General features: G+C 46.5%; 1 pseudogene; it reads right to left on the bottom strand.

Annotated features, from left to right (window-relative positions):
- Positions 1 to 32,519: 32,519 nt before the first annotated feature.
- LOC146839545 (uncharacterized) lies at positions 32,520 to 126,174 on the bottom strand (annotated as a pseudogene).
- Between the last annotated feature and the right edge of the window lie 18,005 nt (positions 126,175 to 144,179).

Below are 144,179 nucleotides of genomic sequence, written 5' to 3'. Positions count from 1 at the left end.
ACATGCCAAACTAACACATTATTAGTAATGTTTAGAGGCAAGATGGCCGCGGACGGGTTGTGCTGAGCAGTCGCTGCTGATCTCTCTCCCATCTGTAACGAAATAGAGGCAAGATGGCCGCGGACGGGTTGTGCTGAGTAGTCGCTGCTGATCTCTCTCCCATCTGTAACTAAATAAGCACGAAATAAGCTCCGAGATGAGTTGATTACTAGGATTTGAAAACCCCGATGGCTTTTTGTATGTAGGCGGTATCCAGATCTATTTATTCATCCACCGATGCGCCCTTCCACTACAGCGTTCAAATATAGGATGCTGTCAGAGCTGCTCTGGCTCAAGGAAAGTTTTTGGAGATTTTGGAGTACTGTCGGATACATGAGAGCCCGACGCGCACAGCCACCCAGAATGCCGCCGCGCCTCGCCAAAAGTGATGAAGCGAAAGGAAGGGTGAAGGCGAAGGAGCAGTCAAAGACTGGTAAAGATCCCCCAAATGTTTTAAACGAAGAATTAGCTCCAGCCGCCAAGGATCTAGGCGCAATACGGAAGACGGCGGCTCTGCAGTTGAAGAAGACGATGGAGACGCGGGGAGGAAAAAATAGCTTGATCGGTGGTATTGAGTCAGGCAGCCTTACTGAGGCAAGGAGTAAGCTGCCGGCAAAACCTGCGGAAAGGATTGATAGATCGGATAAATCTAAACCCAGGGAGACCCCCCTCAGGCAGCCTACCTTGTCGGAAGTATTTACTGTTCGATCCGCGGCATCAGGCGATCGGACACAAAGTGAAGTTGGCAGAAGCAGCAGCGGCGGCAGCGGCTCCAGCGATGCAGGAGGCGTCCTCAAGGACGCTGGAGGTGCGTCGAATGCAGACGCCCTTGGTGCTAGGCAACAGCAAAAGCAACAGTTACAGCGTTCTAGTAGCACTGCTGGGATTCAGGATCAAGCGAGGCTCCAGGTAGAGTTGGACTTGGCTACAGCAACGGGCTCTCCCCTAGTATGCGCTGAGGGGGGACAGGCTCAGCCAGGAAACGTAACTCCAGGTGAGAGGGGGAATGTGGACGCGGACATGATGGGCGCAATTATGGTGCTCGAAGCAGAGTTGTTGGCCTCCATGAACCCCAAGAAACCCCTGCCTACATGGGGAAGCTCGGTCAGTTTGGCAAATAAGGGGAAGCAACTCGTCGGGATGAGACAATCGAGAAAGGCGATTTGGGCTCGGTTGAAGGAGAGAGATTCTTCTCTCTGAATGAAGACTCGGACTCAGCGCAGCCGAGGGAGGAGATTTCAGAGGACGAGGAGGATGACGCTGAGGAGGTCTCATTCTCAGGTTCGAGTTCCTCAGGAGGGGATATAGGTGCAGGTAAAGACGCGACCCTGAGGAAGAGACAGCTAAAGCCAAGTAGTCAGCAGACCGGATCACCGGGAGGCACAGAGAAGGGGCTATTGTGGGACTATTCAGGAACTTCTCAGACATACCAGGAAGAGGACGCTGCCGGGTCACAAAAACAGAATGCTCCTTTTGAAATCTTTCTTAATATGCTGAAACAGATGCAAGCAGAGGCTAGAGCGGTGAGCCGGAAAGCAAGACTGGATGCTAAAAAAATACAATCTTCTTTGAGGAAGACTAATAAACTCTATGATGATTTGGTGGGCAGAGTCACGGAGGTGGAAGAGCGCACGAGCAAACTTGAAGATGACCTTGGCAATTGGGAAACTTTTAAATTGGCCCAAGAAAAGGTGTCAGAAGACTTTCAGTGGAAAATGGAGGATTTTGAAAATCGCCAAAGGCGTAACAATGTCAGAATTTTGGGTGTGGCTGAGGGGCTGGAAGGCCAGGACATAAGGCGCTATGTGATTAATTTACTTAAGGGGGCGTTTCCGGAGTCTCAGTGGCAGTGGGACAGGGAGGTCCAGAGAGCGCATAGGTTCCCTTTTACCCTCAAAAAGGCGCATGGGGTAGATGGTGGAGGCAATGCGGTTTTTCCGCGAGCTATCTTAGTTTATTTAGGAAATTTTCTCTTAAGGCAAGAAATTATTGAAAAAGCTAGACCTGATAGTAAGAGATCATTTGAGGGCACCACCTTCTTTGCCAGGCCGGATTTCTGCCATGTGACGGTCGAGAGAAGGTGGAGGCTGAGGCAGATGGAACTAACACCCTCTGAGGCGGAAGCCGGAGGACATACTCGCTTGTTTTAAAATTGTATTTGCTTGTTTTGACATCTTTTAAAACTTTGTTCCTGATTTGAAGCTTACTCTGGGCAATACCGCCAGGCAAGCACTTCACCTGAGCGGATATAGCGCTGTTAGGTGCACTACTTTGACCACGCCAACACTCGAGACACGAGGCCACGCCCCCTGGCAGGACACGCCCACAACCCCCGCCTATAAGATAGCGATGACCAATAGCGCGTCTTACTGGAACTAACACCCTCTGCGGCGGAAGCCGGAGGACATACTCGCTTGTTTTAAAATTGTATTTGCTTGTTTTGACATCTTTTAAAACTTTGTTCCTGATTTGAAGCTTACTCTGGGCAATACCGCCAGGCAAGCACTTCACCTGAGCGGATATAGCGCTGTTAGGTGCACTACTTTGACCACGCCAACACTCGAGACACGAGGCCACGCCCCCTGGCAGGACACGCCCACAACCCCCGCCTATAAGACAGCGATGACCAATAGCGCGTCTTACTGGAACTAACACCCTCTGAGGCGGAAGCCGGAGGACATACTCGCTTGTTTTAAAATTGTATTTGCTTGTTTTGACATCTTTTAAAACTTTGTTCCTGATTTGAAGCTTACTCTGGGCAATACCGCCAGGCAAGCACTTCACCTGAGCGGATATAGCGCTGTTAGGTGCACTACTCTGACCACGCCAACACTCGAGACACGAGGCCACGCCCCCTGGCAGGACACGCCCACAACCCCCGCCTATAAGACAGCGATGACCAATAGCGCGTCTTACTGGAACTAACACCCTCTGAGGCGGAAGCCGGAGGACATACTCGCTTGTTTTCAAATTGTATTTGCTTGTTTTGACATCTTTTAAAACTTTGTTCCTGATTTGAAGCTTACTCTGGGCAATACCGCCAGGCAAGCACTTCACCTGAGCGGATATAGCGCTGTTAGGTGCACTACTTTGACCACGCCAACACTCGAGACACGAGGCCACGCCCCCTGGCAGGACACGCCCACAACCCCTCTCCCTCAATGTGCCACCAGCGCAAGCGCAGCGGACGAGCGCAGCGGGAGCGCCGTTTGCGCGCTGAAGGCGCGCCTAGGGCAAGCCCGTCTGCGCCCGTCCGCGCCAAGTCCGCGACAGGCGCAGGAAACTCTGCCCCCGGTCCCCCCACTTTAATGTACCAAGCCAATTCGCTAAAGAATTTACGCAGCAGCGTACACTGCACTTGTAAAGTTGACATTAACACCGTCAAGGGGCCTTTTAGCTGCAGGCTCTGCAGATGGACCTCCTCCCCGGCTAACACCTCAGCCCCCCAGGTTAACCCGAGGGAAAAAAAACCATCCTTCATTGGAGGGTTGATCAACGCAAGATCCATGACCTGCCACAACCAGGACATTAGAGACCTCATTCAGGAGTCAAATCTTGACTGCCTTTTCATAACGGAGACTTGGCTTACGAACAATAGTAACCCTGACCTAGCCACTGCTCTTCCACATGGATACTCCATATTCAGGCAAGACAGACTAAAGGGACGTGGCGGAGGAGTTGCCTTGCTACTACGCAACTCCTTTAAATGCCACACCTTTACCCTCGACTCACTAAAAGGAGCCGAATCCCTTGGATTCTCTATCAAACTCAATGAATCCACCTCATTCTCAGGAGGACTTATCCACCGTCCACCAGGTACCGCCACCAAATTTTTAGACTCCCTCAGTGACACCCTCGGCCAACTCTTAATCAGATACCCTCATGTCACCCTGCTAGGTGATTTTAACCTGCACCTCGATTCCATAGAGGATGCACAGATTCTTAACTTCCACCAAACCTTGGAGATTTTCAACCTCCAACAAATGGTCAAGCAACCCACTCACTTAGCGGGACATACTTTAGATGGGGTCTGTTCCAACCTCCCTGACCTAGAAACCCACACCACAGTCCCACAAATCTGGACCGACCACAACTTGATCCCATTCTCTATCAGAACCCCCCATTATATAAACGCCTTTAAACCGTGTGTACCTACAGAGAACCAGGTCAACTGGAAAAAGGTAGAAGAAGCCTTTAAACTCAAACCTACCCTTGAGACCCAGATCCCCAGCATGACTGGAAATGCTGAACAAGACTCCCAAGCTTTCCACAATTGGATATCACACGAAATTAAAATCCGTGCCCCACCCAAACGCATTAGGAAAGCAGGTACAATAACTAAAACTAACGCCCCCTGGTTCACACCAGAAGTAGCCAAAGCTCACCTGCTGTGCAAAAAAGGAGAACGCAAATGGCGAAAAACATATGATAGTGCGGACAGAAACTCCTATGTCCTACTAAGGAAAAGCTACCATTCTACTATAAAAAACGCCAAAAAAGAATTCTACACCAGAACCATTAATGAGGCCAAACAAAAGCAAAAAACCCTGTTTTCATTAGTGAAATCTTTCACTCATCCTAAAGCCTTACAGTCCGAAATACCCCCCTCCCAAGATCTCTGCGACAGAATAGCAGACTTCTTTGAAGAGAAAATTAATATTATTCAGAAAGATTTCCCCCTATACCAACGTTCCCAGTCCTCCTTCAGACAGGAACAAGAAGATAATACCACGGCCTACCTAAAGACCTTTTCACAAGTCACCCTGGCACAGACCAAGGACGTCATCCTAGCATGCAAGTCAGGTGCCCCCTCTGACTCCTGCCCTCCCAGTATTCTGCATCAACTGATTGACATTGTAAATCCCATTATAAATGAAATAGTGAACACCTCCCTCAGCACTGCTACTGTCCCTAGGGCATGGAAACATGGCATTGTTAAACCTTTAATGAAAAAACCAAATAAATCCCCGTCGGACCTAACCAACCTCCGCCCTATCTCCCTCCTCCCTGTCTTGGGTAAAATCACAGAACAAATAGTTTACAGGGAACTTAAAACCCATCTGGAAATGAATAATATCCTCCACCCCCAACAGTCAGGATTCCGCTCACAGCACTCAACGGAAACAGCCTTGATTGAGTTGACTGACTCCATAAAACTTCTCCAAGATCAAAGGAAAAACGCTGTATTGATCTTGTTGGACCTCACGGCAGCGTTCGACACAATCTCCCACCTCATACTCCTAGATGGACTTAGGGACATCGGCATCTCTGACCTAGCTTTAGATTGGATAACATCTTTCCTTACCGAAAGATCACAGTCCATCAAACTAGGACCTTTCAGCTCAGTTGAGAAAAAGATTCGATCAGGAGTCCCACAGGGCTCCATCTTAAGTCCTTTACTTTTTAATATCTACCTCATACCTCTTATCTCTCTGATCGAATCATACGGTATCACTGTTACATCTTACGCCGACGATACCCAACTCATAGTCCCGCTTGCGGAAAACTCCACGATTGTCGAACAAAATCTAACAAACTGCCTGAAAGATGTCTTCCTATGGATGGAAACTAACCATCTTAAGTGTAACACAGGGAAGACCGAGATCCTTCCCATGGGGAAAAACGTCAACTTCTGTCCTCATCTATGGTGGCCAGAGGACTCCACAGCCCCCCCTCAGACCGTCGTAACTGCAAGAAACCTTGGAGTCACCTTCGATACTGACTTATCCTTCGACCAGCATGCCAGAATAGTGGCAGGAAGCTGCTTCGGAATCATTAAATCCCTCAAAAATGTTTTTGATTTCCTACCAATTGAAGCCAGAAAGACGGTAACTGTGGCGTTAATCCTCTCACGCTTAGACTATTGTAATGGTCTCCTGGCAGGTGTGAAAAAAGCCACTCTCAAAAAATTGCAGAGTGTTCAGCATTTGGCTGCTAGATTGGTGCTTAAACTCCCCAGAAGATCTTCAGCCTCCTCCGCCCTAAGAACCCTCCACTGGTTACCCCTGCACAAAAGGATCCTATTCAAGATCCTAACCGTGGCTTTCCGAGCATTCAACCACACTGGCCCCAAGTACCTGATCAAACGCTATCCCCACTACAACCCCCAGAGGACCCTGAGATCCTCCAACAATAACCTAATAACACTAGCCAACTTCAACCTAAAAACCAAAGGGGGAAAAACTCTTACTCACCTTGCCTCCAAGGCATGGAACGCTATGCCCCAGCATCTGAGATCCCTCACCAAGGAATGCCAATTTAGGAAACAACTGAAAACATGGATCTTTAGCCTTTCTGACGAGTATGTACGGAACACCATCTAACCCTGCTCCATTCCATCTTTCTATACCCCTTCCAGTCAGCGCCAGGATGCTTCTTCCGGAGCGACAGTCGCGCTTTATAAATACCATTTCCATTCCATTCCATTCCAGATGATCTCACAATTTCAGGGGCTAGGTTCAGAGGCCTATTTATTGTTTCCTGCCAAGTTAAAAGTAATCACTAAAGGGAGAGTCAGGATGTTTCTTTCAGAGATTAAAGCCCAGCAGTTTATGGAAGACTTGAAAAAGCAAGATCCATAAAGGGAATGTTATCTCTATTTTAAAGCCAATGTGGTGTGCTGAAACGCTTGGCTTTTTCTAGAGGCTTGCCCAGATTCAGGGGTATTAGTATCAGTCTTAGATGGGAGAGGGCTGCGACTGTTGCAACCCCAAACCGGACACATATAGGTCATTTTGACCTATTTGCCTGTACAGGGGGGGGGGGGGTCTGCAGGGGTGGGAAGGGTGGGTGTTTTTTTTTAATATGGTTAAAAAATTTTGATTTTGGCGGTTTGATAATGCACATTTTTTCGTGGTGTGAGTTATCGCACATACAATACAGATGGTATAGACAGTATCAAAGGAGTGTAGGATGGTATAATTATATGCTATCTACTTTTTGGCTGATTACGAGTAGGAATTTCTTTGATATCCTTTAATGCCTGGTAAGATTGTTTCACTTAATGTTTGTGGCCTCAATGATCCTAGGAAGAGAGCGAAGGTAGCAGGTTTGCTGAGGTCTCTACAATTGGACTTGGTTTGCTTACAGGAGACCCACATTGAAGCAACACAGGTATATCTTCTGAAACAGCTAGGGTTCGATGTATTAGCAGCGAGTAATCAAGGGACGAGAACTAGGGGGTAGCAATATTAGGGAGAAATAGCGATCTAGTTGTACATAGGAAAAAGGAGGATCAATGGGGTAGGTGGGCCATTGTGGAGTCATGTTTTAAAGGGGCACGGTTTACATTGGTCACAATATACGGATCTACTGAAGATGATCCCGATGTTTGGCAGTCCATGGATATGGAACTGGCGCAGTGGCCGGAACCTATTGTATGTTGCGGGGATTTCAATATTCATGACCCAAAAAGCTCTTTTGTATTCCAGGGGGGAGGTACGTGGGGAGAAAAAGGAAGACATACAGAGCCCTTGCTGGCATGGTTCAACATAATTCCCTTGGGGACCCATGGATGAAGTTACATCCCTTTTTAGATGGTAGCACCTTCTTCTCAACCCCACATAAAATCCTGGTAAGGCTGGATTACTTTTTAATTTCTAATTCTCTAATCCCTCATTCAAAGATAGAAAAACAACCCAGAATTATTTCAGACCATAGTCCTCTCGTTTTAACATTAAATATTAGTCAGGTAAATGGTAGAAAAATGCAGTGGACCTTCGAGCGTATTTATTAAAGGATGAGGCTTATCAGAAACATATGGAATGTTGGATAACATTTTTTGGGGAAGTTAATAGAGGTACAGCTTCCCCTGGCGCGGTCTGGGATTGTTTTAAAGCCGGGGTTAGGGGGGAAATGATGAGTTATGTATTAGCAAGACGGAAAAGGGAAAGAAAGGATCTGGAAGATATAAGGCTTAGGTTACTCGCAGCAGAAGAAGATCTTGCTATAGCTATAACACAGGATCTCCCACTCGAGCCCTATATACTTAGTATAGTCGCCCTTAAAGGAGATGTTACAGAGGGTATCATCGCGAAAGCCGCTGAGAAGTATCTAACATATAAACAGGATCCCTATGAGTTAAGTGAGAGAGTTGGACATATTCTTGCTGTTCGAACTAGGCAGTGTGTAGCTACCGCTGATATCAAGGAGATTCAGGATGCTCAGGGTAACTCAGTTATAGATCCTGATCTTATAAGGGAAGTTTTTCGGACGTTTTACGCCGAGCTTTATTCTTCGGATGAGGTGAGGGGCTTAACAGAGGTAGATAGGTACCTTAGTGATATTTTGGCTCCTTCTTTGCTGCCAGATGATAGAGAGATGCTGGATGCTCCTTTCCATTTGGATGAATTTAGGGGAGCTTTGGGGAGTCTCCCCTCTGGGAAAGCGGCTGGGCCAGACCAAATCCCGGTGGAATTTTATAAAGTGTTTCAGAATATTCTGTTGGTTGATATGTTTAATATTATGCTACACACGCAACGGGATGGTTCTCCTCCGGAGTCTTGGGGGGGGGGGGGCAGATATTATAGTTATTCCCAAAAAAGGGAAGTCCCCGACACTCCCCGGCTCATATAGACCTATTACCCTTATGAATTCTGATGTCAAAATCTATTCAAAAATGCTAGCAAAGAGGCTGGCAGGGAATATAGAGCAGCTTGTAAGCCCATCACAACATGGCTTTATAACAGGGAAGGGAACCACTCAGCATGTAAGGACTGTTATTACAATGTTCGATGCCGCAGGGACCCTGGGTGACCCTATCGCAGCATTGTTCTTAGATGCTGAAAAGGCCTTTGATAGGGTCGCCTGGGGATACCTTTGGGCAGTCTTGAGGTGGAGCGGCATTGGGGAAGGCTTTATAACAGCTATCTAAGCCCTATATAAAGGACCCACAGCTAAGATTAGAGTTAATAGAGGACACTCAGATGCAGTTAAAATTTTAAGGGGGACGAGACAGGGGTGCCCATCATCCCCTCTCTTATTTGCGTTATTTCTTGAGCCCCTATTACGAAGCTTAGAAAGAAACAGAGGGATTTCCCCTATGGCTTTGAATGGTCGTATAGTTAAAATTTTGGCATACGCTGACGATGTGGCTATACTGACCCCCGACCCGGATTCGGCTATCATGGAGATTGAACGGGAAGCTAGCATATTTGGGCAAATCTTGGGATATAGTTTAAACAAGTCTAAGACCCAGATAGTCAGGAATAAATATACCTCTAGTGTCGATCCCAGGGTGGTTATCTCAGCAATGTATTTAGGTATATTAATAGTAGCAAATTTGGATGCTCTCGTTGAGGTTAATATGACTCCTTTACTTGCTAAAGTAAAATCAGATCTAGATAGAGTCAACAATCTGCATCTTTCCTTAGTAGGCCGCACCAATGTTGTTAAAATGATGATTGTACCAAAGTTCCTTTATTTATTTAGAGCAATTCCTTTATTTTTTGAAGCCAAATGGTTTAATATATTGGAAGGTATCTTAAATAGGTTTATTTGGGCGCATGGAAAAACGTGTAGAGCTTATAGATTTATGTCCTCACCCAGAGAAAGAGGGGGGTGGGGAGCTCCTGATTTCAGACTATATTATTTGGCAACCACCCTTCAATATATGCAGGGTTTAATTGGAGGAGGGGGGATTCTGCAGAAAATTACTTTGACATCTACGGATGTATATGCAATTGTGTTGGGACAGGAGGCAGAAAATTGTTTCTTATACTATACCGATTTTGGGTACCTCAGAAGGAAATCGTTTAAGACTCTTGCTGCGGCTATTAAAATATGGAATGCTTTTTTGAAAAAGATGGGACTTGGTAGATTCAACAGATACATCAAATTATATAACAATAAGTCTTTTCCTCCGGACATTTTTTCAGATGCAGTTATGGCCGCATGGAACCAAAAAGGAATCAAGCAGTTTGGGGATTTAAGAGATTCTGTGGGTGTAGCACAGTTTGGCGCTCTTGTAAATAGGTACAATATAAGCAGAAGAGACTTTTTTAAGTACCTGCAGGTTAGGAGCTTTTTGGGTAATAAACAGGGGGGTTTAGCAGGGTACAAGGCTAATGATTTTCTGGAGATTTTAACCACTGGTGGCGAACATACGATTAGGTCTGCATATGCGCTAAGAGTAAAAACCAAAGCGGACGACTTGGACAAACATAGGAATAAGTGGGTTGAGAAACTCGGAGGAGAACTTGAGGATTTCCAGGAGTCGTTGGACCTGGGTCGTACTATACTGTGCTCGGCTCCCCTGCAATCCCAGCATTATAAAACCCTATTCTCACTTTACCATACGCCAGCCAGGATTGCTAAATGGGGGGGTACAGTGGGGATAATCTGCCCTCGATGTAAGTCACCGGACGCAGATATAGTTCATATGTTTGCTACCTGCCCCCAACTATGTACTCTAGCTAGGGCCTGGCTTGACAAGGCTCCCCCGCTCATGCAAATATGGTTGGCGAATCTAATTGCTGCATTCAATTTGGAGAAACCTATATATGCAAGAAAGGGCAGATCACGGAGAGCTCAGGGAGTAAGAATTTGGGAGCCATTAGCGCGGTGGAGGGACGGGATAGGGTAAAGGGATTTTGAATCTTGAGATGTGATTTTGGATCTTTGATCATGATTTTGATCCTTCAAACATGATTTACTCTATGTACTATATTTTTGTATAAACATTTTTGTGGAGTTAACAAATAACTGAATGTATGAAATGTGCGCCATGAAAAATATAATAAAAAGAATAAAAAAAAAAAAAAAACTCACAACTAAAGACAACCCACAACATTTACTGTGGTTAACTGAACACCAGAATAGCTTTCTGCAAATCAAACAGGCACTTTGTGACGCTCCTGCTCTTGGAATGCCTGACTATACTAAAGTATTTCATCTTTTTGTACATGGGTAGATGGGTGCACACTTGCTGTTTTTGTACAATAGGACAACCAGAAAATGCCTTGCGCCACCTTAGAAATGGTTGCTCAAGGCTTACCAGCATGCCTTTGTGCAACTGCAGCAGCAGCTGTTTCTCTAAAACAAGCAGAAATACTGATTCTCAGACACAAAGTGCATCTGTGTGTGGCTCACTCTGTAGATATACTTTAAAAAAAAAGCAGACTCAACATTTGCCAAATGCCAAACTAACACATTATGAGTATTGTTTATTTAGTCCTCATTTCACAATACATTGATTTACCACACTTAATCCAACAACCCCCTTGCCTTTTCCTCAGAATGATACGGACACGCCCCATGATTGTGTACTGATCACAGAAGAACTGACCAAAGGGAGAATAGATTCATAGGACACACCAATGGAAGAAAGCGATGGTGACTTATGGGTTGATGGCTCTTGCTTTAGGCTCAAGGATGGGACAACCACAGCAACCTATGTTGTTACCACCTTACACAATGCCATTGAAATGTGTATGCTATTCAAATTATTGGCACATGCAGCCAAATTAATAGTATTAACAAGAGCATGTGAGCTGAGCAGTGGATAAACTGTGAATATATATACTCCTAAGCACTCAGATCGGAACTCTCAGCCCTAGACAAGGCTCACTGCTGCAACCCAAACCCAGACATTCTTGCTAGCATTCGGGTTAAAACCTCCGAATATCATCCAATGTCAGCTGCCTGGGCCGCGAGGCGATGGCCCTGCAGATATGGCAAGGGTGAGCGGCCGGGCAGAACTCTGGCTAAGTTGCTGCATAAGCCCCACGCGTCTACTTATATGGCGGGGTTACGCTCCGACTCGGGAGACAGACTCACAACACCAGATGATATTATAAACACAACCACTAGTTTTTATACTCAACTCTATACCGTTTGCTCCGTAGAGGACCCTGACTCCCTTCAGCAATATTTTGATTCAATCAAGCTCTTGTGGCTCAGCCCGGCACACCATGAATACCTTGATGCCCCATTTACCAATGAGGAAATCACCCAGGTTATTTTGGGACTCCCTGTCGATAATGCCCCCGGGACGGACGGCCTCACGCCCACCTTTTATAAAGAGTATGCCCCACTCTTGATACCCCATCTGGTGGAAATGTATAACGAATCCATCGAGGTTGGTTGTCTTCATCCCTCGCTCCGTGAGGCGCTCATCACACTTATATTGAAACCTGACAAATCACCAACATCGTGAGACTCCTACCGTCCACTTTCGCTCATCAATACTGACAATAAAATACTGGCCAAAGTATTGGCAAACCGGCTGCTTGCCCTCATGCCGCTAATAGAACGTCCAGACCAATCTGGCTTTATTCCTGGCCGCGCCACCTCGCATAACCTCCGAAACCATTTTCTCGATTATACATCAAATTAATCCCTCTCTCCCCGCGGTGGCTGCACTTCTTGACGCTATTAAAGCGTTGGACTCTCTCAAACGGCCTTTCTTGTTTCCTCTTCTGGCCCGCCTGGGCCTCACTGCGGGCTTTGTTTAAAACATTAAACTGCTATATACTCTCCACACGGCTCGCATCAAACTTAGCGGCCAGATCACCAACCCCATCAAAATCACTAGGGGCACACGGCAGGGATGCCCACTCTCGCCATTACTCTTTGCTGTTGCCATGGAACCTCTTGCTGCACGGCTCTGCCAACATCACACACACCGGGGCATTCGGTTCTCTGCCCGCGCTTTGGTCACCTCCATGGAAGTGGACGAGATTGCATTATTTATCCAAAAGCCGCACAAGAATCTAGATCCTATGACCAGAGAGGTCATATGCTTTGGGGGACTTTCGGGCATACAAATGAACTGGAGCAAATCCATTTTATTCCCCCCGACGGATGCCACACAACCTTGTTCGACCGAGTTTCTGCTCAAATGGGTAACTGAGCCAATTAGTTACCTGGGCGTCTGGCTCAGCAGAAACACAGACGAAATCTGGTCCGCTAACTATGGTAGAGCCATTGAACGGCTGGAAGCCAAAATCCCAATCTGGAACAAACTTCCACTTTCCTTATCTGGCCGTATCGCAATTGCTAAAATGATTTTCTTGCCAAAATTCCTATATTTGTTCCTAAACATACCACTCCCGCTCACCATGCAATTTTTTAACAGACTCCGATCCAATCTAATCTCCCTGGCATGGGCAGGGTGCCAACCGCATATCGCCTATGCTATTCTGACGCTCCCTTTTGAACGCGGGGGCCTTGGGGCCCCTGACCTGCAACTATATGCTTACAGCGCCCAGGCTAGCTTCTTATATTTTTGGCTCCACCCGACGCCATTCCAACCACACACAGCTGTAGAGGCGGACTTGGCCTCCCCCGGCCGCTTAGCACTGCACTGTTCCTGCCCTATAAAAACCCCCGGAAAGAGATAAAGACTATTGAATTCTTGCGTTGGGCCGTGGAGGGACTCCGTAAATACAGCAGTACTGACACCTTATACGCTCCATCCATGCAACTTACTGCAAATCCCGCCTTCCCCCCACTACTAAATACTGGCACGGTGCGCCGCACGAAATCGCTTGGTATTAGCATAAATTCTGACCTATACCCAGACGGCCAGTTCCTTCCTCCCCCTAAACGCACCGCCACACTGACATCCACACTATTGGATAGCCTGCTGTATCACTAGATGCATGTGACACACAAAAGCTCTAATAATTTACTCCCAGCGCCACCTCCCACTAACGCGGCGTTGGAATATATCCACACAGCCACTACACACCGTAAGCTTGTCACCAGACTGTACACACTATCCATGGCAGCTACATCTGCTAGCGCCGAGCTGGCACACAGTGCCTGGTGGGCGGACCTGCTCACCCGCCCTACACCTGAGCAATACTGTTGCAGCCTGTACTGCTCGATTTTCCCGGCTCTCTTGTGATTAAGGGGACTAATGTGACTTCAGTCTCTTTCCATCCAAGTCTAAGGGTTAGAGTAGTGTATAGAGCCTATTTATTAGGCACTTCGACATGATCCTGTGTTCTTCCCCATAGATTAGGGTTTGCACATATATCCTAGAGGATAGATCCGTTAGTATTAGGGGTAATCTGTTCTACAGTGAGGGTATTTCATGGAGTCGTGCTGAATCCAGGCCTGGTAGGCCTTAAACGGGAGAGACTCCATCTTTCTTTCCTCTCCGGCAGCTTGGAAAGTTTCTAGGTCGAGGGTGATGTTTTAGTTACGAGGTGTTATTCGCTTGGAGAGAACCGGTTCAGGCCGGCCCTTATCGAAGGATTGTATTTTTCTTCATGCCGAAGACACTACATCAGGCCGGCCGGCTGGGAACGTGTCCTTGGTACGGGGAGGTACAAGAATTTGGTGGGCGGCAGGTTACGGGCTGGAATTTTCCATGAGAAAATGCACCTCTATATTAGTGAAAGTCTGAGGCAGATACTGGCACTTGCTTTTTAGTCCGTAGGCGGCACCTGGCCGTTAAGCAGTAAAGCTACTACTTATTCCAGGGAAGACAGATGACAAACCTGAAGGTGGAGAAAAACCGAGAGATAGATATTCTTCTAACAGAATAGCCAAAGAAAAGAGAGTAGCCGATGAGGAAGAGGTCCCAGTGACTCGGAGAAGGAGAAGGGAGTAGATCCGTGACTGCGGAGGTGTGACTTCCAGGCGAAGCCGAGGCACAGACGAGAAGGGAACCTAGATGACCATTGAGTGCAGGCTACATACGACCAAGGTGATGTCAACCCCTTTATTATTAGAGTGTACAACTTAATCTATCACTTTTCTTTGCAGGTCATATGTGATATGTATTATGTTCTGTGAGCGTGTATGTAGTGACTAAATAAAGTATCCAGTTTGTAGTGAATCAACATGTGCTGCGTGTTCTTGTATAAGAGGGTAGCCTATTCTTCTAGTCAGCTGTGACTTGATATGAACAGATGTTAATCCTGATCAGGTAAGTGGTAGCTGAATAAGGGAGAAAGGAGCCCCTCGAACTGGGGAACAGGTTGCGCTCAACTAGTAGTCTTTGTGTGATCTGATATATAGTAACACTGGTTCCCTTGTTGTATGTCGTGGTAATTATAGGATGAACTTGTGCTAAGGCTGCCGTCTGGGTAGGAAGTCCTGGGTCCGTTTGGGACCGCGAGGCTGAGGCTGCCGTCTGGGCAGGAAGTCCTGGGTCCGTTTGGGACCGCGAGGCTAAGGCTGCCGTCTGGGTAGGAAGTCCTGGGTCCGTTTGGGACCGCGAGGATGAGGCTGCCGTCTGGGTAGGAAGTCCTGGGTCCGTTTGGGACCGCGAGGCTAAGGCTGCCGTCTGGGCAGGAAGTCCTGGGTCCGTTTGGGACCGCGAGGCTGAGGCTGCCGTCTGGGTAGGAAGTCCTGGGTCCGTTTGGGACCGCGAGGCTAAGGCTGCCGTCTGGGTAGGAAGTCCTGGGTCCGTTTGGGACCGCGAGGCTAAGGCTGCCGTCTGGGCAGGAAGTTCTGGGTCCGTTTGGGACCGCGAGGCTGAGGCTGCCGTCTGGGTAGGAAGTCCTGGGTCCATTTGGGACCGCGAGGCCGCCACTTGTATTATAAGAGGTCTTGATATATATATGTATATATATATATATATATATATATATATATATATATATATATATATATATATATATATATATATATATATATGAGTAGGAATTCCCTGTCCTTAGGTGGTATGTATATATGTGGTTTCTTAGGTGTGAATAGGCCCTAGGGAGGGGGTAACGTTCTGGCTGGGTTAGAGAGGCTCTGTTGAGCGGGTTCTATCTGATCCGAAAACCCAAGCAGAACATTTGGCGTCACGAACCGTTTACGAAACCTGTGTGCGTTGTGGTTGTCTTGTGTTTGCTTTCGGCGTGTGCGTGGTTTTGTTTGCATTTTATTTTTGTATACTTGTGTATATAGTTTTTTTTCCTTTTCTTCTTTCTTCTTTTTCTTCTTTTTCTTTTCCACGATGTTTTCTAGAAGATCTAAATCTACTTTTAAGTTGCCAGTTGATATTCCCGGATGGGATTCAACGCCTTATGAAGCCTTAGCCCGTGAGTGGGCTGATTCTACTGGTTTGAGTGAGAATTGGAATTCTTCTTTGGAGCTGGCGGAGCCGGCTAATGTGATTACTTGTTTGCAGAAGGCACCCATATTGAAGGGTGAAGAGATTCCTATTTTGGGGCGCAGAGGTTGGATTGTTCTGTCTGCGTATCGGATTCTACATGAGAGATTGTTGAAATTACAGATATCTCTTAAAGATGTGGAAGCGCACTTTGTTGAGATTCAGAATTCTCATACTTTGTTGCGGTGTCAAAATAAGTTGCTTGCTGATAAGCTGGAGACTTACCAAACTATTGCCGAAAGGGCTGCTGTGCGAATTGCTCGTTATAAATACAAGAACAGGCGCGGTCGGGTTTCGACGCGAAAGGTGCGTCTGGTCGTGGCGAAAGCCGGACTGGATTGGAATCCTGATGAATGGGATGGTAATATCTGGAATTCGAGTGATTCTTGTTCCTCGGGTGAGGAGTCTGTCAAGCGCCAGTCTTCTCGTTCCCGTCATGATTGTAAGTCTGCTTCTCGCACCTCTGATGGTGCACCCTGTGATTACGCTCGTTCTTCGGGTGAGATCGATACCTCTTACACTGATTATCCCTCTACGAGTACTGATCGGGCTCCTTGTGATGCTCGTCCCGCGGTCTCTGCGCATCCAGTTTTTCGTCGGAAGTTGCAGCAGTCTCCCGCTGCTCCGCAGGGTGTTTCTTTGGACTCTTTAGAGGACTTTTTTCAACAGGAAATTAGTGATATTTTGCAGCGATTTCGGCAGCGAGCTGGTGAGACCTTGCTCACATGCATGGTGCGCCTTTATGAACTGGGCGCTGCTGGTATTATGTTAGATATTGGCGATTGTTTGAAGTTTTGTTCCTTGAGTTCGGATTCTACTGTACAGGATCATTTTCGTAACTATAATGGTGGTGGTCAAATTTCTTTACTTCAATTGGCGACTGAGGGTTGTAATCAAAAGTATCCTACTGAGTCTGATTGGCCTGTGAATGACAAACCGTGGTATACTTTGCGCGACGCTGCACAACGTCTCAAAGAGGAGGTGATGAAAACGGCGATTTTTTTGGGTACTGCTGACAGGTTGCTTGATGGTTTGTTGACATCTTCTGTGCGGAATCGCATTATTCGGTCTTCCCCTGTTGCCTATAAGCAGGTCATGATGACTTTATTGGTTAATCAGACTGGTAACGTGTTATCTACGGTACTGGAGTCGGTACGCCAACTCGGTGAGTTGGGTGAGTGGTTTAAACCTGAACGTCAGTCCCGGCCTGACACCCGTACTCCTGGTGAAAATAAACTTACTAGGCGTGATATCTTTTCTGGTCTTCTAGCTGATGGTGTGCGTAGGGAGGACATAGACGGTGAGACTACCGCTCGTTTGTGGGAGTTGTTTCGCAAACGTGGTTTGGATCGGAAGGAGGGTGCCCGGCGTGTTCGGACCACTGAGTGTGATCGTGGTGGTTCTGACGGTAGCGGTGATGACGACCGCCGTGGGCGCTCTGTTCGTCGTGATGATCGACGTTATGTACGTGATGTGTCCCCCCGTCGAGAGGGAGACAGGGAGAGAGAGGGGGAAAGAGAAAGGGGGAGAAATGATTATGTTTACAGCAGACGTAGAGATGATAGGGATCAATCCCCTGAGTTGAGGAGGAGAGAGGATCGTCACAGTTTGGTCGATCGTAACCTGCAGTACAATGCTGAAGACTCGAATCCGTTCCGTACGGGGAATGGATATGAACAGGAGGTACCGATACCTAAGAAACGTGAGAGTCTTTATCCTGATTTGTCCTGGTACACAGAATGCAGTAAGAATGACTAGGAAATAGGTCAAGCTCCGGTACACAGATGGGCTCACCGAGATGATAGACCCTATGTAGATATTGATATTTATTGGAGACATCGTAATATCCAAAGGGCCCGAGCATTGGTAGATACAGGAGCGGAGGCCACTCTTATTCATGGAAAATCAAAGAAGTTTACAGGTCAGCCTTTTACTATTACCGGATTAGGTGGAAAAGAAACCCCTGCAGTTCAAACTTTGCTTGAAATAAGAATAGGTAGAATCCCTAGAAAAGAATATTCTGTACTAGTGGTGCCACTCTTAGAATTCATAATTGGAATTGATATCTTGAAAGGAATGACGTTGCATCTAGATGATGGGTGTTACCAATTTGGAACCACGCATTATATATCGTCCAGACCTATACGGGTTGGTCGTTTAAGAATGCCTCCCATACAAGTTCCCCAGGCGACAAAAGTGGTTTGTCAGAAGCAGTATCGTATTCCAGGTGGCCATGAGGAGATTAGTACCACTATTCAGGAGCTGGTGGATGCAGGTGTTATAACCCCGGTTACTTCTGCTTGGAATAATCCTGTTTGGCCTGTACGTAAGAGTGATAATTCTTGGCGCATGACTGTTGATTATCGAGAATTGAACAAACACACGCCCTCTTTGACTGTTGCAGTGCCGGATGTTATTACCCTAATTGAAAGAATCCAAAAGCATCCAGGTACATGGTATGCGTCCATTGATATTGCTAATGCTTTCTTTTCTATTCCTATTGCCCCTGAGTGTCAGGAACAGTTCAGTTTTACGTGGAACGGGCGTCAGATGACGTTTAGGAGTCTTCCTCAGGGCTATGTGCATAGTCCTACAATATGTCACCGGCTGGTGGCAGAGCATTTGGCTGAGGTACCGGTTCATTCCCAAATTCAGATATGTCATTATATTGACGATGTTTTGATCCAAGGCGATAAACAGGAGGAAGTTCAGACCCAATTGGACAGGATCATTGAGTGCCTGCGTGGGAAAGGTTGGGAAATCAACCCAGATAAATTGCAAGGCCCGTCCCAGTCTGTAAAATTTTTGGGTATTAATTGGCATGAAGGGCACCGTGAAGTGATCCCTCAGGTTAAACAGAAGATTCTTGATTTTGCAGTTCCGAGGAATAGGAAAGAAGCCCAGAGCTTCATTGGCCTGTTTGGTTTTTGGCGCCAGCATATTCCTCATTTGAGTCAAATATTGGCCCCTTTGTACCGGGTCACGCGTAAAAAGAATGCATTTGAATGGGATGAACCACAGCAAGATGCGTTTAGTCTGGCAAAAGAAGCAATTCAACATGCTCTGGATTTATGGCCTGTACGTGATGGTGATGTGGATTTGAATGTGTCTGTACAGGGCCCTTATGCAAATTGGAGTTTGTGGCAGAAACAAGGCAGGAGTAGAGTACCGTTAGGTTTTTGGACCAAAAAGTTACCTGATGCTGGTGAGCGTTATACACCCTTTGAGAAACAGTTACTTGCTTGTTATTGGGCTCTGGTGGATACCGAGCAATTGACTTTGGGACATGATATAGTTTTGCGCCCTGAAATTCCTATTATGCAGTGGGTTCTGAGTTCGCCGAAAACTCACCGAATTGGACATGCTCAAGAGGCGAGTGTGATTAAATGGAAATGGTATATACAAGATAGGGCACGTGTGGGCCCGAAAGGAGTTGCTTCTTTACATGAGCAGGTGGCGCGAGCGCCGTCGACTGAGACTGAGAGTGAATGTTCCGTACCTTTAGCACAGGAGTCTCCTGTCAAGTGGGGTAAGCCTTTTGATGATTTGTCCGCAGCGGACAGAAACCATGTTTGGTTCACGGATGGTTCAGCGAGGTTTATAGGGACGACACGGCACTGGAAGGCGGTGTCCTATAATCCGGTCACACAAAAATTGCTGAGCACAACTGGTGAAGGTAAAAGCAGCCAATTTGCCGAGCTGTACGCTGTTTATCAAGTTTTGAAACAAGAGTTACCTGGTACATGTCATATTTTCACTGATTCTTGGTCTACTGCCAATGGACTGGCTGTTTGGTTGCCGACTTGGCATTCCCATAATTGGAAGTTACATTCCAAGGAATTGTGGGGAAAAGAGTTATGGCAAGAGATTTGGGAGATGCTCCCACAGAGTACTGTTACAATCTTCCATGTGGATGCTCACACCCCGATAGATTCTCTTGACAAATTTTTTCATAACATTGCAGATGAGAAATCTAAAATTGCTGAGGCAGTGGTGGACAGGCAAGATTCTGACATTGCGGGATTGGCGAAATGGGCACACCAGAAGGCAGGACATTTTGGAGAGAAGGCCACTAGCAGGTGGGCTGCTGATCGAGGAATTTATATTCCCCTAGATTTAATTAAAAATGTTATCTTACACTGTCCCGTCTGTCAGCATATCAGACAGCGTAAAGTGCCCCAAATTGTTAAAGGTCATTTACATCGCGGAAAACTGCCCGCTCAAATTTGGCAGATTGATTACATTGGTCCACTTCCTATGAGTAGGAATTGTCAATATGTTTGCACTATTGTTGATACATACAGTGGCCTGCTGGTAGCCCTTCCCTGTAAGCAAGCTACCCAATTGAATACCATTAAAACATTAGAATTGATTATGATGTATTATGGTGTGCCATTCCAAATTCAATCTGATAATGCATCCCATTTTCGTGGAAGATTGGTACAGGAATTCTGTGCGGAAAACAATATTGAATGGATATTCCATATACCCTACTATCCACAGGCCTCGGGCCTGGTGGAGAGATTGAATGGCCTGCTAAAGGACCAGCTGCGTAAGTTAACAAATGACAAGTATAAGAATTGGCGAGACTTTTTGCCTCAAGCGTTATTGATTTTGAATAACCGTCCTTTCCTAAATGCTGAATCCCCACTTATGCGTTTGTTTCCTCCGAATGTTGATGCCAAGCCCAATGAAATAAGAGAGACTGTGATGTACTGGGAAATTACTCCTGGAGCTTTGGCTCCATGTAGAGCGACCCCAGGGTCGGCAGGTTTAGACTTGCATGCCATGGATGACACCGTTTTAAAAAGTAAGGATCGGGTCATCATTGCTACCGGTGTTGGTATTCATATACCACCTGGGAATTTCGGATTAATCGCCCCTAGATCGGGGCTGGCTGTAAAAGGCATTCAGGTGCTTGGAGGAATAATTGATAGTGATTATCAGGGAGAGATTAAGGTGCTCCTGCTGAATAGCAGTGAGGTTGACTTACTGATACACCGCACTGACCGAGTGGCTCAATTACTCATTATGCCTGTTTTCAGTGGTACATTAATGAAAGGCACTGCCCCAACTTTGCTCACTGTACGAGGCCAGAAAGGTTTTGGCTCTACGGATAACCCTGGGGCTAGGGTTTGGGTGCAGTCGCCTAAAAATCCCCCTGAACAAGCAGAGGTTATTGCCACTGGTCAGGACAATACCATTTTGGTTATGAGACCAGGGAAAGATAGCTGGGAGGCGGTCCCGGCTGACAAATGTTATTTACGAGAATGATTAATGCCTGCATTTGATTCTCTTTCAGATCATTCTTTGGACTGTTGCTGCAGGATGTGTCGGTACTGGACTCCTTTTGGGATGGTACGACGGGAAAGGAGGGATCCCGTCAACCCGGGATGAACTGAGAACCCGAGTGTTGCGTTCCTTCGCTGCGTGGGATTCATCATCGAACTTTTGGACATCATTAGCCAAGAGGGTGACTGATGCCCCTCACTTCTGTTTGACACCGATGAGATCTGTACATGATATTCTGGCGACCAGTCTGGTTGCTGTCCCTGCCTCGTTGGAAACCCTAATTCACATTTTTAATGTTTCAAAGGCTCGCCCCAATGTTCTCCTGGGTGATTTTGCTACCCATGTATATTGCCCTTTATGCACTGAACTGCCGAACGAGCCACCCCCCCATCCAGTCCCAAATAGTTACCTATAATATCACACAAGGTGATTTATGCTTCTTTCTTACGTGTAATCCTAGTGCGATCTCTGAATGTCTACGCCTCAAACTAAAAGGCGCCACTTCATTTACCGCTCATGAACGGACTTTGTGCTTTCAAAGGACACCGACCACATGTGTTTCAGTTCAGAACAATATGACTTGCAATAGTTTGGTAGTTACCCCCAGTCATTATCGCACGATGTTACTACCTGCCGGATGGCTTTTCTCATGTGGTAATACTTCCTGGCCATATGTCCCTGCAAACATTTCCGGAGGCCCTTGTGCTATTACAAGACTCAGTTTGTTAATGTTTTCATCACATCCGAATGCCAACTCTCGTGTGATTCGAGATACTGTGATGTTACAGGAGGATTGTGACTCATCTTTGCATTTATATTCCCAGTCTGAATACCTTAGCCTGGCTATTTCAATTATTGGTGTTCCTGCTCTGGCAGTTTATAATGCCAAATCCATTGGGAAAATGGCCTGTTGGATGATGAAATCCATTAATCATACTTCTACAGTCCTGTCCGACATGTTATTAGATGCCCAGGGTGAACGTAGGGCCATTTTGCAAAACAGAGCGGCCATTGATTATCTTTTGCTTAAACATGGACATGGTTGCTCCGATTTTGAAGGTCTCTGTTGTTTTAACTTGTCCGATCATACACAATCCATACGTGCACACATTGACAAGTTGCATGATTTAACGGAAGAAGTTAGAAAACACGTTGACCAGGGCTGGTTTGACTGGCTCTTTAATTGGTTGCCTGACGTACACATGCTACGTCACACATTAGGTGGTATTCTGATTGCTGTTGCTGTTTTGATTTCTATCTGTTGCTTTATTCAGTGTATTCCTTCACTGCTTCCATTCTGTACGCTCGGTACTAGACATAGATCAGTTAGCTTTGTTTCATATTATTCTTCCACAGATGTTAGCTCCATTTAATGAATGTATAATAGACTGAAGTCAAGGGTGAAATGTACTGCTCGATTTTCCCGGCTCTCTTGTGATTAAGGGGACTAATGTGACTTCAGTCTCTTTCCATCCAAGTCTAAGGGTTAGAGTAGTGTATAGAGCCTATTTATTAGGCACTTCGACATGATCCTGTGTTCTTCCCCATAGATTAGGGTTTGCACATATATCCTAGAGGATAGATCCGTTAGTATTAGGGGTAATCTGTTCTACAGTGAGGGTATTTCATGGAGTCGTGCTGAATCCAGGCCTGGTAGGCCTTAAACGGGAGAGACTCCATCTTTCTTTCCTCTCCGGCAGCTTGGAAAGTTTCTAGGTCGAGGGTGATGTTTTAGTTACGAGGTGTTATTCGCTTGGAGAGAACCGGTTCAGGCCGGCCCTTATCGAAGGATTGTATTTTTCTTCATGCCGAAGACACTACATCAGGCCGGCCGGCTGGGAACGTGTCCTTGGTACGGGGAGGTACAAGAATTTGGTGGGCTGCAGGTTACGGGCTGGAATTTTCCATGAGAAAATGCACCTCTATATTAGTGAAAGTCTGAGGCAGATACTGGCACTTGCTTTTTAGTCCGTAGGCGGCACCTGGCCGTTAAGCAGTAAAGCTACTACTTATTCCAGGGAAGACAGATGACAAACCTGAAGGTGGAGAAAAACCGAGAGATAGATATTCTTCTAACAGAATAGCCAAAGAAAAGAGAGTAGCCGATGAGGAAGAGGTCCCAGTGACTCGGAGAAGGAGAAGGGAGTAGATCCGTGACTGCGGAGGTGTGACTTCCAGGCGAAGCCGAGGCACAGACGAGAAGGGAACCTAGATGACCATTGAGTGCAGGCTACATACGACCAAGGTGATGTCAACCCCTTTATTATTAGAGTGTACAACTTAATCTATCACTTTTCTTTGCAGGTCATATGTGATATGTATTATGTTCTGTGAGCGTGTATGTAGTGACTAAATAAAGTATCCAGTTTGTAGTGAATCAACATGTGCTGCGTGTTCTTGTATAAGAGGGTAGCCTATTCTTCTAGTCAGCTGTGACTTGATATGAACAGATGTTAATCCTGATCAGGTAAGTGGTAGCTGAATAAGGGAGAAAGGAGCCCCTCGAACTGGGGAACAGGTTGCGCTCAACTAGTAGTCTTTGTGTGATCTGATATATAGTAACACTGGTTCCCTTGTTGTATGTCGTGGTAATTATAGGATGAACTTGTGCTAAGGCTGCCGTCTGGGTAGGAAGTCCTGGGTCCGTTTGGGACCGCGAGGCTGAGGCTGCCGTCTGGGCAGGAAGTCCTGGGTCCGTTTGGGACCGCGAGGCTAAGGCTGCCGTCTGGGTAGGAAGTCCTGGGTCCGTTTGGGACCGCGAGGCTGAGGTTGCCGTCTGGGTAGGAAGTCCTGGGTCCGTTTGGGACCGCGAGGCTAAGGCTGCCGTCTGGGCAGGAAGTCCTGGGTCCGTTTGGGACCGCGAGGCTGAGGCTGCCGTCTGGGTAGGAAGTCCTGGGTCCGTTTGGGACCGCGAGGCTAAGGCTGCCGTCTGGGTAGGAAGTCCTGGGTCCGTTTGGGACCTCGAGGCTAAGGCTGCCGTCTGGGCAGGAAGTTCTGGGTCCGTTTGGGACCGCGAGGCTGAGGCTGCCGTCTGGGTAGGAAGTCCTGGGTCCATTTGGGACCGCCACTTGTATTATAAGAGGTCTTGATATATATATATATATATATGAGTAGGAATTCCCTGTCCTTAGGTGGTATGTATATATGTGGTTTCTTAGGTGTGAATAGGCCCTAGGGAGGGGGTAACGTTCTGGCTGGGTTAGAGAGGCTCTGTTGAGCGGGTTCTATCTGATCCGAAAACCCAAGCAGAACACAGCCAAACAGAAAAACATTCCCCTAACTACAGACTCAGACAGTTACATTTCAAGTTCCTCCACAGGCTATACCGTACTCCAATTTGGCTGCGCAGGATGGGCCTTATTACGGACGCACGCTGCTTGAACTGTGCGTCGCCTGGCGCCTTTTTTATACATTTAACTTAGTCCCCACAAAGTGGCAGCCTACTGACTGGAAACGTGCGCATCCATTGGTGCTATCGCATCAACCACCCTTGCACCAAACCCCCTTCTGTACCTACTTGGCTATGTCAAGGAGGTGCCCGATGCCCACAGGTGACTTTTGGCAATGTTGCTGGTCCTGGCCAAACACAGAGTGGCAATGCACTAGGGGCGAAGACCGGTACCTACGCTCAAACTTTAGCTTGCTGATGCGGCATATTGTCAGACACAACTAACAGAATTTTGGAATCTTATGCCGAGCGCTAGCAGGCAGCACGATATATGGGGACCTCTGATCACTTATTTACATAGTCTGGTGGACAACACCCCGGATCACCACGACCCAGTGAGTAGCTCGGAGTGCACACCTGCGCGGGCGACAGATGCCTAGATAGGGGACACGTGGAACTCCACATATATGATTACTGTTATGTCTCTATTTGCCTCTCTAAAACCCCTTCCGCTTTCATATGGGATCTGTTTCTTTCTGATGCGTATCTCAGAGACAATCACAATTCCGCCAAGTTACTAATGTACCGAAGAATGTGCCTTAAATCCTCTGTAACAGATTGATGCCATTGCTGAACAGCATGTATCATTGTGCTTATGTTAAAGCCTCAATAAAAACTTAAATCAAATTTTTTTTAAACTGTGAATGTATATACTGATAGCCAATTTGCATTTGAAGTTGCACATAAATTTGACAGGCTTTGGCCAGAAAACGGTTTCCTCACATTTCAAGGAACAAAGATACAATGTGGTCCTCTGAATAAATACTGCATGCTTTATCACTGCCAAAAAGAGTACCCATTGTCAAATGTAATGTACACATAACAGCTGATGTGGTAAAGGGAAATACCTTTGCTGATGAAACAATCAGACAAACACAGCATTTCATTAACATTAATTATTTCTACTTTTTGGTTTACCCTAGATGATTCCAAGTGACAATGGGGTGCACTTCCACAATAAGGTAATGGAGTTGTTCTGCAAGGCAATGGGAGTACAACAGAAGTTCATTGTGTATATCACCCCAAGGCAGCCGGTGCCATCAAATGGAGAAATAGTATCCTGAAGGCCAAGATAGTTAAAATATGTTCAGAGTCCACAATGACTTAAGTGGATGCCTTGCCACTTGTCCTTATTTATTTATTTGCATGTTTGTACCGCGCTAGAATCGACTCCCTAAGGAGTATCTCCGCGCCCTTTAGCATCATCAATGTCAAGACAAATACTAGCCGTGTGCATTATAACATTAAGATGATATCTTAATCTTGAAAGAGGAAGGTTTTTAATTGTTTCCTAAAAGGAAGATGTTCTCTGTACAATCTGATAGCTATGGGGAGGCTGTTCCACAGCGTGGGACCTGCCACAGATAAAGCTCTGGACCCCTGTCTTGCTTTCCTAGCTCTGGGGATACATAGCAAAGCCCGTTCACCAGATCTAAGGGAGCGTATGGGAACATATTAAATGAACTTGTTGGCCAGGTATGCCGGGCCTGACCCCGACAGGCATTTATGTATGATACAACATATTTTAAACTTCACCCTCTGTTTCACTGGTAACCAGTGAAGTTTAATAAGCAAAGGTTTTGAGGGTGTTCGAGGGGGTGCGTTTAGTACAAGGCGGGCAGCAGTATTCTGCACCACCTGCAATCTTGAGATGACTCCTTCGTTGGCAGATAGTAACAGGCCGTTACAATAATCTAGTCTGCTCAACACTAACGCTTGCACCAAGGTCTTTCTTGTGGCGTCTGGGAGTAAAGGAAACACCTTCCGAAGCAGCCCAATGATATGAAAGCATGAGCCCACCACTTGATTACCATGTTGTTTTAAGGAAAGCTCCTGGTCCAACCTAACACCCAGGTCTTTCACTACCAGTTTAGGCTCAGGGACTGGCCCAAGATCTTGAGGCCACCAGTCCGGGGTCCACAGGAGTTTAGCCTCGCCAAATAGCATCACATCCAATTTAGCAACATTACATTGCAAATAATTGGACGCCATCCAGTGTGCCACTGCTTTCATTCCCTGGGCAAAATAGTTCCTAGTCTCTGTAGTGAGTGTTTTAAATGGAAAGAGGAGTTGGGTATCATCCGCGTAAGACACCTGGATGAACCCATGGGATCTCATGATGTTAGCCAAGGGGGCCACATATATGTTAAAAAGCGTAGGGCTCAGGCAAGAGCCCTGTGGCACCCCTTTAAAGATCCTCAGCTCCTCTGACCGGAATGTACCCAAGATGACACTTTGGGTACGATCTGTTAGGAAACTCCTCAGCCAGGGCAGCGCCTTGCCTCCCAGGCCACTGGTAGCTAGCCTGGAAGTCAAGATGTTGTGCGACATGGTGTCAAACGCCGCAGACAGATCCAGCAGCACCAGGATGACGGAATAACCCTTGTCCTGGAGCATATGTAGATTGTCTGCGACGGACAGCAAGGTGGTCTCGGTGCTGTGTCTAGGCCTAAACCCTGACTGGGAGGAGTCCAGTCTCCCTGCTTTGAATATGCGAACTACTTCAGATACTGTAACACATCTCAGCACACATGAAACAGTGACTAGAAGGCCCCCCAACTGTTCGGGGGTCCCAAAAGACATTGCTAACAACACAAATAACTGATAACCTGCTCCAAGAGTATTGTGTTAAATTGACAAAACGTGTTTCTGCCATTCATAAACAGGTGAACGACCCCTTGCCCTTGCCTCAGCAGGGGCCTTGATACAATATTTAACCCGGCAAACGGATGATGGTCAAGAACTTTCAGAGATCTAATTGCCTACAACCATGTTGGAAGGGTCTGTACGAGTTCCGCTAGCAACACAAACAGGCATGAAGTGTCCAGGATGTAAGAATTGGATTCATGCCTTAAATGTGGAAAGAGCTCCCTTGCTCAGACCTTGCCACCGGCTGCAGCACATAGTATTACACCAACAAATGTGCCACCTCACCCCCCTCAGCCCATCAAGGATGCTGGCCCGCAATACAAGCCGTGCCCAGGCCTTACAGTAAGTCCATCTTCTTGACCCAACCAACTATAGTTTACTATCGGGTCCAGAGCTGCGAAGTACTGGTGACCTCTCAGGGCCTGGCGATGGTAAAGAATAAAGACCCTTACTGCTCAGGAGGGAGAAGGAGAATGGAAAGGAACCATTCTGACAAAGAAAATACCATTTGCTCTGATCATTACTAGACTAACAGCCGTTGTCATCTGCTTGCATGATTTATACTTCCAGAAATTACTAGGTTCAAATAATACCACACTTACTGAAGATCCGCACGATCACCATTCCAAAAGTGAAAGGGTTGCCATACAATGATGAATGCCTATCATAAGGAATTAAATGTCTCTGATTGTTGGATTTGTCTAAAACCTCCTTCTGTAACACAACGCAAGATGAATGTGTTGCCTTCGAGTTTGACACTTAATGATTCTTGTTATATTCTATTTAAAGCAGTGATCACCTGGTTTTCTGGCCCGAGGGGTATTGATGTCAGATGCAAATACAGAGATATAATAGTGGTACCTTTGGGTTGTTTTGTCGGAGGGGAAGGTTCCCCCTACAGGGACGCCTTCAAAGATAGTGTCATGAGTAAAAGATATAAACAAATTGTCCTAGGGAAGAATAGTTCAATTTACAGCACCTCTACCTTAATAAGCCTCCGGCCTTATGGGTAACAAGAGGACACAGACAATTTTGTCAGTCATCAAATGGATCACGAGCGATGAGACGGAGTAACTGCACCCATGTATTCAATCTGGACAATGCCTCTTGGCCTTCATTACCAGTGGAGCTGGCGGATACCTCTGCTCAGGAGTTTGGTGATTTTCAGCTAGAAATACTATCTATGCTAGGGGTAGCAATGAATTCTAGAAGTATCAGGTAATTAGGCCGATTGCTAGAAGCAACAATAAATGAAACAACATGTGTCCTAGTAATATTACGGTAGAAATGGCAGCCATGAAACAGGCAACTCTCCACAATCGTATGGCACTTGACATGCTCGTCGAAGAGAAAGGGGGCGTTTGTAAAATAATGTACACTGAATGCTGCATGTTTATACATGTAAAGCCCCGAATGTTTGTAAGGCCATGGAGAATTTACATGACATAGTGTTACAAGTGCATCATTTTGCTGAACTAACATGTGGAATGATATTTCTTCACTATTTGGAGCCCGGGGTTGGACTATATTAATGGTAATAATAGGTATAATTATTACAATATTAGTCAAGTGTAAATATGCTTCCTGTTTGCTGTCAGGTATGTACCAAATTGTGCATCCCCCCCACCAAATAATGTTCACAGTTCAAGTGTCATGATACAGCAGGAAAAACTCTCCCCTCTAATGCAAATAAATATTGAATAGCAAAGCATGAATACATTTTAATGGTGAGATGATAGGCGCGGTTTCAACATCTGTTGTTTATCGTTCTTTCTTATCTAATTCTTATGTTCTTGTTCCTTCAGTTCTTGAAAACTATGGGTAAGCTAACCAGCATAAACAGTTCTCAGACTTAGCGTACAGGGTTTATACAAATGCATGGCTCATGAAATCACGGTAAAGAGACAACATGGACGAGCTCAATATCACATTTATGCTCCCGCAGGTATGAGGTGGAAGGCTGTTAGCATTATAAGAGGTGACTTGGAGGTTTGGAATTACATTAGCATCTGAAAAGACAGACTGAAGCCCCATACTACCAGAATATCAAGAAGAAATATCAACATGCCAAAATATCAACAACCAGAATATCATGAAGGTAAGCATATTTGGGTATCGGTTTGCTACGCTTAAGTCCATATTATATGATTTTGAATAATATGTATCTTCCAGGTATGCAGATGTGGAATTACTGACAGTAAATCTATACTCATCAATATATACTTACCTTCATGATATTCTAGCTGCTAGTATTTTGATCATAATATTTTGGCATGTCAATATTTTTGTACTCAGTAATCTGACAGACTCCCTGAAGAGTGCTAGCAATTATGAAAATGTATCTGGAAGGAACAAAGTGATCAGATGAGGAAGACACAATGTAGAAAGACCGTACTGCCAATGCGTGAAACTGTTCTCCTACCTTGCAGTGAATACTGGAAAGAGTTAGTGAAGAATGATGAGGGAGTAGAGGACCTTCATGAGTAATTTCAGCAGCCATGTGGGCATGTAGTTATTAGGGGACGAGATGGAGATCTTTATCTATGTGGATTTCTAGGTCTCCGGCAATACCGCAGAAGCAATTACTAGCTTACTATACCCATAAACTATTACCATGAATACTAGCACTTTGCACAGATACATGAGAAATGCCTTGCAAAAAGATCATTCATGCAAGCTTTAATGCAAGTATTTCTGCAGAGTAATCAACAGAAATGCTGGTGATAAAAGGCTAGTTTTTTTCCACAATGTGATGCACGAGTACCACATTTGTAAGACAAGAATATTCCATTAGTCTTAACCAGACGAGTCTGATAAATGAGAGTAAACTGATTAGTACAGTTTTTGTAAAGTTGTGGCTGAGCGCCTGAGTGGAAGGTACAGATATTCTTAGATGTGATGGGGACAGAGGATTTTGGTCTTTACAGGCCAGCTTGTGCGCAGTCAACTAGCTTGTCTTATCACTGCCATTTTTGATTATTTCCTTTGATAGTGCCAATGTGAAGAGACATTTTGGCCAAGCAAGTACATTTTAAAGTTAATGAGGGGGTCCTAGCCAGCTAGGCTGCAGAAAGGAATTTCTGGTTTAGTTCTAAACTGATGTGCCTGTGGCAGTCTTTCAAAGGAGTGGCAAATTTCTCCCCTTTGACAAATATAAAAAAATTATAATAATTGCATCATATAGTGGGGGAATTGATTGAACTGGATTATGATAGCCTCTTCGTGATGACCTCATCAGCAATATAAGGATATGGATGAGAAATGCCAAAGCCCGTTGCTTCAAAAGGGCTTTGTGGGCTTGCAACCAACTCAGCACGGAAAAGAAAGCAGAGCCAGATGAGACACACAGACTTTGCAGAAAGGTAGGAATGCACTCTTAGGCAAATCATATTTTTTCTGTTGCCAGGGTATGACAGTGCTTATTGCTGGAAGACAGAAGCATGCATGTTGATCCACGTGGCTGATGCTCTCACCATATCTGTAGAGCAGAACAAGCTATTGCCAGATTTATAAAGTTGTCTCTTGCTGGAACAGATTGGATTTGATGAAGCTGTGAAGTACAACATTTCAGAACTGAGGTACACAAAACCCTTGGGGAATACACAGTATACTGATTCTCCTGGTATAGACTGGATGCAGAGCCAGAAAGTCAAACATTAAGTAAGTGGACAATACCTGTGGTCTGGGAGCAGGTCCCAGATCCATTGTTCCCTCATGCTACCAGTCCTAACTCCGCCTCTCTCTTCCTGCACTCATTACTGTGCCTTTTCCCTCACTGAGTACGTCCCCTCCTTTTGTGCCTCTCTCCTATGAGATCTCCTGATTGTGCTGCTGTTGCTGTGACCACTTGTGCTTCCTTCCCCCTCTGACTTTTTTTGTGCCATCTCCTCCAGCTACCCATGTGTGCCTCTTCTTTCCTTTGCTTCCTGTGCCATTGATCTTTACTTGTCTGTTGTGCCTTTTCTTTTTCACCCTTTTTGGCCTCTTGTGACTGTTTTTCGCACTCTCCTCCTGATCATTTTGCCACCGCTCTGCCTGTTTCCCACCTTTTACCAAGCCCCTCCCACCTCCTAGGACCTACTTAATGGAGCCCACAGCGCGTGCTGCAGGCGTGCCAAAGACAAGCCTTTGTGTGCCCGTTCGTGCCTGGACCACATCAGGGCCAGGAACCCTGGCTCTCATCACCCCACAGCTAATCCGCCACCGACCTCCACGCCCTGAACACCGGACGCCTCAACAACCACTATTGACGCACCACACTCTATGGAAAAACCATTTTCCTGAACCAGTTGTACCATCACACTGCATAGCACCACGCCAACCTCTCACCATGCCAGACCAGCAGTGTACCACCAGCTCTATTATTTACTCTTCAACATGTGCTCGATGTACAAGCAGTCCACTCAGTTGAGAGATCTCATCGTCACCCTCGCACCCGTCATAGTCTTCCTCACCTTAGACCTGGCTCAATCTGTTATCTGCCCCGATATCGCCACAGCTACACCCGACGGATACAAAATCACCTACCACTATCACGTCAACAGCCCAGGAGGAGAAATAGCCATCATCTACTAAGTTACCATCTAGTGCACCACCACTGAGAATACCACCACCCCCATGGAACACCTCAACTTCAAGTTCCACAAGGACAGCAAGTCAACCATCAGAGGGGCACTTGCATACCAACCGCGCCCCAGCTTCTACAACACCATTGCTGACTTTGACGCACCCCTCGACCTGGATTACAACTACATCTTCCTCAACTACCTCAACTTCCACCTCGATGATCCCAACGACAACACCGCCAATCTCCTCGACAGCATGAACAACCTCAGACTCACTCAACTAGTCTGCAACCCCATTCAATCCACAGGACACACGTTGGACACCATCTTCCCCTCCAGCAACTGCGTCAAGTACAGCCACCTCACAGAAGTCACATAGACCAACCACTCCATCGTCCACTTCATAATCTCCAGGCCCTACACCGCCACCCCCAAGATGGCAAGTGCCACCCACTGCAGCTGGAGCAAAGTGTCAGAGATCCATTGAACAGACACCCTCCCCACCTGCAACCCAGCTGCCACCACCAACGTGCACCAGGGAGTCAAAACCTTTAACACCTTGATCACCAACTGCGCCAACAGCATTGCCCCCATCAAGAGCAACAGACGCAGAAGATCCTCCAAACAGGCCAGCTGGTACACCCAAGAACTGAGAAGAGCAAAACACGATTGCAAACTGGAGAGGAGATAGATGGCGCACCGGCAAGGTAACCTCTGACAGGGCAGCCTTCAAGACCTCCCTCAACCTCTACCACTGCCTGCTGAGGGTAAAAAAGATGAATTCCCTAGCCGCACGCATCGAAACCAGCTCCAACCACAGCAGAACTCTTCAACAGTGTCAAAGCCACTGAAAACAACATCACCCCCTCACAAGAGCTCTGCGACAACCTCACTGACTCCTTTCATGACAATATCACAACTTTATACAGAAACTTCAAATACCAACCCCCAGGGACTTCCTAAACCCAAATACCCTCAGTGCAACCAACACAGACCCCGACTGGCCACTTGGAACCAGCTCTCCACCCTGGATATCACCTCCATCTTGAACTCCATCCCCTCAGGAGCTCCGACAGCCCATGCCCGCATCACATCTTCAACCTCAAAAGCCACAGGAGCAGCCAGGAACTCACCGCCCTGCTCAACAACTTAATCACCACTGCCACTTTTCCAGAAGTCAGGAAACACACCAAAGCTAAACCCCTACTTAAAAAGCCCTCCGCCAACTCAGCGAACTCATAAACTACCAGCCCATCTCATTGCTCCCATTCCGGGCCAGAGTTCAGGAAAAAATTATCAACAGACAACTCATGAAACACCTTGTGCAGAACTAGCTACTTGACGCCTCCCAGACTGGATCTCGTAGCGATCACAGCACCGAGACCACCCTGATTGCAGCCACCGACAACATCTGAGCCCTCTTCAACCAGGGAGAAATGGCGGCTCTGATCTTCCTTGACCTCTAAGCAGCTTTAGAAACTGTATCACACCATACACTGATTGAAAGACTTCACAACATCAGCATCCATGGGGACACACTCAGATGGATTACCTCCTTTGTCACAGGAAGGACACAGAGGGTCTGCCTACCAATCTTCACCTCCGAGGCCAAGGATATCATCTGCAGCATTCCCCAGTGCTCAGCCCTACACTCGTCAACACCTACTTGACCCCACTGGCCAACATCGTCAGAGCACATGGGCTCAACATTATGTCCTACGCAGATGACACCCAACTCATTCTCTTTGATGGCCCAACTGTATTGTCTTGTGAGTTAGAGATTAAAGGACCATTTAGTCCCAAATGGACTATGCAGAACAGTGACGTAGGTGCTTGGGTGTGGGTGATAGAATTCATTCTGTAGAATCTTCAGTTACCAGTTGCACACTGAGGAATCAAGACGTTTAATACCAAGCTCCATGTGTGGTGTTATCCTTTACATGTACCCAGGCAGGAGAGAATGCTACAACTGACGACGATGAGAGGGTATTGAATAAATGCTGTGAACCAAAGAACAGAGCATGCCCTCCCAGAGAGTTTGTTGTTGTCCAGCAAACTGCTTTTGAGTGCAAAGTATGCCCCAGGCGAAAAGAAAATCGGCAGATGGCGTATGTGGAGTCAAATCGCCACTCCAGCCAGTGCAAGGCGAGTGAGAAAAGTGAAAGCCTTATCGAAAGTTTAACACAGCCTAACACACAGAGCAGTCATTCATGGAAACATTATTTATATTGCGCAGCTATGCCCAATGGGCGTCAAGACGCCTAATCCAAATAAAGACTGTGGGGTACAACAACGCTAAAGACATAGACAACGAGGTACAGCAAAGTGCTAAAGGCATTTATATCTGAGTGCAAAGAAGCGCTATAAGCGGAAATATTTCCAACACAAAGAAGCACTAAATGCAGTAGAAACAAGGCACAATACAAAAAGGACAGAATGGTGAAGATACTGTGCAAGTAATCAAAACGCTACTCACCGCAAAAGAAAAAGACAGTACCTCACAAGCAGAGAGTGGGCACGATGACCCAAATATTGGCACATGGCTAGTGCTTAAAGAAGATACAGGTCTGATTGGGCAGCCGCCACTATGGGAGTGGGCTCCGCTCTGGGCAGCAAAAGTTTCCCAGGTTATGATGCTGTTGCATTCTTGAACCCAGTGCCTCCCTACGATACCGCCAAAAAGCAAAATGTAGGCGACAGATGGACTGCCTGGATCGAAGCATTTGATATTTTCATTGATGTACTGGAAGAAGTAAATGACAAAAAATATCATTAAATATCTGAAGAATACAGCGGGTGAATGAGTAAAAGAAATGATTAAGTAAAAAACACACAGTGGTGAACTGAGGCACTGTGAAATCAAAGAGGCATTAAACACCGAGTCTAATCCAATGATGAATATAGACTACAAAAGGTGTACATTCAGACAGGAAAGGCAGAAAACTGGCGAAATGATGGATGAGTTTGTTTATAGACTTGATTCCCTCATCAAGCTTTGCAAGTTCAACAATGAAGAGGTCATGCGCAGGATGGGCCTTATTACGGACGCACGCTGCTTGCGATGTGCGTCGCCTGGCGCCTCTTTTATACATTTAGCTTAGTCCCCACAAAGTGGCAGCCTACTGACTGGAAACGTGCGCATCCATTGGTGCTTTCGCATCAACCACCCTTGCACCAAACCCCCTTCTGTACCTACTTGGCTATGTCAAGGAGGTGCCCGATGCCCACAGGTTCCTTGTGGCAATGTTGCTGGTCCTGGCCAAACACAGAGTGGCAATGCACTAGGGGCGAAGAGCGGCACCTACGCTCAAACTTTAGCTTGCTGATGCGGCATATTGTCAGACACAACTAACAGAATTTTGGAATATTATGCCGAGCGCTAGCAGGCAGCACGATATATGGGGACCTCTGATCACTTATTTACATAGTCTGGTGGACAACACCTCGGATCACCACGACCCAGTGAGTAGCTCGGTGTGCACACCTGCGCGGGCGACAGATGCCTAGATAGGTGACACGTGGAACTCCACATATATGATTACTGTTATCTCTCTATTTGCCTCTCTAAAAACCCTTCCGCTTTCATATGGGATCTGTTTCTTTCTGATGCGTATCTCAGAGACAATCACAATTCCGCCAAGTTACTAATGTACCGAAGAATGTGCCTTAAATCCTCTGTAACAGATTGATGCCATTGCTGAACAGCATGTATCATTGTGCTTATGTTAAAGCCACAATAAAAACTAATATCAAATTTTTTAAACTGTGAATGTATATACTGATAGCCAATTTGCATTTGAAGTTGCACATAAATTTGACAGGCTTTGGCCAGAAAACGGTTTCCTCACGTCTCATGGAACAAAGATACAATGTGGTCCTCTGATTAAATACTGAATGCTTTATCACTGCCAAAAAGAGTAGCCATTGTCAAATGTAATGTGCACATAACAGCTGATGTGGTAAAGTGAAATGCCTTTGCTGATGAAACAATCAGACAAACACAGAATTTCATTAACATTAATTATTTCTACTTTTTGGTTTGCCCTAGATGATTCCAAGTGACAATGGGGTGCACTTCCACAATAAGGTAATGGAGTTATTCTGCAAGGCAATGGGAGTACAACAGAAGTTCATTGTGTATATCACCCCAAGGCAGCCGGTGCCATCAAATGGAGAAATAGTATCCTGAAGGCTTAAGATAGTTAAAATATGTTCAGAGTCCACAATGACTTAAGTGGATGACTTGCCACTTGTCCTTATGAATATGCGAACTACCCCAGATACTGTAACACATCTCAGCCTACATGAAACAGTGACTAGAAGGCCCCTCACCTGTTCGGGGGTCCCAAAAGGCATTGCGAACAACACAAATAACTGATAACCTGCTCCAAGAGTATTGTGTTAAATTGACAAAACGTGTTTCTGCCATTCAAAAACAGGTGAACGACCCCTTGCCCTTGCCTCAGCAGGGGGCCTTGATACAATATTTAACCCGGCAAACGGATGATGGTCAAGAACTTTCAGAGATCTAATTGCCTACAACCATGCTGGAAGGGTCTGTACGAGTTCCGCTAGCAACACAAACAGGCGTGAAGTGTCCAGGATGTAAGAATTGGATTCATGCCTTAAATGTGGAAAGAGCTCCCTGCTCAGACCTTACCACCGGCTGCAGCACACAGTATTACACCAACAAATGTGCCACCTCACCCCCCTCAGCCCATCAAGGATGCTGGCCCACAATACAAGCCGTGCCCAGGCCTTACAGTAAGTCCATCTTCTTGACCCAACCAACTATAGTTTACTATCGGGTCCAGAGCTGCGAAGTACTGGTGACCTTTCAGGGCTTGGCGATGGTAAAGAATAAAGACCCTTACTGCTCAGGAGGGACAAGGAGAATGGAAAGGAACCATTCTGACAAAGAAATTGGGAATACCATTTGCTCTGATCATTACTAGACTAACAGCCGTTGTCATCTGCTTGCATGATTTATACTTCCTGAAATTACTAGGTTCAAATAATACCACACTTACTGAAGATCCGCACGATCACCATTCCAAAAGTACAGTGAAAGGGTTGCCATACAATGATGAATGCCTATCATAAGGAATTAAATGTCTATGATTGTTGGATTTGTCTAAAACCTCCTTCTGTAACACAACGCAAGATGAATGTGTTGCCTTCGAGTTTGACACTTAATGATTCTTGTTATATTCTATTTAAAGCAGTGATCACCTGGTTTGCTTGCCCGAGGGGTATTGATGTCAGATGCAAATACAGAGATGAAATAGTGGTACCTTTGGGTTGTTTTGTCTGAGGGGAAGGTTCCCCCTACAGGGACGCCTTCAAAGATAGTGTCATGAGTAAAAGATATAAAAAAATTGTCCTAGGGAAGAATAGTTCAATTTACAGCACCTCTACCTTAATAAGCCTCCGGCCTTATGGGTAACAAGAGGACACAGACAATTTTGTCAGTCATCAAATGGATCACGAGCGATGAGACGGAGTAACTGCACCCATGTATTCAATCTGGACAACGCCTCTTGGCCCTCATTACCAGTGGAGCTGGCGGATACCTCTGCTCAGGAGTTTGGTGATTTTCAGCTAGAAATACTATCTATGCTAGGGGTAGCAATGAATTCTAGAAGTATCAGGTAATTAGGCCGATTGCTAGAAGCATCAATAAATGAAACAACATGTGTCCTAGGTAATATTACGGTAGAAATGGCAGCCATGAAACAAGCAACTCTCCACAATTGTATGGCACTTGACATGCTCCTCAAAGAGAAAGGGGGCGTTTGTAAAATAATGTACACTGAATGCTGCACACTTATACATGTAAAGCCCCGAATGTTTATAAGGCCATGGAGAATTTACATGACATAGTGTTACAAGTGCATTATTTTGCTGAACTAACATGTGGAATGATATTTCTTCACTATTTGGAGCCCGGGGTTGGACTATATTAATGGTAATAATAGGTATAATTATTACAATATTAGTCAAGTGTAAATATGCTTCCTGTTTGCTGTCAGGTATGTACCAAATTGTGCATCCCCCCACCAAATAATGTTCACAGTTCAAGTGTCATGATACAGCAGGAGAAACTCTCCCCTCTAATACAAATAAATATTGAATAGCAAAGCATGAATACATTTTAATGGTGAGAGGACAGGCGCGGTTTCAACATCTGCTGTTTATCGTTCTTTCTTATCTAATTCTTATGTGCTTGTTCCTTCAGTTCTTGAAAACAATGGGTAAGCTAACCAGCATAAACAGTTCTCAGACTTTACCCACCCCTCCTTATGCCTACATACAGAAGCGTACAGGGTTTGTATAAATACATGGCTCATGAAATCACGGTAAAGAGACAACATGGAGGAGCAGGTGCGCAATATCACATTTATGCTCCCGCAGGTATGAGGTGGAAGGCTGTTAGCATTATGACTAAGAGGTGACTTGGAGGTTTGGAATTATATTAGCATCTGAAAAGACAGACTGAAGCCCCAGCCGGCATACTACCAGAATATCAAGAACGAAATATCAACATGCCAAAATATCAACAACCAGAATATCATGAAGGTAAGCATATTTGGGTATCGGTTTGCTACGCTTAAGTCCATATTATATGATTTTGAATAATATGTATCTTCCAGGTATGCAGATGTGGAATTACTGACAGTAAATCTATACTTATCAATATATACTTACCTTCATGATATTCTAGCTGCTAGTATTTTCATCATAATATTTTGGCATGTCAATATTTTTGTACTCAGTAATCTGACAGACTCCCTGAGGAGTGCTAGCAATTATGAAAATGTATCTGGAAGGAACAAAGTGATCAGATGAGGAAGACACAATGTAGAAAGACCGTACTGCCAATGCGTGAAACTGTTCTCCTACCTTGCAGTGAATACTGGAAAGAGTTAGTGAAGAATGATGAGGGAGTAGAGGACCTTCATGAGTAATTTCAGCAGCCATGTGGGCATGTAGTTATTAGGGGACGAGATGGAGATCTTTATCTATGTGGATTTCTAGGTCTGCGGCAATACCGCAGAAGCAATAACTATGTTACTATACCCATAAACTATTACCATGAATACTAGCACTTTGCACAGATACATGAGAAATGCCTTGCAAAAAGATCATTCATGCAAGCTTTAATGCAAGTATTTCTGCAGAGTAATCAACAGAAATGCTGGTGATAAAAGGCTAGTTTTTTTCCACAATGTGATGCACGAGTACCACATTTGTAAGACAAGAATATTCCATTAGTCTTAACCAGACGAGTCTGATAAATGAGAGTAAACTGATTAGTACAGTTTTTGTAAAGTTGTGGCTGAGCGCCTGAGTGGAAGGTACAGATATTCTTAGATGTGATGGGGACAGAGGATTTGGTCTTTACAGGCCAGCTTGTGCGCAGACAACTAGCTTGTCTTATCACTGCCATTTTTGATTATTTCCTTTGATAGTGCCAATGTGAAGAGACATTTTGGCCAAGCAAGTACATTTTAAAGTTAATGAGGGGGTCCTAGCCAGCTAGGCTGCAGAAAGGAATTTCTGGTTTAGTTCTCAACTGATGTGCCTGTGGCAGTCTTTCAAAGAAGTGGCAAATTTCTCCCCTTTGACAAATATAAAAAAATAATAATAATTGCATCATATAGTGGGGGAATTGATTGAACTGGATTATGCTAGCCTCTTCGTGATGACCTCATCAGCACTATAAGGATATGGATGAGAAATGCCAAAGCCCGTTGCTTCAAAAGGGCTTTGTGGGCTTGCAACCAACTCAGCACGAAAAAGAAAGCAGAGCCAGATGAGACACACGGACTTTGCAGAAAGGTAGGAATGCACTCTTAGGCAAATCATGTTTTTACTGTTGCCAGGGTATGACAGTGCTTATTGCTGGAAGACAGAAGCATGCATGTTGATCCACGTGGCTGATGCTCTCACCATATCTGAAAGCAGAACAAGCTATTGCCAGATTTATAAAGTTGTCTCCTGCTGGAACAGATTGGATTTGATGAAGCTGTGAAGTACAACATTTCAGAACTGAGGTACACAAAACTCTTGGAGAATACACAGTATACTGATTCTCCTGGTATAGACTGGATGCAGAGCCAGAAAGTCAAACATTAAGTAAGTGGACAATTCCTGTGGTCTGGGAGCAGGTCCCAGATCCATTGTTCCCTCATGCTACCAGTCCTACCTCCGCCTCGCTCTTCCTGCACTCATTACTGTGCCTTTTCCCTCACTGAGTACGTTCCCTCCTTTTGTGCCTCTCTCCTATGAGATTTCCTGATTGTGCTGCTGTTGCTGTTACCACTTGTGCTTCCTTTCCCCCTCTGACTTCTTTTGCGCCTTCTCCTCCAGCTACCCATGTGTGCCTCTTCTTTCCTTTGCTTCCTGTGCCATTGATCTTTACTTGTCTGTTGTGCCTTTTCTTTTTCACCCTTTTTGGCCTTTTGTGACTGTTTTTCGCACTCCCCTCCTGCTCATTTTGCCACCGCTCTGCCTGTTTCCCACCTTTTACCAAGCCCCTCCCACCTCCTAGGACCTACTTAATGGAGCCCACAGCGAGTGCTGCAGGCGTGCCAAAGACAAGCCTTTGTGTGCCCGTTCGTGCCCGGACCACATCAGGGCCAGGAACCCTGGCTCTCATCACCCCACAGCTAATCAGCCACCGACCTCCACACCCTGAACACCGGACGCCTCAACAACCACTACTGATGCACCACACTCTATGGAAAAACCATTTTCCTGAACCAGTTGTACCATCACGCTGCAGAGCTCCACGCCAACCTCTCACCATGCCAGACCAGCAGTGTACCACCAGCTCTATTATTTACTCTTCAACATGGGCTCGATGTACAAGCACTCCACTCAATTGAGAGATCTCATCGTCACCCTCGTACCCGTCATAGTCTTCCTCACCAAGACCTGGCTCAATCTGTTATCTGCCCCGATATCGCCACAGCTACACCCGGCAGATGCAAATTCACCCACCACTATCACGTCAACAGCCCCGGAGGAGAAATAGCCATCATCTACTAAGTTACCATCTGGTGCACCACCACTGAGAATACCACCACGCCCATGGAACACCTCAACTTCAAGTTCCACAAGGACAGCAAGTCAACCATCAGAGGGGCACTTGCATACCAACCGCGCCCCAGCTTCTACAATTTGTGACTTTGACGCAACCTTCGACCTGGATTACAACTACATCTTCCTCAACTACCTCAACTTACACCTCGATGATCCCAACGACAACACCGCCAATCTCCTCGACAGCATGAACAACCTCAGACTCACTCAACTAGTCTGCAACCCCATTCAATCCACTGGAAACACGTTGGACACCATCTTCCCCTCCACCAACTGCGTCAAGTACAGCCACCTCACAGAAGTCACATAGACCAACCACTCCATCATCCACTTCATAATCTCCAGGTCCTACACCGCCACCCCCAAGATGGCAAGTGCCACCCACTGCAGCTGGAGCAAAGTGTCAGAGATCCATTGAACAGACACCCTCCACACCTGTAACCTAGCTGCCACCACCAACGTGCACCAGGGAGTCAAAAGCTTTAACACCTGGATCACCAACTGCACCAACAGCATTGCCCCCATCAAGAGCAACAGACACAGAAGATCCTCCAAACAGGCCAGCTGGTACACCCAAGAACTGAGAAGAGCAAAACACGATTGCAAACTGGAGAGGAGATAGATGGCGCACCCGCAAGGTAACCTCTGACAGGGCAGCCTTCAAGACCTCCCTCAACCTCTACCACTGCCTGCTGAGGGTAAAAAAGAAGAATTCCCTAGCCGCACGCATCGAAACCAGCTCCAACTATAGCAGAACTCGTCAACAGTGTCAAAGCCACTGAAAACAACATCACCCCCTCACCGACTCCTTCCATGACAATATCACAACTTCATACAGAAACTTCAAACACCAACCCACAGGGACTTCCTAAACCAAAACACCCTCAGTGCAAGCAACACAGACCCCGACTGTCCACTTGGAACCAGCTCTCCACCCTGGATATCACCTCCATCTTGAACTCCATCCCCTCAGGAGCTCCGACAGCCCATGCCCGCATCACATCTTCAACCTCAAAAGCCACAGGATCAGCCAGGAACTCACCGCCCTGCTCAACAACTTAATCACCACTGCCACTTTTCCAGAAGTCAGGAAACACACCAAAGCCAAACCCCTACTTAAAAAGCACTCCGCCAACTCAGCGAACTCATAAACTACCAGCCCATCTCATTGCTCCCATTCCGGGCCAGAGTTCAGGAAATAACTATCAACAGACAACTCATGAAACACCTTGTGCAGAACTAGCTACTTGACGCCTCCCAGACTGGATCTCGCAGCGATCACAGCACCGAGACCACCCTGATTGCAGCCACCGACAACATCTGAGCCCTCTTCAACCAGGGAGAAATGGCGGCTCTGATCTTCCTTGACCTCTAAGCAGCTTTAGAAACTGTATCACACCATACACTGATTGAAAGACTTCACAACATCAGCATCCATGGGGACACACTCAGATGGATTACCTCCTTTGTCACAGGAAGGACACAGAGGGTCTGCCTACCAACCTTCACCTCCAAGGCCAAGGATATCATCTGCAGCATTCCCCAGTGCTCAGCCCTACACTCGTCAACACCTACTTGACCCCACTGGCCAACATCGTCAAAGCACATGGGCTCAACATTATGTCCTACGCAGATGACACCCAACTCATTCTCTTTGATGGCCCAACTGTATTGTCTTGTGAGTTAGAGATTAAAGGACCATTTAGTCCCATATGGACTATGTAGAACAGTGACGTAGGTGCTTGGGTGTGGGTGATAGAATTCATTCTGTAGAATCTTCAGATAACAGTTGCACACTGAGGAATCAAGACGTTTAATATCAAGCTCCATGTGTGTGGTGTTATCCTTTACATGTACCCAGGCAGGAGAGAATGCTACAACTGACGACGATGAGAGGGTATTGCATAAATGCTGTGAACCAAAGAACAGAGCATGCCCTCCCAGAGAGTTTGCCGTCGTCCAGCAAACTGCTTTTGAGTGCCAAGTATGCCCCAGTCGAAAAGAAAATCGGCAGATGGCGTATGTGGAGTCAAATCGCCACTCCAGCCAGTGCAAGGCGAGTGAGAAAAGTGAAAGCCTTATCGAAAGTTTAACACAGCCTAACACACAGAGCAGTCATTCATGGGGTACAGCAACGCTAAAGACATAGACAACGAGGTACAGCAAAGCGCTAAAGGCATTTATATCTGAGTGCAAAGAAGCGCTATAAGCGGAAATATTTCCAACACAAAGAAACGCTAAATGCAGTAGAAACAAGGCACAATACAAAAAGGCGAGAATGGTGAAGATACTGTACAAGTAATCAAAACGCTACTCACCGCAAAAGAAAAAGACAGTACCTCACAAGCAGAGAGTGGGCGCGATGACCCAAATATTGGCACATGGCTAGTGCTTAAAGAAGATACAGGTCTGATTGGGCAGCCAACCTTATAGGAGTGGGCTCCGCTCTGGGCAGCAGAAGTTTCACAGGTTATGATGCTGTTGCATTCTTGAACCCACTGCCTCCCTACGATACCGCCAAAAAGCTAAATGTAGGCGACAGATGGACTGCCTGGATTGAAGCATTTGATAATTTCATTGATGTACTGGAAGAAGTAAATGACAAAAAATATCATTAAATATCTGAAGAATACAGCGGGTGAATGAGTAAAAGAAATGATTAAGAAAAAAACACACGGTGGTGAAGTGAGGCACTGTGAAATCAAAGAGGCATTAAACACCGAGTCTAATCCAATGATGAATATAGACTACAAAAGGTATACATTCAGACAGGAAAGGCAGAAAACTGGCGAAATGATGAATGAGTTTGTTTCTAGACTTGATTCCCTCATCAAGCTGTGCAAGTTCAACAATGAAGAGGTCATGCGTACTCATGGATGCTAGAGTGGAAGAAAGAGCTGACAGACAAGCAGCTAACATGGAGGCCAGAACTGCCCAAAATGAATCTGCCCTGAGTGTGAAAAGTAAGCTGAAACACAAGGTAGAAAGCCATAAAGCAATGACTCCAAAGAAAAAGAAGTTGTGTTTTCGATGTAGATTTTCCTTTCCACATGAATGTAAACGCTCTGCCAGTGGGCAGATATGCATAGGGCTTTGGGAAAGAGAAAAATTTTGTAACGGTTTGCAAAGCGTGGGGAAGATAAGCCGCATCACGTCAAGAAAATAAAATGGCAGAAACATCAAGTGCATCACAATGAGAAAACACAATGGATGCCCGAAAGTAAAAAAAATTAAAACAACGCCCACAAGGCCAAGTGGCAACATCAGTTGAGGCAAGTAGAAACTGAACGATGTCGACTGACATCAAATTCCTCGTCTAAATGTTGTCACAGTCATTATCAAATGACAGCGATGAAGAGGGGTGTGTGATGTCAATGTCAACCACTGAACAATGTGCATATGTAGGATTAGCTCGACAAGTGAAAGTGTGAAATTAATTTGGACACTCTTCCAAAATCACACTGAACATTAACAGGTGCTCCATACCGTTTATCATAGACAGTGGCACGTCGATAAACATTATGCCAGCGGAAAAGTACAGTTTAACGCCAATGAAAACCAAATTGTATGCAAGGGATGCTTCAACGCCCCTGCAAAGTCAAGGCTCATTTATGGCAACGGTGAATCATAAAAAGACAAAAGTACACGCAGCAAATCATGTCCTCTAAGGCACTTCATCGAGTGCATGTTTACTTAATTTTAGCACTGCTGCTGACATGGAGCTGATTTCTGTAAACTACGTCAATGCCTATCACAAGGTAATACAGTTATTTACATGTCTGTTTCATGGACTAGGAAGACTTAAGACAATGAAAGGACAACTTTACATAAATGAGGACATCCATCCTGTTGCTCAAAAACATTGTCGAATTACATTTGACTTGAAAGAGGCTGTTGAGAAACAAACTGAGACATTATTGAAACATGATATCAATGAGTGATCCACTGCTCCGACGCTATGGGTGTCCCCCATAGTGGAAGTGTCGAAGAAGAATGGTGGAGGAGCCGAGAGCGTATCTGTGTTGATATGCACGAAGAGAACAAGGCGATTGAAAGAGAACGACATCCAGATCCACATATTACTGTAATGATTATGCAGCTAAATGGAACCAAAGGCTTTTCCAGCCTTGATTTGAACAAAGGGTATCACCAACTCGAACTGGAAGAAAACTGCAGGTATATTACTACCTTTTCGACTCATGTTGGACTGTTTGAATAGAAACACCTACGTTTTAGAGTGTCCTCCGTTGCAGAACTCTTTCAGGATGTAATTCGTTGCATGATATAGCCAGTCACAAATGTTTTTAATGACAGTGATGATATATTCGTTTTTGGGGCCACACAAAAAGAACATGCTAAAGCTCTTACATAAGTGTGTCAGATACTTGCTGATGCAGGTCTCACTTTAAACTGCAGAAAACAAAACTCAAGGTCTTCTGTCATATCTTTTCAGATGGGGGAATGACTCAGGATCCAAATAAAGTACAAGCCTTGTCATCCACTCCCCTCCCCCCCACAAGATGTAATTATGCTGTGATCCTTCCTTGGTATGGCCAGTTAGTATTGTTCACGGTGTATATGTGACTATGCCACTGTGCCTACCTGTTAGAAATAGGATTTCTGGTTGGCTAAGGCTTGCGCCAAAGCCAGGCAGAAACCACCACTCTAGTCAGGGCAAGGGAGTTACACGTCAAAGATAACCCCTGCTCACCCCCTTGGTAGCTTGGCACGAGCAGTCAGGCTTATCCCGGTGGCGATGTGTAAAGCATTTGCGCAACACACACAGCAACAACATACTAGGCGAAATTTTCCCCAAAAAGTGTCCTGTGATTCTTATTGCGCATGGAAAGTTTCGGGGAGATCAGTCAAGCAGGAAAAGGCAGATAGGTAGCTATTGGTCCAGAAAGAACCATTTTTGTTATCTGATGTAAATCCGTTCAGTAGTTTTTGAGAATTTCTTTTTTTTTTTAATCTATAGGGACACGGATCTTCCAAGGATCCGACATCCCTGTGCTGAAATATGATTTACTGCCAACACTTCAACCAGGAAGTGTTGACAGCCATCTTGGGACTCTGCTTCAGCCAAGTCCCACAAAAAAAGTTTTAAAAAAAGAGAAGGGGACAGGGTAGGAATACCCTCACCCCTATGCCTCTTGGAGTAGGGGAGGGGGAGGGGTGGTCCCGCAAGGACACCGCCGGGGGCAAGAAAGCATGTTTTCTAAATTTTTTGGCTGGATTTGTGCTGGATACGCGGCTCCCGCTGACTATTTTGAAATAAAGAAGCACTAGCTCCTGCACTTTTCTACTATTTAGCCCCCGGGTAGGCCAGGTCCCGGGGGCACGCAGGAATAATAAAAGGAGGGAGCGCATGGGGGCCCCATCCTGATGCTATTTTAAACCTCGGTGGACTACCATCTCCCCAGGGCTGTTTTAATATAATGGAGGGGGCAGCACGGACCCTCTCCTTGGCTCTTTTGAGCCCCGAGGACAACCACTTATCCGGGGCTGTTTTCAGCTTGGAGGGGACCATACAGACCCTCCTCCTGGGGTGGGTTCAAGCCCTGGATACCACCACCTCCCTGGGTCTAAATTAAAACCAATAAGGGAGCACGCGGACCCCCAGGCCCCGAGGCCCACTACCTTCCCGAGGCCTAAAATGTAAATAAAACTGGGAGAAGGCTGTGCGGCCCCAATCCTAGGCCATATAAGGCCCTGAGGACCACCACCTCCCCAGGGCCGGCCTGTGCTCACAGAAGGAGGGGGCCGTGTAGGCCCACCCCCACTTGGAGTCAATTGTGGGGACCACCACCCCCCCAGGGCCGGCCCGTGCTCACAGGAGGGAATAGTGGCCCTGGAGACCGCCACCCCCCAAGGCCGGTTCCTGATATGTCCTGGGGTGCCCACCCCTGGGATATATCTGTTTGCTTTGACAGCACCTGCCAAGACAGAGAAAATATTCCGCTTCCAGCAGGCGAGAGCTGACAAAATGCTCTTGCTTGCTGGAAGCAGAGGTTTCGTCTGTTTCTCTGCCCGAGGCGGCAGGAAACAGACAAAAGGATTGCTCCTGCATTCCCACAGGCACTCACTCAATCATACACCCACTTACACACCTATAGAGCCACTCAGACACCTACTCACACAGATGCACAGTCACACAGCCACTCACATAGTATATGTTAAAAATAGTTTTGTTTGTGTTACTAGTACAAAAAGTATAGTAATTAAACTTGTGTAGTATCTTAGTATATATGTTGAACACTCAGAAACTTTTATAAAACACTCACACTCACCGGATGATATCATCACTAATGTCATTTTGGATATCATCATTTGAGATATCATCATTGATATCACTGACCATGTCAGGAGTGATGTAATATGCGGGGTCATGTCCTTTATGGTGCTGTTTTTCACCATTCAATTTCTTTTCTTTTTTCATCCTTTTCGCACACTGTTCCCATACTCTCACAGTTTTTGGTGGTGGCTCCGCGGAAAAGTTTCTCTGACGAAAACTGATGTCAGTGCGCCGGGAGGGGCTTACATGGCTCCGCTGACGTCAAATCTGTCGACGACGTCAGGGTGGAGCCGTGCGACGCTGCCCCTGGTGCGCAGAGGTACTGCTGCAGAAAGTTTTCTGGGTCCAGTCTGACGCCTGGGGATATTCTAAGTTAAGGAATCTGCGGCTAGACTGTGCCTCTACCAGATACATTGTTACTGAAGGTAAGTAACTTAGCCATTACAGGGAATTACAGGTTCAGACAGCGGACATGTTAAGCCACTTATGGAAGCTAGGGTCTAAGACAGCAATACTTGCTATAACTCAAAAGTCAGCTTAAAAAAAAAAAAAATATATATATATATATATATATATATATATATATATATATATATATATATATATATATATATATATATATAAACATAAATAAATATATATAGAAATTAAATCCGCAAACAGCAGCTTCCAATTCAATAAAACACACACATTTTGTTATCAAATATCAGCTTTTCAGTCAGCACAAACAAACTTGATCCCTTAATGCAAATGTTGAAAAGTTTAATAAGAATGCTAACTTTTCTTTTTTTGCAAACACATTTGGTGCCCAAACATCAGTTTGCCACACACAAATAGATTCTGCTCTTTATGCACATGCATCATCTCATGTGAAGAATGCCTGCAAAATACCAAGAATTACCACACTGAGGGGGCAACTATCAATTGTGCTCCTGGGTGGTGTGGTGCAAGGATACCAAAGCCAGAAACCTGATTCTCTTATGAAGCCCTATCACTGGAATAACTCTCTTTCAGCAGACTCCCCTTTGTGTACCAAAGCAACCAACAGTGTCAGAAGGCCAGTGAAATGATGAACAGTACACTTCACAAAAATGTGTAAGATAACAAATGTTATTAGTCAGTAAATCAAAAGCAAACTATTAACATACTACTCACACAGAAATGTAGCTAACCCAGTGTCGCCTGACTGTCAAAAAAAGTAAAGGACTCAAGGTGTGATGGCAGCCAAAAGATTTTTGCCCTGATCCTTGATTAGTTCAGCGAGATTGAGGATTCAAAGAGCGGGGAAAAGAGATGGGGCTCTCACCAACTATATCTTGGACATAAGTCACAAGGTTGGACCAGTATGGTGATTACCTTAGTTATGTCAATGACTCTGCAAGGTACACTTACATACTTTGAACCTCCCCTTTGTTCTGAAGGAGATGAAAACCAGGCCCACCCTGACTCAATGCTCCCAAATAAGTTTTTTAACTCAATTTTAAAGAGCCTCCCTGGCCCCATCCTTGGTGATAGCCCCATCAGGATTGACAACTCCCTTCGAAGGCACAACTTAGAGAGATAACTCTGGGCTGAACCCCGCCAGATCTCCGAAAGACACAGCAAACTACTAGTGGAGGCTGCTGTAACTGCTGCCTTGGCGATAAGACACCAGTGTGCAATCCAGAATAGGTGCTATACTGTGCCTGGGCTGATAGGCCCTCCTCAAAACAGAAGAAATACGCCTGGGAAGATCGCCAGGGCTGTGCGATATTTGGTGAACCCCAGGGTTAAAAAGCCAAGATAAAAGAAAGGCCTGCCTATAAATGCCAACGTTCACGAAGTAAGAGCCATTGGTGCAGAGACAGGAAGGAACAATCCAGACGGAATCTTTCGGTCAGCCGTAGTCCAGATCAATACCCCAATACACAACCGATCACACTCTTCCCTAATGGCAAGAGACAAGGAACCGAAGCCACAAATACAAGGGAACATGGATAATTATGCAAAAGTGCTGGCCATTCCCCCAGAGACAGTGGGGGGGGGCGGTGGATGTTCCTGGTAATGCAATCCTTTTGCAGGCGATACAATCCTCCAGAGGAGTATTGGAAGCAAAAGAAATGGACGAAATCCGCTCCGACGGCACCCTACTGAGACAAGACCTAGGCAACATATCAGAAAAAGTCACATTAGCAAAACAACGCATATCGGAGGTCGAAGATACAACTCACACCCTGCGCAAGGAGGTTACTTGTCTTTCAGTCTCCATGAAGGAAATCCCCTGGAAAGTAGATGATGCAGAAAATCGTACGCATAGAAACAACCTACGATTCATAGGTTTTCTGGAGGCCATTGAGGGATCTGCCGAGCAAACCTTTCTACATAAATAGCTCAAAGACTCTCTTCCGAAGGCCCAGTTCTCGTCCTGTTTTGTGATTGAACTGACTCATAGGATGCGGGGCCTGAGACCACCGGCGGGTCCCCCCCACAACCACTAATTGCCCGTTTCCTGAACTACAAAGACCGGGACCTTGTACTCCATGAGATGCAGCAGATAGGGGAGATCCGACTTGCCAACATCAAAAATAATAGTGTTTCCGGACTACTCTTGAGAGGTCCAGAAACAAAGGAGAACTTTCGATCCGGTCAAAGAAAAACTATAAAACCTTCATATTCAATACATGCTACTTTTTCCGGTGAATTTAAATGTCATTTTCAAAAGCAAAACATTCTTTTTTCAGACACCAGAGGAGACATGGAGCTGGATAGAAGAACCTCCCTCCATGCGGCAACGAAGCGATCCGGCAGAATATCCGGCAGTGCTTCACATGCCAGACATCAACACCCGGTCACAAAGGCTGAAACTGAAGCGTGGCCCAGGACAAACAGGCAAGCTACATAGAGGCACCCCTCTCATATCGGGGTGGATCACAGAAGAAGAAATCCATGGCTTGGATACAGATGAAGGTCAGCCACAAGTTAAAACTGGGAAGAACCTCTCTAAGACCCGACCGAGAACACAGTCAACCCCTGACCCTACGGAACTGGAACTCTCGACCGGTTCTGAAAGTGAGCACCCTGTTTTGCAAAAGATCACCCGCATGGAGGAACAGGAACCAGGCACAGCAGCATAAGAAACCCCCCTGCAACTACGGCATGAAGAGAGCGAGGAAGGATGAAACACCCTGGGCCAGTCAGAGGCCGAAGAACAGTAAGACGGCACTGGGTGCCCCTTTTGGGACTCTCCTAATACATCAACGAAGGGTCTAAAGGTCAAGTTTTTAGACACATCCCTAGTTAAGTTGGTGTTGTTCTTTTATTAGGGGGCTGGGGGGGTTACAGACCTCTCAGGCTTAACCTATGACAAAGTTGTCATGTTGACAGTTCGAGGAAAGTGCATGGGCAGTGGGAGAGAGTGGGGTGGGAGGGAAGGCCAACACCGCTTCCAAGAAACAGGGGAAAGGGCAGCTTAAGATGTATTATAGAGCTGCTAGACATCAAGACCGCACACATGAAGACATATCCACACTTCAGGCAGCGCACAGACAGGAACCATGACAGACCCATCAGTTCAGACTCGTGATGAGGAGGGGTACTCCGATATGACATGGATTGTCAATGGCCTAGCACACAAGATTAATAGAGGGCTGGTGACTATCTCAAGAGACTGAAACCAGATATAGTCCTCCTCCAGGAGACACACCTCAGAGAAACCCACTGCGCCTTTCTCGGAAGGGGGGCATACACAACACTGGCACATGTAGGATTCTCTACAGGCTCCAGGGGGGTGGCGATCCTCATTAAAAAGACACCACCCTTTCAGATACATAGAAAATGGGTGGATACAAATGGTATATACACTGCAGTACTAGGAGATTGGGGGAGACAAGAACTCACTCCGATTAGTGTCTGAGCACCCCCAAGACTACAGTAACAGACCCTGGAAAAGGTAACAGGGATCCTAACGGGCTCTGAATCCTCTATATTTATAGTGGGAGGAGATTTCAATGACGTGGCGGATCCGTCTATGAATCGAACACACAGAAACCATGAGCAACGAGGAGACACACCCTCGACCAGATTCATGCAAACGTTGGACCTAACCAACCGCTGATGCCTACACCACCCCACAGAGCATGTGTACTCATATTTCTAGGGTCCCTATAAAGCCCTCTCCAGACTGGACTACCTTCTAGCCCCAGCTGGAGATATAGGGCCGGTGATCACGGTAGAATATTTGGCGTGGGGCTTGTCCGAGCACACCCCGTTATGGCTCAAAATAGAAGGGCGCCTCCAAAAAAACATATAATCAATGGAGACTCAACCCATGGAATCTCCGAGACGCAGATATCGCCCAAGATAGTAAGAAAAACTCAAACTATATTTCTGCGAAAATAAGGGCTCAGTGTCCTCCGCGGTGGTCCTCTGTGAGGCCTTCAACCCCGAACTACGAGACAGGGCACAAAATACAATAGCACAAAAAAAGAAGAAGAAACAGCAGGAGGTTGAAGCCTTGGAAACTCAGCTCCTGGAGTTGGAAAGGGATATAGGCCTAGACACTGACCAACTCCTTCTACATCAGATATCAGTTACACATAAGAAATATCTTGCCCTGGCCCACCGAGAGGTAAAATCACTCTGCCTGGCCGCACAATACCGCCTTTATGAAACTGGGGACAGGACGGGGAAGCTTTTAGCATGGTTGGGAAGGAAAGAGATAGAAACTAGATGGGTGTCCGCCATACACAGGAGAGGTAGTATACTAACAGCAGCACAAGACATAGCAGACGCCTTTGCAGGGTACTACACAGATTTATATAAAGCCAGGACCTTGGCAGAAGGTACCTGTTCTGCTTGGGTTTTCGGATCAGATAGAACCTGCTCAACAGAGCCTCTCTAACCCAAACCAGAACGTTACCCCCTCCCTAGGGCCTATTCACACCTAAATAACCACATATATGTACCACCTAAGGACAGGGAATTCCTACTATATATATATATATCAAGACCTACGAGTCACAGCCTCGCGGTCCCAAACGGACCCAGGACTTCCTGCCCAGACAGCAGCCACAGCCTCGCGGTCCCAAACGGACCCAGGACTTCCTGCCCAGACGGCAGCCACAGCCTCGCGGTCCCAAACGGACCCAGGACTTCCTGCCCAGACGGCAGCCACAGCCTCGCGGTCCCAAACGGACCCAGGACTTCCTGCCCAGACGGCAGCCACAGCCTCGCGGTCCCAAACGGACCCAGCACTTCCTGCCCAGACGGCAGCCACAGCCTCGCGGTCCCAAACGGACCCAGGACTTCCTGCCCAGACGGCAGCCTTAGCACGAGTTCATCCTATAATTACCACGACATATAACACGGGACTATATATATATATCAGATCACACACCGACAGCTAGTTGAGCACAACTTGTTCCCCAGTTCGAGGTGCTCCTTTCTCCCTTATTCAGTTACCACCTACCTGATCAGGATTAACATCTGTTCATGTCAGGTCACAGCTGACTAGAAGAATAGGTTACCCTCTTACACAAGAACACGTAGCACATATTGCTTTAATACTTTATTCAGTTATTACATGCACACTCACGGAACATAATACATATCACATAACCTGCAAAGAAAAGTGAAAGATTAAGTTGTATACTCTAATAGTAAGGGGTTGACATCACCTTGGTCGTATGTAGCCTGCACTCAATGGTCATCTAGGTTCCCTTCTCGTCTGCGCCTCGGCTTCGCCTGGAAGTCACACAATCACGGGTTTACTCCCGTCTCCCTCTCCGAGTCACTAGGACCTCTTCCTTATCGGCTACTCCCTTCTCTTTGGAATATCCATTTCTCGGTTTTTCTCCACCTTCAAGTTTGTCATCTGTCTTCCCTGGAATACGTAGTAGTTTTACTGCTAACGGCCAGGTGCCGCCTATGGTCTAAAAGCAAGTGCCAGTATCTGCCTCAAACTTTCACTAATATAGATGTGCATTTCCTCCTGGAAAATTCCAGCCCGTAACCTGCCGCCCACCAAATTCTTGTACCTCCCCGTGCCAAGGACACGTTCCCAGCCGGCCGGCCTGATGTAGTGTCTTCGGCATGAAGAAAAATACAATCCTTCGATAAGGGCCGGCCTGAACCGGTTCTCTCCAAGCGAATAACACTTCCTAACTAAAACACTGCCTATGACCTAGAAACATCCCAAGCTGCCAGAGCAGGAGGAAAGATGGAGTCTCTCCCGTTTAAGGCCTACCAGGCCTGAATTCAGCACGGCTCCATGAAATACCCTCACTACAGAACAGATTACCTCTAATGCTAACGAATCTATCCCCTAGGATATGTATGCAAACCCTGATCTATGGGGAAGAACACAGGATCATGTCGAAGTGCCTAATAAATAGGCTCTATACACTACTCTAACCCTTAGACTTGAATGGAAAGAGACTGAAGTCACCTAAATCACCCTTCAACACAATAAGACCGGAAAAATCGAGCAGTACATTTCACCCTTGACTTCAGTCTATTATACATTCATTAAATGGAGCTAACATCTGTGGAAGAATAATATGAAACAAAGCTAACTGATCTATGTCTAGTACCAAGTGTGCAGAATTGAAGTAGTGAAGGAATACACTGAATAAAGCAACAGATAGAAATCAAAACAGCAACAGCAATCAAAATACCACCTAATGTTTGGCGTAGCATGTGTATATCGGGTAACCAATTAAAGAGCCAGTCAAACCAGCCCTGATCAATGTGTTTTCTAACTTCTTCTGTTAAGTCACGCAACTTGTCGATGTGAGCACGAATGGATTGTGTATGGTCAGACAAGTTAAAACAACAGAGACCTTCGAAGTCCGAGCAATCATGTCCATGTTTAAGCAAAAGATAATCAATGGCTGCTCTATTTTGCAAAATGGCCCTACGTTCACCCTGGGCGTCTAATAGCATGTCAGACAAAATTGTAGAAGTGTGATTAATAGATTTCACCATCCAGCAGGCCATTTTCCCAATAGATTTGGCATTATAAACCGCCAAAGCAGGAACACCAATAATTGAAACAGCTAAGCTAAGGTATTCAGACTTGGAATATAAATGCAAAGATGGGTCACAATCCTCCTGTAACATTACAGTATCTCGAAGCACACGAGAGTTGGCATTCGGATGTGATGCGAACATCAACAAACTGAGTCTCGTAATGGCACAAGGGCCTCCGGAAATGTTTGCAGGGACAAATGGACAGGAGAAAAGCCATCCGGCAGGTAGTAACATCGTGCGATAGTGACTGGGGGTAACTACCAAACTATTACAAGTCATATTGTTCTGAACTGAAACACATGTGGTCGGTGTCCTTTGAAAGCACAAAGTCCGTTCGTGAGCTGTAAACGAAGTGGCGCCTTTTAGTTTTAGGCGCAGACATTCAGAGATCGCACTAGGATTACACGTAAGAAAGAAGCACAAATCACCTTGTGTGATATTATAAGTAAGTATTTGGGACTGGATGGGGGTTTGCTCGTTCGGCAATTCAATACATAGGGGGCAATATACATGGGTAGCAAAATCACCCAGGAGAATATTGGGACGGGCCTTCGAGACATTAAAAATATGAATTAAAGTTTCCAATGAGGCGGGGACAGCAACCAGACAGGTCGCCAGAATGTCATGTACAGATCTCATCGGTGTCAAACAGAAGTGAGGGGCGTCAGTCACCCTCTTAGCTAGTGCGATCCAGAAGTTCGATGATGAATCCCATGCAGTGAAGGAACGCAACATTCGGGTTCCCAGTTCATCCCGGGTTGATAGGATCCCTCCTTTCTCGTCGTGCCAGTCCGAAAACAGTCCGGTTCCGACACATCCTGCAGCAACAATCCAAAGAATGATCTGAAAAAGAACCAAATACAGGCATTAATCATTCTCGTAGATAACATTTATCAGCCGGGACCGCTTCCCAGCTATCTTTCCCTGGTCTCATAACCAAAATGGTATTGTCCTGACCGGTGGCAATGACCTCTGCTTGTTCAGGGGGATTCTTAGGCGACTGCACCCAAACTCTGGCCCCAGGATTATCCGTGGAGCCAAAACCTTTCTGGCCACGTACAGTTAGCAACGTTGGAGCAGTGCCTTTCATTAATACACCACTGAAAACAGGCATTATGAGTAATTGAGCCACTCGGTCAGTGCGATGTATCAGTAAGTCAACCTCACTGCTATTCAGCAGGAGCACCTTAATCTCTCCCTGATAATCACTGTCGATAATTCCTCCAAGCACCTGAATGCCTTTTACAGCCAGCCCCGATCTAGGGGCGATCAATCCGAAATTTCCAGGTGGTATCTGAACACCAACACCTGTCTCTATGATGACTCGATCTCTACTTTTTATAACAATATCATCCATAGCATGCAAGTCTAAACCTGCCGACCCTGGGGTCGCTCTACATGGAGCCAAAGCTCCGGGAGTAATTTCCCAATACATCACAGTTTCTCTGATTTCATTAGGCATAGCCTCAACATTCGGGGGAAACAAACGCATAAGTGGAGATTCAGCATTTAAAAAAGGACGATTATTCAAAATCAATAGTGCTTGGGGCAAAAAGTCTCGCCAATTTTTATACTTGTCATCTGTTAACTTACGCAGCTGGTCCTTTAGCAGGCCATTCAATCTCTCCACCAGGCCCGAGGCCTGTGGGTAGTAGGGTATATGGAATATCCATTGAATATTATTTTCCGCACAGAATTCCTGTACCAATCTTCCACGAAAATGGGACGCATTATCAGATTGAATTTGGAATGGCACACCATAGTACATCATAATCAATTCTAATGTTTTAATGGTATTCAATTGGGTAGCTTGCTTACAGGGAAGGGCTACCAGCAGGCCACTGTATGTATCAACAATAGTGCAAACATATTGACAATTCCTACTCAGGGGAAGTGGACCAATGTAGTCAATCTGCCAAATTTGAGCGGGCAGTTTCCCGCGATGTAAATGACCTTTAACAATTTGGGGCACCTTACGCTGTCTGATATGCTGACAAACGGGGCAGTGTAAAATAACATTTTTAATTAGATCTAGGGGAATATAAATTCCTCGATCAGCAGCCCACCTGCTAGTGGCCTTCTCTCCGAAATGTCCTGCCTTCTGGTGTGCCCATTTCGCCAATCCCGCAATATCAGAATCTTGCCTGTCCACCACTGCCTCAGCAATTTTAGACTTCTCATCTGCAATGTTATGAAAAAATTTGTCAAGAGAATCTATCGGGGTGTGAGCATCCACATGGAAGATTGTAACAGTACTCTGTGGGAGCATCTCCCAAATCTCTTGCCATAACTCTTTTCCCCATAATTCTTTGGAGTGTAACTTCCAATTATGGGAATGCCAAGTTGGCAACCAAACAGCCAGTCCATTGGCAGTAGACCAAGAATCGGTGAAAATATGACATGTACCAGGTAACTCTTGTTTCAAAACTTGGTAAACAGCGTAAAGCTCGGCAAATTGGCTGCTTTTACCCTCACCAGTTGTGCTCAACAATTTGTGTGTAATCGGATTATAGGACACCGCCTTCCAGTGCCGTGTCATCCCTATAAACCTCGCTGAACCATCAGTGAACCAAACATGGTTTCTTTCCGCTGCGGACAAATCATCAAAAGGCTTACCCCACTTGACAGGAGACTCTTGTGCTAAAGGTACGGAACATTCACTCTCAGTCTCAGTCGACGGCGCTCGCGCCACCTGCTCATGTAAAGAAGCAACTCCTTTTGGGCCCACACGTGCCCTGTCTTGTATGTACCATTTCCATTTAATCACACTCGCCTCTTGAGCGTGTCCAATTCGGTGAGTTTTCGGCGAACTCAGAACCCACTGCATGATAGGAATTTCCGGACGCAGAACTATATCATGTTCCAAAGTCAATTGCTCGGTATCCACCAGAGCCCAATAACAAGCAAGTAACTGTTTCTCAAAGGGTGTGTAACGCTCACCAGCATCAGGTAACTGTTTGGTCCAAAAACCTAACGGTACTTTACTCCTGCCTTGTTTCTGCCACAAACTCCAATTTGCATAAAGGCCCTGTACAGACACATTCAAATCCACGTCACCATCACGTACAGGCCATAAATCCAGAGCATGTTGAATTGCCTCTTTTGCCAGACTAAACGCATCTTGCTGTGGTTTATCCCATTCAAATGCATTCTTTTTACGCGTGACCCGGTACAAGGGGGCCAATATTTGACTCAAATGAGGAATATGCTGGCGCCAAAAGCCAAACAGACCAATGAAGCTCTGGGCTTCTTTCCTATTTCTAGGAACTGCAAAATCAAGAATCTTCTGTTTAACCTGAGGGATCACTTCACGGTGCCCTTCATGCCAATTAATACCCAAAAATTTTACAGCCTGGGACGGACCTTGCAATTTATCTGGGTTGATTTCCCAACCTTTCTCACGCAGGCACTCAATGACTCTGTCTAATTGGGTCTGAACTTACTCTTGTGTTTCGCCTTGGATCAAAACATCATCAATATAATGACATATCTGAATCTGGGGATGAACCGGTACCTCAGCCAAATGCTCTGCCACCAGCCGGTGACATATCGTAGGACTATGCACATATCCCTGGGGAAGACTTCTAAATGTCATCTGACGCCCGTTCCACGTAAAACTGAATTGTTCCTGACACTCTGGGGCAATCGGAATCGAAAAGAAAGCATTAGCAATATCAATGGACGCATACCATGTACCTGGATGCTTTTGGATTCTCTCAATTAGTGTAATAACATCCGGTACTGCAACAGTCAAAGAGGGTGTGTGTCTGTTCAATTCTCGATAATCAACGGTCATGCGCCAAGAGTTATCACTCTTACGCACCGGCCAAACAGGATTGTTCCAAGCAGAAGTAACTGGAGTTATGACTCCTGCATCCACCAACTCCTGAATAGTGGTACTAATCTCCTCATGACCACCTGGAATACGATACTGCTTCTGACAAACCACTTTTGTCGCCTGGGGGACTTGTATGGGGGGCATTCTTAAACGACCAACCCGTATAGGTCTGGACGATATATAATGCGTTGTTCCAAATTGGTAACATCCGTCATCTAGGTGCAAAGTCATTCCTTTCAAAATATCAATCCCAATTATGAATTCTAGGAGTGGCACTACTAGTACAGAATACTCTTTTCTAGGAATTCTACCTATTCTCATTTCAAGCAAAGTTTGAACTGCAGGGGTTTCTTTTCCACCTAATCCGGTAATAGTAAAAGGCTGACCTGTAAACTTCTTCGATTTTCCATGAATAAGAGTGGCCTCCGCTCCTGTATCTACCAATGCTCGGGCCCTTTGGATATTACGATGTCTCCAATAAATGTCAATATCTACATAGGGTCTATTATCTCTGTGAGCCCATCTGTGTACCGGAGCTTGACCTATTTCCTAATCATTCTTACTGCATTCTGTGTACCAGGATAAATCAGGATAAAGACTCTCACGCTTCTTAGGTATCGGTACCTCCTGTTCATATCCATTCCCAGTACGGAACGGATTCGTATCTTCTGCATTGTACTGCGGGTTACGATCGACCAAACTGTGACGATCCTCTCTCCTCCTCAACTCAGGGGATTGATCCCTATCATCTCTACGTCTGCTGTAAACATAGTCAGTTCTCCCCCTTTCTCTTTCCCCCTCTCTCTCCCTGTCTCTCTCTCGACGGGGGGACACATCACGTACAGAACGTCGATCATCGCGACGAACAGAGCGCCCACGGCGGTCGTCATCACCGCTACCGTCAGAACCACCACGATCACACTCAGTGGTCCGAACACGCCGGGCACCCTCCTTTCGATCCAAGCCACGTTTGCGAAACAACTCCCACAAACGAGCGGTAGTCTCACCATCAATGTCCTCCCTCCGCACACCATCAGCCAGAAGACCAGAAAAAATATCACGTCTAGTAAGTTTATTTTCACCAGGAGTACGAGTGTCAGGCCGGGACTGACGTTCAGGTTTAAACCACTCACCCAACTCACCGAGTTGGCGCACCGATTCCAAAACCGTAGATAACATATTACCAGTCTGATTAATCAATAAAGTCATCATGACCTGCTTATAGGCAACAGGGGAAGATCGAATGATACGGTTCCGCACAGAAGATGTCAACAAACCATCAAGCAATCTGTCAGCAGTACCCAGAAAAATTGCCGTTTTCATCACCTCCTCTTTGAGACGTTGAGCAGCATCACGCAAAGTATACCACGGCTTGTCATTCACAGGCCAATCAGACTCAGTAGGATATTTTTGATTACAACCCTCAGTCGCCAATTGGAGTAAAGAAATCTGACCACCACCATTATAGTTACGAAAATGATCCTGCACAGTAGAATCCAAACTCAAGGAACAGAACTTTAAACAATCGCCATTATCCAACATAATACCAGCAGCGCCCAGTTCATAAAGGCGCACCATCCATGTGAGCAAGGACTCACCAGCTCGCTGCCGAAATCGCTGCAAAATATCACTAATTTCCTGCTGAGTAAAGTCTTCTAAACAGTCCAAAGAAATACCCTGCGGAGCATTGGGAGACTGTTGCAACTTCCGACGGAAAACTGGATGCGCAGAAACCACGGGACGAGCATCACAAGCAGCCCGATCAGTACTCGTAGAGGGACAATCAGTGTAAGAGGCATTGATCCCACTCGAAGAACGAGCATAATCACGGGGTGCACCATCAAAGGTGCGAGAAACAGACCTACAATCATGGCGGGAGCGAGAAGACTCGCGCTTGGCAGACTCCTCACCCGAGGAACAAGAATCAGTCGAGTTCCAGATATTACCATCCCATTCATCAGGATTCCAATCCAGCCCGGCTGTCGCCACGACCAGACGCACCTTTCGCGTCGAAACCCGACCGCGCCTGTTCTTGTATTTATAACGAGCAATTCGCACAGCCGCCCGTTCGGCAATAGTTTGGTAAGTCTCAAGTTTATCAGCAAGCAACTTATTTTGACACCGCAACAAAGTATGAGAATTCTGAATCTCAACAAAGTGCGCTTCCACATCTTTAAGAGATATCTGTAACTTCAACAATCTCTCATGCAGAATCCTGTATGCAGACAAAAGAATCCAACCTCTGCGCCCCAAAATGGGAATCTCCTCACCCTTCGATACGGGTGCCTTCTGCAAACAAGCAATCACATTAGCCGGCTCTGCCAGCTCCAAAGAAGAATTCCAATTCTCACTCAAACCAGTAGAATCAGCCCACTCACGGGCCAAGGCTTCATAAGGCGTTGAATCCCATCCGGGAATATCAACGGGCAACCTAAAAGTAGATTTAGACCTTCTAGAAAACATCGTGAAAAAGGAAAAAGAAGAAAAAGAAGAAGAAGAAAGAAAGAGAAAGAGAAGAAAGAAAAAAACTACACACACAATTATACAAAAATAAAAACGCAAACAAAACCACGCACGCGCCGAAAGCAAACACAGTACAACACAACGCACACAGGTTTTGTAAACGGTTCGTGACGCCAAATGTTCTGCTTGGGTTTTCGGATCAGATAGAACCTGCTCAACAGAGCCTCTCTAACCCAAACCAGAACGTTACCCCCTCCCTAGGGCCTATTCACACCTAAATAACCACATATATGTACCACCTAAGGACAGGGAATTCCTACTATATATATATATATCAAGACCTACGAGTCACAGCCTCGCGGTCCCAAACGGACCCAGGACTTCCTGCCCAGACAGCAGCCACAGCCTCGCGGTCCCAAACGGACCCAGGACTTCCTGCCCAGACGGCAGCCACAGCCTCGCGGTCACAAACGGACCCAGGACTTCCTGCCCAGACGGCAGCCACAGCCTCGCGGTCCCAAACGGACCCAGGACTTCCTGCCCAGACGGCAGCCACAGCCTCGCGGTCCCAAACGGACCCAGGACTTCCTGCCCAGACGGCAGCCACAGCCTCGCGGTCCCAAACGGACCCAGCACTTCCTGCCCAGACGGCAGCCACAGCCTCGCGGTCCCAAACGGACCCAGGACTTCCTGCCCAGACGGCAGCCTTAGCACGAGTTCATCCTATAATTACCACGACATATAACACGGGACTATATATATATATCAGATCACACACCGACAGCTAGTTGAGCACAACTTGTTCCCCAGTTCGAGGTGCTCCTTTCTCCCTTATTCAGTTACCACCTACCTGATCAGGATTAACATCTGTTCATGTCAGGTCACAGCTGACTAGAAGAATAGGTTACCCTCTTACACAAGAACACGTAGCACATATTGCTTTAATACTTTATTCAGTTATTACATGCACACTCACGGAACATAATACATATCACATAACCTGCAAAGAAAAGTGAAAGATTAAGTTGTATACTCTAATAGTAAGGGGTTGACATCACCTTGGTCGTATGTAGCCTGCACTCAATGGTCATCTAGGTTCCCTTCTCGTCTGCGCCTCGGCTTCGCCTGGAAGTCACACAATCACGGGTTTACTCCCGTCTCCCTCTCCGAGTCACTAGGACCTCTTCCTTATCGGCTACTCCCTTCTCTTTGGAATATCCATTTCTCGGTTTTTCTCCACCTTCAAGTTTGTCATCTGTCTTCCCTGGAATACGTAGTAGTTTTACTGCTAACGGCCAGGTGCCGCCTATGGTCTAAAAGCAAGTGCCAGTATCTGCCTCAAACTTTCACTAATATAGATGTGCATTTCCTCCTGGAAAATTCCAGCCCGTAACCTGCCGCCCACCAAATTCTTGTACCTCCCCGTGCCAAGGACACGTTCCCAGCCGGCCGGCCTGATGTAGTGTCTTCGGCATGAAGAAAAATACAATCCTTCGATAAGGGCCGGCCTGAACCGGTTCTCTCCAAGCGAATAACACTTCCTAACTAAAACACTGCCTATGACCTAGAAACATCCCAAGCTGCCAGAGCAGGAGGAAAGATGGAGTCTCTCCCGTTTAAGGCCTACCAGGCCTGAATTCAGCACGGCTCCATGAAATACCCTCACTACAGAACAGATTACCTCTAATGCTAACGAATCTATCCCCTAGGATATGTATGCAAACCCTGATCTATGGGGAAGAACACAGGATCATGTCGAAGTGCCTAATAAATAGGCTCTATACACTACTCTAACCCTTAGACTTGAATGGAAAGAGACTGAAGTCACCTAAATCACCCTTCAACACAATAAGACCGGAAAAATCGAGCAGTACAGTACCCACATTTAAAAGTATCTCCAGACGGTTGACCTCCCCTCCCTGTCCTCAAAAGACCGAGAGGCTCTTGAGAAAGAACTTACCCTAGAAGACGTAGTGATGGCAATAGGCAAACCAAAAACTGGGAAGACCCTAGGACCAAATGGAATACCGCCAAATTTTAGCCTACTAAGTCCATACCTATTGCAAATGTACCTGGAAACACAAACAGAGGATATACTTCCCCCTAACCTCCGAATGGCCACAATAGTAGTTATTCTTAAAGCCAGGAAACCCCGGACAGAGTGTAGATCCTACCGGCCAATATCACTCCTAAATATAGAAACCAAAATACTTGCCACCATCCTAGCGTAGCGTACCTACGGGGTGGGGGTACGCACCGTCCATAGGGGGGGTGGGGGTATGCTACGTACCTACGGGGTGGGGGTACGCTCCGTACCTACGGGGGTGGGGGTACGCTCCGTACCTATGGGGTGGGGGTACGCACCGTCCATAGGGGGGGTGGGGGCACGCTCTGTACCTACGGGGTGGGGGTACGCACCGTCCATAGGGGGGTGGGGGTACGCTCCGTACCTACGGGGTGGGGGTACGCTCCGTACCTATGGGGTGGGGGTACGCACCGTCCATAGGGGGGTGGGGGTACGCTCCGTACCTACGGGGGTGGGGTGGGGGAACGGCACATACATGAGGGGGCTGGGGGTATGGCACGTACTTGGGGGGGTGGGCTGGGGGGGTGTTCGGCGCGTATGCGGGCACATGTTTGGACGTCTCCATGGTTGCTATGGGAGTTCGCTCCGTACGGTGTTTTTTCCATACGGTTGTGCATTCGGACAGACGGGACGGATCGTACTTGCGCGCTCGGACTTGAGTTTACCGATTCGTACGTAAAACTGTCCGGGGACGTGTCGGACACTTTTTCCGACCCGAGGACGTGTCGGGGAATTTCCCAATGCGATTCGTATGGATTTTTTAACATACGAATCGTACTTGCCAGTTTGTACGGGACTTGTACGATTCGTACGTAAAAAAATCCGGATACGATTCGTACGGGGAATATTTTTACCGGATCGGAATCGGCACCATAATCTATACTTAGAATGGGCTTCGTGCAGTCCCTTGCTCATGATTGGGCGACGCAGTTGACTATCTTAGTAGACTGCCCAAGATGTGATAGTTGTACTCCCTATGCTTATGTCTGTCTTGCTGATTAGCATTTTGTTCTTGATGTTCTGAGTGAAAGAGGTGTGTCCGTCCAATGCATGATGGAGGCGACTTTTTTTTTAGTATTGAATGTTCCATTGGAGTTAATGTGTTCATTTGCTCTTTACCTACCTAAAGTCTCCCTCTTCCTCTCCCCCCAGGTGTGCTGTCATTTCACTCTCCTAGATTTATCTCAGCCTGCTTCCTGCCTCCCTCCCCGTGTACCATTTTTGAAATTGTTATTATATTTATACAATGACCTAGCAGTTAGAAAGTGCTGCCAAGATTCTTGTTTCCTTTTTTGCATGCACTTTCGTTGTTTTAAAAAATTTCATTTCCCGTTTGAGCTAGAAACAGCCTAAAATACCCACAGCAGCAATCATTCAATCCTGATATTAAAAGTCATAGTTTCAATTCTGTCAATATTTTGTCTCAAGATGTACAGTATGGCATATATATGGTGAGTCACTGCCTCAACTCCGTCCTCAGTTCTTTGGCGAGACTGGTTTGTTCTCTCAGTTGCTGACCAAGAACGTGAAGAAAAGCATTTGTGTTTTTTCTAGAATGTTGATTGATTGATTCATGGACTGTATTATTTCATCAATTGACATTTATCTATTTTTTCTCCCTTTTCAGCTGTGCTGCTGGCCGTGGCTTGCGCTGCATTTCTTGTTCGGCTCATACTTGTCATTTGGAGACATAGCGTAGCGCTGGGGGTCCGCACCGTACCTACGGGGTGGGGGTACGCTCCGTACCTACGGGGGTGGGGGTATGCTCCGTACCTATGTGCTGGGGGTCCGCACCGTACCTACAGGGGTGGGGGTATGCTCCGTACCTACGGGGGTGGGGGTACGCTCCGTACCTATGCGCTGGGGGTCCGCACCGTACCTACGGGGGTGGGGGTATGCTCCGTACCTATGGGGGTGGGGGTACGCTCCGTACCTATGCGCTGGGGGTCTGCACCATACCTACGGGGGTGGGGGTACGCACCATCCATAGAGGGGGTGGGGGTACGGCGCGTCCATACGGGGGGCTGGGGGTACGGCACGTACATACGGGGGCTGGGGGTACGGCGTGTACATACGGGGGGCTGCGGGTACGGCGCGTACATACGGTGGGCTGGGGGTACGGCGCGTTCATACGTGGGGCTGGGGGTACGGCATGTACATACGGGGGGCTGGGGGTATGGCGCGTGCATATGGGGGGCTGGGGGTATGGCGCGTACATACGGGGGGCTGGGGGTACGGCGTGTACATATGGGGGGCTGGGGGTACGGCGCGTACATACGGGGGGCTGGGGGTACGGCACGTACAGGTGCTCCTTCTGCGCGTAGTCCTGATTTACCGGCAGTTTTTGGCTGCCGTAAAATATAATCCGTGCGGAGTGACGTGGGCACGGATCGTACTTGCTGGTTCGTGAAACGCTGCCTGACTCCGTCCGGACGTCACGTCCGCGGTGTCCCGGATCGGAATTGTGGGTATGTGTTTTGTCGGTCGGTGGTTTTTGCGATTCGTACAGAAATGGTGTTTCCGTACGAATCGTACTTGCATGTTTGTAAGGTATTTTTCCCGGGTACGAGTCGGACGGAAAAAACGCTCCGTCCGACGATTCGTACCCGGTTTTTCCAGGATCGGAATCGGCCCCTATGTGTTGGAAACAACAGGTCGGCCTACATACGGTTAAATCTATCTGCAGCCAAGACCTAAAAACAAAGCATGTGCATCTACATTTTGTTTCCATAACAAATGAACGTTTATTGCCAGCAGTTTCTCCTGGGGCTGAATCCTATCAGTCACTAAAACAATATGTGCAATAACAGTATAACTGGAAGGAACCTGTTCTAAAACTATTCTTTTAGAAATGCTGTAATCAATTCTGAAATAGGAAGTTTTCGAAAATGCATGCAGGGCAAACAAAGAAAAACTTAAAAAACATATTCATCAACACAATAAGGAAATTACATCGCCTTTCCTAGTGGACGCGTAGCTTCTATTGATCAAGCTCTGACTAAAACTGAGATCTTTCAAGGTATCTGAATAGGCCAAGTTATCTACAAGTGGTTGGTCCTAATCACATAATGATCAGCCTAGAAGAAACACTAACCTTAACCTAACTACATTTAATGATTCCCCTTTTCAGACAGGAACACTAACAAAGTCCAAGGAAAACACAAGAAAACGCTCACTTTCAGCCACAGAGACAATAGTACGTATAAGCTGGCAGGCAGCGATATTGGCAATGGTAACATTAAGGCTTCAATCATGAACTTTCCTAGTACGATACAAAACACTGTCACCAAGGGGCTCATTTATGAGCTTTTGCAACACTGTTACGCCGCCGTCACTTTTTGTGCCCTACTGGTGGCGTAAAAAATGCGCCCAGTTGTGCCCTATTTACAAAGTGACGCATCTAGGCAGATGCGTCACTTTGTAAACCCCTGTGCACATTATACCTGCGCCAGGTATAATATATGCAGGGTAGGCATTCCCCGTATAAAAGCCTCGTAGAAGTGGTGCATTGAAATCTATAAGATTTCAGTGCGCCACTTCTAGGATGCCATAGCGTCAAATCCTTACGCCTTCCTCATGGCAGGCGTAGGGAGATGCAGTGCATTAAGGATAAGCCTCGCCGACTCATTGGTGGAGTTGCTTCATGCTTGCAACACAACTCCAGCAATGCATGACTTTTGTGCCGACAAATATGCCAGGATTCCTGACATATCTGTCTTCCCTTGCGAAATGGAGCGATGTACATTCAATAAGGCACATCCATCGCGTCACAAGGAGGGCGCAGTGAAAACTGTTGCATCGCTGTTTTGTCACAGCGATGCAACGGTTTTCATAAATGAAGCCTCAAATGTGATTTGTCTGAACAAAAATATTTTATTTGTTCCTGGTTGGCGGAGCTAGTCACATAGGGCCATATGTATGAAAATGCCCATTTGCGATTCTCAAATGATGATTTTTTGCGAATCACTATTTGAGAATCGCAAAACCCTATGTATGTAGGATTTGCAATAAATGTTGCGAATCCTACATATTCGTTAAGTGCGAATAGCAAATTGCGATTTGCAATTAAGGTATACCTCCCCATTCATTCCTATGGGCCTAGAGGCCCATAGGGATGAATGGGAAGACATTCTCAATTTGCGATTCCCAATCAGAGAATCGCAAATTGCGAATGCAATTTCAGGGGTGCCAGGGTGTCAAAAGGACACCCTGTTGCACCCCTGAAATGAGCATGGGTGCAGATGTGGCACACATACATGCCCTAAGGGCATGTATGTGAGTCACATGGCACTTTGAAAAATACATTAAAGTGAATTTTTACAAAGAAATCGCTAATTTCCACCAACTTGAAGTTGGTGGTAATTTGCGATTCATTAAGTCCAAATTGCACTTTTTCTGTGCTTTTTACATTGAATTTAAGGAATAAAAATTTGCAATTCCTTAAATGCAATGGCAAAATAGGGTATCGCAAAATTTGCGATTCCTTATTTTGCGAGGTGTGGTTTGTGTCATACATATGACACTGCTGTTTTGCGATCGCAAACGCTGAAATTCTCCGATTTCGGCATTTGCGATCGCAAAATTGCCTTCATACATATGGTCCTATATTTGTAAAATGTGCTTAAAGTGATTTTTGGTAAATTTGGATACGATAGCCAAGAAAATTTAAAATATCTTCACTTTCCAAGTAACTTATATCCTCCTTTGGAATAACGGGTCTGGATACTGGAGTGTTTGAGAAAGCGGCCTTACAAGACATTAGGAAACTGAGAAATAAACACTAACAGTACATCGCTGTATTACAAAAGACAAACAGCATCTGTAAAAACTGGGTACGCACCCACACCAACTAAGTCCCAATTTGTATCTATCAAAGAGTATGTGTGGCGGGTTCTAGACCCTCAGTATCCTGCTGCTGTAGTGACTGCTTGGGCATTTTGGTGTTTCTTCGAAAGAATGGGAGACTCCTTGAATTCAATGCAGATTTATTGATATAACCACAATTTGTTAACCTTTATTTTCAAACAAAAATTCATAATTATGATTACTGGTCATAATTTGTAAAGTATCATAATATTTTATTTTAAAAAATAGCCAACTGCAAATATCTCACAATAACATATTACATTTCTCCAAGGGCAATCAACAACTGTTTCGTCCAGAATTGACTTTATCAAGGCAGGGCCTTTAGTGTGAACAATCATTGGTTACCTGTGAAGTAAACGTTGGGTAGTGCAAGAAGACAAAAAGAGGGAACTTGCATGTTTTATTTGAAAAGAAATCTTGAGTAATTTTGTTGTGAGATATCAATAAATCTGTATCTAACAGTATGTTGAGTGACATCTTTCTTTCTGAAACTAAACAGCTCATGAGCCTTAGTCATCTGTGTGATTCTCTGGTGATCTTTCGCTCTTGTGCTTCTACCCCGTGGCCTCTGTGTGGCGCTTTTCCCCTCCCACCCACTCCTTCTTTACCCCCCAGCCACTCTAACACCTGCCGTCCTTTTTTTTTCTAATTGGGGCTTTCACGCAAAAAATATCATACTTTTTTTTTTACCGATCCAAGTGGCATTTGTCATCTTGGATTGGTAAATACAAAACTAAAGGAAATGGTGCATGCTGCATTGTGCTATTAAACATTTTTGACGATGCTGCACAGTGTCCCAACGCTGGGCAGCACTGCCACAAGTGATTGACAAAGGCAAGACCTACTGGCTTTGTTAATGCTTGTTTTGAATAGCCCTGTATACAGGACAGTGCCAAACAAAACTGCTCCCTAAAGGCCATAACAATCTACCAATTCTTTTGCAGTAATGGATTAATTTGGAATCAATTCTTTTACAGAATCTTTGTCTAAAATACTGTGACAGTTTTTGAAATCCATGGGAAAAGAAAATATGTAAAACACACTACATCCACAACTGCAAAGCTGAAAGGTCCCCCCTTTCATCTTGCAAACCAGCTTGCATTTATCCTAGATATTCAAGCCCCTATATATTACCACTTCACAGACTGGATTACCTGAGGGACTTAAACCAGTAGAGATGCAAGGTCATAAACAAAGACAACTCCTCGTGTATCCTGCATGTTTCTGGCTCCATCTGCCAACTGACCGCGTTTGGAAGCTTGCAACGTACCCTCAAACCACAAGAGTCAGTAGCAGAGTAGAAGGGCTCAGAGTAGGCTCTCTTGCTGCTCAAGTGACCAGTCAGCCACCTGTATAGGGGAATGCTCGATGCGGAGCTGTAGTCCAAGATGGTACCCACTGACTTATAGATTGTAAACTAAATATTTCCCTTATCCTGTGTCTTGATGTCACCCTGTTCTGCCATTACTCGCTGGACCAAAACACTGCTGTGCCAAAGCACTAGCCGGTTTTGCAAACCAATGATACAGCCTTAAGGGTGATTGGGCACTTATTCTAACTAGACACTTTACGTTGGCAGTCCACAAAGCTCATTTACCCCTTCCGGCAAGATATAAGAATTTAGAGATGGCCAACTCTGTTCACAAGGCTCCTTCCCTCTTCTTTACGGCTACCTTATTTTCTCCATCTTCTTCATTTCTTCTACACTGCCCACCTCAGCATTTTGATGCAACCATAGAGTGTCATAGCATATTATTTAAGCAATAAATAATTTTACTCTCCGATGGGTTTATCCAATCCATCCTTGGTTGCTGCGTGTTGCATCAGCCAAACTTTTAACCCGAAGGGAGCAGCACCCCTTGATACCTGCCAAGCAATCGGACACCAAGGTGATAATGGCAAAATTGCAGGTAGACTAAGCAAACAAGCAAATTAAGTAATACCATACATTTTAAGAAAGTGGAAGGTTTTAGGTGACTCTGGGGAAAACAAACATATAGCCCTCATATTTATGGGGCTCAAAGGAACATTTGCTCCTCCCAGTAAACATTTTGTTTTGCTCTCTCTTTATTTGTGTACATTGAATGGGAGGTTCCTATTGGTGTCAGACTCAGCCTACTCCTCCTCCAGACCCCGCACAACTTACTTCCACATGCTGGGTGGAGATCTCAATACGCCTTCACGATTTGTTTGGAACTTATCACTGAAGAGGAACTTTACAGTAAGTGCAATTTCCGTTTCTACAAGACTCTCGGGAATAAATAAAGAGCACACATACATCTTAACAATGATCATAGATCAAGGGTAAGTTGCACCTAATTTGTTGGCCAGTGAGGCTCAATAATGGTATCCATAAAGAACAGAAGAAATCGACTCACTGAAGTAGTGTAATAAAATGAAACAACATATATTGTAGACTAATGATCAAAGCCCATTTCCTCTCAATTTCAGAAATAAGCCACATCAAGCATAGTTTCTCTAATGAACCGACCACTGCAGAAGTTTTCCTGATCCAACATCATCACAAGAATGACATTTACATTTATTTGGAACTTTTACTGCTTCCACCCAAAAACTAAAACTACCAACGTGACCATTAATTTTACTAAAAAATTATTTGTACCTAAAAAGATGTTGTTGCGTCCTGGATCTGATGATACAAAGTGCTTGTTAAGGCTTCCAGATAATGAGACAATTACCACTGGATATATAGTGAGGGTGTAACGCACATACTCGTCGAAGACAAAGTTTTCAAGAATAAACCTTCGATGGGAAAACATTTAACAGGAGACAACAAATTAAAATACGGCAACCAGTGACAAGATGCAAAAAAACTTACATTGGCTCAAATAGGAAGTAACATCACTGGTGTATGTTTTCTTTTCAAACAAAGACAGACACATCAAGATGGAGCATGGCTATTGTTAAATGAACTGCATAACCCAAAATTGATCTATCACTTGTTTTCAACATGATGCCATCTTTTTACCAAAAATGCTAAATCATAGACAGCTGTTGGAGAAGCAACAACGAAAGCAAAAACAAGCAGCAGCTTTTTCCTAGACGTTTCAACGAAACTGACGAGCACTATCAACATGTTTTCCGATTACCTGAATTCTTTTAACCAATATTGTTCAATTGGTTCTTCATTTTCTTCCACCATAGTGTCTTTCCACGTTTCGCATCACATTCTGTACTAAGGGTCACAATCCTTAAACAACAGGGAAGTACTGTAGTTGTTTCTGCCATTTATACATATCACGAGCTTCCGTCACCAACATCCATTGTTCGCTGTGCATCAAGCGCTATAGTTCAGGTGCTACAAAATGGTACTTCACCCACACATAAATGGCGAACAACCTTAGGAGTAGAATCACAGGTGTGTTCTCTTACCTTCATAAACAAGACAGGTCCATGAGAACAGGGCAAGGGTAAGAGCTGCTCCCTCTTTGAAAAGTAGAATGCAAGAAATGAGGAGTTTAAATGCATATGTGTTAACTCAGAGCAGGGACACCTTGGCTAGAATCTGTGCTACTTATAGCTTAGACATGCACTGGAAGTAGTTTGGTTTATGAACTAAATTAAAGTAAAAAGGTCTGCCATAAAGCATGAGTAATCACTTAAAAGATGCCCAACGATCAGTCTTCCTGTTAATTTTGCAAGCAATTGATTTGATATATCTGGAGAGCTGCAAGTAAATGTATCGATTAGAGAGAGGAGGCTGAAGTAATGACCAGGAGACTTAATAAAGATGTCGATTTCTTCTTTATTTGGCAACCCCGAGCAAGGCCCAGGCAAGCAGCAATGTCACCAGCTCCAATGCATCTCCCTAACATTCTAACACACATTAATAAGTACTGAGAACACTCTAAGTGTTCTGATTCTTAATTCCACAGAACCAGGACAATTCTTCCAAAGAGAAATACAAAAAAAACAATACTACACATCCCCCTTCTTACAGAAAAATAAGAAGAAAATTGGAGAAAAAAAACTGTAAAAAAACTGGTGAGACTGCACAAGATAAAATGGAAATTGTGAATCATAGTCTTCAAGTCACTTCAGTTTCACAATGGTCCTACCGAAGGTGCTAATTTTCTTTCCGCTAAACTCACCTTGCCCAGAGCCAAGGCACAGCTCAGAGCAAGCTTCAGTCCTCAGATAATCTCACTCTGAACACAAATATTGGAATCAACAGGATTGGAAGAAGACAAACTCTCAGTGTGGACATTAATCCACCAATGGTTCTGCTCGTTGTTGAGCATAATTCAACATGTGACAAGGAACATTCTTAACTAAAGATAAACGACTCATATGGCATACACTGCCATCAGTTAATCTCACTGTGTTGTTCATGACCTTGACAATTTGTACAGGGGCACTAAATTTGCTTTTACCTTTAGCTACCTTTCTATTGGATTTTACACAAAACCATTGACCAACAGTCAACTTTACATCACGGACAGCATGTTTCATTTCAAAGTTTTTTTTGTCCTTAAGTTGAGAAGTTAAAATACAACTCCTGATCTTTTATGTATCTCATTCCACTTGTTTGCTTCTATTCATCCAACATGGGTTGATCTTAGAGTGAGGAATACGGCCTCTCATAACACCAAAGGGACTCTCACCTTTGGCATCGTGACTAGTAACCCTGTAGGTCCATAGCATTTTCTTAAGTTCACAATCAATATTTTTCCTGTTTTGATTAGTCATTTGCAACACATCCTTAATAATGCGGTTGATCCTTTCCACGCCACCATTTCCCCTAGGATGATAGAGAGCAGTGCATCTATGTGAAATCCCTACCACCTCAAGTAATTCCTTCATTTCAACACACATAAATTGGACACCATTATCTGTAAGAATGGTTTGAGGGAAACCTTCACACAGAAATACACAGTCCAGGAATTTAATGACACAACTAGTGTCAACTTTATTGACAACTTTAAGTTCAATCGTCCTTGAAAACAAATCCACTAACACGAGAATATACCTCTGAGACTCATCAGACCACACAATGGGACCCATAATGTCCAATGCTTCATCATACCAGGGAAGAGAAGTGCAACCTAAAGAGCTTAAAGGAGGGTTGAGGGTTTTCTGAGATTTATCAGAATCCTCACATTCCATGCACGATCGCACAAACTGCTCTGTTTCAATATCAATTTTAGGCCACCAATAGAATGATTTGATGTTTTTCTTAGAACATGTTATACCAATGTGACCTTCATGATAAAAAATAACTAATTTTACTCCTTAAGTTGCGGGGAGGAATAATCTTGTCCCCTATCTTAACAAACAAACCATCAACTTCTAGTTCATTTTTAACTTCCCATAACGCTTTTAACTCACCAAGCAGTTTGGATTTAATACAACCCCAACCACATTGAATTTTGGTCCTGACAAGGTTAAGAGTTTCATCCTCCTTTTGAGCTTTTTCCCACTTTTGTAAGCCTTTTTCATTGTCTTTCGAAAAACAACTCGCAACACACACATCATTCCAAGGACTGGCATCCACTTCCATCAGAGGGAGAGACATTCTAATAAACAAATCAGCAGTGACGTTCTTTTTCCCCGGAACATATTTAGCATCATAAATAAAATCTTGTAGGCGCATGGAAAGTCTGGCAATTCTTGCAGATGTCCTAGATGATCAGTAGTAAGCAATTTAGCTAAAGGCTTATGATCAGTTTGAACAGTAAACCTCCTTCTGCAAAAGAACTTCCGAAAATGTTCTGAGCCCATACGCAGGCCAGTGTCTCTCTTTCAATAACAGAGTATTATTGTTCCGTGGGGGAAAGTGACCACTATGACAATTTCTGCGCCACATCATCAATTTGAGTGAGGACACAGCTCAAACCCTTACCACTCACATCAGTAGCGATAAAGATTGTGGCAGAGGGATTAAAAGCTTGTAACTTAGAAGCTTCGGTGATGGCCCCCTAATATCAAGAAAAGCATTTTGACTTAAGTTAGTCCATTCAAATTTGGACTTGTTCTTTAATAAAGAACGCATTTCATAGGTTCGTTCTGAAAAATTTTCAACAAATTTAGAGTTAATTTCTGCCAAGCCCAGAAATGAGCATAGCTCATCTTTGTTCTTGGGAGAAGGAGCTTTGTTGATTGCTTCTACAAGTTTCTCCTTGGGTTTGATACCTTTCTCGCTAATTTCATATGCCAGGTAAGGGGCTTTTTTTTCAGCAAACTTACTTTTACTCATTTCAGCAGCTAAACCTTTCATACAAAGAATGTTGAGTACTTTCCTTAAAATTTCATCGTGATGCTGTTTAGTTTTACCCATAATCAAGATGTCATCTTAAAAATGTCACCTCTTTTAAGTCACTGAAAAGTTCAAACATAAGCCTTTGGAAGAAGGCTGCTGCAGATGCTAAACCAAATGGCATACGTTTGGATTGGAAGCATCCAAAGCATGTGCAACAGGCTGTAAGATGTTTACTTTTTTATTCAATACAACCTGGTGATAAGCAGCAGACATGTCTAAAGTGGAGAACCATTTGTCATTTCTAGTTAAAGTTAACATTTCGTCAATGCGTGGGAGAGGAAACTGATCCACGATGATGTTATCATTGAGACCTCTCAAATTCACACACAGATGCACCTTGCCATTGGCATGTCTGCCTACAACTAATGGAGATACCCATTCAGAGGCTTCTATGGGATCTATGATACTAGAATCCTGCAATTTATTTAATTCTGACTTAACTTCATCTCTAACAATGAAGGGAATGCTGCTTGCTTTGCGAATTTTAGGTGGGGCTTCCTGTTTTAACCTAATAACATGAGCGAAACCCTTCAATTTTTCGATTTTGCCATTGCGGACAGCTGGAAATTCATGTAAGACCCAGTTCTTAGTGTTTTCTCTGGACTGCTGGGATCTAGGATAATCTCAAGTTTTTTCTGATTCTTCCAGACCAAAACTGAGGGTCCCTCTTTAGCCACGTACAACTTACATAATGCATGTCTACCCTTGAATCTGAAAACAAGTTACCTAAAACCAATGACATCAATCTTCTCCCCAGTGTAGTTCACAAGGTTGTTGACCCTTACTACACAGAGATCTGAGTACCGGTACCTTAGCCCCTCCTCTAATCCCAACCCTACCTCTTAGTGGACCTCGCCTTTACTGACCGTCCTCTTTTCTGCCACCCCTTGTCCCACTGCTGAGAGGGCATAGTGAGTGTTTGTTGCCCCTCCCCCTACATGGAAATGCCCCTCCTGCTCTTTTCCCAGAAAGTAGGGTACAAGTCTGTGATGCCAATGGTGGTCCAGTCAGCTTTCTCCTCGAGTCTGAGGATGTGAAGGAGTTGGCCTAATGGCTAGGGTGGTCGACCTTGAATCTGGGGAACCGGGTTCGAGTCTTGGCAAGGACGCTGAACATCCTGTGATTCTGGGCAAACACTTCATCTCCCCATGCCTAACAAAAATGAATGTGTCCTCATGTAACGCAACTGGTGCTATGTAAAGCGCTCTGATACCCGATACCGGGTCAAGTTCGAGTTATGTCACAAACACAATCCGTATAAAAAAAAATGTGAAGAGGTAAAGAAATTAAGGGAATTAAAAACCTAGGACAGCGCCAATACCCGCTCGTACTCTCTCTTTTCCCAACCATGGGAACTGGCACAAGTGGAGGAGTGTGTGTGGGAGGCAACTCTCATATCCTCCAAAACACACTGCTGCCCAACCACAAGAGCTGACATATCCCTCATAGGGGAACAATTGCATAGCGACAGTGTCACAGTGTGCTCCCAGGCAGTGTGGTTCAAGAATTCCAAAGCCAGAAACCCAAACCTCTTATGAAGCCTTGGTACTGGAACAGCTTTCATCCAACAGACCCCCTTTGTGTACCGAGGCAATCAACATTGTCAGGATGCCAGTGAAATGGTGAACAGTGCACTTCACAAAATGTGTAAGATAACAAATGTATTAGTCAGTAAATCAAAAGCAAACTATTAACATACTACTCACACAAAAATGTAGTTAACCCAGTGTCACCTTACTATCAAAAAATGTGAAGGACTCAAGGTGTGATATCAGCCAAAAGATTTTTGCCCTGACCCTTGATTTGTTCAACGAGATTGAGGATCCAAAAAGCAAGCATAAGAGATGGGGCTCTCACCAACCATTCCCTAGACATAATTCACAAGGCTGGACACGTATGGTGATTACTTTAGATCTGTCAATAACTCTGCAAGGGGCACTTACATACGTTGAACTTCCCCTTTGTTCTGGATGTGACTTTAAAAACAACTATGAGCCTATATTTTACAAATATCAATCAATAAGCTTTATTTGATCATAAAAAAAATCATAAAAGCACATCAACAGTATACAAAACTCATAGAAATACAAACCCAGATTAAAAGATGATAAACATAATAAAAACAGCCTAAATATATATCCAACAGTTTAAAACAGTAGAGACTGCCTACAACGCAGGGTAAATTTGAGAAATGTTGCAATGCATGCACAAACCTCAGGGAAACAGAGCATCTGTAAATATAATAACACAAGAATACATCTGGTCAATGCTGCACTCCGGAGTGGCGAGATTAAAAACCTTTTGGCGTAAATACGATAAAGTTTACAAAAAGATACAAAGTTTGCCAGGGTTTACGGAGAGTGCTCAACACAAAGATGAATTAAATTGACCCAAGCAAAAGCAAAGCTGGCATCTAATGGTTCCAAACCTAAATCTAGGCAGGATTAATTTATCCCACGTGTTGGTCACCATGTCGCTGTACGGCTCCAAACGTTGTGTTTGAATCAACATATAATCTTTATTTGCGGGTTTCTGAAGTTCAACCTTCCCTATTTTCCCTTGCCTGGCATCCATGAAATGTATTTTAAGCCAGTGTTTATCCATTGTAGATAACAATTCCGGGTTTAAGAAGAAAGAGGGCCAACTAGCTTAGTGAAAACATCCTTGGTATAGCATAACCAATGGATCCAGAGGCCCCTACACAGGATAAGCAGTCCGTTATACTCTTGCCTATAGCCACTGAATCCTGTTCAGGGAGCCAAATTAGCATTGTTTGCCCACAGAGCCACCTCGAGTTTATAGAGGCCCATGGGCACCCTATCTGGACCTGGGATTTTATTTGCAAATCTAGAAAAGATAGCCACAGGAACCTCCTCCAGAGAAAATTCTGTTTCAAGGAATAACATGGGACAGTATTTATTTGATACTAACCTTGTCTTTAAAAAATAAAAAGGTATAATTGTAAAAAATAAATAAAACATTAGCAGAGGCGAGTAGTGGAAACGTGAACAGGTTGTAAATACCTAAAATTTCCGTGTGAGGCTGTGTCTAGCCCTGTTATGTATTCATTTATTGTTTCAATCATCCACTGATTTGTGATATGTATGTCCAGATGCACCTATTCATTATAGTAAATGTACCTTCCTGATAACGTTATGAAATAATTGTTATTAATGAGAACAGCTGTTTCATAGGAGCAGTTTCTGGTGTGTCTGGTTTCAATTTTACAGTGCACGGAAATGAATGCTTTTGGTCCTCTTAGATGTCATTTCAGTGCTTGGAGGTAGATGCTCAAAGCTTTGAGGACGTTTTGGTAAGCTCCAACATTGTTTTAATTAACTCAGAGCAAGGATGTTCATATTGACAGTAGTTTGCTCAGCCTTGGAAGGTGGGATGTCTTTCCCTGTACAAAAACTTTGCTTATGCTGGAGAACTAGAGGTGCACAATAAGACACAGAACCCACCACTGTAGTAACAGAGAGTACCATAGAGCTTTTAGACTTCTGAGGGTACACTGAGTTGGAAATCAGTTAGGTCAGAGTAGTGTCTTGGAAGGCAGGTAGGTGTGGGGTATAGCGTATTGCAACCTATAGTGTGTTCACGGTGAGTTCCCAACGTCAGGAACATCTGTCTGTGGGAAGCACTGGAAACAGCAGTAGTACAAATGTTCGGTTAGACATATGTTAAGTCAGGGTAGCTTGACAGCCTGTGGATCTGGGACAGACTTGGTAGGGATGGGACACATAATTACATGGTAAGTCGACGCGGAAGACTCAGGATGCCCTCAATCACAAACACGGATGGGTAGGCAGAGGCCTTTAAGATGTTGGCAGGCCTAGATTTAGCAAGTCATCTGACCTGTCATTGATCATTGAAGGTTGATGGAGGTGAGGCAGGTTCTTTCATATTTAAGGCTAAAGTGTGAGCATCGTCCTGATTCTTTTCATGGCTGTTATCTTTTTAAGCTTTGTCAGTGCATATGGATGTTTATTGCAGGTATTTAGCCTTGCCTCAGTTCTTGGGAGGTTTTTACTCCTATATGATATTTCCTCCTGCATTTTTTGACTCTTTGGAAAACACTCCCTAGCGGGCGGAGGTTGTCACAGGAAGGAAGATGGCGGAGGTTGTTACGGGAAGGAAGATGGCGGACTAGTGCCGCCTCGTCTCACAGCACAGCGAACCTCCTGGCTGGCTACCCCAGTACCTGTCATTACCATGAGCCACTGAATGAAGGCTATGAGGCGCCTACTTACCAAGATGAGTGATACGCTAGAAGGCTTATTTTTCTGTCTTCCCCAGCGTTGTAGCTGACTCCGTAGCGTGGATGCTTGGACCGAGGTGTAATTTTCAGCAGCTTTGACGGATGGCGAGGCGAGTCTGCTGGCTGTCCGGCCCCTGCAGATCGGGGCTCGGTTGGTCGTGCCTTTCTTTTTTCGAGTTGGAGTTAAAGACCGACATGGCGCCGCTGAAAAACACAGCGAAAGCAGCCCGTGTTACAAGGACTACGGGCTTACAACCCCCACCGCTCGGTGAAGAAGGCTGGACGGCGCTGAACAACAAGAATGAATCTAAAGTCACCCCAGCTCGAGTGGGCAGACCCGCACTTCGGCTCCTGGAAGCAGGTAAAACCGCTGATTTAATTGCAGAGGGAGAGCTTCTCATACAAACGGCTGATGCAATAGCTATAGCATCTATATTGTGTAGCGCTGCGCAGAAAGATACACAGGAGCCAGCTGCTAACAACAGACTGTCTTTTGAGGATCCAGTGGGTAACTTAGAAGTGGAAACCGAATGTGACGATGCTAGTGAACCACCCAGAGTGTTGGACCATTGGGGGGCCAATGAATCGGAGGCGATTCCAGTCACCCAGGAGGATGCCATCGCAGAAGTGCCTAACGTAGCACTGGGGGGCACTGAGGATATTGCGTTAGATGCTAACAGCGATAGCCCTAGTAGTACTCTCCAGAGCTGGAGCCTGTCTAGTCCCGAGGTGGATCAGAATGGTTCAAAATGGTTATTATGTGGCCAAGACTGTACTCCAAAGCGCTCTGATCTGGGCACTAAACCAAAAAATAAGAGTTTAACTGTATCTAATGCTATGCCTGAGGTCATTATTGTAGGGAAGAACCGATGGGATCCACAAAAGACCCTTAACACTACTGGGAATTCAAAATAAAAATAACAGCAAAAAGGATCTCAAGGTAGCCAAACCTCGCAAAAGATCGATGGACCTGCAAGGGGCTAGCTGGCATAATAGCTCTGTAGGTCGGCGGAATGGAGAGCAGCCCATTAAGAAAGTGGGTCCAAGCAAAGGGAGAGGTCAAGGCTCTGAGTTCTCGTCTGTCGGGTTCTGGTCCTGGCTGGTCAAGTGGCCAATGTGCAGAGGACACTGTGAATTGTGAAAATATTGAATCCATTGGGGAACAAGAGATACCCTTAACTAACTCAGCGGACTACTCTAATGGGAACAGCTCTGAAAGCTCGCCCGGTCAAAATGAAGAGCTAGGTAATATGACCAAGCCAACCTCACTAGATTTGGTGCAAGAGACAGATGAACTGCCTTCTTCTAAAGAGCCGTCTCTTGCGGTAATACTGCAGGCCTTACAAGAACAACAACGAGAGGCTCAGGATCATCATGCTCAGATTAGAGCGGACTACCTTAGTATTAAGTTATCATTGGATGAGGTGACGGGTACTGTGGCCGGAATTACAGGAGATATGGTTGAGTTACAAAACTGGGTAGCAGAGACAGAGGAGTCAGTTACTGCTATAGCGAATACTGTGCAGTCTCACAACCTACAGCTCTTGGCTTGTCAAGCTAAGATTGAAGATTAAGAAAACCGGCAAAGGCGAAATAATTTAAGATTGTTTGGTGTTCCGGAGGGTAAGGTGTGCGCTGACCCCCGAGCATTTGTGGTCCAACTTTTTCCAAAAAGCCTTTCCGGATCTGTCTGATTGGGATTGGGTTTGGGACTGCCAAAGAGCACATAGACTCCCTATTACTGCGCAGAGGCTCAATGCTCGGTATCCTCTGCCTATTCTAGTTTTTGGGGGGAATTATTTGTTAAGACAGGCACTGTCTTTTAAAGCCCTGCCAAATTCGCCAGTAGGGGTTGACTCTTTATCGATTTTTTTAAGATCTGATTTGAGCCGCACTACAATGGAAAAAAGATAGAAAATGAGACAACTCATCAATCCATTTAAAGCGACCGGGGCTCAGGTCTTTTTGCAGGAACCTGCCAGATTGAAAGTTATCAAGGATGGGCAGTCACAATTTTTCGTTTCGGACCTCGAGGCTAAGCAAGTATTAAGCAAATGGCAAATGACATGAACCTTCGGCAGGACTGACCGATCCAATAGGAATTGATAAAGTAGACAATGTTCTGGGTTTTTTTTCTGCAAAGGGGATCGGGAGGCGTAGACTAGAAAAGTATAGAGGCTGGCCCTGGGGCCTTTTGCTGTTGCCTCTGTGGCAGCTAGGGGTTTAGCTTGTTATATTTCATTTCTTTTCTTGCAGCTGTGGGGGGCTAGCCGGGGCTGGCTCTGTGGTGCCCTGAGACGTTAGCTGTCATTTTCAGCTTTTTGGGGAGGGTGATTCCTTCTTTAGGAAACTGGGAGGGGGGGGTAGGTCGTTTTTGAGGAGGCTGCAGATGGGCACTCCTGGGAGGGTTAAGGGTATAAAGAAAGAAAAAGTCAAAAAGAAGGTTTACAGTTTTATGTTTTGGTGGTGTGAACTTTGGGATTATTACCTTTTTGCTTTGATGATTGGTAATTATATTAATGGTATGGCAAGGATTAGGTGTCTATCTTGGAATGTGTCTGGGTTGAATAGAGGATCTAAAAGACAATTAGTACGGGAAGAGCTTAGGGCTTATAAACCCCATATAGTACTTTTAATGGAAACGCATTTAGCGTATAAAATCGTGGCTTTCCCAATCAATTGGTCTTCCAGAATATAATATGTACTTCACAAAATGTGTCAATCAGGGTGACTGCCATTTTGGTGTCTAAAACACTCAATTGTCAAATCCATAAGGTATTAGCGGACCAAAGAGGGAGGTGGGCCCTAGTTCAAATTGAGATTAACACTTTGAAATACGTGTTCTGTGTTCTATACGGCCCTAATGTTGACGATCCGACATTATTTGATGATATTTGTCTAGAATTAATGGGATGGTAGGGTGTGCTTGTTGTAATGGGAGATTTTAATTGTGTTATTAACTATGGCACAGATTCTACTAGCCGGCCACTTACTCCTAGAATGGCCAAGGTGAGGGCTTCCATTTTAGAATTAGGGCGTTTGCACTCGCTGCAAGATGCATGGCATTCTCCATTTCCAACTGCACCGGGGTACACGTACTATTCTATGCCACATTGGCAGTACTCTAGGATTGATATGGCCTGGGTTTCAGATACCATACTGGCGGGGTCAGACATGGAGATCTGTCCTAGGATCACATCTGATCACAACCCTATAATATTTTCCTTTTTGACCAATTCTATTTGGTTACGGATTCTGAATATTTGGCTTTTATCTCTCAAAAAATCTCAGAATATCTTACAGATAATATAAGGTCTGCTTCACCTTTTGTGGTATGGGATGCTATGAAAGCATTTATTCGTGGAGTCACTCAACAGTTTGTTTGGCAACAAAATAGAAAGCGGGAGAAACTAACTAAGGAAGCTTATCAAAGGCTTGTTATTTGCGAGCTTCAACATGCTGAGGCTGTCCAAATGTGAAAGGTAGATCAAGACTCTCTGTATATATCTCTTCGCGAGCACAGGGCCGCGATTAATAGGGTACTTAAAGAGAAGGTAGCGGCTTGTTTTACCAAGCAAAAGACACTGCAATATGAGTATGGGGACAGGATAGGGAAAGTCTTAGCACATCAGCTCATGGACAGCCGTCTTAAAACTAAGATTAAAGCTATTAAAGGCAAGGGTGGAATTGTATACAGGCGCCCCCAGGAGATCGCAGATCAGTTTTCCATTTTCTATCAGCAACTATATTCTCCCAGTTCAACACAAGATTTGATTGGTATGCAGAGTTATTTGCAAGCGAGCAATTTACCGACATTGACAGAAGAGGATTCTCTTTTATTAGAGCAGGAGATTACCGTGGAGGAAATTGCGAAATCAATTGGGGGACTCCCTGTAGGGAAGGCGGCTGGTAACAATGCTATTCCGGCAGAGTTTTATAAGTGCTGTAAGAGCCTCCTGGCCCGGTGCTTCGAGATCTAATTGCCCAAGTGTGGGTTACTGGTCGGGTACTAAATTCATGGAATATGGCCAACATAATTTGTTTTCTAAAAAAAGATAAAGTCCCAGAGGAATGGGCTTCGTATCGCCCAATCTCTTTAATAAATGCAGATGCTAAGGTGTTTGCTAAGATATTGGCCACCCGGTTAGCTCCAATGATGGCCAGCCTGGTTTCTCTGCAGTAGCATGGGTTTATTCATGGGAGAGACACCAATGCCCATGTCAACACTGCAGTGGCGGCTTTTGATGCTGCGGGGAAGTTAAAAATCAACCTGGGCATGGTCTTATTGGATGCAGAAAAAGTTTTTGACCGGGTGGCCTGGGAATATCTCTGGGCAACACTCACAGCATCTGGGGTTAGGGAAAAATTCCGGAAGCTGGTTGGTGCTATGTATTACAACCCTATGGCTAGACTACGATATTTTGATATTCAAACTACTCCTTTTTCTATTCATTGCAGCACAAGGCAGGGCTGTCCCCTTTCTCCCCTTCTTTTCGCTCTTTATATAGAGACATTTATTAGGGCATTGTTGGCCAATAATACGATTTGTCCTTTGAATATTGGACAGGGCCTCTTGAAACTCATGGCGTATGCAGACGATATCACTATTTTCACGGAGGAGCCTAAGGAGGCTATAGAGAGCATTAATAGGGAGGCAATGAGTTTTGGCCTTTTTTCAGGTTATAAACTGAATAGTGATAAAACCCAAGTTCTTCTTAATTTTCAGCCGGAATTTCCAGTGGAAGGGACTTCTTCGACCGCTACCTACTTGGGGGTACGAATCTCGCCTAAGATTGAACTCATTCACTCTTTAAATTATGATTTTCTAATAGCTGCTGTTATTAAGCAACTGAAGTTGTGGCACAAGCTCCCATTAAGCATCTTAGGGAGATGCAACGTCATAAAGATGAAGATACTCCCCAAGTTCTTGTATTTATTTAGGTCGATCCCGCTTAGGATTTCCAATTCGTTTTTGATAAGCTGGATGGGGCCTTGAGCAGTTTCATCTGGGGTTATAAAAAATCAAGACGTGCCATTGGGTCTATGAAGCTCCCATATAATCAGGGCGGTTTAGACCTCCCTGACTTTAAACTTTATTTTTGGGCTGCTTTCATTGGCCGTTTGCGCAGCCTTCTGAACCCAGAGCAAACGGATTTTTGGTATTGGTTGGTTCTTGGTTCTGAGAGCCAGATGTTTCTGTACTGAATCAATTACCACAATTATTTTAAACGTGTACGGTTTAAGACCATTCAAGACTGTGTATATATTTGGCAGGGCATTAAAACCAGATCCTCCTTATCTCTTATACATGACAAACTTCCCCTCTGGGGGAACCCAATGGTGCCCAGAGTATTTCAGGATGCAACGGCCAGTCAATGGGCTAGGTACGGTGTGCATTGTCTTGGGCAATTACTCGATTGTAATGGCATTAAGTTATTTGTGAATCTTCAACTAATTTTTGATATTCCTCAACGGTTGTTTTTTAAATATATACAGGTTAGGAATTATTTTGTTAAAAACTTAGCGGCTCGGAGTGTCTCTGGTTCTGATATGTGTGAGTGTTTGTATTCCCAGAACCGGCAGGCTACCATTAGTAAGGCGTATCAAATCCTCCATCAGCATAGAGTAGAGGGCTGCGAGAAAATAGCTTCTAGCTGGAGCGAGATCTTGGGGGAAAATATTGCTACAGAAAAGGTGAAGATAGCCCTTAATACTATTGCCCTTTCTGTACATTCAGTGAACTTACGATTGCAGCATTTCCGGACACTTTGCTTACTTTATTACACCCTGGAGAGGATCGTCAGATGGTCTCAAGGGGCGGCTGGATTGGGAAGGATTTATGGTGGATTGCGTCATAATTGCCCCAAATGTGGGCTATATGCGGCTGGTATTACTCATATGTTTGTTTTGTGTCCTGCTTTAAGTCTTTTTTGGGATCAAATATCAGTGGCAATTAAAATTAGACTTGGGCGTGAATTCATATTCACGACAGCCAAAAAGATGCTAGGACACAAGGAAGATTGTGGTCGGTACAGTTCCATAATGGCAGTCATGTTGGTTGCTGCCCGGCTGGCGATAGGTAGAGTTTGGATCTCTCCCAAACCCCCACAGTGTTGGAATGGTGGTTGATTGTTAAAGAAACGGGGGAAGGGAGAAGGCGCTAGCTAAAGCAAGGGGTATTTTGGCCCTGCTAAAATATAGGTCTATATGGGGTTATTTGGAAGAATCATATGGCTAATAAGAGGGGGAATTCTAGTTGTTGGTTCTCTGTGATTCCTTTGATATTTGTTTGCTTATAATCTTCTTGAAATGTTTGTTTTCTCTTTACAGACTTTCTTATGTATATTTGGATGTGTAACTTTTTAGGGGAATTCCCACCCCTATTCTATCCTGCCTTTTCTCTTTGCTTGTACTTCTTTTGGACAATAAAAAAATGTAAAAAAACAAAAAGGGACAACACTCCCTAGCTTTGTGTAATGCATTGGCTGGCTGGCAAAGTGACTACCAAGAGCACTTACCCTGACCTCAGGTTCAGGGAACGTGCGACCAAGGCGAGAACCCCCTGCATCCAATCCTTAAGAAAATGGGTTGAAGATAACATTAGCGTCAATTACTGGATACATTTTAGCAGCATCATTCACAAGTGTGAAAGGTCTCTTATGATCTATTGGATGCAACAAATAAAGCTTTATAAAATATACATGTGTTTGTCAAACTTCAAAAATTAAACATTTTGGACAGAACTGATGTAAGAATGATAATCACTTTTGTGAGCGAGTAAAGTTAGATGCATATTTATCTATATTAGGAAGTGACAAGTCAGCTCATAGTCTGATAAAGACCATAAAATGTGGTTGCTGAGAGCAGTGATATGTGCTAAAAGAGATCTTCTGGGAAATGGAAGCTCATTAGGAAACCTAGGGTAGAAGTGGGACTGGGGGGTTTGGTACATTTCACAAGTGTGTACAGAGCATCCTTCAGAGTAGAAATCAATATGTAATATTTTGAGGATATTTGGTTCAGCTTGCTAGAAGTATACATTTCTAACTAGAATGTTAGGGCTTGAGAAATTGTACTGCATGGTAAACATCCCAAACGCATGCTTTCCTTCTTTATCTATTTTCCTGACTTGATAGCTAGGTCTATTCCTGCTCCTTTCCTCTATAAATCATTCAGCTTATATGAGAATCACGAATGAACCAATATTGAATGTTGTTGGAAAATACATTCGCCATATATAGATATATTGTAGCAAGAACACTCAGGTACTTTGAGAGTAATAGGGATAAGTATAACTTTTGGAAAACCTCAAGCCATATTCTACTTTGAAGTGTTTCAGCCATCCTGCTACTCCTCATTTGGAAAGATTTTCAGTATTAAAAGTGTGCCCCGCGACTGGTTTCCCCACTGGTGAGGCATTGGCAGATGTAAAAAATGCCTTGCATTTTGCAGTAGTGTGAACTACAGACTAGTATTGATGCACACCCGTTGTTACACTGCCCAAAAGAAAACCTAACATCATCCAGTCTCTCACTGAACTGAAAACTGCAGTGGCCCTATCGCAGGCATCAGTCCATGGCAGAGACTGCAAACTTGAAATAACCAAACCAAGCCTGACCCCGGGGAATTAGGGAAATCTTTGGGAGACTACACCACCCTCCAATCTGAAAGCTGTTCAAGTGGCTGTTCAGGGTATTTTTTGCAACTATTATCTTATGTGTTCATCTTGCTCCATTCTGAGAAAATATCTGTGACAGAGCAAACGTCCACAGGTCCTGAAGAGAACATGGAGTCTCAAGCTCCTCAAATTCCATGAAAGTGGCTGGCTTCTCTCAAGTGCAACTTCCTGTTCCTGGCAGTCTAATGAGTAACAGCTTACATCTGGTATGTGAAATAACATCAACAATCTCAGTGCACAGTAGCATCAAGGTCTACTAAGTAACCATATGCCAATAGCAATGAGCCCCTAAAGATGTACACACACAAAGCTTTATACCTTGGCAACCATAATTACTTGGCAAAACAATTACTCACCCCAAGGGCCCGTTACTCTCTGTAAAGCTCAGAATCCATGCTTCTGGAGCCAGCCTGACTCAAGAAATAAAGAACTAGTCCTAAATCACTTTCAGGAAGAGCCCTGGAATTTGGAACTCAGTTTCCTCTGTCATGCACAAAACCCCTCTTTTGAACCTTTGAAAAAACAGAATTTGCCATAACCTAGTACTGGCAGGAAGGCTTGCTCGGCAGTCTGCCCGGCTTCGGTTTCACAGCACAGGAGACTCACTGAATGAAAATTCCGTTTAAGCATTTAAGCTATCTGGAATTAACCGCACCGGGACAGATGTCTTTTCACAAAAAGTAGGGGAACGGTTTTTCATAAGTTAAAAAAAGTATGGGCACTTTGCACCCCTCCGATCTCGCCCACTTCAACCTCTGGGTTTTAGACTGTGGACTTGGGAGAATGTTGTTAAATGCATCACATATCGCAAACACCGAGGACACCAGCAAACTTTCATCCAACCATACGTCACATTTCCCGTCAGAAAAGCGTACATTATGGCCTCAATCTGCAAAAAAGGGACATAGGCGAGAAATAAAATGAATTTATGATAGAAAGTTACACTTTCTGATTCACAGAATCAAAAATTGGATACGTTTGGGGCCATAAATTGCAATGGGGTGGAGTGTCCTCCAACATGGCAGATTTTCCAGTCACAGATGTAGGTTTTGGGTGGAAAGGGTGCTAGAGGCACAAGGTAACAAATGTGTACAAACGTGTGTGTTTGTGCATTTTCACAAACATATCACAGGAATTTTTGCACCCTGAAAACACACATCAATTCACTCTTTGGAATGAAGTAGTAAGTGACCATCTCTGATGGAAAAGAGGTGACACAATGCTGGAATGAAAAATATGTAGTCTGGGAACCCACAAATTTTCGGATGTAGAAAATGGGCGGGTTGAATAGCAAGTGAAGCTAGGCAGGGTAGAGTCAAGAGAGAGCAGAGTCAGAAGGAAGAGAGCCACAGACCTGCCAGTGTGCAACAACCCACCGTGTGCGATGAGGACACCAGGACGGGGCGAGACCTTAAATCCACTACCTTAGAAGATCTGAAAGTGCTTCTGAGGGGGTGTGGCTTTCAAGGCAGGGAACGGAGCTTTGGGCACTGCCCGTGAGTTAGAGTGACCATCCTAAGATAACAATCTGAAGTTTCAAAGGCTGACACTGACGTCTTGGGAAGGTTGTAAAATCTCGATGGACATCAGCTCAGCCTTGAACACAATGTGAGTTGGAAACACTCCCTATAAGAGCATTCCAACTCGCATTGTCCTCATTAGGTGACCGAGTGAAAGGAGCCGAAATCATGTAAAAGTGACACACGGTGGCACTGTGTGAGATGACAGGTCTGAAGTCAACATCAGCACACCAATGGCCAGCAATTATGTGCATTATTTTTTACTAAGTCTGCCTCCGAGAAAACTTGTGTGCAGAAAATTGATCTGGCTCTGTTGGCCTAAAAGAGACTTTGTGTAATATATGTTAAGAGATTTGCAACATGAAATTGTGTGGATGACTTATGTGCCTGCTGATAGCTATTATGTGTAACCCAATCATAATCCTGGTAAAATAGCTCGGAGGGTTATGTGTTAGCTACAAACAGCAGCCTGTAAGCCTCAAGGATAAACATTAACATAGGTTTTTCACCAATGTTTCATTCTTCTAAGGTTGATAACATGAGTGCAACTAAGTTAGGAAGAAGCAATTAACAATTAAGTTCCAAAAACACTTATTTGTATTGTCTGTTAAATAAACGATCATTTTAAATGTAATAAACCATATAACGCTATATGTTTAACATACAGAGTGAGTTTGAGAGAGTAAACTATTGTCTGTCTGTTTCTTTGCAGATGTTTGAAGCCACCCTGTTGGCTGATTCTTTGTTTCTACTGACACGATAACTACTGACACGATAAAACTCATAATAAAAAGTACTTTCTAATTTCCTTTTAAAGGAGTTGTCGTGGGGAAAAGACCCAGAAATTCCTTCTTCAGCTTGGAGGCAGCAGCATCGCTCCACATACACTCTGGGGCCTTTTTACAAACCCCTTGTGCCGCCAGTACATCACTTTTTCCCATATTAAAAGTGACTTGTAAATAAGCCCCAGTATGTGCGCATACACCACTGCATGTTCCCTAGGTAGCAGGGAAGCAGATTCATCAGGGACCCTTATGCCTTTTAGTAGCTGCCAGAATTGAAGTCCACTCCAACAAGTAACACACACATATTTCACAGAGAACTTACAGAGAAGAAAATACTCTCCCTGCTATAGATTTCTTTAAAGCTACATTACCGAATAATTTGCTCTCTCAAATTTTCAGACTTGTGGGAAATAAGCATGAATTAATTCGGAAAAATTAGATTAATGCTTGGAAATCAACTGACATACATTTATACTAACAAGCCTAGGATTCTTCTTAATCCCCTGAAAGTCAGAAATCTACTCCAACTGTAGGGCTAACCATACAGTGGTAGATTATCAACTTTTTACATGGCCTAATATATTTAAATAAAACAACAGTTGATGGAGAAAGCAGCTTGTCACAGAGCCTCTGGGTTACTAAAAAATCCCTCGAAGCATTAGGAGTCACAAGTGCAATTTCTGCCACAGGAAATGTTTCCTTAATTTGAAGAGTGTAATGATCAAATGAAAGCTGTATATTCTTATTAAATATATTGACTTCACATACCATTAAACAACCTCGAAGGATAAAATTGCTAATGCCACCGTAGTCGAAGTCGCGTTGGCCGCATCTCCACTGTACGTTAACACAACGGAAAAGTTCAAAAGTGTGGCTATAGTTGTCCATGTAGCATAAACTGCGATTCCATTATAGACCTACAAAATAATTAAGATCTTAAAAGCATGAATAACATTACGAAAAAAAGGGTCATTTTTTCCTATGTATTCATTCTCGTTTGCATGAATCTCTGGGGATACAACGCCTAGTTGAAATAACCTACTGCACCAGTACCTAGGGAGCCCCTAATAAACGATGCACTGAGTCTTCTCCTTTTTAGGTCTCGCCTGACCCAGCGCATGCGCTGGTCTGGCGAGACTTATTGAGAGGGCTCCAAAAAGTGCTACCAGGCCAGCCTAGAGCTACAGTGTATGTGCGCGGGCGCACAGGCCGCGCTTTACCGCAATTACTTTCACTTTCACGGCCGCACGGCCGCTTTGAAGTTTGATCCCGATCGCGATCACTTTCGCGGCTGCTTGGCATAGCGAATAGGTCTCGCTTTTGGGACCTTATAAGTATTTAGTTATGAAACTGTTGCATGGCTAAACACTTATAAGGTCCACAATTCGAGACCTATTGGCTATGCCAATGCTTGTTTTTATTGAAACACAAAATGTCTTAGAACATTGGAATGTTGGGAGCTCCATTGAAAACAATGGAGTGCTCCGGGCTTATACTGGCCGGTATAAGCCCGGAGCACCAACATTCCAATGTGTCTTTGTTCACAGCTCTGGCTGTGAACAAAGACTTCAGGGAGCCTGAGGGGATTTCAATCCCCTCTCGCTCCCTGAAGGCTTTGTTTTGTTAGAACATTCTGCCCTCTAGTGGCAGAATGCTCTAATAGCCTTATAGCCCTTCGTAGCAGGGCTATACCGGCTTTTAAAGTCCCTCTCCTTTGTTAAAGTCCCTCGCCTTTGGCTCGGGCCTTTAACGCTGCAGCTGGCCTTTAACAGCCGGTATAGCCCGCTACGGCGGGCTATAAGGCTATATTACAGTCATCTCATAATAAGCAACAAGGCGACACATTTAAGCACTTAGTGGAAGGAGCTCATGTGTAATTCATCTTTTGAAGAAATGAGATTGCGCCATGAAAATACTTTAATGTACGGAATTTATCCTTCAGTCCAGTATTCTTTTGGAACATCTAACTCTGAAAAGTGGTAGTGGAGTTTTCCCAAACAGAGAGGGATGACAATCCCTGAAACCAAACATAAGACCCTTGATGAAGACTTATTGCTACTAAAGAGCTTTTACAAGCCATTTCTCATGGAACGGTGTCAAACTGGAAAATGTGGAGAGGTCACTGAAGAAGAATATCGAATGATCTACATCGATTTTGTGATTTAAAACAAAGTAACGTACAGTAACAAATTCCTTACGTTCTTGTTCTATGTGGCCCTTTTCTACCATATGAGTGAGATTAGCTTGAGAGCACAGCACAGTGAGTAATCACATTCAAGTTTTGCATTTTATTAAGGCGTCCAACAGCTACACAGTATGATTCTTTGCTGAATGTATTGCTCCATGTGGGCTGATGTTTAATAAGTTTGGCAAGCTGCATTTGGGATTTGAATTCTGAGTTCAATTTTCCATCCAGTTCTCTCTTTTCCTAAACAGGATAAACTTTACTGCCTAAATTGGGATAAGGTAGACTCGAATGTTTACTGCATTTGCCCCACTGTGGGATGTCTCTTTTTAAAAAAGTACATAAAACCCTAACCGACATTCTTCATCATCGAGCTCCTCATGGCCAAGATCGTAACACTATTATGAGGTGGGCAGCCTTGAGAGCACTCTGCGAGGTGTTTTACTGTGTGTTGAGTGAAAAAAGCTATTGAAGAAGACTACTCTCAATTGCTGTGAGAAGAGTGAGTATTCAGCTCTCAAGAGGAAGGGGTCTAAAAGTAAAAATGCATAGGGGATGGTAATTGGCTTGAATATTCTGTTCTGAACCTCCATGCTGCTGAATTATAAAGTTAACAAGGAAATATGGTGGAATTTTGTGATGCATCCCCGGCAGTCAATTTTGGATATTTAGACCACATTTACAATGACAACACAACATGGACAAATTCCACTGGTCTACAACCACTGTCTGTTACTATCTCCTATCCACCCGACCCCTCTGTTGTCTTGTTTCCCTATTAGCATGTCTTTGTCTCCCAAATAGTATTTCTTGTTGTCGTGTATTTTACTTTGGCACATGATGAATAGTGACCTATCCACCTGACCTCAGGTAGCATGCCTTATCACACTCTACAGGAGGCATCTTGTGGGTGAGCAAAACTTACAGTGTATTGGCACTCTCCTTATGCATGGTCAGCCAGTGTTTCTACATGTCAGGGTGCTGAATGTGTACAACTGCGTACATGTGTATCACTGATACCCAATACCAGTATTTTCCCCTGAAAGTTTGTGAGGATTTTGCACCTAACCTAAATGCATTGAAGATCAGTTGTGGCAGACTTGCTCGATCAAGAGGAGATTCTGCATTGAGAAGAAGGGCAAATAGAGGAGTAGTTGTATACTTAAAACAACATAAAAGCTATCTGAGAAAATGTCAGAATTTAAATCAAAATGCTTACCATTTACTTTGCACGCAGTAAAATCTCAGATTCACTCTGTAATTTGGCCCTGGGGATGCTGAACCTCAGAGTATCAATCTCATCTAGGAAAAAATCTACACCAGTTTCACCTTCTGCCTTAGAAGCAGGCCCTGAGTGGGAATGGGGGAGCTGTAAGTACAGGGGAGGAAGAAACTGAATATGCAGGGACTGATGTAGATTCCCTCAACCTACCAGTCAACTCTGGATTTTTCGTTCAGGGAAACTGGTTGTCAACAGTGGTGGCTCCTCTGCTAAGGTAGAGGAACGTCACCCCACTGCTTCAGCTGCCAGCTGAATACAAAACATAAAATGATAATAACGCTCGTTCTTATCATATCGTTTTTTGTATTCAGCTTGAAGCTGAAGTCAGGACGGAGGTGGCAGCACCTAAAGTGCGCATGATGCTTTGGCCGGCAGTCTTGGGCCGTCCAAAGCCACATGCGCACTCTGCAAGTTATCCACACTGGCTGAGAACATGCACAGCCTGCCAGCCCCGGTGTAAGCGCTGAACCATGGCGCTCTGACCAATTACAACGCTGCTAAGGCAGCATTTTGATTGGTCAGGGGATTCTGGGAGGCTGTGCACTTCCTGCCGAGAGGAGGATGGAGAAAGAATAGGGGGTGGCCAACGGTAAAGATGTAAGTGCTTTTTCTTATTATTCCTCTCCCTTTCCTCCTCCTGCCCCACATTTGACCCCTGGTCGGTAGCAGCCGCTACTGGTTGTCAACTTCTGTAGGCTCACCGCATTGGCTCCTATATAGACACCAATTACCATTCATAGTCTGTCCAGCCCCTACACAACACGTGTACCTAACCATGCACAGACGATAGAGACTATACAGCTATTCGACAATGGGGACTATACAGCTTTTTTAGGGGGAAAGCTTGTATGCCCTCTCCTTTCCAACTGTACAAGTGAAAAGGCCTGTGCCTGTGCAACTATAACCAGCTTACACCAGCCAACAGTAGTATTCACCCTCTACAGATAAGGCGCTGAGTGATAGTAACTTTTTGCCTACTCTTGTAGCTGCTTTGTGTTCTGCAAATTCTATAAGCGTTGAGTTCCTCAATGTTGTGCATTTGGTTTTAATTCTTCACACTCGAGTGCCCGTGGCGTGCATGTTTTCTGAGCATGCACAAAATAGACCAATCTACACATGTTTTAGAGACTTTACTCCATCACCACCCAAAAATGTACTTTACCTAGTTTTACCTATTTGCCCCGATGCACAATAGGGGCCCTAAAGGGTAACATTCAAGCCAAACCTATAGTACTCAAACTGATAACTTACAGAAAGCATCATCGAGGTGCCCAGGGAGTATCTTTAAATATTTCTAAACATTTTCTTCGTCACAATCCAGCATCCATGCCAGAAAATAAGCATGATACGATAGTTAGTTTTTGATGTTACCATAAAAATTTACACCAAATATGTGAAGTAGTTCAAGTGAGTCTACACCTCCAGGCACAACCATGCTACATTAGCTTCAAGAGGCGCCTGAACACTGAATACAACTGAGAAATGATAGACAGGAAATAACTCCCTAAATGAGACCACTTTCTGACTTCCTGCCATCGTCCTTATTCAACTGTCGTTTAATTTGTGCCAGTCGTTGCGGACCAATAAGGATTTTTTATCATCTTTGACCCATAGCAAGAGAGAGAAAGGCAGAAACAGGAGAAAGGAGGAGGAAGAGAAACACAAGAAATCAGCGATTCACAGGGAAAGCAGAAAAAAATTAAAAAAACAATTATGGCAAGGTGAATAGGTCTAGCCTTCAGCAAACCAATTGGCAAAGCAGCATATGGCAAAAAGAGGAAAGAATAAAAACAAAACAAAAGTCAACATAGGCATAAGTCATCACACTTGTGGGCATATGCATCATGATGCCAAGTCGACTAGGCATGCTGTGTTAAATGCCTGCATGCTTCACCACGCATTCGCATATGGCATGGTTCAGCATCCATTTTGTTTTTACTCACCGTTCCAAGACAACGGACGCCAATCGTGGAGCAATAAATATAAAGAAAGTCAAATGTACACAAACATAAAAAAAGGAGTAGTCTGGCAACAGATTGAAGCAGCTGAGCCCTCCAAAATATTTTGTAAAAGCATTTCTTAAATGAGCACAATGAGTGAAACACAGAGGCGTGGGCAACAAGAGATGGAGGGGGGGGGGGTGTTGCACGATCAAGGTAGGAGCCTGAGGTGGAGGGAGAAATAAATGTAAAAAAAGAAAAAAAAAGAAAAGATATAGCAACTATACAGGAAGGCTGAGGAGGGAGTAACACGGGGTGGAGTGAGCATTTAGGTGGAAGCAGCTAATGAGGAAGAGAGGGCAAAATAAAATGCCTGCAATCCCATACAGTGATGAAAGACAGCAAAAAGTAGTTCCCTATATGTAAGCAGTGGAAGGATAAAAGCCATCCATTAAAAGATTGGTAAAGAAACTGTGCTCCAGAGGAGGGAAAAACACAAGGAGGAGGAAAGCCATTGAATAGGAAGCAAGCAAATGAGACTGCCAAGAAAGAAAGTCTGTGCCAAGAAACAGGCTGGCACAAAAATGTACTAGTGCAGGACACAATATGCCTTTTTGACAACATACCCCTAAAAGCAGCCTGTAGGCAAGGCCCAAAAAGTGAGATAAAGAAACAAGAAGTGTAGAGTGGTGGAGGAAAGAAGCCTGGGGTGGATTCAAGACTAAGCGTCCTTAGTAATGGCAACCCTGGCATTCAGCAATGGGCCATAAGAAAAAATTGGGCACCTGCACATTTTATTTTGTTTGTTTGTTGGTTTTTATTTTATTCAACAGATATCCGTGAAGTAGCTAATGGTGTGGTACTGCACACAATCCTTATATTAACAATAAAGAGGAACTTACGAGAATCCGGATGAGCCAAAGGTCTATTTTTCTAGACTTCTGCAGCCATAAGCCATTAATGTACAGTGCGCGGTAAGAGATGATGAGGACACAGTCGTTTGTGAAGGCAATGAATGCCAGGAACACCAGGGCTGGAATGATATATCTGTAAAAGAAGAAGTGAACAATGGGTGCATGGAGATAGTGTGGCCTTTTCACTATATAGACAAATTAACAGAATTAGTCAGGGGTTCAGTGTTTAAGAGCTGGGAAGTGCTGCTACTGTTCCATCAAAAGCACTACACTATGGGCAAGAAGTTCAGCTACTTGGTCATAAGAGCACCTCTGCTGAGAAGAGCTGGTACTGTCCCAATGAAAATTCAGCAGATCTGCTGATAAGTGCTAGCATTGTCAAATAAAGAGTGGCAGCCATGCAGATCGATACAGATGCCTCCTTCTCCCTAAAAGCCGTATTGTGTCTTGGCGGTGAGGTGTATAAAATGTCTACATGCCACCAGATACAGATGTCTTTGGGTGTCAGAGGATGACAGGGAGTTACAAGGTGAGCAGCCATTTTTGATAGCTTTCTTGAATCAATACCAGAATGGGGGTGGCGATGGAGTGTCCCAACACCGAGATAGCCAGTCGGAAGAAAAGGATGCAATGTGATCTGTAATTTTCCTCTCACTACTATTAAGCAAAGGCTGGTAGGATTCTGCTTGCTTTTGTCCACGACTTGAAAAAAGGGACGAGTTATAAACACATTTTTCATTGAGAATTTGGATAAACCTTTAAAAATCTAAAACCAAACCCCCAACTTGACTAGTGAAAACCCATGCGGCCCTAATGAATGCCTTTTGGGTATTTACTAGGATGATCCCATCCCTACCTCTAATTGCTGTTTGCTACATCAAAAAATAGAGATGGCCATATTCATATGAACAGTGATCTATCTACTAGGGATACATCCATGCTGCATGGGGGAAACCAATTGATGTATTATCCCAGCCAAACTATTACTCAAGGCTTTCAAAAACACCAGTGTTAATCAAAGGATATTAGGTAGTAAGAAGGACATTTCCTGGGGTGTTTATTTTTCTCCAGGAATATCACTATGTTTATTTACATTTTTGATAAAGGGACCTTTAATTGCTCAAAAAACCCATTGAGTTTATCAAGGTAAAATGGGCTAACATGCCATTAAAAATTCAGATGGAATTAATTTTGAACCAGTGGACTTACTTCCAAGCTGACCTTTTATTCCCATGATTTTCTCCCCCAATGTAAAAGGGTTGTTCAAATTTAGTAGGGAGTTCTTCATAAAGACGCATTTTAGCCACAGCCAGAATGTCCTAGGATACTCAACAGAACAGTCTGAGTCTTCATTATAAAGTTCAGAATAAAATTCCCAAAAGACATCTAAAATTCCCACAAATTTGTTTTATCATCATACCAATGATATTATATACCCTAAAACTATATTTGTGATGTCCTTTTCGCTAATATTAAAGGCCAATGTCTCATCCACTGACTATGCTCGAACATTGAGTGCTTATGATACACCCTTTCAATAATGTCTCTGAGCTGCTTTTATGCAAGCAACATCTGACCACTTAATGTTTGTAAATCTCCTTTTCCTCATCCAGGCACAGGCGAACGGATCAAAAACCCATACTCAAGCTCTAGATTTGAAAGTTGTATACACGTGTTTTCCTTTTGCCAGCGAGCTTCTTGACCACTATGACTAGTAACACTAAGTATGGCCCCCTGTGTCACGTTGGCCGGAGAATTCTCTCCTCAGGATGACGCTGAAGATAATGGGGTCCACCTCCCATCCGTCCCCAGTCCGGAGAACGTGTAACACACACGGACTATGGAGACAGGTGGGCGAGGGAAGGAAGGGAAGGAGCAGCTGGGAGAGGGATCTGGAACGAAACAAGCACACCGTCAGACACCCGTTAATAGTGACCCACGTGTTGCCTCTCCCCTCCCGCTTTGCAGTGGTTTCTCACCTGTCACCTTCCCACCCGGGGTTTTGAGGGTTCTCTGGCCTGGCCTGCGTGTTGTTCAGTTGAGGTTCGCACTGACGAGTCACCGCAGAGACAGGGCGGATTCGTGGGATCGAATCCGGAAAGGCAGAGGGACGCTGCCCACTGGGAGCAAAAGCCAGCACTTGAAGGTCAGTGCTTGATGCCCCCCAGAGCGCTTCCTGGATCAGGGTCACTCCTAAAAGAACGAGGAAATCGCCTCCCTGAAGGCTAAAGGAACAAACAGTACTCACAGTCGTGTAGTGCTGAAAAAAGGAACGGGCGCTGCTACTCTAAGCCCGGAACTCCATGGGCCGAGGAGCGCCCCAGTTCGCGCTTCCACTCTGGACCCGGTTCTCCGTGGGCAGAGGAGCGCACCAGTCCGCGCTACAACTCTGTACCCGGAACTCCGTGGGCAGAGGAGCGCGTGGAATGGACGAGGGAAGAAAACAGGAACGTGGAAGATGGTTCCGACGCTTACAAGCGTCGGGGCTCACTGACGAGGTTTTCACCTTCGCGCTACCACTCTGGACCCGGTAATCCTTGGGCAGAGGAGCGCTGACGGAGTTTTTCCTGGAGACTGGATACAAGGACGAGGGCAAGGCCGAGGATGCAGGGCTGGAACGTTGTTTCTGGAACAAGAGTGCGAACAGGACTGGCTGGAATCATCGGCACCGCTTGGTGTTTGTTGGCGGTTTTAACCGCTGTCGCGCTCGGCGCCGAACACGTGGGACGTGTTCTGCCGGGCGTTCTGGGAAACGTAGTTCCCCCGCGTGGCGGGGATGCGAGCGGTGTACTACCGGTTCTCGCCACCTGACAGTACACCCCCCTCCCCACCGAGTCAAGCGCCGCGAGGAGCCCCGGGCTTCCCGGGGCAGCGGCGGTGGAAGGCAGCCACCAGGCGGGGGCGCGGATCGCCGATGCCGGCTCCCAGGAATGTTCCTCCGGCCCATACCCTTTCCACGCCAGGAGGTACCACACCCTGCCCCGCACCAGCTTGGAGTCCAGCACCTTCTCCACCACGTACTCCCGCTCATGCTGCACCCAAACCGGAGGAGGGACACGTTTCACAGGACACAATGAGGGTTTGAGCAACGAGACGTGGAACACGGGGTGTATGCGCATGTGAGGTGGGAGACGGAGCTGTACGGCCACAGGGTTGACGTGGCGAACCACCGCATAGGGGCCTATAAACTTGGGATTGAACACACTGGGTTTCTTGAAGGAAATGTGTTTTGTGGACAACCATACTTTATCCCCCTTACGGTACACGGGATTGGGCCTACGGCGCTTGTCGGCTTGCGCCTTGTACCTGTCCTTTGCTATGCGGAGGTTTTCGCGGGCCGTTGTGAGGGTCGAGCGTATCTGCGCGAGTCGGTGTTGGAGATCGGGCAGAGTGACGCCAGAGCGTGGGAGCAAAAAAGGGGTGAAACGAGGGTGAAACCCAGAGGAGAGGTAGAAGGGAGTGTGTTTTGTGGACGCATGAATGGTGCTATTATAAGCTATCTCGGCCACCCATAACCACTCCACCCAGGCTTCCGAGGCTTTGTTCACATAACAACGGAGGTACTGCTTCAGGGTTTGGTTGAGGCGTTCGGTTTGGCCGTCGGATTGGGGATGGAAGCTGGTGGACAGAGATGATTGAATCCCCAGCTCGGTGCACCAGACTTTCCAAAAGCGGGCTGTGAATTGGGACCCCCTGTCTGACACGATCTCCAACGGAAGGCCGTGGAGCCGAACGATGTCCTTCAACATGAGTTTCGCCAAGGTCCCCGCTGTGGGTATCTGCCTGCACGGGATGAAATGCCCCATTTTGGTGAGGTAATCGATGACGACCACAATAGCCGTGCAGTTCTGATCTTTTGGCAGTCCCACTATGAAATCGACGGAGATCTTTTCCCACGGAGTCATAGGGGTTGGTAGTGGACGCAGGAGACCTTGTTGCTTGCAGTGGTCGGTTTTCATCTGAGCGCAGACGGTGCAGTGCTTGACCCATCGTAGGACATCTGGTCGAACCGACGGCCACCAGAACTGTCGCAGTACTTTTTCCAGGGTCTTGGAGCCACCCATGTGACCGGCGCTGGGGGCGTCGTGGCACCAGCTGAATACGAGTTTTCGGAGGCGGAGAGTAGGGACCAGGACTCGGGATCCACACAAGGGGATGCCTTGCAACAAACGCCACTCCTTGTGGCTGCGCAACCAGGACGACCAGGCGAACGACTTGATACCCCGTTTCACTCCGTCGAGGAACGATCCGGTTTCCACTCTCCCCACCACGTTGTCGGGGGTAATGATGGCTCGTTCTGTGTCTGCCAAGGGGAGACAGGTCATACCCTGGCGGGATAAGGTATCCGCCTTTTGGTTCTGGGTTCCTGGTCGGAACGTGACGAGGAAGTGGTATTCCGCGAAAAAGAGCATCCACCGTTGTTGTCTGGGGGTGAGATGCCTAGCTGACCGCAGAAACTGGAGGTTGCGATGGTCGGTATATACCGTGACCTGGTGTTGTGCCCCCTTCAGCCAGTGCCTCCATTCCAGGAAGGCTTCCCGAATCGCTAGCAGTTCCTTCTCGGCGATCGTGTAGTTCTTTTCGGCGGGGTTGAGTTTCCTGGACAAGTAGGCCACTGGATGGAGGTGGCCAGTGTCTGGATGCCGCTGTGACAGAACCGCCCCGACTGCGATGTCCGAAGCGTCCGCCTCCACTACGAACGGGAGTTCAGGTTTGGCATGGCGTAGGACCGGAGCGGTGGTGAAAGCGGTCTTGAGCAGCTCGAACGCTCTCTGTGTCTCGGGTTGCCAGGAAAACGGAACGCCTTTGCGAGTCAGTTTCGTAAGAGGTGCCACCAGTTGGGAGAAATGATGGATAAAGCGCCGGTAGAAGTTGGAGAAGCCGAGGAAGCTTTGTACTTCCTTGACGGTTGTAGGTGGCGGCCACTTCACCACTGCTTGCACCTTCCGATCCGACATGACTTGTCCGGCAGGAGTCAGGAGAACACCCAGGAACTCCACTGTCGTCACGTGGAATTCACACTTCGTGAGCTTGCAGTATAAACGGTGCGCGCGGAGGGCTTGCAAGACCTGTCTCACGTGGACGACGTGCTCCTTCGCGTTGGCCGAATAGATAAGGATGTCGTCGATGTAGACTATGACGGACTTATCCAGGTAGTCTCTTAAGGCCTCGTTGAGAAAAACTGGAAGGCGGCAGGGGCGTTGCAGAGCCCAAAGGGCATCACGAGGTATTCGAATAACCCATACCGCGTCTTGAATGCCGTCTTCCATTCGTCCCCTTCTCTCATTCGAACCAGGTGGTATGCCCCACGGAGGTCCAGCTTGGTGTACAGGGCTGCCTCCCTGACCTGCTCGAGCAGCACCGGGATCAACGGTAAGGGGTATTGGTTCTTGACCGTCACTGCGTTGAGCGCGTGATAGTCAATGCAGCAACGCAACTCGCCGTTGGCCTTTGGAATGAAGAAGAGCGGAGAGGCTGCGGGTGATCGAGAGGGGCGAATGAAACCCAACGCGAGGTATGTGTCTAGATACTCTCGGAGGTGGCTAGTTTCGGGTCCCGTGAGAGCATAGACACGGCAACAGGGGATGGCAGCTCTAGGTTCCAGGTCGATGCGGCAGTCATATGCCCGATGGGGTGGCAGCTCTTCGGCCTTCCGTTTGTCGAAGACGTCCGCATAGGTGCTATACCAGGCCGGGAGCACTACGTCTTTCTCCGCCGCCGTGGCGATATGTTGCTGAGAGACCAACAGAGAGGGTGGAGGCGAGTCAGGCACCGTACAATGTTGACGGCAAAAGGTGGAGCAAAAGGAAATGGTGTTCGCGGACCACTCTATGGTAGGTTTGTGTTTCCTTAACCAGGGTAGCCCCAAAATGAGTTTGCACCGGGGAGCTTTGATGATGTTTAAGGCCAACCATTCACCGTGGGTCTTCCCGATGGTCATCCAGAGGGCTGGGGTGACATAACGGATGGGCCCCGAGTCCAACTCTTTCCCATCTACAGCATAGACGAGTTCAGGTGTGTGTTTGGGGAGAAGAGTAACCCCCAGCTTCTGGGCTTCGGTCTCGTCCAGAAAGCATCCTGTGGCCCCGGAATCAATCATGGCCCGAATGGTCCGAGTGGTATGGTCTATCACAACTTGAAGCGTGAGGAAGAAGTGGTCCGGCTCTGCCTCAGCATCGGCTTCTACCGAAGGGATGGAGTGGTAGCTTGAAGGCTTCCCTTCGAGGTCCTTCAAGCCAGAGCGTTTCCCGCCTCCGCTTCTCCCGTCACTGCCGCGGCTTGGCCTACGCGAGGCCTCCCTACCTTAGGACGGACGGGACATTCCCTGAGGTAATGGCCTTTCTTGCCGCAGTACAGACAGAGGCCCTGCTTCCGGCGGTAATCCTTCTCGCTCGAGGTGAGGGACGCTCTCACGGCCCCTATCTCCATGGGTTCGGGCCGGGTCGGCCCGTGATCCGGTGCTCGTGTCAGATCCGAGGACGGAGGGGGTCTTTCCTTTTTCCTATGGTCTCCTTTCCTTTCTCGGAGGCGGTATTCCAACCGCGAGGCAAGTTCCATCATCGCGACACAGGAGCGTGGTTGGGGATCTATTTGTGCTATGACGTCTTTCAAGTCTTCTGTCAGCCCCCGGTAAAATATGGCTGATTGTTTTGCTTCAGGCCAGTCAGTTTCCGCTACCAGCCTCCTGAAACTGTTGAGGTATCCGAGAAAATCGGAACTGCTCTGTTTGAGGTCGAGGAGATCGCGATCCGCGGAGAAGGTATCGGCTCTTCGGTCGAAGGTTTTCTCGAACTCTTCGCGGAACGTATCCCAATCATAGAGCAGGGCGTCGTCTCTCCTGACGATAGGCACCGCCCATTGGGCCGCTTCTCCTGACAGGTACGAGATGAGGAAAGCTACCCTAGCCTGGTTAGTAGCGAACAGCTTGGGTTTACAATGGAAGTTGAGGAGGACCTGAGTCATGAAGACCTGTACTTTCTGCATATCCCCATGGAATCGTTCAGGAGGGGCCAGGGGAACATGCGCGGGCATCTCTACCACTACCTGGGGCGTGGAGGCTGGGCCAATACTCCCGGCATCAAAGGGATTCCGTTGGATACGGTCTATCCGGGAGTGGAGGGCAGCGGTTTCTTGACGTGAGGCGGCTAGTTCCCCCTGGACAAGAGCCAGGGCTGCCACCACGTCCTCTAAGGAGGTCATCCCCTATGACAGCGTGATCGGGAGGAGCGATAATTCGTGGGCCGATGATTCTGTCACGTTGGCCGGAGAATTCTCTCCTCAGGATGACGCTGAAGATAATGGGGTCCACCTCCCATCCGTCCCCAGTCCGGAGAACGTGTAACACACACGGACTATGGAGACAGGTGGGCGAGGGAAGGAAGGGAAGGAGCAGCTGGGAGAGGGATCTGGAACTAAACAAGCACACCGTCAGACACCCGTTAATAGTGACCCACGTGTTGCCTCTCCCCTCCCGCTTTGCAGTGGTTTCTCACCTGTCACCTTCCCACCCGGGGTTTTGAGGGTTCTCTGGCCTGGCCTGCGTGTTGTTCAGTTGAGGTTCGCACTGACGAGTCACCGCAGAGCCAGGGCGGATTCGTGGGATCGAATCCGGAAGGGCAGAGGGACGCTGCCCACTGGGAGCAAAAGCCAGCACTTGAAGGTCAGTGCTTGATGCCCCCCAGAGCGCTTCCTGGATCAGGGTCACTCCTAAAAGAACGAGGAAATCGCCTCCCTGAAGGCTAAAGGAACAAACAGTACTCACAGTCGTGTAGTGCTGAAAAAAGGAACGGGCGCTGCTACTCTAAGCCCGGAACTCCATGGGCCGAGGAGCGCCCCAGTTCGCGCTTCCACTCTGGACCCGGTTCTCCGTGGGCAGAGAAGCGCACCAGTCCGCGCTACAACTCTGTACCCGGAACTCCGTGGGCAGAGGAGCGCGTGGAATGGACGAGGGAAGAAAACAGGAACGTGGAAGATGGTTCCGACGCTTACAAGCGTCGGGGCTCACTGACGAGGTTTTCACCTTCGCGCTACCACTCTGGACCCGGTAATCCTTGGGCAGAGGAGCGCTGACGGAGTTTTTCCTGGAGACTGGATACAAGGACGAGGGCAAGGCCGAGGATGCAGGGCTGGAACGTTGTTTCTGGAACAAGAGTGCGAACAGGACTGGCTGGAATCATCGGCACCGCTTGGTGTTTGTTGGCGGTTTTAACCGCTGTCGCGCTCGGCGCCGAACGCGTGGGACGTGTTCTGCCGGGCGTTCTGGGAAACGTAGTTCCCCCGCGTGGCGGGGATGCGAGCGGTGTACTACCGGTTCTCGCCACCTGACACCCTGTATCACTACCTTAGCAGTATTCTAAAGGTGTTCAGCTGGGGAGCCTCCTATAAGCTTATTTGATCATTCTTTGTTTTATCAATAACATCAATAGATCAGCACATGCAAGCTCCCTCTGTACTGATGCAGAGAGGAACCGGTGGGCAGCCATCTTCCTTAGTGTTTGAGCAAGCCTTAAAGATTTCTCAGAGACCTCATCACTTTTGGTAAGAAAGTCTGTATGTTCCCTGAAACACATCCTTTATACTGCCTTTCACAGCGTCTAGGGGGGCAAGATCTACTCCCCTCTATTACTTGCCAAAGTGAAGCTCCACTCTTGTCACCTCCTCTCATGGCAGTCCAGGGCATTTTGTCTTATTTTCTGTTTTGCCTCTGTATCCCGGCCTCCTAGCATCTGCCACGGGTTCTGCTCTCACCATGAGCCAGCATCCAGCAGGCCTCTGAGCTGCGTGCAAGGAGGAGCTTCATCCCCTGCTTCCTATGAGAAGCTGTGTGTATGGCTAAGCACCCAGTACAGCACAAAATCCTATTCTACACCCACAAGCAGGTAAACAATCAAGCCTCCATTGATGTTTTTCCGGGAAACAGCCTTTACCACGAAGGCTTTTCTACGCGTTAAGTTTACAACGGTACACTTACCTCGTAAACGTATTGCTTCCACGACCGTCTTTACCACGCAAGCAAAGTCTTCACGGAACGTCTTCTTCCTCATCCGATTCAGTCCTTTTTTAGTGTCGGCGAAGACATGAGAAAAAGGCCCAAAAAAGAAAAAAGGGGGCTTGGGGGGGTCTCCCCCCACCAAAAAAAACGTGGTAAAGGAATAATCGAGGTAAAGGATATGCGTAGAAAAATCATTCCGTAGTAACGCATGCGTGGTAAAGGCATGCGTTGCAACGGAATGCGTAGTAACGACATATATTCGTTTTTCCTTTTCACTCCCTCAGGGAACCACATGCATCACTCAGCAGCTGCACGAATAATGTGCTATCAAAATCATGTAAGGGAATTTATGATGACAGATCGGCAGATGCCACCCCAGGCAGCATCATTTCCACCCATCTCTATCTTTCTTAATGCAAACCTCATTAAGTAAACTGTGTTTTCGAGAGGAGTCACCCATCCCTTTATACGAGCATTGCTGGGAACTCGAGTCCACGTACCGAGTCTCAGAGACTTGGGTTAAGAGTTGAAGTCAGAGTTAATTTTGTGACCGTCACTCTTATCTACTGCAAATACACCATAACCTGTTTAATTTCTGCTCTACGTTCAGCTTTGCTGTGTTATGGGGAAAACATATACACAATTTCACATGTATTTTGAGAAACTGCATACCTATATTTTGTGGTGTAGGTTTGTATTTGAGGGTAGGTGAATGGTGATACAGGGCCTCTCATCCACCACCCCAGAGCGAATACATTCACTTGCATGGCTTTGGTCACTCTGCTTACAATCTCAAAGTGATGTTCATCAAAAAGATCCGAGGAGTATCCCTTATAGGTGCCATCTAGAAACTTTCCATTCAATCTTTCCCTTCTGTGTCAGTTGATTCCCCCAGTCTCCCTCCCCTCTCCACCTATCCAGCTAACCACAAGCCTCCACAATGTGTCAGTTGTCAATTCTTTTCAGTCCGAGTCCTTTCCAAATGTTTGTGTGCCTCAAGGCACCATTTTACCAAGCAAAAGAAAAACCCCAAAAAACTCCCTACACAATTCTCTGTTCTTCCCCTCAAGTCCTCCCTCTTATCCAGGACCATGGAGGTCCCACAACACCCTGCTGTTTTTACCTGCTCCTCCACAGGATGATACTCATCAGACTCAGATAAGCCTAGTCAACCTATCTAGCTTTTTTCTTGCTTTCTTTTTCCTGGTCTGGCAAGGTAGGCGTGGAGAGAGGGACTCTGCTGAGGGTCGGGCTTGCCATTTCCTCCTCAATGTTGGCAGCGGGGTACTTGTTTCTGGCTGTCGCTGGTGTAGTGATATGATTCCTGCAGGCCCAAGTGTATGTCAAGCGGTGCTTAGTGGAAACCATACACACCTTAGGTGGTAGGTAATAGAGCACAGGGGTTCAGCAGAGTAACAAAGATGGCGGTAAGTATTTGGCACATTGTATAGGATGGCAGTAATCGATAGGAGCAGTTCATCCTCACCAGAGCTCCACTGACCACCCTCAACGTCTGCATCCTCTTCTGCAAGACGTATCTCAGTTTCTCTGGTTGAGACCATTTTATAGCTTTTTTGTTATGACTTTAAATGGTGAATACTCCTTTAGATATATCACAGTTTAGACTTATTCTCGATCCCACAGGAAAAGCCAGCCAATGTCGAGATAGTTGTTGAGCATCCACACAAGGTAAAACCAGATTGGGAATAGATCTGGCTTTATATACATCCATCCATTTTCGTTTCTAAGGTCAAAACAAAAAGCAATGAATTAGCAACAATACATGTGTTAGAAAACTAGAACAAAGTGTTTAATCTCATATATAACCCTAGGTTATAGGCATCTCCATAAAGACAACTCTCACATATGCCAATATTCAGGTTAAATGGAGAAAGCTCCCAAAAAGAGGTGCTGCAACAAAAATTGCCTATGGAAAAAGAACAGCTTTATAGAATTTCAATATCTTCAAATGGCTCAATCATTACTTTACGCCACTGGTCTCCGGGCCAGACAAGATGGTGGTTTTGGGAAGAGCTGCTTGAAAGCCAGCCAGCCTAGTTCAAACTGCAAACGAGAGGCAATTGAAGGTATTGAGATATTGGTTACTTTCAGGATAGTAATATCTTTTTGAGATGATAAAAAAGAAAATTTTAACTGTCCACCTGAGAAAAAATGAATGGGTGGCAAAGTGAGCTAAAAACAATGATGGATTCAACCCAGATCTGTGACTGGGAGTGTGTGAAAAGTTTTGGCGCTCCGCCCATCATCTCCTTGTGTTTGCTTTGTTCACTTTAAGTTGGCAGGGAATGCCCTGACGTGGGTCCCTTGCTCACTTTGCCACTGGATTCAAGCTAGCCTAGCTGATGAGGGGTGTTACCCTTAAACCGGTCCCAGAATGCTTGTTTCCACTCCAGGGAAGACCTGGCTTGGCAGTTTGGGCTGGACTGTTCCCATGAGGCACAGGATCAAGACTGATTTGCATATAGCTGGGTCTGAACTGGGGTGGCGTAGTGAGCTAAAGAACGGTGATGGATTCAACCCAGATCTGTGACTGGGGGTGAGTGTCAGAAAGGTTTCAGTGCGCCGTCCATCATCTCCTTGTGTTTGCTTTGTTCACACCTTCAATTAAGCCATTGATCAATAGCTACTGATTACTCTACTCCACGGGCTAACCCAATATTCCTCACCAAGAAAAGAGGAGTATGTTCTGGAGATGCAAGAGTGCCACCTTAGAGTAGAGTACCAACTTGCCATGGATAAGTGATAAAAATCGGAGTCTCTAGTTGGCAGTGGTATACATCTGTCCAAGTAGGGACCCTACCTTCTAGTCATGGTAAGGGGATTACACAGCTAAGATAACCCCAGCTCACCCCCTTGGTAGCTTGGCACGAGCAGTCAGGCTTATGTAAGAGGCAATGTGTAAAGTATTTATACATAACACACACAGTAATGCAGTGAAAACACTACAAAATGAACACCACACCTGTTTAGAAAAATAGCAAATATTTATTTAATCTAAACAAAACCAAAATGACAAAAATCCAACATACACAAGGAAATATATGATTTTGTAAAGAATAAAGCAAAAATACAGTTCCTTGAAGTTGATAGCGCCAAACAGGGCTATCACAGAATTGTGACCAACAAATCTAACAGTTCAGTCCGACCTGGATAGAGTCGAGCGCTGGTTACAGTGTCTGGGAAGACCCGCAAACAGTATCTTGGATTTGAAGAGGCCTCGAGGACCTTGTGGTGAAGTGTAGAAGTGAGGCGTCGCTTGAGTTGAGCGGCATCGGTGCTGCATGTCAGTACGGAAGTCGGTGAGCACCTGATGTCACATTCTTTGCAGATCAAACTCCATGAAGTTGAAGTCAGGAGCGCTGATGACTGCTGTGTCATCGCAGGCGGTGTGTCGTGCACTTCACGATACGGTGTCCGTGGCTTCGGTGCAGGCAGCGGCGTGGCGTCTGTTCAGCACGGTCGTCGGTTGACCCAGGGATGCGATGATGTCACCTTCGGTATCTCGTGCTCCTCACGAGGCGGTGAGATGGGCTTCAGTGCAGGCAGCGGCGATTGGTGACGATGTCAGAGTCGGTGGTGCTGTCGTCGGCAGACCAGGGGCTATGGTGCCGTCGAGGGCGGTGACCACGGCTACAGTGTAGGCAGTGGAGTCGGTGATGGTGCGAAGCGGTGTCGTCGGTAAAAGTAGGGTTGTGTGGTTGTAGAAGTCAGTGTCCTCAGCCACAGTGCAAGCAGCCTTGTTGCTGACAATGTGAAGCGTCGTCGTCGCTGAGACTAGGGCTGCGGTATCATTGAGATCGGTGCTGAGCTCACCCAGTGAGCGGTCACTGTGATGGCTTCGGGAATCCTTTTCTAGAAGTTACAGCCCGGCAAACACCTCAAGTGGCCCAGAACTGGAATTGACGCCACTTGGCAAATTCAGAACTACCAGCAATGGAGTCAAGGTGCTGTAGGTGAAGTCTTTGATGACCCTGAGACTTCCAACAGGACGCAAGCAGGCACAAGCCCTTTGAGAAACTTCACAAGCAGGATACACAGCAAAGTCCAGTCCTTTTCCTCTCCAAAGCAGAAGCAGCAACTCCAAGCCACCACTGCAAAGCAACACACAGCAAAGGGGTAGAACTCCTCCTTACAGCTCTTCTCCTTGACAGAGTCTCCTCTCGTTCTGGATGGGTTCTAAAAGTCTGCGGTTTTAGGTCCAATACTTATACCCCTTTTGGCCTTTGACGTAGGCATTCTTCAAATGATTGTCTTTGCAGTGCACACATTCTTGTACTGCCTGGTCTTATCTCCAGCCACACTCCAGGGGGCTGAAGACAGCATTGTGAGAGGCCAGGCATAGCCCTATTCAGATGTATGTGACAACTCCTCCTACCACTCTAGCTTAGGAAGGCCCATCAGCCTGGTGATGGGTCATCAGGATATGCAGGGCACAGCTCAACTCCCTTTGTGTGACTGCCTAGAGTGAATGCACAAACAACCCATCTGTCAGTCTGAACCAGATGTTGATTCCACAACAGGAAGAGGCACAGGATGATAAAGCAAGAAAATGCCACTTTCTAAAAGAGGCATTTTCAAACACACAATTTAAAAACCACTTTCCCTAAAAGAGGTATTTTTAAATCCTGAGTTTTGGGCCCAAACTCCAAATCTCTCTCTTCCCAATTGATAGGTACACTTGCAAAATGTTGCAAGGCAGCTCCAATGATAACCTATGGGAGAGATAGTCCTTGCAATAATGAAAAACAGAATTATCAGTAATTCACTATCAGCACATGTAAAACATACCAGTACATGTCCTACCTTTCACATACACTGCACCCTGACCCATGGGGGGCACCCTGGGCCTACCTTAGGGGTGCCTTACATGTAGTAAAATGGAATCTTTGTGTCTGGCAAGTGGGTGAACTTGCCAGTTCTACATAGCAGTTTAAAAACTGCACGTGCAGACACTGCAATGCCAGGCCTGAGACATATGTACAGGGTTACTCATGTGGGTGGCACAACCAGTGCTGCAGGCCTACTAGTAGCTTTTGATTTACAGGCCCTGGGCAACCATAGTGCACTTTACTAGGGACTTACCAGTAATTCAAATATGCTAGTTATAGAGAACCAATCCGAAGTACATATGCACTTTAGCACTGATCCGCAGTGGTAATGTGCCCAGAGTCCTAAAGCCAACCCAAACAATTCAGAAAAAATAGGAGGCAAAACGTGGGGGGGGGGGGGGGTAAACCTGTAAGAAGAGCCAGGTCCAGCAATAAGCCTATAGATAAGCCTGCCGATTTCCCAAAGGCATCCTAGATAGGTTCATCAGAGGAACATAAGAGGTGGACAGTACTGAAGAGCAAGTGAAGCCAATCACCAAATTTGCTGTATTATAGCCCTGAAGCTGGAGGAGTCAGTTAGAACCCACACACAAGGGTAGATTGGTGCTTACCATCATCTCAGAAACATCTGATCAGCAAATGGAGAAGAAGACACTAAGGGCCAGGAAGATGATAACAGTTATCATCACCACTTGGAAAGAAACATAGGCTAGTTGTGGTGACCCAGTGCACTAATGGATCTACTACAAAGGTATGTATTTGCTCCCAAGGTCATAGCTTCAAATCTAAGTCAATCCATTGAGAATGTCATTCTTCTGGGAACCATACAATGAGAACCATTGAGTCAGATAACAATAAATAATTGTTGTCACCCCAAAACAATAAGCCCTCCCACTCCCCGCCACGGGTGAATTGTCTGCTTTACAAATACCCCAGTTATGTTATGTATGAGACATATCTGTTATTCAGGGCCCTGCATTGTGATGCCTCACACATTGCCTCTTCCTACCATTAAGCTAGCATATGTCAGACTCCAGGTTCTAGCGGTGATCAAGTCCTCAATCTACAAAAGGGTGCTGCTCTCTGATCTGATGCTTTGGTGGAAAGCGAGGTGACAATGTGCTTCTAGGTGTTAGGCAACAGAACTGGGAGAAAAATCATCACATAAGTTTTCAAAAAAGCTACTGGAAAAAATGAGTGCTGATTTTTGTGTCACCACCAATGAGAGATAGCTGCCAATAGTTGTCGACAAATACTCTCTGTATCTAGAAATGAAATATTGAATACTCCCACAGAAGAGGCAACACACACTTTCCTGGCTGCTGTTGTCATGACAAGTCTCACTGCCATCAACATCTCTGCTCATTCACCCTGGCATCCAGCTACCCTTCTCCCTTGACAGAGGGAACGGCGATCAAATACCAGTAGAGTAATAACAAGGTAAAGCAGTGGAGATGCACCAGAATCTCAGACATCCGGGTAGGAAATCTCATGCAATACCCAGGAGCAAAGCTTAGGATGCCCTTCACATCATAATCATTCAGGGAAACTACCCAGAGAAATGCAATGGTTTTGTCAAAAGGATTATCCACATTAAAGAGAATGTGTCTGCATATAAGAGCTATCAAGGTCTTTACTCTGAAGTTTATGAGGACACTGAAGACTCTCCCAAACTATATGACAGTGACAGAGCACGTGACAGGTCGTCATCACTACATCAAGGTACACGCCAACGGGCACTGAGCATGCCATTTTGGAATATTAGCCATCCAGCAGAAACATACAGGCGCTCTCTACAACGAAGTTCTTCCAGAGTGTCAGCCAAAGACAAAAAGACTTGATATACCTTGAGACCTGACTCGAGGCATGTTCATTAAGCCTGACCCCTCACTTGGACATGATCAAGCTTGTGACCCCCAGTTTTATTACAAACAATTTCCCCAGAAATTTTACTCATCCAGTCAACTGGATCTCCACCCAATTGGACCTCCATTCAACGAACCGCCAAAGCCACTTCACGTGTTTAGGTGTTGTCCTTCAGTCAATTATGTGAAAGAATGTTATGGTTACCAAAATGGTTGTTACTCAAGTTCTTTATGTGAAAGGATAACACTCATAGTGAACTGTGGGAACACGCCCTCAACATCAGGCGTGTTCTGTGCTTGGATGTGAAAGATTGAATAAGAAATTGAGCTTGACGATGATGATTGTAACTGTGCCACTGCAACCCAGCCAGCAAAGCTTGACATAAGCACTGTGGGTCTTATATTTACTGCCAAGCTGAGGACAATGCAATTACAGTATCTAACAGGTACTAAAAAAAGGTATAACTCCCACTAGACAGTAACAAAGGGAGGTGTGTGTAATACTTGAAAAGCTATGGTGTACTAACCCACTCTGAATTAAAAGGGTTTTGTATTTCATGTTCAAAATGTACTTTATTGAAATTCTAGGAACTTAGACTTACTTACTCTTCCTCACTTAGAAGAGAGCAAGGAAAAACAAAAATAGATACATTTTGAATATGTTTCTTTATATCTATGTGTGTGTGTGTGTGTGCACATCTAAATATATAAATGCATATACACACACACACACACACACGTGTTACCATCCTTGTGGGGACTATGTGTGAATACCTGCCTTGTGGGGACTAACCTTTCCCAATGTTTTTAAAACACACCAATAACAGAAAAATGTGAAGTAAAAATTTATGATACAGGATCCTGCTTCAAATTTGCAAATATATTGTTATTTAATTATGCGCACAGCACCATCCTTGTGGGGACTTGAACACGTGCTACCATCCTTGTGGGGACCTAGTCCGTAACACTATTTGTGATTGAATACAGTCGAAGGCACATGGCTAAATGTTTATTTTATCAACAATATACACAAACAGCATTATTATCTATTCATATATGAATTGCTGCATCTACACTAGTTGAGTACATTACAGACAGATTATGTTAATGTGCCAGAAAATATCATATCATATGCTTAAAGAAAGACACTTAAAGCTGTATTCAACCTCTTTATTAGTGCTTAAAATCATCTTAGGATATAAGGGAACTAACACATAAAGAAATTAACATATGGAACCAAGGAATATGGTCAAGTGGAACGCAGAGGTTGATTAGCTGCTTAAATGTTTGCCAAAATAGATGTTCAAGTCCCCACATAGATAGTGGGTGAAGATCATTGTGTTTAAGTCTCCATAGTAATAGTGTGTACATTCAAAGCTTAAATCCCATTATAAAGAGTGTGGGGCTAATGATGTTCAATTCCACACAAAGGCTCTGTGTAATTATAGGAATGCAACCCACAAAGATGGTATGTTATTATAGCGATGTTGAAGTCCCCACAGAGATAGTGTGTTATCATAGAGATGTTCAAGTCCCCACAGAGATGGTGTGTTATTAAAGTGATGTTCAAGTCCCCACAAAGATAGTGCATTATTACAGTGTTGTTCAAGTCCCCACAAAGATAGTGTGTTTTTATGGCGATGTTTAAGTCCCCACAGAGATAGTGCATGAAGGTGATTGTGTTTAAGTCCTCATTAAAAACGGGCCCGATTCACAAAGGTAAACTTAGACAAAGTCTAACTTTACTACTTTTTAGTATTCACAAAGGTAAATTTAGACCAAAAGTCTAACTTTACTACTTTTCAATATCCACAAAGCCTCATACAGAGAATGTGAAGCTGATGATGTTCAAGTCAAAGCAAACAAAAGGAGATGATGGATGGAGTGCTGAAACCTTCCAGTCACTCACCCCCAGTCGCAGATCTGGGTTGAATTCAATATCGTTATTTAGCTCAATTCGCCACCCCAGTTCAGACCCAGCTATATTTAAATCAGTCTTGACCCTGTGCCTCATGGGAACAGTCTAGCCCGAACTGCCAAACGAGGTCTTCCCTGGACCGGAAACAAGCATCCTGGGACTGGTTTCGGGGTAAAACCCCCTCATTAGCCAGGCTAGCTTGAATTCAGTGGCAAAGTGAGCAAGGGACCAATGTCTGGGCATACCCTGCCAACTTAAAGCAAACAAAGCGTTTGCAAGGAGATGATGGAAGGAGCACTGAAACTTTTCAGTCACTCACCCCCAGTCACAGATCTGGACTGAATCCATCATCGTTCTTTAGCTCACTTCGTCACCTTAGTTCAAACCCAGCTATATGCAAAAAAGTCTTGACCCTGTGCCTCATGGCACCCCTTGTGCTTCAAGTGGAAACAGAGCTTGCGTTTAGTTACAGGAATGCTCAAGTCCCCACAGAGATGGTATGTTTTTATAGTGATGTTCAAGGCCCCACACAGAGTTTTTCATTATAGTTTTTTTCAAGACCCCACAAAGATAGTGTGTTATTATAGTCATGTTTAAGTCCTCACAGAGATAGTGCATGAAGATGATTTTGTATAAGTCCTCATTAAAATAGGGTCCGATTCACAATGGTAAACTTAGACAAAAAATCTAACTTTTCTACTTTCCAGTTTTAACAATGTAAACTTAAACCAAAAGTCTAACTTTACTACTTTTTAGTATTCACAAAGCCCCATACAGAGAATGCGAAGCTGATGATGTTCAAGCCAAAACAGAGCTTGTGTGTAATTACAGAAATGCTCAAGTGCCCACAGAGTTGGTGTGTGACTATAGTATTACCACGGTCGCCAAATAGAATGTCTGTGATTATAGACATGCCCAGGTCCCCACAGAGATAGTGTGTGATTAGAGACTTGCCCAGGTCCCCACAGAGATAGTGTGTGATTATAGAGATGTGGAAGTCCTCACAGAGATAGTGTGTGATGATAGACATGCCCAGGTCCCACGTAGATAGTGTGTGATTATAGAGATGTTAAGGTCCCCACAGAGATAGTGTGTGATTATAGACATGCCCAGGGCCCCACATAGATAGTGTGTGATAATAGACATGCCCAGGTCCCCATAGAGGTAGTGTGTGACTACAGAGATGACGAGGTCCCCACAGAGATGGTGTGTGACTATAGTATTTACTGTGTAAAGGTTGCATTGAATTTCTCTTACTGTCACGTGGTCTTTGTTGGAGAACACTGGCATTTAAGGTATGTAAGGTATTCAGTGGCCCTGGCTGCATGCAAAATTACATTTTTATATCTATGTTCGTGGAACACTAGGGATCTGGTTTTCAAAATCAAAATGTGGTCACCATGAATATCGGACATTCTACTCAGTCCTTTTTTATAGTTTTCTTGCATTCTGTGGCTTATTGTTCTCATACATAATGATAAAATAATAAAGTTCCAGAATGGAAAGGATAAAAGTAGAATTTGATGAATTACTCTTTAATGGTGCAGTGTGTATGTGCTAACATCAAGGAGAGGCTTGTGAGAACTTAGTGTCAAGAAACCATGCAGCACATAATTGAAAATTTGCAAAGTCGGACATTTTACCTATACATTTCAAATAAGGAAAAACGCACGAGCAAATACAAAGCATTTTACTGTCTGTGCTTTTCAAAGTACTCCCGAACTAAAACATCAACACAGAAAAGTATGGATTGAAATGAGAAATGTTGTTTTTCTCTATTCATGGACACTTAACAGTTTACTTATATTGGTATATAGTTCATGGGTTATTTCAAAATATATTTCTAGCCAATGCATAAAGGTGCAAAAATGCGCGTTTTTATAGGTCCGAGAACGGAGGTTGCATTCGCCTTTTCACTACTAACAGGATAACATGCAGTGAATGTGTCACTGACGATGGCAACAGTGTAGTGTCCTGAGAGATAGGGCACTAGGACCCAGACGAGGGCAGAGAGCAGGAGAGGTCACCGGACACCAGTTCCGGTCAGAGAGGGCGAGGGGCAGAACACAGGAAGCAGGGACCAAGACAAGACGTGCAGCATGCTGGCTGCAAACGATATATATAATAAAGCATTAGAAACTGACCTGGCTGTGTGGTGATCCTTGCAGCAAAGCGACGCGACAAACAGGTTCTTTCATTTGCCTTTCTAGATTTTTTCCTTCCTCCTCCTCTGGGAAGAGCCCTTTCACTGCCTGTTCAACTTGGCAGCCCTTCCCCCCCCTGATCGTGTGCAGGGTGGGGACCCAGCAAAGCACAAGAACCTCTATTGTCATTCACCTGGCTGTGAAAGAGGTGTGAAGTGGAGCTTCCCTCAGCTCTCTGCATGACAAACACATTGACTTTCCCGCGTCCCCAGTGCTTGCATAGCTGAGAGCCTTCCCGAGAGTTCTGATTTCTCAAGCTCTCCCCTCCTTGCTTATAATTCCTCTCTTTTGGCACAAGGAGCAAGGATACTTGTTTTGTGCCTTTCTTATAGTGTTCACGCATACTTTGAGCCTCGGGGGCTTCCATTCATTAGCCCCCTTTTCTCTTGCATTCTCCCTTCTGAAAGTTCACTTTGCTCAGGATGTTTGTATGAGGAGGTAGATCTCTGTCCCAGATGTAAAGTTTGCACTTAGGAAGGCATGTGTTCATAAAATGTTCTGTATTCAGGAGTAAACACAGCGTGTACACACAACAGATCCTCTTAGAAGCACGTCTGCTGAAGCTGTTGAAGTCATTGTTAATAATGCTTTCATTTATGAAATAGCTCCCGCTGCGGGCCACACAAAGGCTTTTCTAAATACATACTGCAGATTTTTACGATCGGATTCACGATTATTTTGCCTGGGTATCCAGTAATTTTTAAGTACAGCTCCCGGTGAGTGCACGAAAGGAGCATGTATATGAAAGCAGCTTATATATGAAAGTCGTGCTTGCTCCAAACTGTCAATGGGGCAAAGAAAATTGTTCATTATTAATGAAGTGGTTGTGCATGGACAGAGTGAGCCCAAAACAAGTGCTCTCATGAAATAATTGTGTGCGTGAACGAAGTGTACATAAATGACTTTTGTGTGAGAAATGCAGGGGCCTATAAAATAAGGGTGCTTACGGCAGAGCGCACCCATGAAAGAAAGCAGTGTGTGCATCAGCGAACATGTGCATAAAGGCAGTATGTGCATGAATCCAATGCATGCATTCAATGAGTTTAGACACAAAGTAATGTGCAGGAGACAACTGTGTTCATGAACGGCTCTTTTTCATTCAAGCATCTATCCGTTTATATCACATTATCACCCTTCCATTGACCCACTGAAATCCACCATTTCACCTTTGCATTCTCTCATCCATTCATTCTTTCATCAATCATTTAATCTACATCCATCCATTCTGTCATCCATTCATAATAATCCATCCAATCACTCTGCCATTAATAGTCTGCCATCCATCCCTTCATTCTGCCATTCATCCATCCACTCAATCATCCATTCCCACATCCTTCTACTCTGCCATCTATTATTTCATCTTTTCACACACCTTTCGTCACTTTACTTCCCATCATTTACCTGTCGGTCTGCCTTCCTTCCACCTTTCCATCCACCTATTCATTTACTCACCCATCCATCTATTCATTCACCCATCCATTTATTCTGTAAAGCTGTCCATTCACATATCCTTTTACTCATCCTTTCACCCACTCATCCATCTATTCATTCACCCACTCACCCATCCAGCATTCTATTCACCCTTCCTTTCATTCAATATTCATTCCTTCCTTCTTTCCCTTTTCTATTTTCCCACCTTTCGTTATTCCATGCTCCTGGTTGCTCTTCTATTGATCCTATATTCCATTGTTGCGTTAATTATGAACTTTTGTCTGCCGAGTTGCAGACATAAGAGGCCCATAAAAAACCCCACCCAACTTAGGGCCAGATGTAGGTGGCTAAATACCGGTCGGTAATGCCAAAATTCGGTAAATTACAGCGTTACCGACCGGTATTTAGCCATTCCTAATGTAGGTAAGGAATCGGTAAATAAGGAATCGGTAAATACCGATTCCTTATTGCTCTTGCATTTGAGGAATCGGTAATACCGATTCCTTAAATGCAATGTAGGAAGCACATTAAAGAGTGCTTTTGAGCCTTAAGAAATCGGTAATTACCACCAACTTCAAGTTGGTGGTAATTACCGATTTCCTTTAAAAATTAACTTTTTGGTTTTTTGTTAAGTGCCATGTGGCACACATTCATGCCGTTAAGGCATGTATGTGTGCCACATGTGCACACATGCACATTTCAGGGGTGCAACAGGGTGTCCTTTTGACACCCTGGCACCCTTGAAAGTGCTCCCGCTATTAGCGATTCGGTAATACCGAATCGCTAATAGTGAATGTCTTCACATTCATTCCTATGGGCCTCCAAGCCCATAGAAATGAATGGGTAGGGATTCCTTATTACCGACTCTCAATTACCGATTCGGTAATAAGTAATATTAAGGATTCAGTATTGTTTACCGAATCTTTACCTACATAGGAAATACCGATTTCTTAATCGGTAAAATTCGCTATTAAGAAATCGGTATTTCAGATTTACCTACATCTGGCCCTTTGCTGCTAAAGTAGTGATTCACTACACCACTAATTGAATCCTTCTATGTATCTCATCCAAAGTGCTTCAAGGTTACTGCTAGGAGGGTATAACATTGCTTCAGTTAGCTGCCTGAAAAAAATGTAGCCTTTACCACAAAATGCTATTCTCTCACTCCTCATGTAATTATAATATAAAAGAACATATTCCATGTTGCATTGTAAAATGTAAACAAAGGCAAAGCAATATAAAGGCTCTGTATTTTTGGTATAAGCATTAAACTGTAACAATTGCCATTGGTGGCCCTAGGTTACTTGCCAAAAGCAAGCAAATCAGCTTATATTGTATCGCATTGTATTACACATTCATTCTTTAATTGTAGGTAAGGATCAAATGTCCCTAATGAAGACCCAAATTGCTTTTAGGAATCCTATAAAACCACTGACAATTTTTAGACCCAAATAGTCTAAATTCAATAGCTACATGGCAATGAAGTTTTATATTAATAAATAGAGAAAAAGGTTAATTTGAATGATAAATATAACGATAAACATAGGGCTATGCAGCTTTTATTTTTAAAGCGTTTGTGTTCTACTGCTAAAGTGTGTTTCTGGTGAGCAAAGTGTGTTTAAATGCAAAGTGTGTTTAAGCCTGCCGTACCGCCTCCTGTCTACAGGGGCAGACCTGAGCAAAAATATAAACACACTTAATGAAACACAGGTCCCCACAAGGCAATTTTTTAAAATGTTGTAAAAATTGGCACATATGTTCCTGAAGTCATTCTTTATCATTTAGAATACATTGTCTTGTGGGGACCTGGGTTCAGGTCCCCACAGTGCAATCAAGTCTCCACAGCGTGAGTGTGGTGTTATCACACTCAAGTCCCCACAAGGATAGTAACACAAACCCACACACACACACACACACGCTTCTTAGACTGCTGCTATTGTCCTGGGGCTTTCCTACACCATGAGGGGCACCGCCTGTGCTGAGCCTCCAAACACGAGCTGACAACCTATTCTGTGAAGGAGTTTCTGTAGAAAACTGCCTTTTCTGCATGGTTACCCCAGACTTTTTGCCTTTTCCTGGACGCAAAAGTTTGCTAGCTATGAATCTCTGTGCACTTTAGTGATAATGTGATGGTGCCCCTCTTTTCAACATGGACAGATCCGGATTATCCTAATTAACATACTTAACTCAACTATGAGTCCTTAGTATATCGCGCCTAAGTGTACTCTGGGCCTGGAAGTTAAAAGTCACAAGTGGACGGGAGCACCCATTGTGCCATCCATTACAGTAACAATGTAAACATGACTCCAAGCCTCCAACCAGTAGCCTGGCAGAGCAGTTTTAATCTGCAAATTCAAGCTATCAAAATAATCCCTTTTGTCAGGCTTAAAGAACACGTTACTTACCATCGGTAACACCTTATCTGGTAGACAGTTGTTTTAGCCGCAGAATCCTCACCTTAGAAATAATCCCAGGCATCAGACCGGAGTCTGATGTTTTTTTTTTTTTTTTTTTTTAAATTTTTATTGAAACAATAAGTCAGTTACAAGCATGGGCCTACAACCACCAGGGCCGGCCGCTAGATTCAGAAAGGATCGTACATTAGTTAAGACAGGCGACTCCTGGGGCCCAGCCCCGTAAGTGGCTCAGGATAGCTCGAAAGAAGCAGGAGACATACATTTAACATAAATAACAACTAAAAACAAAAGGCGAGGCATAAGGGCAAAAAGCGTGGGTCAGGCTACATCCGGGGGACTTTATTCCAAACCTTCAATTAGCTATCAACAGGAGGGAGTACTGAAAGATCGGGGGGGGGTAACGGGAGAGAAACATCTATATTCGATTATTACAGCCAGTTGCAAGGAACCATCAAGGGTCAGGGGGACAAGGCAATATCGGTGTCCACTAGGGGGGGCGTACAGGTACCCCCACGATACGCGTTCCATTGCCCCCAGATTCTACCCCATGCCCCGGGTTTACCGCGGGCCACATACACAGTCTTCTCCCTGAACATACACCAGTCCATGTTCTCCTTCCATACTGACACGGTGGGTGGCCGCTGGGAGCCCCAAAGCTGCGCAATATCCCTCTTGGCAATCATGTATCCCAGGGCCGCCCACCGAGTCTGAGCCGCGTTATAATCATTGGGCTCCCACACATTCAAGACACAGCGACGCACCTCCGGCAGCAGCGCAACCCCGGTGACTTGTCCCATGACCCCATGAACCCGACGCCAGTATTCCGCCACCTCCCGGCACTCCCAAAGGATATGGAGAAAGGTGGCACTGAGCCCACACCCCCGCTTACAGAGCCCATCTTCCGAGAATCCCATCGAGACCAGACGGGGGCCCGTCACATACACCCGGTGGAGAATCTTTAGCTGGACCAGGCGGAGACGGGCTGGAATGGCTACTTCCTTGGGGGACGATAGTGCGGACTGCCAGTCCTCGTCGTCTAATTCCACCCCGTCCCCCGTCCACGTCTCCCGAAGGCGCACCAAGTGGTCAGCCCGATTATTAATAAGTTTTTTATAGATTAAAGAGATAGTACTGTCGGGGACATGACCATCGAGTATGCGGTCCTCGAGGGGCGAAGAGGCAGGGATCTTGGTCCCCTCCCCAAAGACAGAGAGCAGGGCGTGCCGAACCTGGGCGTATCGGAAGAACTCCTTTTCCGTGAGTTCGTATTCGCTCTGGAGCGCCGCGAAGGTCTTAACCGCGCCCTTCATCCATAAGTCTCCCACTCTACTGATGCCAATCGTGTCCCAACGGTCAAACCCCTTCGTTGTCCAGAGGCTTCCCAGTCGGTCGGAGGCAAATAAAGGAGTAGCACATGTTAGTCGCTCACTCCAGCCCATGGCTACATTGGCCGCCTTCCAGATCCGTACCGCGATCTTAGTAGGGCCCGTCAGGGTCCGTCCAGCCGAGCGGGAGTAAAGCGCCCTGTTATAGTTCCCACCGGGGAGCAAGAATTTATCCATATCATACGCCGGATTCAAGCCAGGCGCATACGTGGCATGGTTAATGGCCGATAACTGCGAGGCCCAATAATACCCGCGAATGTCGGGAAGCGCGATGCCCCCATCGTACCAGGGGAGAGTAAGCTTGGCCAGGGCGATACGCGCCCGTCCGTCCCACACCAGTCTCCTCTGCAGGCTCTCCACCTCCCGAAAGTAGGCCACTGGAATGATGTCGAAGGAGTTCTGAAGTGCATAGAGGAATCTGGGAAGGGACATCATTTTAAACAATGCTGCCCGACCCAGTGGGGACAAGGGCAGCCTACACCACCGCGCCGTGTCTTCCCTCAAACGCCGAAGTGGAAGCAGGAGATTGTGCTCATAGCGAGCCACCGGGTCCAACGAGACGTGTATCCCCAGGTATTTAAAGCCGGACAGAGATATTTGAATCGGAAGCCGAGGCGGCAGGAGAGGGGGGCCACCGGAGATAGGATAGACACAGGATTTAGACCAGTTAATCGTGAGACCCGAAGGAAGTCAGAACATCGAAGAGAACGTTAAGCGACTGCCGCGGTGAGGTAAGATACAGGAGAATATCGTCAGCATATAACGAGACCCGATCCTCAAAGCCCGGGGCCCACCGGATCCCCCTGATCGAGGGCTCCCAGCGGAGCCAAGCAGCGAGTGGCTCCAGGGCGAGAGCAAAGAGCAGAGGGGACAACGGGCACCCCTGCCTCGTACCCCTACCGAGAGCGAAGGGCCGGGAGACCCGCCCATTAACCACCACCTGAGCCATGGGTCCCGTGTAGAGAAGCTTCACCCAGCCAAGAAATCCCTCCCCAAAGCCGAATTTGGTCAAGGCAGCCCAGAGGAATGGCCACTCGATGGTGTCGAAGGCCATCGTGGCATCTAAAGAAACCAGCACGGCCGGTTCGGAGAGGTATTCTGCCCTGGCGAGGGCGCCATGGAGACGCCGCAAGTTGAGGGCGGTGTTGCGATGTGGGATGAAGCCGCATTGATCAGGATGAATCAGATCGCAGATGACGCCCAACAAACGATTGGCAAGGACTTTAGCCAGGATTTTAGGCTCTGCATTTAGCAGTGAGATAGGCCTGTAGGAGGCACAGCGGTCCCGCGGCTTACCTTCCTTGGGGATCACGACTATCGTGGCCAGTCGCTGGTCGAGCGGAAGGGAACCGGCCTCAAGGGACTCCTGAAACATACGACGGAGGAAGGGCGCTAGTTTATCCGGGCGCAACTTATATAATTCGATAGGGAGACCATTGGGACCCATGGCCTTGCCCGAGCGAAGGGATCGAATCGCAGTCGCTATTTCATCTACCGACAAGGGAGCGTCCAGCTGCTCACGGTCCTCGGCGGACAGGCCGGGCAAAGCAATGTCCTTCAGTAGAAGGCAAGAGTCTTCCTCATCCCTATCAGTCACCGGGGAGTACACGGTCCGGAGGTGGTCGGCAAAACATTCCACAATCTCACCAGGCTCAGTCACACACACTCCATCCGAGACACGCAACTCCGGGACCACACGATTCACTCTCTCCTTCTTGTCCAGCCACGCAATCAGCTTTCCCGCCTTGTCCCCGGCATCATACAATCGACCCTGCTGCTCCCTATACATAGTTTTGGCAGCGTCAGTGACAAGAGATCTGTATTCAAACTGTTTCAGGCTGAGGGCGTGGAGCCCGTCCGGAGTGACACCCGCCTCCAAGGCCGACTCCAGCCCCGAGATGTCAGTCTCCAGCTTCACCACCGCCTCACTCCTGAGCTTCTTAGCCACCACTATCTGGGAGAGGGCGTGTCCGCGGATTACGGTTTTAAAGGCTTCCCACAGGGACATTGCAGACAACACCGACCCCTCGTTTTCAAGAAAGTATTGGTCCATAGCCTTAACCAGACTATCGCGGTTCGTAGGGTCTCGCAGGTACCACGGGTTAATGGGAGCGATCCGCCCTGCAGACCGCGACTCGGTGTCAAAGAGAAGCCACAGCGGGGAATGATCGGAGATACCCCTCGCCAGGTGCCTGACCTCTCGAATTCGACCCGTCTGCGCCGCGGGCATAAGAAAATAGTCTAACCTAGAAAGACTCCCATGTGCCCCAGAGTGAAAGGTGTATTGACATTGGGTCGGATGCATTAATCGCCAACTATCCACCAGGCCGAAGGTCTCCAACAGACCACCTAGCCAAGCCTGGGCAGCGGGGAGGGCCCTGGGTGGGTGACGATCCAGGTCACCCGAGACCACCGAGTTAAAGTCCCCGCCCATAAGCAAAAGACTGCCCGGAAGTTCAAGCAGCATTCGACCCAAGTCCGCGAAGGTGGAGTTCTGGAGGCCCGGGGGGACGTAAACTGAGACCAGGGCAAGGGGATGCCCCTCCCACCTCCCAGTCAGACAAACATAACGCCCTCTGTCATCTGAGACTACCCTGGTGATCTCCAACGGAAGTGAGGATCGCAGGAGAATGCCCACCCCCCTGGAGCCAGTGGTGAAACCAGAGTGAGCCACGAGGCGGTATCCCCCCCTGTTCATTGCATGGCAGACATTACCAACCAGATGCGTCCCCTGGATAAACACCACATCAGGAGTCAGACGACGCAGATATTGCAGTACTACACCCCGTTTGATACGGTCCCCCAACCCATTGACGTTCCATGACATCAGCTTCAACCCGTCCCCCCCCATCCCCTCCAATAGATCAAAGGTCCCCCCGCAAGTAGCACAAGTCCCAAAAGTGGAAGAAAATCAATACCTCGCCCTGCAAACAAAAAACACACGACAAAACAACCCCTCCTTCCCCCCCACCCCCCCAACACCCAACTCCCCCCACCCTGCACCCCTGCGGGCCAAAAAACCCCCCCAACTTGCAGTGTGCCTGTCGCCCAACTAACCCCAGTCTACAAAAAGACCCCGGAGGAGGAAAGGGACCCGTCCCCGCCCGCCCCCCGTACAGGTCCTAGCAAAACACACTGAACCAAAGAAGTACAACCCAGCTGAGCAGTGCAAAATGGCAAAATCAAGGACCACGAGTCACTCCAAAGGGGACCCGTCACCGTTGGCACCTGCAGAGGGCCCGGGACGGCCACCTCTGTCCGGTAGCGAGTCCAGCCAGTCACTCACGGCCACAGGAGAGTCAAAGAAGGCAGTCCGATCCTCATGTTCCACTCGGAGTTTGGCAGGGTAGAGCATAGAGTACTTTAGGCCCAGCTCACGAAGACGACGTTTCACCCCCTGGAATCCCATCCGCTGTTTCTGGACAAGTTGAGTAAAGTCCGGATAAAAGTTAATGGATGAGTTCTCATGTCGAACCGGGCCATGGACACGTGAGGCCTGCAGAATCGCATCCCGGTCTCTGTAGTAAAACAGTTTGGCCACGATAGGCCTCGGGGGGGCCCCCGGCCGTGGCCGCCCGCCCGGAACTCGATGAGCCCGTTCAACGGCAAAGAATTTACTCAAGCCCGCAGGGGTCAGCTGTTGGAGGATGAGTTCCTCGACCAGGAGGTCAACCGGGCGGTCGTCGGAGGACTCCGGTACGCCGATGACACGAATGTTGTTGCGTCGGGCCCGTCCCTCGAAGTCCTCCAGCCGCCGGGCCATCTGATCATTGACCACCTTGATGTCACCAAGCGCGGCCTGCAGGCCCGACACATCCGCACCAAGGGTGGAGGTCCGCGCATCGAGAGTTTGAACCCTCTCGTTTGTTTTGGAGAGATCCGCCCGTATTAAGGTGACATCAATCGCCACCGTATCGATCTTGCGGGCCAGGGCCTCGTATTGCGTGGCGATGGTCTCCCTGATGCCATCAATGGCGCCCATGATATCCTGTAGGGAAAGTTCCGAAGAGACGGATGTGCCCCCACCGGCGGCGTCTGAGGGGGGACCGGCCGTTCCAGGGGAGCCTCTGCCCTGAGTGTAGCGGTCCATGTTGTTGGTCTGGACCGATCCTCCACGGAGGGAGGCCTTAGTCTTACGCCCCTCGGGGCCCCCCTTGCCCCCCATGTGGTCACAGACTCCGAGGGGGACCGCCGATCAAAAGTAGCCGAGGTACAGGCCCTGGAAACCAGCGCCTCACCCGAGGCAACAATATGGCGGTGCGGGGGGACCCAAGGCGATAGGCACTCTAGTGGCAGGTGGAGACAAAGCCTTGTGCAGAGGTCGAGGAAACACCCCGCCACCTCAAGCGCTCCACCGGCCAGCCCCCTGAGGTCTGAAAGTGAAACCGAAAGTGGTCGAGCGGCCCCTGGCACCGAGCTGCAGCCGCTGTTGTTCAATTGCGACACGGCTCCACGGTTCACCTTCGCCCCGGGCACCTCCGTCGGGTGGGTCCCAAAAGTTCAAACAACGATAACTCAGGATTCCCAGGTCCGATTAAATTTCTGAAAAGAGATACGTGCTCAGCCGGTCGTCATCTCCCAGATTCCATAAACCACGTCAGGATATTGTCAGGATAAATTCCGAGGAGCAGCGAGGGTCCGGGGAGCCCTGTGCTCACGCGACCATCTTGGATGCGCGCTAGGCTCCTCCTCCCGAGTCTGATGTTTTTGAGCAGTACCCCTGGATGCTTGTAGGTGTCGTCATTCGGATCGACGGCATCCGCGCTAAAAGTGACGTGCGTGGTCCCTTTATAGGTGATACCCTGGTGCTACCCTGGCATGCTGTTTTCAGTTACTTTCATGACTGTCCATGCTAGGAGCGCGGAGGTACAATGAGAACTGACCACTAGTGTGAAAAACTAAGGCCCTGAGAGGGATGTCTCTTATACTTCAATCGGCTCACAGAGTGCGGAGGATGGGAGGGTCTGTAAGGAATCTGCGGCTAGATAGAGTCGCTACCAGATAAGGCATTACCGAAGGTAACTTGTTCATCTGATAGATCATTCTAGCGACAGATTCCGCTTCTTAGAATAGATACCTAAGAAAACTTGCCCAAAGGTGGATCTGCGAAACCAGTTTCGAATCAAACAGTCCTACAGGACCAAATAGGTGAAGTGCCCGTCACGACGGACCTGACTGTTCAGACAGTAATGTTTGGTAAATGGGTGCAAAGGCGCCCACATTGCTGCCTGACCGATATTCATGAGATGTAAACTGGTCGCAGTCTTAGCTCTGGTGGAATGAGCACACATACCCGCAGGGGGTTGCGTCTTGGCCAGTGGGTAGCAGATCTTGATGCACAGCACGATCCGTCTTGAGATGGTCTGTCCCTTCACAGCCTTCCCTTTCTTTGCTCCTACGTCCCTCACGAAGTGTTGATTGTCCACATGGAATGATTTTGTGCGATCAGGGTAGAACAACAACATTCTGCTTGGGTCCAGATGGTGGAGTCTCTCCTCCTCTTTAGAGGGATGAGATGGAGCAAAGAAGGCAAGCAGGGCGACACGAGCAGTGTGCGACCTACCTTTGCACAATTTATTACGGCTCCCTTGAGCCAACGGGCTGACGAGCCTTGGATCTGCACCTGCGTGCCATGAGAGGTACTTGACCTGTTTTAATTACATTTTTGGCAGTCCACGCGGCACCCCTTACACTGACCTGCTCCCTGCTGACGAGAGGCAACTACCTCGAAACACGTGTCCAGGGATGGCTAACGCAACACATACTGTTCTTTATACATCGTGGCATAGGCGTACTCGCTGTCGCCACTACATTTACCACAGTTCCTTGGGGCAACTTGCTGGTGTGACGAGCAGTGTGCGACCTACCTTTGCACAATTTATTACGGCTCCCTTGAGCCAACAGGCTGACGAGCCTTGGATCTGCACCTGCGCGCCATGAGAGGTACTTGACCTGTTTTAATTACATTTTGGCAGTCCACGCGGCACCCCTTACACTGACCTGCTCCCTGCTGACGAGAGGCAACTACCTCGAAACACGTGTCCAGGGATGGCTAACGCAACACATACTGTTCTTTATACATCGTGGCATAGGCGTACTCGCTGTCGCCACTACATTTACCACAGTTCCTTGGGGCAACTTGCTGGTGTGACGAGCAGTGTGCGACCTACCTTTGCACAATTTATTACGGCTCCCTTGAGCCAACGGGCTGACGAGCCTTGGATCTGCACCTGCGCGCCATGAGAGGTACTTGACCTGTTCTAATTACATTTTGGCAGTCCACGCGGCACCCCTTACACTGACCTGCTCCCTGCTGACGAGAGGCAACTACCTCGAAACACGTGTCCAGGGATGGCTAACGCAACACATACTGTTCTTTATACATCGTGGCATAGGCGTACTCGCTGTCGCCACTACATACACCACAGTTCCTTGGGGCAACTTGCTGGTGTGACGAGCAGTGTGCGACCTACCTTTGCACAATCAGACCGGAGTCTGATGTTTTTGAGCAGTACCCCTGGATGCTTGTAGGTGTCGTCATTCGGATCGACGGCATCCGCGCTAAAAGTGACGTGCGTGGTCCCTTTATAGGTGATACCCTGGTGCTACCCTGGCATGCTGTTTTCAGTTACTTTCATGACTGTCCATGCTAGGAGCGCGGAGGTACAATGAGAACTGACCACTAGTGTGAAAAACTAAGGCCCTGAGAGGGATGTCTCTTATACTTCAATCGGCTCACAGAGTGCGGAGGATGGGAGGGTCTGTAAGGAATCTGCGGCTAGATAGAGTCGCTACCAGATAAGGCATTACCGAAGGTAACTTGTTCATCTGATAGATCATTCTAGCCACAGATTCCGCTTCTTAGAATAGATACCTAAGAAAACTTGCCCAAAGGTGGATCTGCGAAACCAGTTTCGAATCAAACAGTCCTACAGGACCAAATAGGTGAAGTACCCGTCACGACGGACCTGACTGTTCAGACAGTAATGTTTGGTAAATGGGTGCAAAGGCGCCCACATTGCTGCCTGACCGATATTCATGAGATGTAAACTGGTCGCAGTCTTAGCTCTGGTGGAATGAGCACACATACCCGCAGGGGGTTGCGTCTTGGCCAGTGCGTAGCAGATCTTGATGCACAGCACGATCCGTCTTGAGATGGTCTGTCCCTTCACAGCCTTCCCTTTCTTTGCTCCTACGTCCCTCACGAAGTGTTGATTGTCCACATGGAATGATTTAGTGCGATCAGGGTAGAACAACAACATTCTGCTTGGGTCCAGATGGTGGAGTCTCTCCTCCTCTTTAGAGGGATGAGATGGAGCAAAGAAGGCAAGCAGGGCGACACGAGCAGTGTGCGACCTACCTTTGCACAATTTATTACGGCTCCCTTGAGCCAACGGGCTGACGAGCCTTGGATCTGCACCTGCGCGCCATGAGAGGTACTTGACCTGTTTTAATTACATTTTTGGCAGTCCACGCGGCACCCCTTACACTGACCTGCTCCCTGCTGACGAGAGGCAACTACCTCGAAACACGTGTCCAGGGATGGCTAACGCAACACATACTGTTCTTTATACATCGTGGCATAGGCGTACTCGCTGTCGCCACTACATTTACCACAGTTCCTTGGGGCAACTTGCTGGTGTGACGAGCAGTGTGCGACCTACCTTTGCACAATTTATTACGGCTCCCTTGAGCCAACGGGCTGACGAGCCTTGGATCTGCACCTGCGCGCCATGAGAGGTACTTGACCTGTTTTAATTACATTTTGGCAGTCCACGCGGCACCCCTTACACTGACCTGCTCCCTGCTGACGAGAGGCAACTACCTCGAAACACGTGTCCAGGGATGGCTAACGCAACACATACTGTTCTTTATACATCGTGGCATAGGCGTACTCGCTGTCGCCACTACATTTACTACAGTTCCTTGGGGCAACTTGCTGGTGTGACGAGCAGTGTGCGACCTACCTTTGCACAATTTATTACGGCTCCCTTGAGCCAACGGGCTGACGAGCCTTGGATCTGCACCTGCGCGCCATGAGAGGTACTTGACCTGTTTTAATTACATTTTGGCAGTCCACGCGGCACCCCTTACACTGACCTGCTCCCTGCTGACGAGAGGCAACTACCTCGAAACACGTGTCCAGGGATGGCTAACGCAACACATACTGTTCTTTATACATCGTGGCATAGGCGTACTCGCTGTCGCCACTACATTTACCACAGTTCCTTGGGGCAACTTGCTGGTGTGACGAGCAGTGTGCGACCTACCCTTGCACAATTTATTACGGCTCCCTTGAGCCAACGGGCTGACGAGCCTTGGATCTGCACCTGCGCGCCATGAGAGGTACTTGACCTGTTTTAATTACATTTTGGCAGTCCACGCGGCACCCCTTACACTGACCTGCTCCCTGCTGACGAGAGGCAACTACCTCGAAACACGTGTCCAGGGATGGCTAACGCAACACATACTGTTCTTTATACATCGTGGCATAGGCGTACTCGCTGTCGCCACTACATTTACCACAGTTCCTTGGGGCAACTTGCTGGTGTGACGAGCAGTGTGCGACCTACCTTTGCACAATCAGACCGGAGTCTGATGTTTTTGAGCAGTACCCCTGGATGCTTGTAGGTGTCGTCATTTGGATCAACGGCATCCGCGCTAAAAGTGACGTGCGTGGTCCCTTTATAGGTGATACCCTGGTGCTACCCTGGCATGCTGTTTTCAGTTACTTTCATGACTGTCCATGCTAGGAGCGCGGAGGTACAATGAGAACTGACCACTAGTGTGAAAAACTAAGGCCCTGAGAGGGATGTCTCTTATACTTCAATCGGCTCACAGAGTGCGGAGGATGGGAGGGTCTGTAAGGAATCTGCGGCTAGATAGAGTCGCTACCAGATAAGGCATTACCGAAGGTAACTTGTTCATCTGATAGATCATTCTAGCGACAGATTCCGCTTCTTAGAATAGATACCTAAGAAAACTTGCCCAAAGGTGGATCTGCGAAACCAGTTTCGAATCAAACAGTCCTACAGGACCAAATAGGTGAAGTGCCCGTCACGACGGACCTGACTGTTCAGACAGTAATGTTTGGTAAATGGGTGCAAAGGCGCCCACATTGCTGCCTGACAGATATTCATGAGATGTAAACTGGTCGCAGTCTTAGCTCTGGTGGAATGAGCACACATACCCGCAGGGGGTTGCGTCTTGGCCAGTGCGTAGCAGATCTTGATGCACAGCACGATCCGTCTTGAGATGGTCTGTCCCTTCACAGCCTTCCCTTTCTTTGCTCCTACGTCCCTCACGAAGTGTTGATTGTCCACATGGAATGATTTTGTGCGATCAGGGTAGAACAACAACATTCTGCTTGGGTCCAGATGGTGGAGTCTCTCCTCCTCTTTAGAGGGATGAGATGGAGCAAAGAAGGCAAGCAGGGCGACACGAGCAGTGTGCGACCTACCTTTGCACAATTTATTACGGCTCCCTTGAGCCAACGGGCTGACGAGCCTTGGATCTGCACCTGCGCGCCATGAGAGGTACTTGACCTGTTTTAATTACATTTTTGGCAGTCCACGCGGCACCCCTTACACTGACCTGCTCCCTGCTGACGAGAGGCAACTACCTCGAAACACGTGTCCAGGGATGGCTAACGCAACACATACTGTTCTTTATACATCGTGGCATAGGCGTACTCGCTGTCGCCACTACATTTACCACAGTTCCTTGGGGCAACTTGCTGGTGTGACGAGCAGTGTGCGACCTACCTTTGCACAATTTATTACGGCTCCCTTGAGCCAACGGGCTGACGAGCCTTGGATCTGCACCTGCGCGCCATGAGAGGTACTTGACCTGTTTTAATTACATTTTGGCAGTCCACGCGGCACCCCTTACACTGACCTGCTCCCTGCTGACGAGAGGCAACTACCTCGAAACACGTGTCCAGGGATGGCTAACGCAACACATACTGTTCTTTATACATCGTGGCATAGGCGTACTCGCTGTCGCCACTACATTTACCACAGTTCCTTGGGGCAACTTGCTGGTGTGACGAGCAGTGTGCGACCTACCTTTGCACAATTTATTACGGCTCCCTTGAGCCAACGGGCTGACGAGCCTTGGATCTGCACCTGCGCGCCATGAGAGGTACTTGACCTGTTTTAATTACATTTTGGCAGTCCACGCGGCACCCCTTACACTGACCTGCTCCCTGCTGACGAGAGGCAACTACCTCGAAACACGTGTCCAGGGATGGCTAACGCAACACATACTGTTCTTTATACATCGTGGCATAGGCGTACTCGCTGTCGCCACTACATTTACCACAGTTCCTTGGGGCAACTTGCTGGTGTGACGAGCAGTGTGCGACCTACCTTTGCACAATTTATTACGGCTCCCTTGAGCCAACGGGCTGACGAGCCTTGGATCTGCACCTGCGCGCCATGAGAGGTACTTGACCTGTTTTAATTACATTTTGGCAGTCCACGCGGCACCCCTTACACTGACCTGCTCCCTGCTGACGAGAGGCAACTACCTCGAAACACGTGTCCAGGGATGGCTAACGCAACACATACTGTTCTTTATACATCGTGGCATAGGCGTACTCGCTGTCGCCACTACATTTACCACAGTTCCTTGGGGCAACTTGCTGGTGTGACGAGCAGTGTGCGACCTACCTTTGCACAATTTATTACGGCTCCCTTGAGCCAACGGGCTGACAAGCCTTGGATCTGCACCTGCGCGCCATGAGAGGTACTTGACCTGTTTTAATTACATTTTGGCAGTCCACGCGGCACCCCTTACACTGACCTGCTCCCTGCTGACGAGAGGCAACTACCTCGAAACACGTGTCCAGGGATGGCTAACGCAACACATACTGTTCTTTATACATCGTGGCATAGGCGTACTCGCTGTCGCCACTACATTTACCACAGTTCCTTGGGGCAACTTGCTGGTGTGACGAGCAGTGTGCGACCTACCTTTGCACAATTTATTACGGCTCCCTTGAGCCAACGGGCTGACGAGCCTTGGATCTGCACCTGCGCGCCATGAGAGGTACTTGACCTGTTTTAATTACATTTTGGCAGTCCACGCGGCACCCCTTACACTGACCTGCTCCCTGCTGACGAGAGGCAACTACCTCGAAACACGTGTCCAGGGATGGCTAACGCAACACATACTGTTCTTTATACATCGTGGCATAGGCGTACTCGCTGTCGCCACTACATTTACCACAGTTCCTTGGGGCAACTTGCTGGTGTGACGAGCAGTGTGCGACCTACCTTTGCACAATTTATTACGGCTCCCTTGAGCCAACGGGCTGACGAGCCTTGGATCTGCACCTGCGCGCCATGAGAGGTACTTGACCTGTTTTAATTACATTTTGGCAGTCCACGCGGCACCCCTTACACTGACCTGCTCCCTGCTGACGAGAGGCAACTACCTCGAAACACGTGTCCAGGGATGGCTAACGCAACACATACTGTTCTTTATACATCATGGCATAGGCGTACTCGCTGTCGCCACTACATTTACCACAGTTCCTTGGGGCAACTTGCTGGTGTGACTAGCAGTGTGCGACCTACCTTTGCACAATTTATTACGGCTCCCTTGAGCCAACGGGCTGACGAGCCTTGGATCTGCACCTGCGCGCCATGAGAGGTACTTGACCTGTTTTAATTACATTTTGGCAGTCCACGCGGCACCCCTTACACTGACCTGCTCCCTGCTGACGAGAGGCAACTACCTCGAAACACGTGTCCAGGGATGGCTAACGCAACACATACTGTTCTTTCTACATCGTGGCATAGGCGTACTCGCTGTCGCCACTACATTTACCACAGTTCCTTGGGGCAACTTGCTGGTGTGACGAGCAGTGTGCGACCTACCCTTGCACAATTTATTACGGCTCCCTTGAGCCAACGGGCTGACGAGCCTTGGATCTGCACCTGCGCGCCATGAGAGGTACTTGACCTGTTTTAATTACATTTTGGCAGTCCACGCGGCACCCCTTACACTGACCTGCTCCCTGCTGACGAGAGGCAACTACCTCGAAACACGTGTCCAGGGATGGCTAACGCAACACATACTGTTCTTTATACATCGTGGCATAGGCGTACTCGCTGTCGCCACTACATTTACCACAGTTCCTTGGGGCAACTTGCTGGTGTGACGAGCAGTGTACGACCTACCTTTGCACAATCAGACCGGAGTCTGATGTTTTTGAGCAGTACCCCTGGATGCTTGTAGGTGTCGTCATTCGGATCGACGGCATCCGCGCTAAAAGTGACGTGCGTGGTCCCTTTATAGGTGATACCCTGGTGCTACCCTGGCATGCTGTTTTCAGTTACTTTCATGACTGTCCATGCTAGGAGCGCGGAGGTACAATGAGAACTGACCACTAGTGTGAAAAACTAAGGCCCTGAGAGGGATGTCTCATATACTTCAATCGGCTCACAGAGTGCGGAGGATGGGAGGGTCTGTAAGGAATCTGCGGCTAGATAGAGTCGCTACCAGATAAGGCATTACCGAAGGTAACTTGTTCATCTGATAGATCATTCTAGCCACAGATTCCGCTTCTTAGAATAGATACCTAAGAAAACTTGCCCAAAGGTGGATCTGCGAAACCAGTTTCGAATCAAACAGTCCTACAGGACCAAATAGGTGAAGTGCCCGTCACGACGGACCTGACTGTTCAGACAGTAATGTTTGGTAAATGGGTGCAAAGGCGCCCACATTGCTGCCTGACCGATATTCATGAGATGTAAACTGGTCGCAGTCTTAGCTCTGGTGGAATGAGCACACATACCCGCAGGGGGTTGCGTCTTGGCCAGTGCGTAGCAGATCTTGATGCACAGCACGATCCGTCTTGAGATGGTCTGTCCCTTCACAGCCTTCCCTTTCTTTGCTCCTACGTCCCTCACGAAGTGTTGATTGTCCACATGGAATGATTTTGTGCGATCAGGGTAGAACAACAACATTCTGCTTGGGTCCAGATGGTGGAGTCTCTCCTCCTCTTTAGAGGGATGAGATGGAGCAAAGAAAGCAAGCAGGGCGACATTAGAAGGCGGTATAAGGGGAGTGCACCGAGAGTGCCTGCAATTCGCAGACCATCTTGGCTAATGTCATGGCCACTAGAAAGGCAGTTTTGACGGTCAATAGCATGAGGGCAACTGTGTAGAGGCTCAAAAGGTGCACACATCAAGAAGATGAGAACAGGATTTAGATCCCACTGGGGCATGATGACTAGCTTGGGAGAAACATGTGTTGCATGCCTTTCAGAAACCGAGCCTCAACAGGTGACTTAAATAAACAAGTATTGGCAAAGCCAATAGGTTTCACCTATGTAACATTGTTTAGCCTTTATTGCAGTTTATTAGCGGTTATTAAAGAACCTAACTAATTTGTCCCAGTGCCATGGAACTCGTAATTAGGGCCACAGGGGAAACCCTAAGTACTTAGCGGGTTAAGACATACACAAAACAGAATACTTCTGGGGCCCGAGTGACACCTGAATGCCAGTTGTATCGTACAGGTTGGCCCTGTTTGACATGTTATGCTCAGATGTACTCCTGCAAATGTCATGTAATGATATGCACTCACCTATGTTCTTCTTGCTGAGACACAGTTTAATATTGGTGATGCAATGTACTGTTGATGTACCTGGCGTGTGACTCATTGTATCCTTTGTATCTAAGCTTTGTGTACCAACGCTGTTGTGATGCTGCCACTAGAGGATGTAGCCTCACGGCTAGAGCTGTCGACCTCGAAACTGGGGAACCGGGTTTGAGTCTTGGCAACAACACTCAACATCCTGTGATTCTGGGCAAATCACTTAATCTCCCTGTGCCTAACAAAAATGAATGTGTCCATCTGTTACGAAACTGGTGCTCATGTAAAGCGCTCTGATACCCAATGTCTCGGGTCTAGTTCGTGCTATATAAAACTATAAAAATTAAAAAAATACCACTCTCATAGTTCAAATAAAGATGCTAAAAACGTGCACATTCCCAAAATGATTGGGTTCAAAATAGTAGTCCATTTCATCTCATTCTGTGTTGCTAAATTGATCTGGACTCTCCCACTGCACGTCTTGGCAGTGTAGTTTGCCTCTTGTGCTATTCATGGCGAACATGCTGTATTCTCTACCTACTCGAAAAGGTCATTTTTATTTATTTGAGCATCTACATCATTCTCTTCCTGGCCCTTGCTGAATGTGAAACTCTTTACTTCCCCATTATTGTTTTTTGAAAAAAATGAAACTATGCTTTCATTAAAAAGTGGTATGATTCTGTACATGGGAAAAATATGCTTTTGCACCTAAACCTCTTTATTTTCTGAAAAACGCTTGTGCATCATAAATAAGGGAGGATGTAGTGTAACAACCAGAGCTGTCGACTTTGGAACTGGGGAACAGGGTTCAAATCTCAGCTTTGGCTCAACATCCTGTGATTCTGGGCAAATCACTCCATGCCCCCGTGGCTACAAGAAATGAATGTGTGCTTGTGTAATGTAACTGGTGCTCATGTAAAGCACTCCAGTACTTTCTGGCCTAGTTTGCGCTATATAAAAACGGCAAAAAAGAAATTGCGGTTTTGCTCCTTGTGCTTTTCCAGTGAAAATTCTTTTAAACAATTTTAGAAGCGGTTTGCGTTTGGCATACAGATGGGCATTTTACGAGCTGCACTGGGGTAGTCTCATGGCATATTACTGCAGACCTACCACCTCACATGGTGCCACGGGAAAACAAGCTGAAAACCCCTGTAAACAGTGAATTTCCAACTCAAATTCGGAGGCTGTAAGCAGCTGATATACATAAAAGGTGTGAAAACCCCCCGGGACATAAGCGACAGCCTCAATGATGCTTTGCCTTTTAGTTTTTAGGTCTCCCCTAGGCAGCGCATGCGCTGTCTCTCCGAGACATCAAGTAATAAGTATATGTGGTGAAACTTCACCTATTGGCTTTTTGTTGGTTTGTTGCTCGTCTGCTTGCTCATTCTGCTCGTGCAAGTTTTCTTTGTATTGGTGACCTGTGAGCCTTAATGTTTTTGTGTGGCTATGGAAAGGCAGCACATAACCTGTGTATATTGGGAGGGGAAGTGCTTTAAAGGACAAAACTTTTAATGTAGGAGCTCCGAAACCAGACTTTTTTTTTGTCCGATTTTGCGCAATGGTAACTTAGTTGATATTTCGGTTTTACTATTTTATATACTACGCAGTTTATGTTTGTAGTACTTGATTGATATGGTAAATTGCTTTGTAAAGTGCACGCAAATGGGTTTTCTAAATTTGTGTCTTTTATCTGTATTATAGCTTATTTTATTGTAAATATCAAAGGAGGGAGTGGAGAGAGGAAGTGTCCAGAAGGACACTGGGAGTGGATTCAATCTCTATGTCCTTTTTGTAAATTTCAGATATAGATTTATCATGATGATGATGGTGGAATTTTCTATATCATTAGGGTTTCGTGATTATGGGAAAATGTGGAATTATGAAATATGAATAATTTCCTGTTGTATTTTTTTCCCTCTTTTCTTTTGTTCTCTTCTCTTCCTCTCTTTTCCCTTTCTTCCTTCTCTTACTAGTACTTTACTACGACATATCCTCACTGTCCCCTCACATTCGAATTGTCCCTTCACATTCTCAGTGTCCCCTTGCTTGATTTTGTTCTTAACCTATGATCTTATGATACCTCTATACTTAATCAGCCTTGAGAAAGCCCTCGGCCGATGGGCCTAACGGGCGAAACACGTATCGGCTGTTTTTTGTTCTATGCGTGAAAATATGAATAAACACACTGTGTTTGAAACCAACCTATGAACTTTGGAAATTATTCCTCCTACAAGACACTAATTAAGAAGGCACAGCCCTCCGCCCACTACCTATACTTCTGTTTTTAGCCTGCCTAACAGGCAGCCCACAACCCGTGTAAATGTGAAGGGAATGTGCTTTAAAGGACAAAACTTCTGGTTCCAGTCGCACTCCCAATGCTTAATTTGTAACCTTACAACTGTCGGGGCTTTTATTAGGCAGCAGCTTAAGGCAACATATTGTATTTTTAGCCTGCCTAACAGAAAGCACACAACATGTGTTAATGGGAAGTGAATGTGCTTTCAAGGACAAAACGTCTAACTGTGCGAGCTCTGAAACCAGGTTCCATTCTCAAATGTTGCTCAATAGGGTGTTATTTTGGACAAAGCATTTAATTTCCCTACAAGCAGTACAAATACCGGTGTCCTGGACTGCAGATAAAGTATTTCTGTTGATTATTAGGTGCTGCTGTTGAGCACCAAAAACCACCAGCTCATATTTATCACTGCACTTTCCCTATGTTTAAAACACCACTACAAAATATAAAACACGGTAACCTACAATCATGATTGGTTTTACTATTAAGACACGGCGTACAACCCGTGTAAATATGAAGGGAATGTGCTTTAAAGGACAAAACCTCTGGTTCCAGTCGCACTCCCTGTGCTTAATTTGTAACCTTACAACTGCCGGGGCTTTTATCAGGCAGCAGCTTCAGATAACATACTTCAGTTTTTTCGCCTGCTTAACAGGCAGCGCACAACTTGTGTTAATGGGAAGTGAATGTGCTTTCAAGGACAAAACTTCTAACTGTACGAGCTCAGAAACCAGGTTCCATTCTCAAATGTTGCTGAATAGGGTGTGATTTTGGACAAAGCATTTCATTTCACTACACGCATTTAACAATACAGGTGTCCTGGACTGCAGATTAAGTATTTCTGGAGATTTTTAGGTGCTGCTGTTGAGCACCAGAAACCACCAGCTTATATTTAGCACTGCACTTTCCCTTGGTTTAAAATACCACTACATGTATAATGCATGGTTTTAGTGTCATATTTTGCACAATAGCGTGTGATTTTGGACAAAGCACGTAATCTCCCTAGATATATTTCAAGTGGAACATAACAATGTTGTGTAGAAGGCTGAATTAGGTGGTCTGTGTTTTTTTAGGCGCATCAAGTGAACAGCACACATAGCATCTTTAAGGGGCTACACAACTTACTTTTTAAATTAAAGTCCTGCTTTAACTTTATGGTATGTTCATTTTTTTTTTTTTACTAAGTTAAATGTGTTGTTGTGGCTTAAAGTAATATATTTTTTGTTACTTGTGACAAACACCCAAACATAAGTATATTTAAAGCAAAAAAAGCTGGAGCTGTATTTAGGCAGGAGCTTTAGCCACATACTTTTTTTCCCCTGAGTTTATCATCCTGTTGTTTTCTGTAGGTTACTGATCTGTATCCCACAGATGCTGTAGACGAAAAGACTATGATCTTTACAACAAGGCTTCTTTTCACTTCATTAGCTCCGCCTGGTTTTCTTTCGCAACTGTAGGACACATGCTAAGTTTTCACACAACAGCAGACTTATAGGCTCCTTATGTTTCCAGAACAAATGCCAAAACACTAGGATTTATTCACATCGCTACACAAGGCAGCGTAAAAACAACATTTTTGAAATGCACCTATGTAACTTTAAACTTATCCTCCAGCTTTACGCTACATTTATAGCTTTTATTTACATTAGGCAGATACATTGCTTTGGCTCAACTCAACATATTTTAATGTCCTTCGGTAAAATAAACAAGCATTTACAATGCAATAGGTCTCGCATTTACATGAGTCAGAGCTATTGACATTGCAAATAACAATGCCTTTTATTTTTGTTTGCATCTTTAAAACATACATAAAAGGCATTGTCATTTACAATTTATTTGATGAAGAGGAGCACTCCTCAGTTATTTTAATTATTTAATGACTCTGTAATCAATAATCAATGGCGTGCTGCAATGGCTGACCTGCTGTCTGCACAGGTCCCAAATGTAATCCAAACTAAATCAAGTGTATCAACTTAACCTTTGCGCACTATTTCTTTTAGCTTTTGCTATATTAACTGTTTTGAATCATGAAAAGACATTTCAAAAAAGATCAACTGTTCTCCTTTTGTTGACATTCATTTGATAAAACTTTAAACCAAACAAAAGCCTTGCGTGATAATATTTCCACTTTTTAATGCAACATATACAAAACGCAAAGCTTCTTTCAATTGTTTTCTTAAAGCAAATATTACTTAATGTTCATCAAATCCGTTTTTTGTTTTTTTTTTTAAACCGTTTATTACAGAATCCAAAAAATATACAAAGATGGGCCTACAACCTTCAGGCCGGCCGCTAGCAAACAGAAGGAGCATGTAATACAGACAATAGAACGCACGCTGCGGCAAAAGGGAATTCACAGGAGTTGAAAGAGGCGTTGGCGGCCACACCATCCGGACCACACACAACGGTTTCATTTTTATATAAATAACAACAAAAAACAAGTCCACAAGGCAACCCACAGTCGGAAACAACAGCATGTGCTCCCCTAGGGGGGGGACCCCACCGATTCATAAGAATATCGAGGGGGGGAATAGATCAGGACGGGGACTAAGTAAACTCATTGCCCAGAACCGGGAAGACAAACAGGCTAAGGAGACGGGGCCGGTGACGGATCAGGCAGTAGCGGCGGGGTACAGATTCCCCCATGGTAGGCGTTCCAGGGGCCCCATACTTTCACCCATGTCCCAGGCTTACCTCTCGCAACATACACCACCTTTTCCCGAAACATACACCAATCCATGTTGTCCTTCCACGCCGAGACAGTCGGCGACCTCTGGGAACCCCACAGTTGCGCAATGTCATGTTTGGCCACCATATATCCCAGAGTCGCCCACCACGTCTGCGACACTGAGTAGTCGGTTGGCTCCCATACATTCAAAAGACATCTCCTCGCCTCAGGCAACAGCGGCACACGCGTAACTACCTGCAAAACCTCATGCACACCACGCCAGAATCGTACCACCTCCGGGCATTCCCACAGAATATGGAGAAAGGTCCCCAAAGAACCACACCCACGCTTACACAACCCGTCCACAGCATAGCCCATACGCATCAGCCTCGGCCCCGTAACATAGACCCTATGGAGTATCTTGAGCTGGACGAAGCGAAGGCGGGCCGGTATGGCCACCTCTTTCGGGGAGGCCACCGCAGACACCCAGTCCTCGTCATCCAGCTCCAATCCATCAGCCCCCCACGCCTCACGAAGGCTGGTCAGCAGTCCCGAACGGTCATTGATGAGCTTTTTGTAAATTAATGAAATCGTGCCGTCCGGGACATGCCCATCTAGCACTCTATCCTCCAGAGGGGAGTACTCCGGGATGGAGGCAACGTCCGGAAATACGGAGCACAACGCATGACGGATCTGCATATAACGAAAGTACTCCCTGTCCTGCAGCTGGAACTCTGTCTGCAGCACATCGAACGTTTTGAATCCCCCCCTCGTCCAGAGATCGCCCACCCTGCTGATGCCTATCATGTCCCACTTCTCAAAGCCCTTCGAGGTCCACAGGGAGCCCAGCCGCTCAGATGCGTATAGTGGCGTCGCCCGGGTCAAGCGATCCTTCCACCCCATCGCCACGTTAGCCGTGTGCCACACCCGTACCATGACTCTCGTGGGGCCCGTCAGCCGCGCGTCATGCGAGCTAGAATAAAGCGCCCGATTATAGTCACCACCCGGCAGTAACATTTTATCCATCTCAAAGGCCGGGTTTAGGGCGGGCCCGTAAAGGCCGTGATTGATCGCAGCCAGCTGGGAGGCCCAGTAATATCGCTTGATATCTGGGAGGGCAACCCCCCCGTCGTACCACGGGAGCGTCAGCTTCGCCAGGGCGATACGCGGCCTACCCTCCTAGAACAGTCGGCGCTGCAAACTCTCCACCTCGCGAAAGTAGCGCGCCGGGACAACGTCCATTGTATTCTGCAAAGCACACAGGAAACGTGGCAGCGACATCATCTTAAACAATGCCGCCCGGCCGAGCGGCGAGAGCGGCAAGCGCCTCCAACGCGCGACGTCCTCCTTCAGGCGCTGGAGGGGGGGAAGCAAGTTCTGGTTATATCGGGCCTCCGCGTCCAGGGTAATGAAGACACCCAGGTACCTAAATCCCCGCGGGGCGATCTGGATAGGACAACCCTGCGGAAGGATAGGATCCTCCCCAGAGAGGACATACACACACAATTTAGCCCAGTTGATGACCAGGCCGGAGTTGAGGCCAAATGAGTGCAATACATCAACCAGTACTATCAGTGATTTACGTGGGGAAGCCAGGTACAGAAGAATATCATCAGCGTAAAGAGATACGCGGTCCTCATACTCGGGGGTTCATCGGAGACCACGAATAGAAGGCTCCCACCGCAGCCACTCCGCCAGGGGATCCAGGGCAAGCGCGAAGAGGAGCGGTGATAACGGGCAGCCCTGCCGCGTGCCCCTGCCCAGCTCAAATGGAGCCGACACTCTACCGTTCACAACCACCTGCGCCAGCGGTCCCGAGTACAACAATTTCACCCAACCGATGAATCCCGGGCCACACCCAAACTTCGCCAGTGTCTCCCAAATATATGGCCACTCAAGTGTGTCAAACGCCATAGTGGCGTCCAGGGATGCCAAAATGGCCGGTTCCCGTATAAACGGGACACGCGCAAGCACCCCATGCAAGCGCCGCAGGTTAAGCGCAGTGTTGCGATGGGGTATAAAGCCGGACTGATCCTGGTGAATCAAATCGCACACCACGCCATCCAGCCGATTGGCCAACACCTTGGCGAGAATTTTGGGCTCCGCATTCAGCAGCGAAATAGGCCGGTAGGACGTGACCCGATCCCGCGGCCTCCCCTCCTTGTGAATGACCACGATAGTAGCCAGACGCTGGTCTAGCGGAAGGGAACCCGCCGAACGGGCCGCGAGGAACATCGCACGGAGATGCGGTGCCAGCGTATCCGGTCGCAGCTTGTACAATTCGATGGGAAGACCATTAGGACCCATGGCCTTGCCGGAAGCGACCGAGCGTATTGCGAGGGCAATTTCTTCAGAGGTTGGGGCGGCGTCCAACGACACTCTGTCCTCCTCCGAAAGGGAAGGCAGCGCGATATCCCTGAGCAGGGCATGGGAATCCTCTTCCGAGCGGGAGGACACCGGGGAATACACCCCACGGAAATATTCTGCAAAGCAATCGACTATTTCTTCCGGTTCCGTGACACACACACCATCCAATTTCTCAATCGACGGGACAACTCGACTCGCTCTCTCCTTTTTATCCAGCCACGCAATCAATTTCCCAGCCTTATCACCCACATCATACAGTCTCCCCTGTTGCTCTCTACTGAGGCCCCTGGCCGCCTCCGTGACGAGGGCCTTATAGGCCGCCTGCTTGAGTCGGAGAACATGTAATTTGTCATCCGTCACCCCACATTCGAGGTCGCCCTCCAACTCAGTTATTTCAGTTTCAACACGGGTCACCTCCTCCCGCTCGCGCCTCCGGGAATGGGAAATAAGGGACAGGGCATCCCCCCGAATCACCGTCTTGAATGCCTCCCATAGCGAGACCGCAGATGACACCGACCCCACATTATCATCAAAATATCGCTTAAAGGACTTAACCAACTCTGCGCGAATGGTGGGGTCACGCAGGTACCAGGGATTAATCGGGGCCACCCTACCCTCTCCCATCGGGAGAATATCGAAGTGCAATAAGAGCGGGGAGTGGTCTGAAATACCCCGCGCCAAATGGCACACCTCCCCGATCCTCCCCGCATGTGCCGCCGGCACCAGGACATAGTCTGGTCTTGATAGACTGCCATGGGCCCCGGAATGAAAAGTGTACTGTTTCTGCGTAGGATGTTTCAAACGCCAACAATCCACCAGCCCCAAGGCATCCAATAGGCCAGACAACCACGCTTGGGCACGGGGGAGATCCCTAGGGGGGTGACGGTCCTCAGTTCCGGAAACCACAGCGTTAAAATCCCCCCCAACCACCAGAATCCCCTCCGGAAGGCCAAGGAGGAGGCGCCCCAGATCCGCAAAGGTGGTCGTCTGCAACCCTGGCGGGACATAGACAGAAACAAAAATAATCACTCTGCCCTCCATTCTACCCACCAGAACCGTGTAACGTCCCCTGTCATCATGGAGCACCTCATCAACTTCCAACGGGAGCAAAGTCTTGGCCATGATGCCCACACCCCTTGAACCCGACGTGAAGCCCGAATGGGCCAGAAGGCGGTAGCCCCGTCGGTTCATAGCACGAAAGGAGTTGCCAATGAGGTGCGTCTCCTGCAGAAAAACTATGTCAGGTGAAATTCGGTTCAGGAACTGCAGGACCACACCTCGTTTTATCCTGTCCCCCAGTCCATTAACGTTCCAGGACAAAAGACTCAGTCCCCTACCCCCCATCATAAACGAAAGCAATCACTCGTCCCCCCGAGAGCACTTTGGAAATAGCACGACGATACTTTTGCCTTGTGGTACAAATAAACAACACCCCACCCCAACCCAACCGCCCCAACAAAACTCCCCCCTCCCTGCACCCCTGCATGAGCCCAAACAGCCCCCCCAACTTGCAGTGTGCCTGTCACCCCTATATAGTTGAAACTAGATAAACCCCCTAGAGGAGGAAAGAGTACCCCTTCGAGACCCCGCACCACCTACAAAGGAGGGAGAACGAGTACAAAAAACGAGAGACCCTAAGCTTGGCCGAAAGCGGCAGCATCTTCGTCCAGAGTGAGTCCCAGTATCAGCACCTCAGTCCCGATCCAGTGGGCCCTCTCCTCCCGCAGCCCCCCCCCCCGCCATCCCGATCCCGACCCCCAGACAAAGTGTCCAGCCAGTCCCCGGCCGCTTCAGGACGGTCAAAAAAGTGAGTGCGACCATCCACCTCCACCCGCAGCCTGGCCGGGAAGAGCATGGCGTATTTTAAGTTCATGTCCCGAAGCCGCCGCTTGACGCCCAAGAAGCTCAGTCTCTGCTTCTGGACCGCTTGGGTGAAGTCAGGATAAAAGTTCACCTCCATGTTCTCCAACTTAATCGGCCCTTGCAGTCTGGAGGCTTGCAGAATCGCATCCCTGTCCCGAAAATTAAAGATACGGGCAATAAGAGGCCGCGGAGGGGCTCCGACTTTCGGCCTTCCCCCGGGAACTCTATGAGCCCTCTCCACCGGAAAAAATTTACTCAGTCCCCGAGGCTGGAGATGGGTAGTGATCAGGTCCTCCACAAAAAGATCCGCTGCCGACTCCTCCCGTCCCTCAGGTACTCCGATGATGCGGATATTATTCCTCCGGGCCCGGCTCTCGGAATCCTCCAGGCGCCGATCCATGAGCGCACTCGCCTGACGAAGCCGGTGTACCTCCTTCTGAAGGGCCGCCACCTCAGTCGTGAGGCCCGACGCGGTGTGGGCCAAAGAATCGACCCGGTCGTTGGTCTTCGAGAGATCAGCTCTCACCAGGTTGACATCAACGAGGACCGCGTCGATTTTATGCGCTAACGTGTCAAACCGCTGGCCCACCGAGGCCTTCATCTCAGCAATGGCGCCCATGACGTCTTGCAGAGTCAGATCTGTGGGCAAATCCGGGGCATCCGGGGGGCACTCAGAGGACTTGTGCGGTCCACCGGGAGATCCCTTCGGGAGGGTGTAGCGGTCCATGATGTTGGCCTGATGTGCGGCGCCACGCCGGGTCGACTTGGCCCTCAATCGATCTCCATCTTATTTAGTGGCCATCGTCGCGGGTCTCACACCCTCACCAGCCACGCAGTAAAAAACGAGCAATCAAGGCCACGAGCTCCGGGGGGCCACCCCAGGACGGCGGAGCGGGCCACAGCAGGCAGGCAGGCAGGGTCTCCCAGCGAGGCCACCCCAACACCAAGAGCGCCGCGATCCCACTTGCAAGGACAGCAAGGGGGCGCGAAAGTGAAAGTGCGGGGTACGCGACTCGCCAGGCCCAGCCCGCCGTTGTTGTTCACTTTGCCACCGGGTCGCCCCCAAACGCGAATCCGGGGTCAGGAGAGAAGTAGGCCGCAAACTTCAATCGGTGCTCACTCCGGCACCCGAGGTCCGATTCGAAGACGGGAAACGGGTACCACCTCGGCTCAGGCTCACCGACACAGTTCCCTCAACCGATACAGGATGAAGTCAGGATAAACGTAGGAGGTTGCGGAGGTCCTCGGGAGCCTCGCACCTACGCGGCCATCTTGGTTGCGCGCTAGGCTCCTCCCCATCAAATCCGTTTTTAATGTTGCATTTCAACTTTCCTTGCGCAACGCATTTCGGGCCCCTTTGGCCCTTCTTCAGAGGATATACATCTAAAAATCATGCAAATGAAACTTGTTTAATCATCAATTTCATATCATGCATAAGGAAACACATTATCCGCGCCACTTCACCTTTAAACCATAAAACATTTTGCGTGATAAATACCTGCTTAAACATTAGTTTCTAACAATCCTAATTAATATCTAAAAGAAAATGAAAGAAAAACCAAGTCACAACAATAGAAAAGAATCCAAGACACCACGAGTGCGGATAATGTGTTTCCTTATGCACGATATGAAATTGATGATTAAACAAGTTTCATTTGCATGATTTTCAGATGTATAGCCCCTGAAGAAGGGCCAAAGGGGCCCGAAATGCATTGGGCAAGGAAAGTTGAAATGCAACATTAAAAACGGATTTGATGAA

The sequence above is a fragment of the Triturus cristatus genome, chromosome 4_1, assembly GCF_964204655.1.
Source record: "Triturus cristatus chromosome 4_1, aTriCri1.1, whole genome shotgun sequence".
NCBI lineage: Eukaryota > Metazoa > Chordata > Amphibia > Caudata > Salamandridae > Triturus > Triturus cristatus.
The sequence above is the reverse complement of the archived record's forward strand: the minus strand, read 5'-3'. Positions and strand labels throughout refer to the sequence as shown.